The 118,785-nt window shown below is 43.2% G+C and overlaps 5 protein-coding genes across 6 annotated transcripts; all 5 read right to left on the bottom strand.

Moving 5' to 3' along the window:
- Positions 1 to 10,554: 10,554 nt before the first annotated feature.
- LOC139663095 (coxsackievirus and adenovirus receptor homolog) lies at positions 10,555 to 50,074 on the bottom strand. Its single transcript, XM_071541632.1, has 7 exons — positions 49,918 to 50,074; positions 25,291 to 25,460; positions 20,731 to 20,935; positions 16,114 to 16,269; positions 15,563 to 15,685; positions 14,914 to 15,052; positions 10,555 to 13,758 (listed from the first exon to the last, which is right to left on the bottom strand). The coding sequence occupies exons 1-7, from the start codon at positions 50,066 to 50,068 to the stop codon at positions 13,473 to 13,475; spliced, it is 1,230 nt and encodes a 409-aa protein (XP_071397733.1). The 5' UTR covers positions 50,069 to 50,074; the 3' UTR covers positions 10,555 to 13,472.
- A 1,468-nt stretch (positions 50,075 to 51,542) lies between these two features.
- Positions 51,543 to 56,179, bottom strand: btg3 (B-cell translocation gene 3). The gene is made up of 5 exons (XM_071541633.1): positions 56,115 to 56,179; positions 54,747 to 54,957; positions 54,443 to 54,580; positions 52,646 to 52,838; positions 51,543 to 52,111 (listed from the first exon to the last, which is right to left on the bottom strand). Exons 2-5 carry the CDS (start codon positions 54,917 to 54,919, stop codon positions 51,911 to 51,913), a joined length of 705 nt encoding a protein of 234 aa, XP_071397734.1. The 5' UTR covers positions 54,920 to 54,957; positions 56,115 to 56,179; the 3' UTR covers positions 51,543 to 51,910.
- Positions 56,180 to 57,598: 1,419 nt separating this feature from the next.
- On the bottom strand, positions 57,599 to 80,186 carry cunh21orf91 (chromosome unknown C21orf91 homolog). 2 transcript variants are annotated; one of them, XM_071541636.1, is made up of 5 exons: positions 80,099 to 80,186; positions 77,145 to 77,278; positions 64,618 to 65,118; positions 62,570 to 62,632; positions 57,599 to 61,585 (listed from the first exon to the last, which is right to left on the bottom strand). In XM_071541636.1, exons 2-5 carry the CDS (start codon positions 77,269 to 77,271, stop codon positions 61,416 to 61,418), a joined length of 861 nt encoding a protein of 286 aa, XP_071397737.1. In that variant the 5' UTR covers positions 77,272 to 77,278; positions 80,099 to 80,186; the 3' UTR covers positions 57,599 to 61,415. The 2 variants fall into 2 exon arrangements, with proteins under 2 accessions (XP_071397737.1, XP_071397738.1); XM_071541637.1 differs by having other exon boundaries at positions 77,145 to 77,275; positions 80,099 to 80,163.
- A 6,564-nt stretch (positions 80,187 to 86,750) lies between these two features.
- On the bottom strand, positions 86,751 to 97,548 carry ripk4 (receptor-interacting serine-threonine kinase 4). The gene is made up of 8 exons (XM_071541631.1): positions 97,275 to 97,548; positions 94,203 to 94,494; positions 92,788 to 92,936; positions 92,197 to 92,246; positions 91,126 to 91,284; positions 90,719 to 90,825; positions 89,710 to 89,950; positions 86,751 to 89,270 (listed from the first exon to the last, which is right to left on the bottom strand). The coding sequence occupies exons 1-8, from the start codon at positions 97,454 to 97,456 to the stop codon at positions 88,021 to 88,023; spliced, it is 2,430 nt and encodes an 809-aa protein (XP_071397732.1). The 5' UTR covers positions 97,457 to 97,548; the 3' UTR covers positions 86,751 to 88,020.
- Positions 97,549 to 102,131: 4,583 nt separating this feature from the next.
- On the bottom strand, positions 102,132 to 116,790 carry prdm15 (PR domain containing 15). Its single transcript, XM_071541630.1, has 24 exons — positions 116,692 to 116,790; positions 116,036 to 116,075; positions 115,817 to 115,910; positions 115,332 to 115,485; positions 115,043 to 115,195; positions 114,774 to 114,876; positions 114,530 to 114,613; positions 113,566 to 113,772; positions 112,726 to 112,926; positions 111,719 to 111,813; positions 111,539 to 111,626; positions 111,258 to 111,425; positions 110,619 to 110,713; positions 110,296 to 110,427; positions 109,726 to 109,866; positions 109,186 to 109,349; positions 108,159 to 108,238; positions 107,803 to 107,922; positions 107,556 to 107,687; positions 107,225 to 107,308; positions 106,163 to 106,338; positions 105,609 to 105,689; positions 104,868 to 105,089; positions 102,132 to 103,238 (listed from the first exon to the last, which is right to left on the bottom strand). Exons 1-24 carry the CDS (start codon positions 116,788 to 116,790, stop codon positions 102,702 to 102,704), a joined length of 3,450 nt encoding a protein of 1,149 aa, XP_071397731.1. The 3' UTR covers positions 102,132 to 102,701.
- Positions 116,791 to 118,785: the final 1,995 nt, after the last annotated feature.

Here is a 118,785-nt window from a genome sequence, read left to right as displayed (position 1 = left end):
ATGATGATGATGACTATTATTATTATTATAAGTGCTTAGCCCACACTATCATATAGATATTAAAGACAAGTTCCTCATCTCTCTCAACAACAAAAACAACAACATGGGATTACTGACTCCCTTGGCTTCCGGCCCACGCAGCAGCTCGGAAACCACCTAGAACACATTCAAATATGTAATCTACTTTAGTCATGCATTTCCATACTTTGCGTCACAGCTTCTCTTTTCTTCTCTTTTCAGCCAGAGCCGCTGGCTGGCTGCTCCTATCAGCTGTTTCTAAGCCCTGACCGAGAAATCCTAAACTCCCTGAGTAAAACTGCTTGTGGGTGTTGCTACAAATCCTTCTTCAGCCGGACGTAAGCAGTGCAGCTAGTTTAATATATCTAAGCTTCTTCCCTTGACAAGCCTCATCTATGACATCCTCCCATGGCACAGAGAGAGACACAGTCCACTAGGTGTTATTGTGTTCATATGTTTTTTGGAGGGAGAATGCAGATGGACAAGGCTCCCAGCAGCGAGCAATAAAGTGAGCCACAACATCAACCATACTGTATATGCAAATGTTTCCCAGCAACAAGTTCATCAGATTTGCTAATACAAATAGACCTAGTGGACAGAAACAGCAGCATAAGGAAATGTTGTGGCTGGAAATGTTGTGGCTGAATTCCAGAAACCACAAGAAGCACAATACAGTAGGTATCGATCATATAAAACCTGCTTTGATTCTACAACTATTAACTCATATATATCCTATTAAAATAGCTGCAGAATAGTCATAAAATAGTGACAATATTTGGTATACAAATAAGAGTACCATCAACTAAGTGTACTCACACCAAATTCAATCTAAGCCATACAGAAAAGGATCAGTCATGATAACTTACAGAATCAGAATCAGTTGAAGTTACTGCCTGAAAGGAACAAGGAAGCTGCTAGTCACAAAAAGAGGCACAACTCACTCTGTTGACAGACAGCAGCTTCTGGTTGGTGAAGTCTGACTTCTGATAGTTGATGGAGCTTCAGTGCAAATGGGATCCGTCAAATGCAACTTTGAATGCAAACAACACACACTGAACAATGGAGGTAGAGGAGTCATGAGAAAATAAAAAAGGTATTTTTATCAAGCAGGAAAAAAAATATTGATGAATGAGTGGTTTACTTTATGGATCAGGGAAGCTTCATTTACTGTAAATCCTGATTCTGATGCACTTGTTGCCTTGATCAAATAAAGTAATGTATGCTGTTGTGTGCTGTAGTTACTCAAGTTGTAATTGACTATGTACACTGTAAACCCAGCGGATGTGTTTTGTTAAACACGACATTCAGGTGGAGTCAGGTAGAGTCAGGTGGAGTGTTTTGGAAGAAAACACTTCCTCAAAGGAGAGAAATCATCACAGGTGGGGGGTGATTCCTATAAATGCCAGCCCAGATTAGTGTTAATGGTGGCCTTTAAAGGATAGATGAAGCAAAACTTGCAACATTCCATTGTGGGAAAACTCATTTTTGACCTTATTCACTTTGACCATTATATTTGTACAGTCACTACCACGTCCCTCTAGTCTTGTAATCTGCTTTTCCAGCACAAGGTGGCATCAACACACAGTCTAACAGTGTGAGGTGAGACAAAAGAGCAGGAACTGGACGGATGCTGTGCAGCAGGTCCTCTTCTCCCTCCTGTGACATGAGAAAGGAGAACCAGTCTTGCAGGTTGACACCCTCTGACCGGCTGTGTGGTATTTGTCTGGCTGGAACTGAGCACCGTCATCAGCAACATACATGCTGTCAAACTGGAAGAGCAACATGGCGAGGAAAGGTGGGAAGTAAACACTCCCAGGGTGCCTTGTTCCTGTTTGACTTCAGCGAAGAGGCAAATAAATGCACAATCCTCTCGTCAGCTGGGTGAACTCTGAACACATGAGCTCACATGATACGGGCAAACAGGAACATCTGACACCTCATCACTACTGTCAACAAAGTCTGTTTCTTGGAAGTACCTTTCGGGATGAGGATCATGTCCTGTGAGAGGAATAAAACAAGCTGAGGAAAGCCTGAACCATCATGAGGCTGGTTTACACCCTGGTTTAGTAGTACAGCGCTTCGGCTGGTACACCACGGGGAGAAAAAAAAAAGCAATTACGTGGGCATGCTCATAGTCTTTTTTTTCCCCCTGCTGACAACAATTCTAATCACATCCAAAACAAACTAAAAATAAAAATACTCGCCTGTTTCTAAATGGGAAGGCATCCCGTTCTCAGCGGTAATGTTCCCCCCGGTGCCTCCACTCCCCCGGGAGAGAAAAAAGCCCATAAACCTATAAAACACAGGCCCTACCATTACTGCTGTCGGCTCTCCTGCCGGGATTAAGTTGATGCTGAGAATGGCCGGCCTCCAATGGGAAAGAGGGCCCTCTCACGCAGAGTTCATTCATTCATCATTAGTTAAATCGTTTAAATGGGGGGTAACACGCATGCAAGTTTGTGTATTTAGCTAATACTAAATTCTGGAAAGGATGAGATCAAAAGAGCAAGAGCTGGCCTCAAAATGTGAAGCGCTGCATTAGTGCTGCAAGTGGATCCACCCCTCCGCTGAACCCCCAGGAAATTAGCATAATGCCTTTAGACTTATGTATCCAATAATCTTTCACACTGACTTTCACACACAGTGGGAAGAGGAAGATGAGCCGGTCTGGCTGCACTGTACAGTGTTTTACATCTTAGGTCCCCATTTTTATTGGGAAGAGGATGAAGCGTCAGAATCTGCTTCAGTGTAAATTCTCACAGGATCAGGTTGATTGTAGCTGTCCGTCCTCAAAAACAAAGAGGTGTTTGCTCGACTTTACTACATATTCCTTTGATCCTCCCACACCGGTGTTCATACAAGTATTGTTTGATGTTGGAGATAATTGAGAGGATGACTTAAAGCCTCGGGCTCTCAGAATAATTCCTTGCTGTACTGCTGGAAGTGTAGAAGGCAGGGATTTACAGTATAGATGTTTGTCCTTGAAGCTGTGTGTCAACATGCCCACAGCCGACAGAGGAACAACCCAACACTCTCTTTAGGCGAGAGCACAGAAAGAAATGCTCTGACACGGTCATGACCTTCAGAGACAACACAGTCACTTTTACAGTAGACAGCAAACACCAATCAGAAAGAATGAATACTACAGTATTTCTCCATAATAACATTTCTGGCCATAACACTCTACGATAGAAAAATGAGACTTTATCAGCCAAATATTAAATGAAATCCTCTAACATTATATTATCGAATAACATTTCATCATTTTTAGCTGCGACAAGTCATACATCAATTAGGACTTCTGGATATAATAATGCTGTACATGGCAGCTATGTGTGTCACGAGGTACAACGTTTTCCGTATTCATCAAGAACCGGAAACTTGCATGCTTCCATGTTCTTTTCCATGTTATGAAAAGGAAGGGGGAAAGTATCTGTAGCCTTATCGTGTTATTGAGTCCTTCATAACTAGATATTGTGTAGGATTTTACTCTTCCTGTTCCTTATCTGGCTGTTTAGTTTCAGAAAAGGCACTCACAGTTTGTCACGCTGGCCCAGTTCTTTTCTAACCATGGAAACAATGCAGTTTATTGCTATAGGTTGGGATGGTTTAGGATGACCTTCTCATCATTAGCTGTGAGATTCAGCTCCACCAATGCAAGACAGATGAACTTTAATAATTGGAGGAGGTGTTTTTCCTGCACTAGAATAGAAACTGTATGTCTACCGCCTTGCTGCTTATTGAAAGTCATTTCATGGATGGAACACGGTATACCGCAAGTCCCTGTGGAATCAGGAATAAAATGCATTAGAGTATTATTCTATCCTGTTGTTAGACAGTTGTAGTCGACGTTAACAAGCTCTCTGACTGCAAATTCTGTCTTTTGTTTCGTGTCTCGCTCCGTCTTGAGCTGCTGCGAACACGGACACACAGACACACTCCGACAAAACATGCCTGCAGGTATACAGATAAATCACATACTGTGCTTTACCTAACACAGGGGTTCCCAAAGGTTTTCATATCAAGCGCCACCAAACAGATAATATAACACCACCGACCTAAATTTGAGAAGATTTTGTCCTGTGAACCCCATCGGAGAAGATTTTTGTTGTTAGATATGAGAGAATTTTATAGGGCAAATGGGTGGGTGGGGAGATAAAGACAGAAACCTTGGATCTCACTTTGCTAACTGCTAGAGAGTCAAATAATAGTGAAAGTATGCTATTCCTTATTTTGCTGAGGACCCCCTGGAAAGACCAAAGACCCCTGGTGGTCCCCAGACCCCACTTTGGGAACCACTGACCTAATATATTGTACCTGCACTCTACACATTAACAATACCACCCATCAACACCATTTCTGGAACCCTCTATGCCTTCATAGACAAGAAAACACATACATACATAGATAAGATTAACTTAACTGGTATGTTGACAGATGCTGCAAAATGTCATGATCATCAGAACATACAAATTTGTCTTAACGTGGCAAAAGAAATCAAAAATACAGCAGACAAATCATTGAATTTCTATTCACTATTCACTGAAGTTCATTCAATTTGCCTGCAATTCAATTCCAGCACCAATTTTGCTCCCTGTAGACTTCATCCATACAAATTGCGATTCACGATTTCTATGGGAATTTAGCAGCAATTTACAAGTGTGCTATGAGGCAGGGCAGCAGCACCCCCCACCACCCACCCCGGGAGCAAACCCCATCCTGAGCCTCGGCCCCATTTAGAGCGAGTGTGACGGCTAGAGTGCTGCATGGAGGGGAGGTTTCAATCTGCGAAGGTGGCCCGAGGTACGTGTTCAGCATGGAGAAAAGACTAGGTCTAATTGCTTGGCTGGAAATAGCCTGTGTGTGTGTGTGTGTGTGTGTGTGTGTGTGTGTTGTGGAGGGGGGGCGGTCTCCAGCCGAGGGAAAAGGGATGGCCCCATCCTGTTAAATCAGCACCCTGACCTCTGCCCTCACTGTGGCCACTCGGGTGCTGCTACACACACCTCGCGCTAATGCGTATGAACACACACACAGATGCAGTACGAACAAATGCGGTGTATGGGCAGACACGCTCGCTGAGACACACACACAATTTATCACTGACATCACTGCTGGTAATAACAGAGATGACCCCAATCACAGAGGGAGAAAAAAGGAAACTCGGCCCCATTCCCTCGCCAAGGCTACATTTTATCGCCGGCCTCCATTGTACCCTGCTGATGACATGGCATTGGAGGTTGATCACCTATAATCGAGTCCAGCGGAGGTGCAGATTAAAAGTACAAATCACATTGTAAACGACTGAGACGAGCTGCACTATAACCTCCGTCCCTGGCTGCAGAGGGCCGAGAGCTCATCTGAGTTTCCCCCGGCTGCGGACTCACAACTGGACTCAAGGATGGAGAGAGAAGAGATAACAGAGCGCACTGTCGGGACAAAGGATCAAAGGAAATGGGGCGTGTGTGTGATGCTAGACCACGGAGAGAGGATATTAAACCAGGTGTCCTCCCTCTGAACACATGTGGCTGGTTCTGACCCTTCTTGTGTTCCCTCCCTTCTTAAAGTCACAGTGAAACGGCATTTTGAGAGCGTCTTGCTTCCTTGCTAGGAATAGTTCACCCAAAAATGAAAATTCAGTCATTATCTACTCACCCCCATGCCGATGGAAAGTCGGGTGAAGTTTCTTAGTCCACAAAACAGTCCTGGAGCTTCACAGCAAAACAGCGTTGCAGCATGTAAGGTGCAACCGAAGCTGCTGGGGACTTGTCTTAAAACGTAAAAAAAAAAAAAACCCGAAAAAAAAACAACATAGAATGGCTCCATACAGCTCGTCCGGCGTAATCCAAGTCTCCGGAAGCCCCGAGATGCCAAGTTGACTTGAAAAGACGTCATTTACACCATTTTTTTAGCCGAAATCTTCACTGTAGCCGCTGAGCTCAAAGCCGCGTTCACGTTAGCATGCACCCCGTCTGAAGTGGGTGCACGAGCTCGAAGGTGCGTACATGCGCCGCTAGACGAGATCTACGAGAACTCGCGATCTCTCCATACTTCTGTGTTTACATTGCTACCCAGAAGCTAGCCATACGCAACAGAGAGAGCTCTGCTGAAGTTGCAGCAACAAGTGCCTCTGTCGGATCTAACTTGACATTTTCGGCCTTTGATCTGTTACCTAACTGTTGTAGCTTCTTTCAATAGCGCCGATATATAAAACGACATATCTTTCTGTTTCTGTTGTCAGACGACTGCGCAACTGTGATGAAGAGTCACAAAATGCTAACTGGCTAACGCTAATTTCTGTACTGTTAGCATTGTGTGACCCTTGATCAGTCGTCAGACAACAGAAACAGAAAGATGTGTCAGTGACAACATCTGTATTGTGTTATACATTATGTTGAAACACAAAATAAGTGATCACAGATTGAGTGATCACGGCACTTGTGTTTCTTCTCTTACACTAACAGCAATAAAAATGAGGAACCACAAGATACAGTTTAGGGTCTTTACTGTTCAAGTGCAAATTCAATCACACAGGTATCCCTACGCTGACATATCATTTAACGTATTAAAGGTATACTGACCGTTGTATCACTTAACAAAAGTAGTGCCAAATGCCTATTCTAAATACTGAAATGTATTCTTTTTCCAAATACATAACAGCACTGCAACAGAAATTTGGCTTTATAACATTGCTGGCAACGGTGAGAACAGAGCTATACCCTGTAGCCATGTTTGTGAAAAAGGTCTATAAATTACTATACATACCTCAGTCCTTTGTAGTGACGCGGCCGGCACAGCTGTCGACTTCAATAGAAGTAATTCCGTTTTTCTTCCCTGGATTTTTGGACGGTAATCCTCTGGTGAAAAGTGTTCATTACACACCTGGACTGCATGGAGGGATTCAACGGAGGAGTTGAGATCCAGACGAAGAGCGATTAGCCACAGCCATAGTCTTTCTGGGTCATGTAGTGGTAGTTTGTGAAAAGTCACCGATACGTCCTGCGATGAAGAACGCACACGAAATCTCACACGCTTGTCTCTGTTGAAGCATCCAGGAAAAGAACACACTTAAACCATCGTTTTATATATCAGCGTTATTGAAAGAAGCTACAATGGTTAGGTAACAGATCAAAGACCAAAAATGTAACGTTAGACAGAGGCACTTGTTGCTGCAACTTCAGCAGAGCTCTCTCTGTTGCTGTGAAGCTCCAGGACTGTTTTGTGGACTAAGAAACTTCACCCGACTTTCCATCGGCATGGGGGTGAGTAGATAATGACTGAATTTTCATTTTTGGGTGAACTATTCCTTTAAAGTGACGTATTTTCTATTGGGGCAGGACATAATGTGGGGAGGGATCAATCACAAGTGTAAACCAATGGGATATCAGTTAGGGAGAGAAAGGCAGTTTTATTTGATGGGAGTGGGAGAGGGGCGGGATTGTCCAAAAATCTGATCCGTTTTATTGGTTGGAATTTTCATGTACGGCTCCTGCTACACAACGTCACTAAAGATTTTCCAAGTAAAAGTAATGGGATTTTGATATAAAAATACAAGAAAATAACTTTTTTTGTCATTTTTTTGTCCGAAATTGTCAAATAGGTTCATGGCATGAGCTAAAAAGGCGAAAAATTCAAGACGTCATTTTTCCATTTGATTGTGACTTTAAGCGCTCTCGTCTCCTCCGCGCCATATGGCAGCCGGCCGAGGAGGAGCAGCTCTGATGAAGTTAATTTTCCACACGCAGCGTGTCTCCTGTGGTAAGCGCTAAGTGCTAACGCCACACGCAACGTTCAGCAGCAACGAATTAAAATGTCACATCCACTGACGACTGTCACCTTTACTGATCCATGAAGCTCACCGGACAAAGTCCCCCTCAGAGAGAGAGGGAGAGATCTCGAAATAACATGATGTTCTCGGACTGAGCGAAATCTCACATGGATCCGCCGACTTTCCCCGCTTCTCCCTAGAGCAGAGAAGGGGAAGGTCATTCATCAAAAGTCACATATTAGTCATCAAAATGTCAGCGGGTCAAAACGGTGACCCGAGTCGATGCCGAGACGCGGCGGGCATAGAGGTCGGCCCGTAACAGATGACTCCATATCGACCAAGAGGGAAGAGGGGCGGCGGGGGCTTTGGCGTACCAACGCGAGATGAGGACGACCGACAAATGAGGCGCGCGGCAGCTGGGGGAAACCTCAAGAGAAATCTGGACTGTCTGCAGGCCGCACCAGGCGGAGAGGGTTGATTGGGGTTGGGGTTTGGGTTTGGATTCAGTCCCAGTCCTCCACCGCCTCCTCCGTCTCCAGCCATAACACGCAGGTTGTTCAAGGCGACGTGCGGCTGAGTGCCGTGACTGTTTGGACTGTGACACGCTGACGTTGTGCCTCCGTTTTTCCAATTCCTTTTGATGTGACATGGCACGATGACTGTGCATTTAAAGTTCAGACTGTCAGCTTTAATTTGAGGGTATGTTCAGCCGTAATCAGATGAATAGTTAAGGAACTACAAGCCTTTATTTACCTGCCCCTCCCATCCTCTCATAGATTAGACTAGTATATTCAATAAAGCAAGAAAGTATGCTGAGTCCTAGATGCTATAATACAAAAAGGCTGCAAAGACAATTTAACATTTGAACATAAGGACTCCAGTGTTCTTTATGGGTGATAGACTTCTAAACGTCAATTTGCACAGTAGGATTTTTGATTCTGTACTTAAATAAAGATAATCTTTATACTTTTTGGGACCTGAAAACAACGGGGATCATGTCCAAAAAAGCTGAAGTTCTTCAATCATTCATCGGATATGGCTGTAAATCTTACGTTCTGCACTTTCACATCATAATCAGTGTGTCACTTCACATCCAGAGCACTAAAAGAGCCAAAACATTTATGCGCTGCTGTGCCAGTGGAGCCTATGGAACTCACTCTTCATGCATATGCATGTTCCACTACCCAGAATCCCTCTGCGACCCTCTCCAACCTGACTGAGGATTCTAAAAACGGCAAGAAGCTTCAGTGTGACAGCAGACGACACAACTGGAGGAGAGCGACTTTGATGAGACCCGTGCTTTTAGAGGGCCCTTTTGTTAGCGGTGAGCGAATCACGCCTTACAAGAGAAATCATCCCGCTAGCAGCCAGCTTAAGACTGTGTACAACCAGATAAGGTTGCCAAGGAAACCCTCCTGGAGAACCAATGAGCGCTCTCCTCCATACCAGTCTCCCTGATCTGTGCAAACAATTAATACCTCACCCAGGCAAAATGGGAGGGAGCAGAGGAGGTGGGAGGCAGGCACAAATCCCCAGGTGCTTAGCACAACACCGCTCTCTCCCTTTCTATGTGAATGAGGACAAGAGGTTAAAAAAAAAAAAGTGTTACAAATGGAGATTGGACTGGAGGACACTGAGGGATGATGTATGACTCATTGTACATTAATTCAATGAGAGGAGAAGAGCACATAGTCCATAAATCTAATCTGCACACGTGCAACGGCACACGTCACTAATGTGTTTTTAATGAATGTTTTCAATGCACAGCCATAAAAGTGCCATTATATCCCGCCATGTCCATTTGCTGGATGGCGCTGGCATCGCTACAGCTGAACAAACCCGGTGCACAACCCCCCATGTGGAGCTGCTGGGGAGTCATTAGGATCCTTCTTCGACTAGCCACAGATCAATGCTCTGGGGCCTTATCTATTACTGACATCCAATTATAGCTATGGACGTCCGCTTAGCGCTGCTACTAAGTGCTTTAGTCTTTTTTATTGACCACCTGTCAACTGCCTGCACACAGCGGAGCTATTGGCTAATAATCAGCAATCAATCCATTCACATGTCAGGATCACGGGCACGTTGTCAAGTGTATAAAAAGAGAGAAAGGAAACAGTGGTCAGGGATGCCTGGATAGAGAAAACACACGGACATGGATATTTACACTAATGCATTCATGATTCCTCCCACAGTCATTAACTTGGCATTTCACAGCATTAGGCATAGTTAATTAAAAAGCTAATTTTGTACAACTTTGATTAGTGGTGGCTTGCAATTAAACTAATTACCAACCACATTAACTAAGGGAGGAAATTGGCTATAATTGAAGAGCTAAGCAAATGTTGACTGGCTATGATGCGAGGGACAATATGGTACAGCAGGGGAATGACAATGAGTCAATAAGAGGCCGACGGGACGAGAGGGAGACTTAACCCCATTGGTAGTCGAGCTCGGTCGGAAACCTTTGCGTGTTTACGCTGGAGTTGTATGGGGAAGCGCTGAAGAAGGCGGGCGGCGACCGTGCCTGCCTGCTCCATTGATTAATTACAGTCATTAAGTGGTTAGAAAGTCACCTCACCTGGTGTTAGGGGTGAAAATCACTGCCTGATTAAAATTAATCACAGTGGAAGGCTGAAGGAGGCCGAGTCCCTGGAGGGCGAGCCTGCCGAGGAGGAGCGAAAATGAGTTTTATTTACGCTCAAGTCAACAGCTGCTACTGCTTCTGGGGTAAAAGTAACCAAAAAAAAACATGGCTATTTTACTTTCATTTTGTGGACTTTTATTATTCAAAAATACAGCACAAAAAAAATACACACACGCACACACAAAAAGAAAAGTAAATTGGTTTTCACGCGGTGTGCAAACCCCAAGGAGATCTTCATACAATATTAGTACGCTGATTTAAAAGCTACAGTTAATATCATTAGTAGTACTTGTCATTAATGTTCTGAGCGGAGAGAGGGACGGTACAACAGGACTATCTCTCTAACAGCTCTGTACAGTTTGTCAGCAGGTGAAAGTCTAACTAAAATACTACAGGGGCCCCATCCAGACAGCAAACTCCCCCCTTCTACAATGCCCTTGCTCACTCACACACACACACACACACACAAACAACACATACATACACACACCAGGGTTTAAGGAGAACTGACAGATTTGATTCCTTTGTCTAGGCGGGCCCGGGTCTCACTTTCCTTGGTGTAAGAAAATAGGTGTGACATTAAACCTAAACCTGCCACAACCAGGAAGTAAGATTTCTACAGCTGTCACCTCCTGTTAATCCCCAGAATACACACACACAAACACACAAACAAACACACACATAATGCCAGGAACTCCCAACTATACCGGGGGGGCATTTATACTGTACTGACAAGACCCCAGCGCCCCTTCTCTCCTGTTTTAGATATAGATTTGCCAAGCACAGCACTGCAGAGCATCATATATACATACAAACGTCATCATCAATATTACATCATTCGACTGTGTTGTGATTAGAGATAGTGTTACTTTGACAGGATATTTATACATACAACCAAAAACCATGTTTGTCATAAAATAAAAAATAATAGCACATCAAGTAATGAAGTTTAAATAAACCTTAAAAAACATGAATCAATGTTTTGGAATATAAAATAAAAGCATCAAGACAGTGCTAATGGTTTCATTAAGCTGTGGAGAAATTTGTATGGGGCAAGTGGGTGGGGGGGAAACTATAACCTTGAGCGGACCAAGGTAACAGAAAAACAATCAATAGGCTCACTGCGTACTGATGATCATAATCTAGGTCCAGTGACAGGGACACCTGTGGAAGCGGTGGTACGCTAAGCAATCTGGCTCCACTAACATGACCACCTGGACTGTGGCGGCTGTGTTGTGACACAACTCAATCGGGACAACAAGGCACAATAGAAGTCATCAGAGTCCAGCCGCGTGGGCCGCACAGGGACGAACTGAGGGGCGGTGAATAAGGCTAGATTCATACATCGCTGCAAAGACACTCGTCGGAGGAAAAAGAACACGCTTTGCTGACAACATGAGATGGTCGGGCTTTCTTACTTCTTTCCAAACAATAGAAAAATGGGCGTGGTTCAAGAGCTGCAACAGCGCAGCAAGTGTTCTTTTTCACCAAACGAACCGCTTCTTTCTGACGGTATGAATCCCTGGTGAGACTGCATGGACTAGCCGAAGTGAATGAACATAGGCATAAGTGTAGCACTGACAGACTGCAAGGTAAACTGGAACTGTAGTGTAAGCAGACGCAGAGCACCGGTGATTCAGCATTCTCAGGCTGATCACATTTGTTCCTTCATGTGTTGCGCTTATGTACGCAGGTGTTGTATCCTTCATTAAAAAGTCCAATTAATGCCGCGGGAGCCGCAAAGGGTTTCATATTGACCACAGAGGGAAGGTTAATCAAGATATTGGCTCCTTGTCATGCAACTGCAAATAAGGAGGATTAAGTACGTCAGACCTTTGGACTGGGGTCACGGATTCTACAGATGATAAATTAAGACTGGCTGCTGCAGTCCTGCTAATAAGGTGTGTGTGTGTGTGTCTGTGTGTGTGCGTTTGGGGGGACATAGATGTTCTACGGGGTCAGAGGGGTTGGGGGCCTGTTGCCAGTCAAACACAATCAGATGTGATTGCTCAGTGAACCTTGCTGTCCGGCGCCCCCCTATTTCCCTATACACTGCCTCTTCGAGGGGGGGGTGGGGGCTTGGTCTTTTGTTTTTAAGCTAGGCCAAGAAACAATAATCCTCCAATCACAAGATGTGGTGGCCTGCACCTCCCCCTCACCACCAGCCAATCCTGTGCCCTCCAGCCCCCGCCAAAACCCAGACTGGACAATTCAAACAGCAAACGGTTCAACAACAAATGGCTGACCTAAATGCTCCTGGAGCTCGGACATCTGACCAGTGAGATCGGACATCTGACGACTTTTCAAATTACTGAAAATTCTTTGTAATAACAAGTCTGCCATCTTCCATCTCCAAATCCACAGGTCATCGTTTAACAATGAATTCATGGAATTAAAAACATGTAAGAAACTAATATCAATGATTCACAGATGAGATTGATTGACAAATGTGTTATCATACTGTTGTGTGGGCATTTCATCAATAGACAAGAGCTGAACTATACATTTCCCAAACTCCCCTGCACATACCTACACACGCATCCACGCACACACAGTTGTAATTTTATACATACATGCATGCATACAGCTGTACAGCTGGCCAATCAGGGGCCTGGATCTGTTTTGAACATATTTCTACGGAAAGGGCCATCTAGGTTAAAAAAAAAAAACATGCATTCAATTATGTACAATATAATCTGTATATTGACCATTCAGCTGTATATCCACCCTAGAATTACTCTTTTTTTCTGTGAGAAAGTCCAGGAAGCAAAATTCATAAAAGTATTTTTTTGTCTTCGGTAAAAAGTTAATGTGCTCTGTTGTGATTGCTGTACTGCTCCTCTCCTCTTCTCAGCACCACACCAGAGCCAGGCCTTCATAACGGGGAGTATCCTCCCATTTGTAAATAGTGAAGAGCTACAAGTCAGGCTAATCAGCCCATCCCAGCCCTTCCTCCATCTTCATTGGCTTGTGTCCTACCCCCCCATCCCCATTCCCTCCCCTCCTTGCACGGTCCCTTCCCCTTTATGAGAAGGGGGCAGGTTAGACGATGGAGCCGTCCCTGTTTTGAGCAGGGATCATGACGGGGATGGCCCCCATGCGGCTCAGGTTGGGGCCGGCCATCTTGGGAGCAGTGGGCGGGGGCAGCGGGGCGTGGCTCGGGGGCCTCTCGAATTCCTCCGACGAGGGGATCTTGTCATACTGGGGCTTGAGTGCGTACTCGTGTAGGTTGGAGGGCGACATGGAGCCCAGGGAGGAGCGCTGGCTGCCCACGCTGGTGAAGCTGCGTGCCGTCGAAACGCGACTCTTAGGAGGAGGCACATCCTCCCTGAGGGGAAACACAGACGGGCAGCACAATCAGACAAGACAAGATTTTGAATTCACTCAAGTCAGAGAAATGGAATTAGAAAGATGATTTTCTTAAGTGCTACAAACCATAATGACGTTTGATAGCACACAGGTAAAGCGGAGTGAAATGTCTGGCACTTGACTGACTGACTTGAATTTGCCTCTTGAAGCCCACGGCACCGTGGGGAAAGCAATAAATACAAACTCTTAAGACTGAACCACGAGTCCGTGTGAGAGCAAAACACACAAGCTGACTCAATAAAAACAAATAATTGGAGTTTGCTCTTGTATGATTGTTCGGGGCAGTGCGTGCTCTGGTCAGCCACACAGTGACTGTGTAACAGCCTGCAGAGCTTGAGCTGAGCAACCAAATGCAGCAAAACCCTCTACTCCCTCTGCCACCACATTAACAACTAATAAGCAGCAATAATCCAGTTAAAAGCTCAATCAAACTGAGCCTGAGGGGCCAGTGCTTGTTTAGTTCACAGCCTGTTCATACTACAGTGTTTCAGCAAATGTGTGTGTGTCTGCGCGTATGAGACAGAGCCAGTGGTCTAATCCTCTTTGTCCTACAGTGTGAGTGGTGCTACATTGTGGTCTTAGACAGATACAGTCCAGAGCAGAGCAACAGTGGGCCCAGGGGTGGGAGAGAGGCCCTGTGCTGGATGGATAGTTGATGGTGGGGGTTGGGATGAGGTGGGTCTGGAGGGGGATTGGGGGGAGGCGGGGGGGCAGCCAGCAACAGACACGACACTGGATCCACAGAGCAAACAAAGCTTTCAAACTGATTACCACAGCCGTTTATTTGAGGAAGGGTAAAAAAAGAAAAACGCTGATGGAGAAAAACCATTTTCATGGTCGTTGGGGCTGTTGGAGAGATGTTGTATGTCTGTCTGTGTGTGTGTGTGTGTGTGTATGTATGTGAGATGACAAGAGGCCAGTTGACATGACGGAATGGCAGTTATAATGACATGTATCCCATGGCATTTCAATGCTTGCTTTTTATCCAATATTTCATAACCAGAGAAATATTACTCATTATATGGTGGAGACTACAAAGTATCATACAGCGCTCCACCAACAGTGAGCTTTGTGTATCTGTGAGCGAGCTCTCATTTATGTTTAGGGAGCGTACCTGATCTCATTACAGATTTCCTTCTCGTACTTCTTCCTGTGACGGGCGCGGCAACAGCAGAAGAGGATGATGGCGATGATGATGAGGATCAGCAGCACGGCAATAATGGCCCCTGCGATGATGCCTGCAGTGTTGGGGGCTGGACAAGACAAGAAAAAAGATTGGTGTGGGAGGTTTGGTGAACCTAGTTTGGGTAGCAGACTTCAACATAACTAAACCATTTCAACAATCAAATTTACTCTTCATTTCTAAATGCAAGGGTTAAATAAGATTGTTCTTTATTGGTTCAGGCATTGAGGGGGGGAACGCGCAGTCACACTGCAAGCACCTCAAACACCCGGTCGGCAGAAGTCCATTCATTTTCTATGCTGAGCTGTGACAAACTGGCAGATGTTGACTGCGGTCACCTTCGTCTCCTATTTGTTGGCGAGGAAAAGTTGGATACAGCTGAGCTTTGGCTGTGCTAGCATTGCTTAATGTACCACCTGTTGCAGCAAAACCATTGGCACAACAACTAATAATTAGTCAACTCAAACTGACCAATGGCCAAAGTTTTTTGGTAGCAGTCTGACTGCAGACCGACAGTTGTGAATGTGAAACAGGCCCAACAGGGACTGGTGCTTGGACATGAAGTGAGGTGGGCACTTACGTGGTGTGATGTTGAGTCGCAGGACACACTCCTCACTGCCAACACGGTTGTTGGCGGTGCAGCGGTAGGTGCCGGACGCGCCGGCAGATGCGTTCCTCACGTTCATGGTGCCTCCCACAGGGTCTGTAGGGAACGATGGGCAAGGATGTTTCCAAATACAACCACTGCTCTGATTGGTTACAACCACATCATTGAAGAGTTGACAAATCGTGAGTTTGGAATTATAAACTTCTATGTGACTTTTTGTTTTTTAAAATCAAAATTGAGTTATGCACATATTTTGAATGTTACTTTATGCTTGCGTGGTGTTATATATTTAAAAAAAGAACATTTTGGGGTTAAATACTTTAAAAGATATAAAGTATGTTTTGCCAGCTGGTAAGTCAAAGCTTTGATACTCAATATCTCAGAACTGCACTCCACCCACATAGAACATGATAATTCCAAGTTCAAGAAATGTTAAATAGCCATGACACCAGTGTGTATGACCTTCAAACGTCACTTGCAGTTTTCTGTTTGTTTGGGAGTGTGTGTGTGAGAGAGTCCATTACCCAGCACGGCGGACGCGGGCAGCAGGTTGCCGTCACTGGTCTTCTCCCAGGTGTACTGCAGGGGGTTGGTGCCCTCGCTAGATAGGCACCTCAGCACAACGTCCTTGCCCTCTTCGGTGGGGCCTTCGGCATAGCATCTGGGTTTGGACGGCTTCACTGTGGAGAGACAAAGAGCGGAGGGAAGTGGGGGGGGGGGTTGAGGAGTTGAGAGAGGGGAGAGGAGAACATGAAATATAGCAGACACACCCAGGTGGCCACATTAGCTTGGAACAACACAGTCCCCCTCCCCACAACCCCCTGCACCCCTTATTTCTCAATCTCTGTAGGCAGGTTGATTGTGTGTGTGTGCGTGTGTGTGTGCGTGTGTGTGTGCGTGTGTGTATTCCTAAAGTTGATTTCCCCCTTGCTCAAAGCAGCAGTCATCAGCATAATGAGAGCAGTAATCACAGTAATTGATACAGCTGCTGTCATTACAGGTGCTGTCACTCAGGATAATGGCAATGAAGAAGAGAGGCGTGTGCCATCAGACACACATAGACACACATGTACACACATGTACACACATATGCACACACACACACACACACACACACACACAGGCACACCCGCACACACAGAGTGTTCAGGGTAAAGGACAGGGGCAGAGCTTTCTATGTGAAAGCTGAACGTGTGCTAACATACTCCTTGTTCAGTCGGTGTGTTGGCAGGAGATGAGACGGGGGAATTTGAAAATAAACAGAGCTCCAAATTAAAAGCAGACCAACTCCAGAGAAATGCAAAGGGCAGACACACAGTCAGCCAGGCGCTGAGGGAAGAGAAGGGGAGGGAGAGGTGGACGCTATGAGGGGGAGGTGTGGACAGAGAGAATGTGAGGCCAGAATCCCTAGATCCAACTCTGTACTGTGTGTTCATTGCCAGAAAGCTGACATCATGATGTGGTAATGGGTGCTGTAACAACAAACCCCTGGAGTGGGGCTGTCCAGATCTGAACCGGAGAAGGGGGGGGGGCTTAGCGGGCACAACCGTAAGGATTAACACCAGACAGACAGCACTGAGCGCTCCTACTAATCTAATAAACACACATGGGGGTCAGGATGGAGGGAGCGAGACAGAAAGAGAGAGAAGAAAAATTAAGCGAGTGGTGATGGACGGATGGAAGAGTGACGGGGGGCCAAGGCTGCACAGCTCCTAACTCACTGGCCTGCTCTTTGCTGGTGTTGTGTCACACACACGCACGCATACACACACACCTACACACACATCACACAACACGCAGTAAATGTCAGAGAGCTATGACATTTTGAATGCCTCTTTTAAAGGTGAAAGTCAACGCGACACATCCAAGGGCTTGTGACACGCAGCTTCTCGTATTAGGACCGCTGTCCGATGAGCAGATTTATTTGTTTGAAAGATGAGGTCAAAGAAGAGAGCGACTACGCAGGCTGGAGGACCGCAGAGAGATAACGGGGAGCGTGATAGGGGCGACCTGGCTCTGTTAGGATATAAAAGAACAGCGAGTGGAGATTTATGAGCTGTGCAAGGCTATCCTATGGACGAGATAAGTGGAAAGGGATAGCTAGATTGCGGTATTCATTGTGGTTAGGAGGCGGAATGAAAGAGTGACGACTGATTGTTGAATGGTAAAGTGAAACGCGACCGACTAGTGGGCACTAACAGACAGAATAAAAGAGACTGGCTGTTGAGCTGTGCGGTGAGATCCTGAATGCGATGAGGATTGTTTGGACTTGTACTTGTTTGTCAGAGCTAACGTGATTGGCTGTTACGAGTATAGATGAGGTCCAGTCAGAGACGGTGAATGGTTGTGAGAGCTGCTGACGTGCAGCGCCGGACTGCAGGTGGGCACTCTCCTCCTGTTAACTTCACTGTCCAGCCACGACCAAAACAGAATACACAACGAGGGGTGCTACCTCCTGTACCGTACCTGGACTTAGGACAGAGTACACCGTCTGTGTGTGTCAGCATGTGTGTATACCTGGATATCAGAGCGTGCTTGGCAGTGGTTGTGACGAGGCACAACAACACCCCAGTGTGCAGTTTGACACGTGTGTGTGTGTGTGTGTGTGTGTGTGTGTGTGTGTGTGTGTGTGTGTGTGTGTGTGTGTGTGTGTGTGTGTGTGTGTGTGTCTGCGCGCACACAGGCATGCTTGTCCCTCCTGTTCTTGAGACCATCTACCTTGTGACAAGATCAACCTGAAGGTAAAATGCAGAGCAGGCAAGATGTCCTCCCCTCTCCTTGTCACTGTTTCTCCGCCATGAACCCCCCTGCCCCTGGGGTCAATAGCTAGCAGCCTGTCAGCCTCTGTAGCCTCCAGCAATCTCTCTCACTCACACACATGCTACAGCTAGTAAGGTCAAACTTTCTGTCCGCAGTTCAACCACAATGGGAGTTGCATTTACATTTTAGTCATTTGGCTGACGCTTTTATCCAGAGCAACTTACAATGACTGCATCAGTAGAAAAAGCTTCAATTTCTAGATTACAAAAATTACAAGCAGCCAAAATAAGGACTGCAAATTCAGAGTGATAGTGCCTTGACAGTAGATACTACGAATTATATCAGTGACCCTAGAATGATGCTAAGAATAAGGGCTGAGGAGAGGGATAGAGAGGATTTTGTTACTTCAAGACAGGAGCCAGAAGAGCATGAATAAGAGGAATATATGGGAAAGGGAATGAGAGATGAGTTTTTAAGCTTACAATGCAAAAGATTTTAATAAAAAAAAGTTTTAGTGTTTTTAGTGTGTCATATTAGATTGTTACTGAGTAAAGTAATTGACAGTATTGATAGTTAACATACCTGTCTATTTACTATTACTTTCTCTTTTGTACAGAAGTGGTTTGTCTCAACATTATGAATTAAATAAGGCAGTTTTGATGGAAATGAAAAACAACATTCAACAATTCAACAATATCATGAGATTGAAAAAATCTTAAAAAAAAAAAAAAAAAAAAAAAAAAATATATATATATATATATATATATATATATATATATATATATATATATATATTTGAAAACAATTTTCATAGATGCTGATTTTTTTTTTACATGTAATAACCCAACAGTGCATCAACATTTTTTCCCCTACTTCTGTTTAACGAGTCTGTTGATGATGGAAACAAGTAAAACCAATATTTATCAGATATTGTAATCCATTGTCAACCTATAAATCCTCAGGAAGCAGCTGGCAACCTCTGGCTACATTCCACCAGAAGCTAACAAGCTTGCCAACTTTTCTTACTGATGAGAAATGTGGGTCTATCGCAGGGAGGAGGAGGAGGCGTCACTGCAAATTCACAAGTGACTTAAAGCGTATGTAGCAGTGGTGACTTACGCAGTGACTAATGTTTGGATGATGTTTTCCGGTCAAATCAATTTTTTATGTAACGTAGCCTCCCCAAGGGCAGTGTCGATGCCTCTTTAGTCAGCTAAAGCCCGCAGCCACTGCTGAGACAATCTCTGGCCATTCATCTCCTTCATTAGAGATCAGAGAAAAAGCTTAGTGGTGCAACAACACGACTGCTGAGAAACCGGTTTGTTTTTCAATACCTCAAGTCCTCCTGGTCCTGTTTGTTTTTCAATACCTCAAGTCCTCCTGGTTGAACTTGTTGGTGCAGTGCAGTGACTTTTGCACACATGATATGTCAACAAAAGCACCCGCCATTTTCTAAAGCTCGTCCTATCTAGGTGAAACTAATTTGATAACGCTACAATGCAGAGCTTATCCCATAACACTGACTGGTAGCAGCGCATGTGGGTGTTTTTCCATATGCAAATACCAGGCGAGTTTCGAGAGGCAATTTCACTTTTGACATCATTGAGTCAGCTGACCAACCAGCAAGGCCAGTGTGCGTGAGTGTGTCTAAGTGTTTGCCTAGGGAGTGAATCAGCTGGCTTATACAACTCTGATGTGTCACCCGTCTCACCCTGTGCAATAAAAAGCCCGCTGAGCCTATAGGTCAAAACCAGACTCCATTGCTAAGGTTTTGACACATATTTTAAAAAGACAGGACAACACTCATTTTCATTTTAACAGAATTCAATGACTACTTCTGAAAATTATTTGTATTTCAGAGTATTTGATCAATTAACTTTCCCATTACAATCTATGGTGTGAATTAGGGCTGCACAATTATCACATGCCAAGATATTGGCATATTAACAATATTGAAATATTCATTTCATGTAGAATGTGCACTGTAGTTGAAAATACAAAGTTGATAATATGCAAAAGGTGCAATAAAATAATTTTGTTTCTCAAATCACTGTGATTAATTATTAGTAATTATTCATATTTAGTGAAAAGAATCAGTATTATCAGTTTAGACATGATCATGGAGTGCCTAGCGTGAATATAGACTTGAATCACAAAGGGGGCAATGCTCTACAGCCTGTGGGAAGGTTAAACACACAATTTTAGAGAGGATTACATCAAAACAGCCAGGGAGGGCAAAGGGCATGTGCTTTGGTACATTTCCTCTGTGTAGAGAGAGCGAATTTACCCTGTGACAAAAAAACAGACTGCTAGCACCACAACATATTTTCAGCACCCAACAGTGAAGTCGATTGTCCTTCTGTAGCGACGGTTCCACTCACCCATGACAGTCAGCAGCATCTTCCTGCTGCGAATGCCGGGAGCCTTCTTCACCTTGCACTGGTAGGTGCCCGTGTCCGACGACTTGAGCCCCGTCAGGTTGATGGAGGCGTCGCCGTTCTTGGGGTCGGCCGAGTTGAAGTGGGCGCGACCCTTCATGGCAGGATAGTAGTCCTCATAGGCCCTGTCACCTGAGTACAGGATCACCTGGAGATGGAAGGGGAGTAGAGGGGGGAGGAGGGAGTTTGAGTTAAGAAATTGGCCTGCTTTGAATGATGTACTGTATCTGACTTATCTGTTTATAAAAATGCAAGGCCTTCTGCGAAAAAAAAATATAACAAAGGCCTTGAAATGACAAGCCTTGCTCACTGAACCAACAAATATATGAAGAAAGAGAGAAAGGGAGTGTAAGTAGTTTCTCTTTTATCTCCCCAACGCCCTTCAGTCTGGCAGCCTGTGCTGTTTTGCCCTTTCTGTGCTGCAGAGGTATGGACGTGGAACAAACAAAGCCACCACTGTGCAGTCAAATCAACACCTTCTGTGTCAACAAAGAGCCGTAGCCCCCAGTTCTAGCCGCCCCCCCCCCATTCACACACACACACACACACACACGCAAATTTTGTCTGGCACCTGAAGGCAACAAGTAAATGCCAGGAGATGAAGGCCAGGTGGAGCCAACAAGAAGCCTTATAGTAGCTGGGGTACCGGAGCAAGGAAAAAAAAAAAAAAACACAACCACAAGAAAAACAAGAAAAAGGAGGGAAGAGACAACCAAACAACAATGAAAAGAGTTCTAATTCTTTCTCATAGACATGGGCATATTCTTCCCCATTTCCATGGAGACAGTCGTCAACGGGCTTTTCTGTGCCACGATCAACATCAGGCGTATGCAATACCCCTGGGTGGAGTGGAGGAGAGAGGAAAAACTGAACATGGCAGGAGGAGAGAAAGCATAATGAACCCATCAGAGGAGGCAGAGCACTCAAAGGAAGCAGGGGAGGAATAAAACAAAGGGAAACAGAGTCAGTGGGGTTCTGGTGTGTGGAGAGCAAGTTGCCTTGCTGCGCCGTTTCCAACTGGAGGGCTTGTTTCTGGAGCTCCGAGGCAGGCGCGCAGGCAATGGGTGCTATGTAGGCTACATCTTGTACTTATTAGCCATGTAAACAGGTAATGCAGGCAACATTCCACCTGGTTCTCAGGGGAGGGAAACCAATCCTTCAAACTTCAGCGGGGATCAGAACATCAGCAGTAATAACATTGAGATGAGACTGCGGGAGGGGAGGAAATTAAATTGCCCCGGGCACAGACAGACAAGAACTCTCTCACTCAGGCTGAAACACTTCAGACGTACAAAGATGCGAGTGCATACATGCATACACACACACACACACCTCGAGCAAAAACTCCCCAGAGCACGATAACCTTGCGAATCATAATGGTCCAATGAAAAAAAAAAATCCCATAAAGAGCCTAGGTAATGAAAATCAAAAGGGCAAATGACTAGACAAGCTGGCGGGGCTGGAAAGGACAGAGGAGCACCGTTGTCTATGTAAAGTGTTTCATAACAGGTAGGACACTCAATGTTACAATCGCCACCTGGCCTGGGTAGTCTCCGTGGACAGATTGTGCTGCAGAGGTAAAAGACCTCTATTGTAGTGACAGGTAGGAGCCAGACAGCAAGAGCCAGCTGAGAGTCGGCCAGGCTTATTTCCATGGAACACATGTAAAGATGAGGTCATTGTCATGTGATGCTGTTGCTCAGGGAAGAGGGAGGGGCGCAGATAATTTGAGAGGCAAAGCAGAGAGCTGTGACACCTGTATACTCTAAACAACCTGCCGAGCAAGGAGAGAGCAGTGTTGTGTCATTGCGCTCCCACAGAGGCTTTTAAGTTGAATGACTCTGGAGTGCAGCTGCCACATGCTTTCACAGAAACCGCTCTGCTCCAAACTGCTTCTCAAGGTTAAAGCAGAATCACTACCTGAAAATGGATTAAGCGTCCCTTCATCGCTGTGGCTGGAGAGAGAACTCAACAAACCATGGCCATGTGGAAGCGTGATCATAACTGGTATGTGACAGACGATCAAGACAATTTCCGCCAAACAAACAGTGTCAGGGGTTTTGTCAAATCCTCCAAGGCTTTGCCAACATACAAATTCACGTGGCAATGACTTCAGCAAACAAATGGCTCCACTGCTTCATTAAAGGACACAACAAGTGATGGCATGACATGGGATCAAGCAATGCATTCCGAGATATTTTTGTGTGCGACTCGTCATTCTATTCACACATTTCAGATTTGGTTTTCATAATTATTTCCCTTATTGTCATCACAGTGGTGGTAAATACCCAGGGCACACCCTCCTTTCAGCCAATCTGTAGCCCAACCATGAGAGCCAAATGCAAATGACTGTTGCTGTAGGCATGCCTGGCATCTCTCATTTAAGCCCAACAAAGCAACCTGCATTAGCTATGCTTCGTCACCCTCAAAAAGACCCTGATGATATGTGGGCTATGTCAGATGAAGAGGGCCATTCCCCACTAGATCTAGGACTCTATACACAATGCTGTGACATTACTTCTGATTGCATCAATGCAAAGAAGACACAGATGGAATACGTGGTTCATTGCTATAAACAAATTTCTTGTGTTTATAAGTGGGGGGTAACACATGCTCTAGATTTAGGTTGAAAGATCCGCCTTTGGGAACTGTGGATACAGATCTGTAAGCATCTGTAAGCAGCCAGGCACAACACAACCCATCTCCCCACTTGCAGCGACAGGGCTTGTAGTTGCCAGGTGTATGGATATGTGTCCTGGTGCTGCGGGCCAGCTCTCCACTACAAAGCCGGAGCTGATATTAGCTGTTTGTTTCCCTCGAGGACAGCTCTCCCTGGATTTGCTCATCTGAAGCAATGTGAGCAAAGGTTCATTATCGTTTCTGGGCATCTGGGACCCTCTGGCGATACATTTTAGCCTTCCTCCTCATTTGCTTGTCCAGCCTAGTAGCCCTGGTCCTAGCAGACCAGCCTAATCCTATCGGGCACTGTCACATACACTAAGTAGCCCCTTGGAATTAATAGGCCACTAATTACCGAGAATTTACTCTGCACATGACTTCATATCAGTCTAAGACCGCGAGTATGTGCGTATATAGCAAGCAAAATCTGGTAGGTCAATGAGAACGAACCTGTTCAGAGAGAGATGTTTGTCCGTTTTACATTTCTAGAAAGGTTTGGTGACATTAAGGGTTGAGCAAATGGGCTTCAGCGGCGTGGCATGAAATAAAGAAAATAAACCATGAAACCGGACTCAATTTTGGAACATTCGATATATTTCTACAGCTGCATGCAAACACAAAGAGGAAGAGGCCCTAACAGGGAACCACCCACATTGAACTCTGTATTCACTTGGAGAGTCATCGAGACACTGAAAACACAAACTGGCAGTACAATAAAGGCATTATCATAGAAACCATTACTAAATTAACCCATCCCCCTCTTTCCCCACTCTCCCAGTTAATGATCAGTGGTTCCAATTCTGAATAAAAACAAAGTAGGTCAAAAACAAATAGATGGGTGCAATTGGTTCCCATCTCGTGGCACAGATCCAGACAATGGAGAGAGCAGTGAACGGAGGATGGAGCTCTGCCTGGCTGAGGACAAGGCTGGGTGGGTCAGCGGAGAGACAGGAAGGTGGGGGGTGGAAGAGAGAGCTAGGCAGAGAAGCCTAATGATGAGCTCCTGACCCATTTCTCGCATGCGGCCAAAAACACCAAGGCCCCGGGACACAGTTAGAGAAAAGAGAAAAAAAGAGAGGAGGAGAGGGACGAGGAGGCATGGCGAGGGGTGAGGGGTAGGGGAATGGTGAGCCACGGGAGAACGCCACACCGCTGGGACGGTCCATGGTGAGAGTCTGTCTCTATGGCTGTGAACGCCCCGAGGGCATGTGGAGTTCCTGTGAGGCCCATGGCTGAGGGCCATGCTGGAAAGGGAGGACACTGGCTAGGATAAAGAGAACTCCCATCGTTCCCACTGTGTGTCTGTGGGAGCACTACAGAAACAAATGCTCAATAGAAAGACATGTGGCTCAGGTTACTTTCGCCTTGTATATGTTTACTTTGTCACAATGCAACACATCCACCTCGAAAATACACGCCTAGCATAGAGTATGTATTGCATTTCATCTCTTGCATCACACACACACACACACAAAAAACACACACCAACACAAATTAACAGGTTAGCGCCAAACCACACACATTCTGACCATGTGAGGGACTTTATAGGGCTTTAAATCTATGCAACAAGTTAAACATTAACTGCTGTTTTTATAGCAATGTTGAGGAGAGTGTGTGAAAGTTTTTCCAGAGCCACACACAGGAGACCAGACTGGAGAAGTTCCATTCAGTTAGCTAACAAAAGGCAAGAACAAAGCCTGACTTCTTCAAACGCTGCTCAAATGACCATGCTCAATAAAAGTAGTTAAGAAGCAGATTACTGCCAAATTGCACTACCAAATTCTACCTTTGAAATAACACTGCATTTTCAAGGTCTTCACATACCACTTTGTCCTCTTTCTGGTTGTCAGATGCCAGCAAGCTCCATTCAATGTCCAGAGGTCCAGAGTCCTCAGGGGCCAGAGCGAAGTGGCAGTCCAGCTTCACGCTCTGACCGCTGGCCTTCTCTATGGTAGTCGGCCCTGTGGACGTGATCTCCAAACCAGAGGCCGTGCCTGGATAGAGAGGAAGAGAGAGGAGGAAAATAAACACCATGAACACCGCAACATGAAAATAAAAATCCATTCTGTCTGAAAGTACCCCTGTGGTTTACAATGGCCTACAACATCAGAGTTTTTACTTGCCATTTTGTTGAATCAAGGAGTTCTGTTTGAGCGTTGTGCAAAATCTAAAAAATACTAACTAAAAACTAAACTAAAAAATATCATGGATTGCACATTCATGATTTTGGTGATAGAAAATGTACCCGTTACACACATAAACCTAGGCTCAACAACATACTAAGTACGCCTATGCAAGTTAATGCATTATATTTTTATGTGGGCTCTTTTCAATGTAGTAAATGTAGCAGAGCTTACTTAGCCTCTATTGTTCAGTTTGTGTGTGGTCTATTGGAATGAAGGCCTTGGCCTATGGTCCTGCTTATTATCTCCATATAGAGAATCGTTTTACTTTCCATTTACGACCACTTACACTATAAAAAATAAGGGTGCTGACGTGTACAGGTTCTTAGAGGTATTATGTAGTCCACTTGAAAAAATGAGAGTCAAATTTGTACTGCACTGTAAAAATCATCATATACTGACAATCCTGCTTTTCCTGCTAAACTGTAACGTGATTTAATGATCGAATTGTGAGGTCGCTGTTTATTTCAACCTCTTGCAGATAGAAAAGGTTTTTTCAATGTCATTACTTAGTTTGAAACACAATGACAATTAAAGCCAAGGATGTAGGCTGCATTATGGTTTGATGCGGTGTCTCATATGGTGCCAGGCACTGCTCTGCGTTCACTCTATAGCAACAAAGATGAACCAAGACACTCATAATGTCATGTTATTTTTACAACTGCAGCACTTCTAAATAAATTCTAACAATCTGCTCCTGGTAATAATTTCATTCATATTAAATTTTGGGACAATATGACAGTCCTCATGGGGAACGTTTCAGTCTTCCACTCAGACAATAAATATGTTTGTTTACATCTTGGCAGAGAAGCTGAGTATTTCTTCAATAAAATGTTCATAATGTAAATCATACAGTGAGAAAGGAAACTAATAAAGCAGAACATAGCTTAGCTGAAGGAATGATAATAATAAGAAAAAAAACAACAACACTGTAGCCCATCACCGAACTAGAGCGGATTCTTAAGCGTTTATTCTTAGAACGAATAAACATAATTTCCTGGTGACATCAACTGGGCTAAGATACTCCATTGAATAAGAGATTTAAGCCCCAGCAAGGAACACAGTCCATAGAGAATGGAGTTGTCACATGCTGCCTCGACACATTAAAATCCTTCTGACAGCCTGCCACCTTCCACTCAGCGAGAGGGGGAAAACAGCTTTAAAAAAAATCATATCACTACAACGTGCTGCTGTTGAAGAGTGCTGTAAATGTGTAAAAGACACTTAACACATTGCACAATTTGTACAAAATACAATGCAATTGTGAAATTTTCTGCTGAAAACAAATGAGCCTTTCCACTGCATTCTCGTGTGTACACAAAACCTAAAAGTCCATGACCTGAGCTAACCAAGATGTTGTTGGAACCAAATGAAAACAGATCTGTATCCCTCTTTTCGTGCACTGCTTTTACACTAACTGAGAGGTGATGTTGACGTCCGTGTGTAAGGATGAACCAGGAACCAAACCGAGCCATTGTAAATGCATTTCTAATGTACAAATGAACCTGTGTTTGTTTCTGGAGAGTTTTATTTTTTGGAGATTATAAGGTTTCCACAAAACACAAACAAATGAGTCTCTTGCCCTGTTTCTCTCCAGCTACAACCACACATACAAAAAAAGCATGCACAAACACATGCACCCAAAACACACTCACACACACACACCCACAGTAAGGGGGCTGAACTACAGTTCAAAGTGCATGACACATGCTCTAATCTGGACAGCAGAGGGTTTGGACTGGGGCCACAGGCAGCCCTCGAACTCAGCGTGAGCTACATCAGTGGGGGCCCTCTTCATGTTCTGCCAGGCCACATGTTCAAAGTAATTTGCACCCCCCGCCACCACGACCACCACCTTTGTTTTTTAATCTGATGGCAGGAGCCAGCCATGAAGGAGCGCAGAGCAGCCCATGGCGCTAGGTTTAGTTGTGCTGTTGTCTTATCATTCAAATATCCATGTAAGAAATGAGGGAATCTTGCAGTTGTTTCCACTGTAGACATCGAGGGCTTGGAGCCAAAGGGGCGTAAGTGCGTTATAGTAGATCTTACAGGAGAACCAAAACAAATTTGATCAAACTTGGATCACCTGCCGTTACCACATACTAAGCACAATATTTTAACTTTTTGTGTTATCAGATTGAAATACGCCTTTTTGGCACAAACATTGTCCCAATACAGCCATGCAGAATATGGGTGTATGTAAGTAAACAATTTTAAAACACATTCATTTTAATACAAATCTAGCAATTACACTTCAATCAACACTGAAATATAAAATGAATATCTTTATCTTGAAGTAATGCTCAGCAACTTTCACAAAGGCCTTTAAAATTATAGGCTACATGGAACATATCAAATTGATTGATAAATTTTTTCTGTTAAGAACTTTTAATAAACCTTTTTAATAAACCTCTATAGACATAAGAAACTACTTTTGATTCTAAACTACTACTTTTTTTTCTTTTGCTAGTATAATACATTTTTGTATGTACCCCAGGACACATCACATATTGATGTGTCCTGGGACACATTCAAAGACCTGTAAAACTCCTCATAACACTGAGGGAGAACTTCAGCTAACAGCAGTCTTGGGGCGTGTCCACCAAAGCATTTTTTCCTGAGGCCAGCGTATTTTTTGAATTGTTTGCAATGGGAGCGCCACGTATTTACACTATGCTACAAACGGCAGCAGCGTGATGAGGCGCTGAGCGTCTATTCTGCGCTGAGCACGTGCACATTTGGCGTTTTTTTCTGGTCACCGAGAGTTGAAAAATTTTCGACTTTGGGTAAAACGCTGCGCTCATCACTGTCACTTTTTACCCAGCCGTCCAATCACAGTGGAGGAGGGGCGGGACAAATACCACAAAGACCAACCGTCACATCCTAGATGTACGATGGATGTACGATGACAACAATGGAGGAGAAATTAATACTGCTGGTCTCTGAGTCACCATGTCTGTACCAGATTACATCCCCGGACTATCACAATATCAACATGAAAAATAATGCTTGGAGGAACATTTCGTTCGCCATGGGTCTATCAGGTAGGCAACAGTCAGCTAGAGTCAGCCAGCTGATCGGGAAAAAAGTCCAAAGTAGCGTAGCTTGCTAATCGTAATTAAATTTAATTATTATCCATCCTCTCTCCCTACGTGCTTCAGCCTTCCCTTCATCCAGAGCAAGGGCCAGAGCAAGTACTCTACTTTGTGCCGACATGTTTACTTCCGCGGAAATTCCGTATCATAGCAACCAAAGCGTCTCAGCTGAAAAAACGCTGCCCCTCCAAAGCGCTCTCAAGCGCTCCCAGCTGGGCGTTTTCAGAAGAGTGCCTGGCTTATGGGTCATGATTTCAGTTGTGTCCTTTTGGCACTGAAAAGATCTCACTGAGACCTTTCAGTTGATATAAGTTAACAGCCAGGATATCAAGTATGCAGCTGTGGAGAAAGACAAAATAACAGTGAAAATTCTCCTCAAAATCACCATGGCACATTCCTCTGAGAAGAGATTGCCTTTTGTAACAATTCAGTAGTGAGACAGAGAGGATGTCGCCAGCACTCTGTGTAAAGGAAGTGTGTAGAACCTGTTTCTCTGGCCCTCAGGGTGTGAGGGTGTGAGCTACAGGTGGAGGGACCTGCCTCATCTCATGACCATCAGCTCCGTTTCAGCACCAAACCTCACTTCCCTCTGGCCTGCGGTAGACAACTCTATGAAAATACACCACATCTCTCTCTCACACACACACACATATATATATAGAGTGACAGTCTCAGTCACACCCACTATTGTTGAGCCACAGAGCCTGTAAGCATTTGATATGGTTGCAGAGCACAAGCATAGCTTTATTCCCCGACCGCTAGTGCTGCAGCTGGTCGTCTCAGCCCACAGATTTTGACAGACGCCCTTGATGAGAGCGATCCATCGCCTTGAGCAGAAGCGAGTGAAACAGGGAGCAATAGAGACAAAACTGAGATACACGTCTATCACTGTCAAGATAGATACAGAGCTTGGCATCTGCATGACAGAAAGCTGTGTCAATTCATCAAGCACTTAAGGAAGCGGGGGCATTTTTGCAAAGTTGCAGAGAAAGGGGAGAAAATTGCATTCTTCGAAAAAGAAAATATTTAGCTGGAACAGTTTATCAGAGTAAATGTTTCCTCTGACGTGTAATAAGGGACACTGCCTGGTGTTCCTATCGAATCAATGACAGACCTCTGAGACCTTGGGCAGCATTTGTCTAAATTACAGTTCAGACAGAGGCCTCTTCCAATCACCACCACACAAATGGGAAAACACAAAAGTGTCATTTCATCCTATCATCTGTTCCAGTGGCTTAGAGATTTGTTGGCTCAGGTGAGAGCCGAGCCAGGACTGGAGAACATAGATAGCTTGAGTGTGATCTAAGGTTGATTCAACATTCAATCAACAAGCAGAATTTAAAACCGGACTAATCCAGCCACTGCTGAAAGTATATAGCCCAGGAGAGGCATTTTGGGAAATGCATATTTGAGATTATGTGAGTAATTTCTTCCTCAACAAATGAGTCACTGTGAAATTGCAACTATCATGAGGCAGGTAGAAAATATAAAGTGTCAAAAGATACAGCCAGCGACAAAGCATTCAAGTCATATCAATGATGCAGTCTACATGCCACAGCTTTTAAATGTAGGCTTTTACATTGATCAACTCCCTCGACAGTGAAGGCATTTGTGAGAAAAATGCACCACACTTGTACGCTTCCTGTACAAGCACCCAGATGGCCATCGTTTTGATGCAATGCAAATTACTATAATGGAGATACGAGCTCAGTAAAAATCCCTTTAATCATTTTAATAAACAGGCAATAGAATGGGGCCTGTAATTGTATCATTTTGAATGGGGGAGGGCAGGGTAGGGAGAAAGGAAATGAGCCCTGACAAAGATTATCTGGCTGGATAAACCCAGTCAAATCAATCGCTAGCAAGTAAACAACAATGCAACATAAAGCAGAATAAAGAGTGAAGAAATGAAGAGTTAGAAGTGAAAACTGAAATGGGTGGACGGATTCAAACCATTCGAACTGTTCTGTGGTGTAACCATGACGGCTGAGACAGTATTTCCACATAATTGGTCAGAACTATCATCACCTACCAATAGTTACCGGTGGTGGAGTAACACAAATAACCCTGTTGGTGTGCTCCCAAAACACGGCTGGCTGACAGTTACTTATTAACACTAACAGCACATATTGTACATACAGCCTGTGAACCCTGGAGCATGTGACTTGGGGGCGGGAGTTCTCCTGCTCTGCTCCAAGTCTCTACCATGGTGAGAGAGTGCTCCATATAATCACTAGCTTATATAGGGTGGCCTTCACTTTTTATTTAGAGTAATGGCACCACGGCAAAAGTAAACTGGCCTTCCTCCTCAAAGGTAATATAATAGGCTGATAAGAGAGCCCATTATTACAGTCCAAGGGAGAAGGGACAACTATGAAAAATAAGCTGCTGGTAAATGCAGTCACGCATGCACACAGACACAGACACAGACACAGACACAGACACACACACACAGACACACACACACACACACACACACACACACACACACCAATCCTTGAGCTCAGCGCCTGCTGCTGCAGTGAGAATGCGTGTCCTATTGTGCGTGTGTGGTACGGGAGCCGAGCAGCGGGGGAGGGCACACTGGCTAATTAAAAAGTCTGCCTTAATAACTAATCACGGCTGCCAGTGTCTCCCCCCCCCTACTCTCCACTACGCTGTCTGACACAGCACATCCCAGCAAGGTTACTGGGAGACCGGGAATGAGCAACAGGAATGTTGGGGTGTCAACGTACCCCACCCTATACCCCCACTGCCATTCACTCACCCACCCACCCACCCACCCCCCCACCTCCGCTCCTGCCTGCCTGTCCTCCTCCTCAAACACACCCCTGATTGTGGTGTGCCAGTCCCATAGGCCTCTGATTCTCTCCAGTCCTGCTGATTGTAGACCCCCTCTCCCCCACCCCTCCTTTGTCGCCATACAATGGGGAGTGAATCCCGTCTCCTGGCAACGGATCCCACTGAGAAGGTTGCCGTGGTGCTTGAGAGACAGCATGAGAGAGAGAGAGAGAGAGAGAGAGAGAGAGAGAGAGAGAGAGAGAGAGAGAGAGATAGAGAGAGAGAGAGGGGGGGGAAGGTGAAGAGAGAAAGAGAGAAAGGGGTTGAGTAGGTGGAAATAGAATGGGGATTTCTGAAAAGGGGAGTTAGCATGTTACTCCAAGGTTTAAAGCCTTTCTGAAAGGGGCCTCCAGCTGCAACTCACCATGGTAAGGTATCTTTATGAAACATCCAGTTGGTTCCATAAAAAAAAGAAATAACTTGCCAAGGTATAAATATACACAGGCATGGTTTGACACCAGATTATACTGCAGATCTTTTAACACCCCATGAGCAAAAATACAGCCTTAGTTCTACAAAGGAAGCTCTACTGGCCATTCCTAGATCAAGATGATCAGGCTTTCGCGGTTAGGACCCCTACAGTATGGAATAGCCTGCCTGAGGACATAACACTATTTTTACTCATTGTCCCTTTTAAAATTTGCTTTTATAAATGTGCATTTGATTGTTATTCATATAAATTTGTGTATTGCAATTGCTGTATTGTAATAGTTTTTATTTGTAGTGGTTAGGGTTAGTCACGTCAACTTTAAACTGTGATAGTTTTGTTAATCTAGTAGTCTGTAAGGATCACTATTACTATTTGAAATGTATCAATATTTATGTTACGTTTAAAAATGAAATTATATAGTTAATAAAAAACTGATATTCTGTTGCAACTTATCTTTGAAACACCTGCCCCCCCCCCCCCCAAAAAAAACAAAACAAAACACAAAAAAACCCAACAAAACAAGCTAGCTTCTAAATGCTAGGGATTGAGAAAACGTGTCTCCAAAGCCAGCAGAGATTAGTTTCGCAGTGACATGTTTACAGATTCCTACGCATGGATAGCATTTATGCAAAAGTGATTTGTCAGAGGTCTTCCAGACAGACATGAGGTTAAGCTGTGTGGCGGAAGGAGTAGTTCCAGCAGACAGTAATAAACCCTGAAGCAGAAGACAGTTTGACGACCTAACCTCTCCTGACCCTGGTGCTAGCCAAGCTAAAGACCCTCCAAGCCTTGGCTGGGGCCATAGTGGATCATAAGCCTCTTTCCCCAGCTGCCCTTTGACCTTAAGGAGCATCCTTGGGAGTGGACACTTTGAAAAGCCACATCTTACCAAGGGGAGATAGAGGCAGAAACTATTTCAGGCTCACACAGCAACAACAGCAACCAAGAAATAGCTTGGCTGGCTGAAAGAACGACAGGGTGAATGACTTTGCGTCGGCGTTTACTTTTCTTTACCTTCTTAAAAGTTTCTCTTGATGTAAAACGTGCTTGCATTTGGTAAACCACAATGACAGCACTAGTTCAGTATTTTGGTCAAATTTGAGAGCTACGAACAGAAATATGTACAACAACAAATGAGTGCATTTGACATTTGACAGTGGAGGGTGGTTTTGAGAATCACCAACCAAGGTAACAGTTGGTACACTGCGATAGTGCACAGCACACCAATCCTAATGAGGATGCATGCCGAGTTCACATCCATCTCTCAAAAACAACACTACAAATGGAAATACTTTTAGTCCTCCATGAAATAAAAAAAACCCACACCATAAAACAAGCTTGAAAAGGAAAGAGTTATTTTGGGCTGACTGAAAAGAAAGTATCTTGCTTATTTAAGAAAAACAAACAAACAAAAAACAGTGACAGACCGTTTGAAGAGCGTGGCACACTTTCCTGGGTGGGCAATGATGATGAGATTAACAGTAGTGGATCATCATTACAAAATGGCAGTTGGGGGGCCCTGGAGTGAGCAAATTAAACAGCACTAACACTCTTCCCCACCATTAACATGCAAGCCGATCCCCTGTGGCCATGCCGAAGTATATCAATTATTCTAGGCGTTGCAGAGGAGAACTTCATGACTCGGATGCTGCTCAAAAAGGAAATTCTGAATGTTCACCCCAATGCCCCTGCTGGAACTATTCAATTTGAAGCAATGTGGGTGCCCCGAGAGCGAGCAGGGTTCTGGTTTATTTAGTGTTGCAGAAGGCTGGGGCTGTTGAACCACACTGATTGCGCTGTAATGCAGCCTGAAAGCTCCACTTGCAACACAGAGCTGCCATCAATTCCCAGTGCATATGACCTAAAGGCAGTTTAGACATAATTGAACATTAAACGATGAACGGGTGACAAATGACAGGCGTTTTACTTAGCCGCCAGAGCATTTGACAGCTTTCTGAGGGGCCTATGGGGAATGCGGTTAGTGCAAGTGTTGTGAGCGTCCACAGGCTACCAATTGCCACACGCATCCAAGTACAAGACTGACAATGATTCCGATCAAATTACTTCAACATGGCTCTACCTCCACTTGTGAAGGCCTTGACCTTCCAACAACCCTGATATTTTTCTATATGAAATGATACTGCTTGCCCAGCAGCTGCTTCTGGGACAGTACATTACATAACAGGCCACTTCCAAAAAGCTTGTTTAAGGGGACAATCTTCCTTCAAAATCCTAATATTTAAAATGGATTTGGGATCACACCATGGGTTTGGTAAAAACTGATTTCTCTGAAAAGCTGAACAGGTAAAGGAAGTACAGGAAGGAAGGAAGGAAGAAAAGTGGGAAGGAGGCAGGAAGGACAGAGGGGCAGGACGAATTCACACTGCCTCATTCCTTAATGGCCGGTTAATCAAAGGTAAAGGGCCTTTACAGTGGCTTCTTCGCGGGGACTCTCACGCCATGGCCTTGGGAAGTGTAGTGATTATTTATAGGCAGTGCATTACCATTTTACCAGGTGTAGGGCAGTGGATTTAAGCAGCTGCTGCTTGTCTAACCCCTCTCTGCCACACTGACTCGTCCTGGAGCTTGACACAAACCACTACCACCAACTCCCAGCAACTACCTACCCTACATCCATTCCTCCCTCCATCCCCCAGCCCTCTGAGAAGAGAGCTTATTTATCTAAAGCACCCTGAAGAGTCAGATAAGAACGCCCCTTCACCAGTGTTTCTGAAACCTGTGGAAACAGACACACACACACACACACACAGAAAAGGCCTGTGTCCTATAGGAGTCGTTGGAGCCCAGGGTACAGTGTGCTGGCGACAATGGAGGGCTGGCTGTGCTGTGAAGCTGATAGGCGCGAGGCCAGTCCAGGGAGCAGAATCACAGATAGCCTGCTGATAACATCCTCATGGGAAACAACAACAACAAACAAGCCAGTATAGCTGTGAGAGGAGGAAATTAAAAAGGAAAAGACAAAGAGGCAAAGGAGCATGAAGGTGCTGAATATGAGGTGTCTCCAGGGACGTGTTGCCTTGCCTTGTTTAGAAAAATGCATTTCTTTGTAGATGTAGTTGGGAGGAAGAAAGGATACAAACATGAAACAGCTGGAGTGTTTTCTTCAGTGAAAGAAGCCGGTGGAGTAATTACAAAATCATGTCATCCTCACTTTGCAGGGGAAAAAAAGTTCCCCGCAAGCAATTACTAAATGCTCAGTGCAAGCAGTGCACATGATTTGTGAAGTATTAAAAATAGAAAACGTGCATTCACACACATACATACAGCTTATCATAGTTCATGGACCTAGAAGGATGAGGCTGAAGCAATTAGTCAAGCCACCAAAGCAGTGTGTGGCATCTGAGGATTATTTCAAACCAAGTTGTAGTTTAAACCACAAGAGGTGGGCTGATGTATCAGGTAGAGGTTTCAATTAATCATCAACCAGTGTTGTTGGTAAAGGGACATTCGAAAAAGAGGACGTCCTAGTGACACATTTAAGGGGTGAGAGCAGTCAGGTAGGCCTATTCCTTGGCAAACCAGGGACATAGTTTTTACACCTGGTATTAACATGTGCCTCATATCCAGATCTATATATGACTTAACTGGATTACACTTTTAAATGCATCTCAGGTATACACCTGGCTGCCATCCAGTCGATTTGCTCGCACATCCTGGTTGGATCTGACACAAAAATGTACTCCTGTTTACGTAGTTGCTATAGGTGGATTGGAGACGCATTGCATTCACACTTTATAGCCCTTTACACGTGGCCATATGTGTCTCTGAACACCTCCAGAGGTGGTTTGGGTGTTCGAGGCGTCGTGGGTGCATTTACACCTGGATTTTATGTGTTTTTGCTCTATCCAATTACAATCTGATCCAGCATGCATGTTAAGGCCAGGTAGAATGGGGCCGGGGTCTATGAGAGTGGAACAGTGGAGTGACTGTGGGTGGTGGAGCTGCTTTATGATGCTGTAAATCTTCACATTTCCTCTAGGACCTTTAAGTCCACCACTGTACAACTCTACTGCAGTGGGAGGGCATTTAGGGCAGTGAGTTCCATATCTTGTAATACAATCCCGCAAACAAAGCATTGTAAGAAATGATCAAAATATATTCTTGAAAGATTAAATAAAAAAATTAGGAGGATTGGGGGAAAGGGTGGTGAAAGAGTTCATGCATCCTCAGATTTATGCTATGTGAAAGCAAGAAAGGGGAGACTTTACAGACAGGTATTTGTGTTCTAAGCTTCCAGCAGTTTGCTATGAACCAGAAATGAAAACCACATGTCTCACTGGGGTGTAGTCATAGGGCGTCTCTCTCCTGACACAGGGGTTTCTATGCACTGAGGGGGAAGCAGCCATGCTTCAGCCTATCCTATCCCCCATCCCCCATCCCCCAAAACAAATAAAGCCTCTGATACAGGCCATGCCCCTGCCGGCGCCCCAGCTCCAGCCTTTGTCCGGGCCCCAGGGCACAATGCCAACTTTGATCAGGAGGCAGCATTGCTGATCAAACACCGAGACACAAGTGCTGCTGAGTGCAGCCACTTCATTCAGACTGTCGATAGACTCACACACATTGTGGTTTTAAATGTGGGGTGAGATGTGTTGGCGAGCTGATACATACTGTATCAATTGAAAGGTCTCAGTGAGATCTTTTCAGTGCCAAAAGGACACAACTGAAACAAAAACTGAAAGCTGTAACAGTAAAAGTAGGGTTTTGTTTGCTACCAAAAGGGCATAAATGCACTTATGCCCTTTTGACACCAAGCAAAACCTCACTTTTGACACTGAACAAGCATTGTGGGTAGAGTATTCTAACTCAAAATACATGCTGACGTAAGTAATGCTAGCATGGCAGCATGATCACATAATTTTTAGTATCCTATTCATATCCTAATTAATATTCTAGGTCAATATTAGATGAATGTAAAAATGTTAATATTCCCATTAAATACTTAGGCCTATAGATTCAAAATGTTATTTTATAATGTTAGGAGTGTGAACTGGTCAAGATGAGCTCTGATAGTAAGACTGCTGTTAGCTGAAGTTCTCCCTCAGTGTTATGAGGAGTTTTACAGGTCTGTGAATGTGTCCCAGGACACATCAATAAGTGATGTATCCTGGATTACATACAAAAATGTATTATACTAGCAAAAGAAAAAAAAAGTAGTAGTTTAGAATCAAAAGTAGTTTCTTATGTCTATAGAGGTTTATTAAAAAGGTTTATTAAAAGTTTTTAACAGAAAAAATGTATCAATCAATTTGATATGTTCCATGTAGCCTACAATTTTAAAGGCCTTGGTGAAAGTTGCTGAGCATTACTTCAAGATAAAGATATTCATTTTGATCTTGTTTTATATTTCAGTGTTGATTGAAGTGTAATTGCTAGATTTGTATTAAAATGAATGTGTTTTACAATTGTTTACTTACATACGCCCATATTCTGCATGGCTGTATTGGGACGTTTGTGCCAAAAAGGCGTATTTCACTCTTTTGCCATTTTTGAAAAAGTTAACAAATATAATTCAACTATCTACTATAATGCACTTACGCCCCTTTGGCTCCAAGCCCTCGAGTTTAAGAGAACATATAGACTCGCATGCACATTCGCAATAGAGAACATAGGCAAAATGTGTAAGGATATGGAAGGGAAGCAAAGGGGTTCTCACGACTGTGCTTAATTATGTCAGTGGGGTGAACACACAAGTAGCCAGCTTAGACCGACAGAGCGTGAATATCATACTAGAACATTCTCCCTTGAAACACAGGGCTCAATTAGGGATTAAGAGCCCTCGCTGGAGCTCGTAACAAGCCAGGTTTTCAAAGTCATTAGTAATGGAAGTTTATGAAAACCCAGAGACTGACCTGGAAAAAAGAAAAAACAGACCATTCAAATTTCTGGAATTTCTAGAGCTCAGCACATTTGTTGGCTCACTCTCGTCTGAGATGGGCCAAATGTACCATGTTCACCAACGTAGGATGTTGACAGAGAAGATTAAATGAGGTCATGCTGGGCCATGAGAACGAACAGCGCCAGTTTTGTCCAGGTCAGATTTGCCTTTCTCAGCGATAAGAAACAACTTCCTCATTCCATCTGACATAAATCACTGACACTAACATTCTGGCATGCAGTCAGTCGAAGACTCATACAGTGAGTGTGTCCATGTACCAGGCCCAAAGGTTTTACTTAACTTTAAGGTGCCTGAGAGGTCAACGCAGACACATATACACATAAAAGTACCTTAAGTAAATACCTATGGAGTAAAGACTCCTGTGGCTCACTGCCAAACCACTAAAAGGATTGAGGTGTGAGGCCAGACTGCAGACAGTACAGAGGTATGTAAAGAATATCATGCACTCAGCACAAATGCCTCCCAATGAATTCCTGGGTTCCTCCCAAGTTCCTGAAGATGGAGCAGGGCATTTTTTGAAACTTAGACCAAGACCAACATTGGAAATACAATTTTTTAACACTTTGATGCAGGCTATCCCCTGGGTTCACAAGTTTATGGATTTTTTGCCACAGAAATTAATATATCAAGAATCAGAATTAACTTAGAAAATTGAAAAAAAAAATCCAATGAAACAGACATTGCGTTTAAGCCAACATATTTCTCTGGAATCTGACATTTGCTTGGTGAAACAGAACTGCTGTCAAGTGATTCAATTATTTGGGTCACGGCTGATTTTCTCACATTTTGTGTGGAATACAGAAGCACATTTCCTGCAGATTAAGATATTAACTCGGCGTATTCTAGATGCATATTTTACACAGTAACCTATTTTCTTTGCAGCGCAGGAGCATGTATGCCTGTCAGATGGATTGGCTTGGAGGCAATCAATGAGTCTGTCTTGCTCACGTTGCTCCCTCCAAGGTTCTGGTCTAAATTTAGGTCCCCTGCCTCCAGGACATTGCATGGTGGTGGTCTTCTGGACATTGGTAGAAAACATACACACAGCATTATACGTGTTTTTATGCCCTCATGGATGCAAGTGTGAGTCTCTAGCCTGTCCAAGACTACAGGACCAACACAACACATTTAAATCAACACATCGGATTTCTGTTGAAAACACCCTGGGGACTTTGGCAAAGAAATGGCGTATTGATAATAACCGCAAAAACATCAATACCCTATTCAATACATTTGCAGCATCCTTCTCTCTAAACCCTCTCATCCTGTCCATGGCTTTACCCACCAGGCAGAATGCAGCCTTTGTGATTGTGAAACAACACAGACAGCCCCTTCCTGTCCTCTGTGGAGGGGAGACGTTACAGCAGGACATCAAGATAAGATTGCTGTTAAAAGATAACAGGATGGATAATCCTTTATTTCTCTTCTCTCTCTTTGTCTTCACAGGCAGCGAAACCATAGCCTGATGTTTTAAGACTGGAGTTCCTTCGTTCAGAGGTTCTCGCAGGCAGGTGTAGTAAATGTACCTGAGTGTTGAGCCCTGTAGGAGGCCAGAGGCAAAGACTGTCAGTTATTATTACAGCTTAACCAAGACCGCTGGGTGTATTCATGCCTCCAGCTCACACTCTCAGCCTTGACATGAAGAGAAAGCTCAAAACGACCACTCTAGTCTACATACAAAGTAAGTGACAAGAAGCGACTGGGAAGCAAATGTTAAAAATAACTCCGCTGCACTGGTTTAGTTATCTTGCACAAAGAGGCGATGCTACCGTTTTGGTCATGACATAGCTTGACGGTATTTATTCACGATGTTGTGTTCTGTTACTGTGCATGAGGCTTGTCAGGCTGATATAAAGAAGAGCCGAGAGTCTGGACGGTAGAGATAAATGCAGTAAGCCCTTTAAAGACACACAGCTCAGATTCTAGTAGTGCATGGGTGTGGGGTGTAACCAGTGAACAGTGTGTTATTTGGACCATAGTCTGACATTCTTCATAGGCTCTTTAGATCCATCTTGACAGCCCAAGCATCTATAAGAAGAATCTTGTTGAGCTGATCACTTAACACCCTGTGGCGAACTGGACACATACTCCCATGGAAAACATTAAATGTAATGTACAGCGACGTACGTTATTCCCATATTAAATTGGACTTTAGAGCATGAAATTGCCTCTGAAATGAAGGGCAGTAGCTGTGCTATTTTGTAATTTACCACGGCAAAGCAAAGCTGACACTAAGGATGCAGTGAGGAGCAAAAAAGCTCAAGTTAAAAAAAATGGAATTGGAAACATAACATGGAGATTCAGCCTCTGATGAGGAGCGCCAAAAGGAACAAAAAAACATGAGCTTCTCTTATCTTCAACAGCTGATAGATTAATATTTAAGAAATAAGAGGTTACTGTAACAAGTGTGAGCTGTAATATTCTCCACTTAGTGACTGGTTGCCAAATAAGAGAAGAGCCCAGGGCAGTCCAGTCATTAGTTCTTTGATATTGCTTTGTGAATGTTCAGTCATCACATTCTTTGGACAGGGAATGACAATGATGCCTTTCAAAGACAAACAAGAAAAGAAAAGCAAAAGAAAAGCAAGCTTAACCTTGATGGTTTCAGTGTGAAACATTCAGTCAAGATAAAATATTTCCTGAATGAATAGTTAAATGTGGCCAGACACCGAGGGTGAACACTACAGGGTGTTGCAACTTAGGAAAGATCCTACTCATTAATACTGTAAGAGGCGTAAGACTGCTACTTCTATTTGAGGACATGACAAACTGCATACCGTCTTAACCTTATCCTGTTAATTTCATACACATGGCAGGAAGTAGAAAAATTCCCATAATCCAAAAAACAACCTGACATGTCACCTAAAGGAGATTCTGCAAGGTCATTTGTCAGACTATCTGGCTGGAGAGGATATGTTAAGTGGGCGTAGCAAAGTGCTTTTGCCTGAGAACTGCCACACAAGCCGACTCCCCTATGGCCCTAATGACATCTAAAAGGGCTAAGCCGCGAGTGGTCCAGACAGACAAACCAAACACTGCTTATGGAGCAGCCTGGATCAGACTGACAAGTACATAATCTCAGTGAAAGTGATTGAGGTGCAGCAGAATGAAGACGGTTGACCTTACCTCACAAGTAAGGTATAAATCAGAACTAAAATAAAATCTGAATTCCAGATACAAGTTGGATATTGGATAAATATTGTTAAATCCTAATAGACTAAAATCCAAAAAGATGACGAAAAGTATGCTCTGGTGATGTTTAGGAGTTGACTTGACTACAGTTCAGGTTTTATTGTCCATCTAGAATAAAACATCATAAAGAGTATTGCATTAATATCTGTTAAGTTAGATGTAGGTCAGGGTATCCAACCTTTTTGTTCCCGCTTGATCTCACTGCAGCAGGTTCATCCGGGACTTTTCATCTCCAAACAAAATCCAGACATCAGCTTTCATGTCTTTTTGGCAAGGTCTTGCAAGCTCTAGATAGGTTGCATTATTGCCCAAGACACGTTAAGCCTGATTTATAAGGGGTAAGAGACTTTTTAGTTGATAAACTGACGGGTGACATTGTACACGGTCGCAGGCTCTATGCGACTGTGTATGTGTCCCTACAGATCATTAAATCTATGACTCTAACTGTTGCACTATTTCCAGAGGCTGTGTGTTAGCTGTAGTTGTCAGCCAATACATCATCTCCTTATTGTCACCAGGCAGACGCCCTGTCTCAGAAGGATTAAATGTAGAGCTGATGTTCCTCCACAACTCGCGAAAGGAGCCGGGTGCTATTAGTGCCAGTGTGACGGGTGTGGGGTGCCTCTCTCTCCAATTATCGGCCACTCAGAAAAAGCCAGCCAGCCAGCCAGCCCTGTGTGTGCCCATGAATTATACATGGGCTCCATTAAGACACTTAACAGCTGGTTCCTCAGGAACCTACATCGCCAGCAAGAACTGCAGCCTGGCTGCCCCTTTGTGCCTGCTTATTAAAACAGCAGCACTTGTGATTAAGGTTGTGCAGTAATGTGCCTTCTGACCATCATAAACCAGCCAGTCACAGGGCTATTTTCAGTTCAATCCCATCTCTCTGGAGGGCGACTGGGCCAGCTGCCGATTTCCTCACACGGCGGTGAGATGCACTACAGTAATTAAATGAATGTCTGTTGTGGCTTGTTGACCTTGCTGTGGTTCAGGCGCTCAGTCTTTTCCATACCCGACTCTAGCAGATGTCCTGGTCATCATACCTATAGATTCAACAACCGCCCAGTGGTAATAAACCGGGTGGCAGCGAGAAGAAGACCTTTCTGAGGAAGGTTAAGGGCAGAGAGGGGAGGTAGCAGACTGCCACACTGGTTTTGGACACCTGGTTGTAAAAACAGAGTCAGCAAATGGAAATCATTTGAATGTAGTGAAGACCCATTAAGAGCTTAAGCAAGGAAAGTCATCCTAGAGTGTACATTTGCACTCTACTCCTCCTCAAACTTGCCTTAAACTCAAAGTGAAAGAACTCCCTAAAAAAGATTTAGCATTTGTTATTCTTGGACAGTTTAGTCAAGAATTCCGTACATGAACAAATCTCTTCTAAAGCAAGAAACAAGACAGCAAAGACTTTCTGGAGCTGCCCCACTGACGAGTGCGGAACCAGCTTCATGGACACTATTATAGGTTGACTTTCCAGGGACATGGGTCCATTTCATAGATTAGAACTGTTTCCCCTACTATGAACTAAACGTCATTTAGGTGCAAGAGTTCAAACAAATATTTTTAATCCAAAACACCAGCTAAAGTGTATTATGTCTTGGTTCTCTAGATTTTAGTTTTGGGAGAATAGTTCATGTTAACTATATTGATTGAAATGTTCAAGATCATAGGAATAACAAAGTGGTGTGTGGGGGTAGATTTTTCTTTTAAGAAATTGAAATGTAGGACCTATGTTTTATTATCTCTTCAGTACTCACAATTTGTCTTATTTTATCTATATCTTATTCTCTGATTTTGCGATGACCCAATTTCCCCACGGGGATCACTGAAGTTCAATCTCATCTAATCTAATGCTCTTTCATGAAACAAAGTGTTTCTATGCATTCATATTTCCAAAAGAGATGAGGGTTACTTTGCAGAAATGCTACAGTTTGGATATAGCCTTCCTTTCTTCACATCTTTCTACACCTGTGAACATGTTACAATAGCCTCTGCAATTATGTAGCGCCATGAAATATATTAACATCACACGGGTGGTGAGATCTCTGCTTGATGCCTGCTGAACCACGCACAACTGTTGCAATAGATAAAGCGTAGTCTGTGTGGCTCTGAACATAAAACCTACATGAACATTTCACCTCTTTTCAGATTCTTTTTGAAATCTCAAATTCTAAGGATTGGCAATGCAGTCTTTGGCCTCATTTTCTTGTGAGGTTGAATTTGAGGCAAGAAATGTTATTAGAAATGGGATTTTCTGGAACGAATTGTGTATCTCTTTGTATCAATAGTCCTTTAACGCTCCTAACAAGATTCGGCCTTTATCATAAAATTTCACCATAGGACTGCTTTACCACACTTTAAAAATTTAGGATACAGGCAATCATACCCTTGTGAAACAAGTGTTCAGAATAGGATTTTGTACATGGCAACAGTCATATGTGTCATAACAAATCCCTTTTTTGTATGCACAGGAGTTATTAACATAGTGTTCGGCTATATCATTTGTCATGATGATTCAACATTAAACAAAGATTGACTTGAATATCAACATCATAGGGGACAAGGAATTGAATTCAACAGGAACTGAATCAAGAAAGAGGCTTTCTACAGACAACACTTATTTGCCTTTTTCTCCATACCCGCAGTCGACAATGTGTAATGTTTTTCAATGAGATAGAGGCGCTAAAAATGGCTCCTTCAACAGCTGCTTCGACCCCCTCCTCCTTCCAAATTCCACCCCACCTTCTGCCTATGTCGCTTATTTTCTGAGCCATAATATTTCTCAAGATTAGACATGCAATTAACTCTAATGTTCTTAGCAGAGAGGGTGGGGTGTTACTGCTGGAGGAGACAAAATATAATCATATTCCTACAACTCAGCCCTGTGTAAGACAATGCCTGGACGTTGGCTGTTAATAATGTGACATGCACATTACAATGGATAATGCTTATCTCAAAAATGATATGTCCTTGTGAAAAGTCTGAACTGGCAACAAAAGATTCATTCTCAGAATTAATTGTCGGGTCTGTTTTACATGATAAGGTGAAACAATGTTTCCCCATATATCCTACTACTGAACCTATTTTTCATATTGCATGACGGATAGTCTAACAGAAGTCCCAGCCTGTATAGAGCTGATCTGACACCTACCTAGCAGGTAGGCAGCAACAGACTGCACAGCAGCACCTGCAGATGCAGCACCCTGGGGACCTGCCTGCCACATTGTGTATCCTCACACTGGGATGGCTTGCTCACATGCCGTGAGAATATTATGCAGAAAGAACCAGTATACATAGTCATAAAGGGCAAAAAAAAAGAAAATAATTTCAAGTTCAGCCAAGGGGAAGGACCAGAAGCAGACTAATGCTTTAGAGACCTGGATACTGACTGCAGAATCTTGTGTAATTCCATACCTCATTTTTGAGAAATAAAACCCTCTTTTTAAAAGATAACACACACATAGTGTGCTATAAGCCCAAGAGTCTAAAACAGTGACAAGTACTCTGACAAAATGAATGCTGGCATGGGGAACATTATGGGTTACTATTAAAGTTATGAGTCATCTTAAAAGCTTTGTTTACAAAATAGTTGTGTTTTAAAAGAGAGCCTCCTCTGCATTTTGAAAGATTAACTGGTTAATTTCAGGTAACATTTTTGTTTCCAAATGGATATACAGCATTTTGGAATGAAAACCTTCAAATCTCCTTCACTGTCATGTGTGCAGTGTCTCCTGCCTGTCTGTAGTTCATCTACAGAAAAAAGGGGTCTTTTTGTGATGTTCATTTGAGATATGAGGTATGTGAAAACCCCTATTACCATCACAGTGAACAGCTTATTTGTCACTGAGCCCATTATTCCTCATTAGGAGCAGAGGGCGTTGTGGGCTGCGCAGATCTGGGCATCAAGTGGCTAAGTGATGAATGTGCTGTGGGGGTGTTTATCGTCCTAACAGAGAGATGCCGTGATGATGACCGATGGACTCAGAGAGTGGAGAGAATCAGCACTGCAGTGACCTTGTTTTTACTGATGGGTTACACGGATAGCAGAGGAAATGTCTCTCCTTCAATACAGTCCCTGCTAAATAGTCATGCTTAGCTCTTTTCTCTATCGTTTAGCTACCTCTTATTTATCAGTGCAACTAAATAAGAAGATCTCTGTAGGCGGTAGGAGTGCAGTGGGACATGTAAAAGAAAAATTTACCTGACAAATTTCAATTTAATCGTTTATCACAGTTTTTGGAATGGTTACAGCAATGCACCAGTAGTTTGTGTACTATTAATTTCTTAACTGCCAACACTGTCATGCAGAGTCGAAATTGACTGCTTCAATTTACAATCATTCATCACCACTGAAAATAATAGTTCTGCCAGCTTTAGTTATGAAAGACAGAAAAGAAAGACAGAAAAACGCTGTTTCCTGAATGTGGTTTTCCATGAGCCATGAGTAAAGCAGCAATGGACTACTCAGGTACAGGGAAACAATTGTGAATCTGCATTAAATTCTTAAATGCTGAAACAGACTTTCTAAATCGAACATCTGCAGTGAGTGCAACACACAAATTTGATTTCTCATCTCAAGACATTGAATCAGAGTTGAAAATGACCCCCCCGCCCCCACCACGCACTAAATATATATCATACTGTGAGCCCTAGTTCCGAAGTACACATCAAACCATGACCTTTGTGAATTAATCAGCCCCTAATGAGTATCATTAAGGCATAACTGCTCCAAAGCTAACCTTACTGGGCAATATGGCACCTAAATGTATTTGCATACTACCGAAGACCCTGGCACTCTTAGTATAAGGTCAAAGTGTTATAGAAGTTAGATGTACAGCCTACCAACTTGAAATATCTGTCAATGTAAGGTTGGCTTTATGACCAAGGGGTTCAAATAAAATCTTGCCAATATATCCTCTCCACAGAGCGCTTTGGCAGCAGCCCAGGAGGAGGCAGTTTTCACTCCTGCTACCTATGAAAAAGGAATGAGCCCTGAATACAGAGTGGCTGCATGGCCATTAACACGACTCAGAAACAAGAACTACTATTAATCATTTTCACTGGTTCTCTAGCAGGCAATTTGCTCGTTCTGTAATTTAGATATGAAAGGGAGAACAGGAAGGGAAGGGGTAGGGTGATGCAGTTAAGTAAAGGCCGGGATCACTGTTTCACGCTCCCATACGGGCGAACAGGAGTCTGCACAGGGCTTGTACATCGCTGGCATGTTAAAATATTAATGGCCGGGGTTCTGAATATTCATGGGCAGTCGTCCCCATCATCAGATTGTGGAGGACAAAGCAGTGTCCCCGGAGTGTAATCCGATTCTACATGTTCTTGCTTTATTTCCAAGGACGGGGGGCTCCAGGCAGAGTGGACGGCTGCTGGGTTGGAGGTGAAGCTGCTGCTGGAGCATGTTTCAGCCAACAGGAGGCAAGTGGGGGGACTGGACAGCCGTGTCACCACAACTGAATGTGAAATCGTGACCTCGAGCCGTAGCTGTCTGTGTGGGGGCCGTGACAATGGCTCAGGTTGAGCTGTTCATGCACATCTCTTTGGTTGTACCACCAATTTTCCCCAAGGACCCCACCACATTATCAATACACAAATACGCCATTATTTCTTTCAGTTGTAAAAGTGTAAAAGCTGTTCCCCAGATATGGGTAGCCTAACTGACTGAAACTTTTTGGGATCATCAAATACACTGGCAATAGCTGTTTTGCACCGTAACACGGGGGGGGTTCTGCTTTAAAAGAGGAGATAATACAGACTTTCAAGCAAGGGGGAGGGTAGCTTTATCTGAGCAATAGGAGCACATACACAATCACACTCCCAGGATCTGCGTGTCTGTTTTCAAAAGGTATCCAAGCAACCAGCTCCCAGCCAGGACCTTTGGGTGTAGGCTTATCAGGTAACAGCATTCTGCGCCTGCTCATAGTTTCTTTTCGTTTATGTTTATCCTAGGTCAGTGGCTTCACTCTTGACCCAAACAGCCAGGAGTGGAGGGGGTGGAGAGGGATTACCAGAGCAGGTCCTGCAGTACTGTAGCAGGGCTCAGGGAAAATAATTGGCTAGGACTCACAACTCCAACAAACAAACATCGAGAGTACTGACTGGCCGGTGGATGTCAAGAGGCTTCTGTCTGGCAGCGCTAGAATTGGATAGACTTGCCAGGGAGGGACTATGGGAGGGCTAACCACGACGCTGCCTTACGATGGAAAAATGCACAGTGCTCCTGAGACAAACTATTTGACAACAGACTTGGAAAAGGATTGGTTGCCATCAAGCTCCCTGTAAAAGCTGACATATCATCTGTTTTCTTTCTTCATTTCCAAGACGATTTCATCCCACTCATGATTTCAAGTTAACTTCAGAAAAATGCAGCCTCTTACAGATCAATTTCCTGTCCAATCACAACAAGAGCATAACACGATCCAAATGATGACATCTATAAATGTTCACATTTGTTTTTTAGTAACATGAAGGCTACTTCAAAATTGTCTGCTGTGTCAGATTCTGTATTGTAAAAATTGGCTATAATTTCAACAATTCTTAATTTCCCTCTCGAATATTGGGTTTTTAAGGTCTCATTTTGTGTTCCATAAAATACCTCATGGACAAGCAGTATAAAGAAAATGGAGCACAAATACCCTAGTCTCTATTTTGTCAATAAAAAGAGGTTAGTACATTATTGTGTGATCCTAAACCATGTCAAAAGAATGCTATGAGTCTGGCACATGTTGTTCTTGTCTGCTGAAGTGGAACAGTGCCCAAATGACAAGGCCACTGTGCTATTAAGATGGTAATGAGCTCAAACTAGTGTATACAACAATGTGCAGTATAAGACAAAAGTAGGCTAAACAACACACTATGTATGTACATATTACTCTCACTGTCCCAGCTTTTACATGTCAGGGAGAGATGCCGGAAGAGAACAAAGCACTTCATTATTGCATGAGGTTTCTCAGTAATCAGCGGACTGGAATGTCAGTGCCCTGACCATGGCTCTGTGGCTCCCCTTCAAAATCTCTGACAACATTTCAGTAACTGCTACAGGATGCTGATACCAAAAGAAAGACCAGCGACAATAGCTTCACGTCAGTGTTCTGAGTGGGAGGAGGGACCTGCAAGTTTCAGTGGAAATTCCAGGGCACTAAACGGACACACCCATACACATATAACCTGATTTTGCATTTGCTATAATCCCATCAACAAAAAAGCAGGGGTAAATTTACAGTTTAACACATTTATGATTAATGATTAATAACACTAATGTCATTCATGGGTAATCAATGTTAGCAACTTCTCTGCATCTATTGCCCTGATGACAATTGAGAGCAATCCTCATATCCATCATCCCATCTTTACAACTGGAAGTTATATTAATTGCTTAATTTACTGAATAAAGCTTCAACTGACACTGTGATTGTACCAAACAAACAAGTAAATCAGTGGTTGCCAAACTGGGGTCCATGGACTACAAGGTGTCCTTTTAAGGGGTTCCAAGGGGTCCCCAGCAAAATGAGGAATAGTTAAATTTCTCTGCAAGTTCATTAACTAGAAGTTAACACTAGTAGAGAACGTATGGAAATTACTATCCTGATCAACGGTTTCACTCTCCCCACTGCTCTCTACCCACCTACAGTGTAAACAGACAACTAAAATCTTCTTGGATGAGGGTCCCTGGGACAAATCCCTCATCACATGGGGATCTAAAGCATATCTATCAGGGGGCACTTGACATGGAAACGGTTGGGAAACCCTTAAGTGAATGACACAGACATAAACAAAGCTGTCAACACAAGCAAACATGTGGTTAAGATAGATTTGATAGCTTCGGATTTTGGACTTGGGGTGTGGGGGTGGGGGGTACAGCACTGCTGCCAGATGGCAGACAAAACACGCAGCACTTTGAAGTCCTTTAGCTACAGGTTTTAAAGCGGATCAAGCTATTGTGTTAACCACCAGTAGAGACCAAAAAACATCACACGAAAATACCTAGATTTTTGGCACCGAGATAGACAGTTGATTCTAAAACATCCCTAAAATCATCTAGTTTCGCACTACTGTGGCTGCTTTTAACACAATACGTTAAGATTTACTATAATGCTAATACCTATTAATTTAAGGTAACGTACAAAACAATACTAAAACACCTGGGAAGCCAAATGACATAGTATGCCTGATATGTAATTTAATGGAAGCTAACGTCATTATTACTCACTTAAAATGTGTAACGTTATGAGGCTGCATTAAATAATGTTAAACTTTAACTCATTAACGTTGGTCTTTACTTAACTGTTGACCCCACTATCTAAGTAGCCTAATGCAGGGACCCTGCTGGCTGAGACTCAAAGAAATCCCACACTGGAAACCTGCTAGCCATGCCGCCGCCATAAATAATAATTTAGCTATTATTTACCATTTAAACTAACCATATATTATCCTTCGCCTAACGTTAGATTGTGGCACTAAATTGACCTCAGGCCAGAGTTGATCCACAGAGTTGATATATTGAATAACTCCCCGTCGGACAATTTCAGAAGTGTGGCTAACTACTGTATTTTTATATATATTCATCATATTACCTTGAGCTACAAACGCAACCTAGAAGTTATCAGCAATATTATATTATCGAAAAAGCTGCAGTTTTCACGTTAATGGTTTCCACTCGCCAGTGGTTAGAGTTATTGCGCGCGGTTGACCACACCATGAAACATTCGTTGCTGTTTTTGTTCAAATTCAAGGTAACAAAAGTAACTCCGCGGCTCTTGTTGTGGGAAAACTTACCTGCTAAAATGCTAAATAGTACACAGCAGAACCGGGCTATCGTGGGCTCCATTCCTTTTCGAGCTATTCCACGACTTCTGAACAGAAACTTGGCTGTAGGAACTTGTGTTGAGTTCGAGTGAAACGCAGCAGCTCCGCTCCGCCGAAGCATCCGAAACTCCACTCCTCCGCTGCTCTCGGCAGGTGCACACCGGAGGGAGCTGGAGGGAGCTGGAGGGGGTCACGTGACACACCGTTTTCCTAAACAAGATCCAATGATGCCCCCTGCCGGTGTCGTGAACACGGAGGTCTCCCCGGACACCTTTGTTTTCATTTTCATACAGTACAGTCTACGTATATGCTGCCTTCCAAGTACTTCTCCTAAATTCCCTATCTCCGACATGGGACATAGCCTATCTTATGGCTTGGCATTCTATGTAATTAATTAGCATTGTATGTTTTTATTTTCACTATTGGTATCACACATTTTTGTTTTAATTAATTAATCCAATCACTCATGCCTGATGCTCGTTTCTTTCTTCTGCCGCTGCAGCACAAAGTAGCTCTATGCCGCTTGATTTCTAAAATGAATCGACAGCCTCCAAACAGCTATTTAGGTATTATTTCCGCATATTTAATGCGCAGCAAGTCATATTCAGACGACAATAAAATACACAACTATTAACACTGTCGACAGCTTCCATGCCCTTCACCTCTAGTCATGTTTCGGCAACTCATGTAAGCTATAGAAAATTCCTCCTCTCTTGGTGTTAGGCATGGTGGCAGTAGTATTCCCTGATGTTTTGCTTCACAATTTAAGTTTTGTAACTTTACAAGAGTTGGTTTAAAATTCATCTAACGTACGGGCACATGCCATTTTTTTACGGTCTATGCAACCTCCTAAATTGTCTATGTATGACGGCTACACAACCACGCTCGTACACCGTTGCTAGGCAACCGGGTTGTCTTGACTTCTGCCCAAAGTGGCCATAGACCGTAATAAATCTGCCCGTGGCAAAGTAGTTGTTTTGTACAAAAGCTTACATTTCAGATGATTCAGCTTATTATGTCATTAGTTCCCCATGAGTGTCATGTAGTCAAACCAGAGAAAGAACTGAATTGAGAATCAAAACCATCATTATTACTGTTGAGGGGGGAGAACAGTGAAAATGGCGAGCTAGATTTTGGCCTAGATTTAGAGGGATTAGTGGGTAGTTTGCCAGTGTAGTCAGTCAGACCTGACACAGCCTGGCACTGCATCTGGTCATCCCAAACATAGATCTTTCTGACACAGTACCTTCTGTGATCATAATATTTACAGTGTACCCTCTATGAACTCCCCTCCTTTGTGTGTAAGGGACATTTCAACCTGGGCCTGATACAGGCAGCTGGGTGGCACAGTGGTTAGACACTGTCCTTCAACTGGAGGACCTGAGTTCAAGACTCTGTCAGCAAGCATCCACCATGCTGAAGTGTCCTTCAGTCATTATTGAGTCCCAATAACAAACTTCTACTTTATCTACAGGGTATTTGTTACCCAAGGGTAACAAATAATACTTGGAGGCTGGATGGCCCACTGTTCTTAAAAAAAAAAAAAAACATTATAAAAGAATAAACACAACTCAACAAAGCATTACAATGCTTGAAAATGGTGTTTAATAAAACTTCATAATTTAAAAAGCCTATACATCTCATAATTCTACACTACGAATAAATAAAACCTTTACTCACAAAGGACGGTAGGTGGCATACATGTAATTCTCCCATCATAAAAATACAGTACTTATTTCAAGACTACAAACTAAGTACGACTTCCAGTATACCTAATTTAATACAAGTGATTATTTTATTCAAACTATTACAAACTGTCTAAAGTGCAAGAATAGTTTTTTGTCAGAAACAAAGAAAATTTAACTATAAAAATTCCTGTTTAAAAAAATTGGTCAGTCATCTTATTGGTCTCTTCAGCTTTTGCTCCCTAAATGTCCAGTGTGAACTATCATCATCACGGTCCCTAACTGTAACAGTGTGCCAAATTGTGGTTGTCCCAGTATCCAGGCCCTCCTCTGTAGCCAGGAGGGACCCATACATTTTGTCTGAAGATGTGGGGGGCTCTGCCACGGGGCCTGAAGCCACACTGAGGCCGTGGAGGGATGGGACCTTTCCCTGGCGCCATCTTCTTGGGATGCCATGTAGGAGCGGTGGGGTTCATCACCTTTACAAGAATAAGACAAATTCCTTTTACACAAATCATCCTGGCCCCAAGTATTAGTCTACGTACACTAAACTAGACATTTGAGTTAAACAAGTTTTGAGCTCTGATAAACCTCAGTAATCCAACAGGTAGAGAAGCAGTGCTAATCCAACACGTAGAGAGGCAGTGCTGGCATCATACAAAGGCTTCCTACTCATTCCCTTTCTAAAATTTCAGATGTGTTCCAGATTGATGTTGACTGGATTTGAGAGTTTTGGTTGGTGTTCAATATGACTGCTGATAGCGTCTCTAATATAATTGTCAAGTAGGCCGTATCACTCTGTAGTTGAAGATTAATCTTAACAAAAATCCATCACAAATATCACAATAAATGAAATGACAGTGAGCCTAACAGCAAAAAGTGCGGTCATGTACTTTCCCATACTTATTTTGTTCAATCCCCAAAACTTCTCAAGTCCTGGTAGTAATAATGTTTTGCATTCTTTCCCACCATGGAACCATGGTCATAGGCATTCTAAAATTCATATAATATACCTGGTGGGTATGGCGATTGTGGAGAATAGTAAGGGGGGAAGCGAACGTGCTCTCCTCATCAGAAGAAGAACCTGAATGGTAGTCTGATGTCACCCTCTCCAAAGCGCTGGTCACCTTCTTCGTGACATCTTTGTCCTCCTCATCATCACTAGAGAAACTGGCCACTGAGAAGCAGGGGTTTAGCTCTCCGTATCTAATAAGGGGGAAAAAGCCAAAAACCAAAATGCCATTAATGTCTTTTGAAGGGCACAGGTAGTCAGTTGTAAATTTGTAATCTCTTCAGATCTGAAAAGTATTGAAAATCAAATAAATAAATAAAACCTGCCACATAATTACATAAGCCCAGGAGGACCCAGAAGTTTTATGATCTAAAATTTGGGATATGTACACACATTTCTTAAGAGTCTCACTTAAGATTAATCCATCTTAAGTCAAAGGCTCAATTTACTACAAATGAATATAAGCAAACATTAATACCAACATAAACAAACCTTTTATGGCTCAAGAAAATTCTGACTTGTATGTTACATTATTACATTGAGGGTCTAAAGCTGGTGGTGCCGGGTAGGTTAGGCCAGTGATTCTCAACCTTTTTCATATCAAGGACCCTAATTTAGTACATATTACTACCATGGACCTCCATTTGATTAAATTTTGTCTCTCGGATATAAATCTGATAATATTACTGTTAGATATAATTATAATTTTAACCCAGAATTCCAGGACTATCTGTATTGTAGGTAGAGAGATAACAGAGAAGCTATGATCAAAACAATCATTCTTCTACATTCTCTAATTGTGCTAACTTCTTGTGAATTAAATAATGCTGATGTTTAACAATTCATCAGTTTGCTGGGGAACTGGGTTAGGCTATGTAGAATAGGTGGGCTGTTTTGTCTTACTATAATCTGTTTTTGTGCATCTTGCCCTTCCTTATGTTTGCCCTACATCATTCTTTTCTATGACTGATTGTTGGATCAGTTAGATCTAGTTAGGTTCATTCTCTGTACAGTCCTTTGAGACATGCTTGTGATAAAAGGGCTATATAAATAAACAAACTTAAACTTGATATGTAGCTGCTGTCTATGGTTACTGCTTGTATTAAAAGCCCTGTCAATTGACTATGCCTGGACTATGCACTGAAAAGTCAATAGATATCATTCCATTTTGCAAAAGAGTAGCCTAAAGCCGCTTTTCCACCGCATGGTACCGGCTCAACTCGCCTCGCCTCTACTCGCTTTTGGTAGTACCACTTGGTTTTCCACTGCAGATAGTACCCCCTCAATGTGCCACCCCCCCACAACCGGTCGACGACCTGTTGCATGAAACTGCCGTGACGTCATCTTCAATGCGACACGCACAGCAACAATGGAGGATATGGAAGGGATGGTGTTCTTGATTCTCGGTATGTGGCTGTTAGTCACAGCAAGGAGACAGATTGTATTTCAGAAGAGGCTGAAGGCAGCAAGACAAAAGACTGCTCTCTGGTTGCTCAAAGGTGACGCAAGAGGGTAAGCTAACCTGGTAGCTAACGTTAGCATATATGTCCCGTGTCGCGCAATGATGACGATTCTCTCTGACCAATCAGTAGTCTGCAGTGTTTTCACCTCACCTTTTGGTATCGCCTCAGCTCTCTTGGAACCTCAACGGAGGTGCTACCAAAAAACAGTACCAGGTACCAGGTAATATGGTACCTGTTACCTGGTACTTGCCCAATGGAAAACCAAAAAAGGCGAGTTGAGTCGAGCCGAGCCGTTACCATGCGGTGGAAAAGTGGCATAAGTGTCAAAGCCTCACCTGCAGCAGACCTCCCCTGGGTCCACCCACAGCGTGAGTTCTCGGGGCAGCCCCAGGTCCCTGTACTGAACCCCACTCTCCTGGCAGGCTCGGAGCAGCTCTGGGTCCTGCCGCTGGAACCCGTTCACTCGGATGCACCTACAAACCACACAAAACAGACGTCTAGTAACACAATCTTAGACTGGCTATATACTTCAATGGAAAGACAATAACGAAAGATTGGCAACTCTGCTGACGGCTTCCCAGAATATCAGAGTATCCCTACTAGTACTAATCAACAACAGTATATAAAAAAGACCAGTACCTGAATGCCTGGCCCCTGCTAGGGTTGTCAGGGTACCAGTGGCCCCTGAATTTCTCCTGTAGTGCAACAGCCAGCCTCTCGACAAACAGCTCAATTTTCTGCAACTCCAACTTCTCTCCCTTTTTAATGAGCCTCTTCAGGAAGAACACCACAGCTGCAATTTCTTTCCTCATATTTCACTTACGTTTCATTACGATGAATAAAAGAAAGTCTGTGAAAAAAGAACTTCAGTCAGACCAGCAACAATTAAATCCAAGCACCATGTGTGTGTGCAGGTTTCAGTGAGCTAAATATAAGGCTTTTAAAAACATCTTTAAAGACAGGATAAATGCACAACCATATTGCCACAAAAATGAAGACAGTTCAATGGGATTGGACTCTTTCCAAACAGATATTCACCATTTGAAAAAAACTATCACCTCACGTTACTCTTACAAAATGCTACTTGACAAAAATGCAATACATGTTACAGGTTACTGTTACAATGAGTCCTCTTAAGACCTCTGCCTGTAAAACACTTTGTTTTTTGAGAATAGAATCATCTGTTTTTGAAATATTGGCTGATAAACATTCAGGTAGCAAAATTGTTCCTAAACCGATAAATAGTATTTTGGAATTAAACCCTTCATATCTCACTTTAGAGGAAGCAATGCGAAAACACCCCATTTAAGACCTCTGAAATTGTATTTCAACAGGTTTTATTTATCTGTAGACATAAAGGTTTTTGATCTAACATTAACGTTACATCGTTGGATCTGTATTTACACTGGTCACTAGCATTTGAAGACTCACTTGCATACATTTTTCCATGTTTCAAGTGTTCTATTTGGGTTTAAAATATTAATCAATCCCGCAGAAACAGCAAGTAACACAATAGAAAGATGGGGTCCCTGTGTACCAGGCAGACACGGTTTTCCATCAGTTAACGGAATTCCAGTTTGGCGGTGAGAAACGTTCCAGAAAGGCGGGCTGTGACGCATAATTTCCGCTTTTCCATGGACCACTACTAGCTCCACCACACTACTGTACACAACAGTTAGCTTGTTTGGCTAGCGATACTAACCTAAACCGCACCAAAATTAAGCCCCAATCAAGTCGAAAGGGTCTTAGATCAAATTATTATTGCAGTTACACTACTACTACAAACTGCGTGGTTAACGTGACAGTTTATTCACCTGACAGAAGAAATGGCTTTTAGCCTTAGCTTCATAGCTAACGCGCTAAGTTAGCCGTCTCATGTTGTCAACAAAAAAACTTCAGTGAATAACGTGTCAAACTGGTTATATGATGCTTCAAGACAACATCTAGAATAACAGACACTTAGCAAAGAGTATTAGACATAAGAAGAAAAAAAGCCATTCAGCTTACCTGTACTTAGGCTATCTCCTCCACCATGTGGACAATCGGGCATGTAGGACAGGGAGAAGTTGAAAAGGGAGAGACGCCTGCGGTCTGGGCGTTAAACCCCGCCCATTACAACCCTATCCCCGCCCATTGGGCGTCCTCATTGGGTCCACGCAGGACAATGTAGCGTATTCATTGGTCGAGAATAATGCCTGTCATCTGACATGCACCGTGTCACACATGCAACGTGTTTGCTGTTATGACTCATGGCTTCAGTTACGTGTTTTTGGTTTGTTGCAACCGCGGGTGCAACCACTGATGTGGTATTATAACAGGGTGGGTGAATGAGAACTCCAGCTACAGAGTTCATCCAGTTCATAGTGTACCACTAAATAGTCACCAGAAAAGTCTTTTCAGTTTATTTTGTGTTGTTTTGTTTGTTAAAGATCGGATTTTCATGTCATTCATTAATGTAATTCTGTAATTTCTTACCATATGCTAATGTTGGGTAAATTGTGAGCACCAAAAGAGCAGTGAAGACACCTTCCAAACAATCATTTAGTGCCCCCTTCCAAACACTGTTGCCCCACCACTGACTTTAAGTACTGATTTATTGAAGATATTTTTTCACATACATTTATTGTCTGAATTGTCTTTTCAATAAAGAAGCGAGACCTTTATATTGCCCTTTGTGATGATATTCATTGGTCTTTCGCTCTGGTTGTGGAATTGCGCTTTGTCTTTGAATTGATTAGGAATTCAGTCTTTCTTTGTATTGTTGACTAGAACAAGCACTTGCAGAATATAAATTCAACAACGCCATGTCGCTATATTATACCATGAACATTTAGACTCATTTTTGTAGTCACGTTGTTAATATTCATGTTTATCCCTGAATATTTAATAGACCCTTGTGAGGTTTACCCAAAATACACAGCGGGCATATTTCCCGGATCCATAATAAGCATTGGGAACATTTGTGGTTGCTTTTATAGTGTATTAGTTATTTTCTCCGCAAGAGGGCAGCCAACCTCCATCTACCACCCAATGCAAGCCGCACACTCAAAATTATGATGCACTCAAATGATGTAGGCTACATTACATCCATTAATCCCAAAAGTCAATGCTTGGATCATACTCACATTAAATGAGTTGAACCTATGCACTTTCCCCATGTCTGCTCTCTTTAGTAGGATTGCGTGTAATGTTGGCAATCATTGTGAATTGCTCTGGATAAGAGCATCAGTAAAAATCCTAAATTGACTGTAAATATAAATGTTTGTGTATATGGCCAGCGTTGCATGGTTAACTGTTTCCGGCTGAATGTCACAGTAAAACGAACTGCATAATCTGAATAGTGTGATCAGATAAAGGACCCACACCCACAACACACATCCACACACACACCACTGATTAGCTCTGACTTAAAAACGTTTTAAATGAATATCCATGCATAATATATATTACTAGTGGCCACAATGGGGAAGATACCAGCATATTAGAATATGTATTAAAAATAATTTCATTTTATTGAAATACTTTAGAAAAAATACAAACTGTTACTTAAGCACAAATCACACAGGCTGTAAGCTCCATGAACACACGAGATAAATACAATGTAAAACGTCACACAACACAAATGCAGCCTCATGTATCATTACAAAACAGGTGTATGAAGAGTCAAGTCTAAAGGAGGAGTGAAAGTGTAACAGGTATGCTGACATTTCCAATAAAACAGAATGGGGTCTGCCGTAGACCAACCAAAACAACCAAACAACTAAAAACAGGCAGCTTGAAATTTCTGCTGAGCAGAGGCATTGGCCCAGACATGTTTCCACAGTAAACACACAGCATTCAGACACAAATTTCAAATAAAAAACATACAACTGAAGACTGAAGAACTGAAAATTTGCACAAAGAACCAGAAATCTGAATAATAAAACACTCAAGCACACCGAATACACATTTATCCAAACAAAACCAAGGTAAAAGTTTAAAATGGAGCTAAAACCTTTCCTTTAAACCCTAAAGGGTTCAAATACATTTAATCTCTTATAAAGAGAGAGCAAAAGAGATACACTGACAACGCTGAGTTTTTCAAAACATCAATCTGAGTATAACCCAGGGTTTCCCCCAACCTATTACACTTGGGTAGCTCACTGACCACCTTGGAGAAAAACTGAAATACCCAATATTATTTTAGATATTTTCCACTTATAAGGCTTTCTGATTTATTTCAAAGTGTCTCTTTCTTGCATAGGGTTCCTGAATATTCAAATAAACATTTATTTTCCTTCCAAAGGTTGTTGGATGCTTTGAGTCTACAACCCACCATCTCTTCCTGACACTCACCCAACTGGCCATGTTACCAACAGAGCCTTCCAAAAAAACCAGGGAAATCCTGATTTCCTGCCTTATAAATTGTATAAATTTGCAGGGCTTATGATAGGACCCTCTCAAGTTCACTGTTTACCATTCACCAACAGGCTGAACTGTGGATTTACCCTAGAGGTCAACCTTCAGCTAGTATCTCAGCCACCAGAGGGGGGACAGGGCAATTTCACAAACTAACCAGCCACAGGCTAAAACACTGACTGTTCATTGTGACTGTTCATGAACTTTGTCTCTTTTTGTTCAAAAACCAGTGGCCTCAACAGGCATAGTAGACAAAACTATCCTGTTATGTTCCCATGTGTATTGCTGTGACATCAACTTAGCTCTCACAGATCAATAAAGGAGAGAAGGCAAAGTAAACACTGAAACTGAACTGAAAAGAAAATTTTAAAAGATGAATAATTCAATTGACCCACTAGGTACTCAAAACAATTAAAATGAGAACAAATCATTTGCACACCATCAGCTTAAGTGAGTCAAATTGTATGGCTCATTATTAAGAACACTGAACAAAACAGGAGTAAATCACTGAGCCACATTAAATCAGTTTGGTATTGCATCTTAATTGCGTTTATGAAATGCAAGTAGGCCAAATGCTTGTAGGCCATGTGTGAGGCTTTCTCCTCTTTGAACAAATGAAGCCTTTGGTTTGGTGGCTGGATCACAACACCAACAGTTCAACCTCTCCTCCGCTGATATCGCTGATTCAATGTATAACCATAGATATGACTTGTGCTTGACAGCTATACAACAGACGACAAATAGCTTTGTACTCAATATCAAGTAGATTTGGACCAGCAATAGCAGTTGTGGTACACAGTTCTATGAATTGAAAAAGAAACATTAAAATTAGAATGAAACCCATGTTTAACAAGTAGAAATAAAAACAGGAAATAAAAATACTGCTTTAAGTGGCAGGTGGGAGTATTAACAGGATATTTCGACTTAAAAAGGGAAGATCCCCTGCATTTTTTATTCTGTGTATATCACTGCCACTTGACAAAAGTTAAAATAAAATCTTTTTTGCAGTTTTTTCTTTAAAAGCGAAATGTTTTGGCAAGTTAGCCACTTTGCAACTGCTGTAGCAAAGTTGTCTCTGTAGTGCTTGGAAACGTACAGCTTACCAACCAGTTGATACATAATATTAGTTCATGGGCCCTCCCAAAATGAATTCATTACTCCTATAAAACAAACACCTGCTTTGCTATCGCTATCTTGTTATAATTAAGATACTCATTGATGTTTTTCATACACTGATTTATCTTTGTTGCAGTAGTGCTTCAGAGTACTCTTGGGTTTAATCATATATTCATCCGTTCTTTCCCTAGACTAGATTTGTTCTTATTTGGATATGTTTTTATAATAAAAATCAACATTTCTCATGTTTTCTCATTTTGCATGTTTCAGTGTGAGAGCTAGAGGATCAAATTATGGTATCAGGGCTGAATGCTAATATTTTTGAGGACCACTGTTTTCAGGAACTATCATGTGGAATTTGGGCGTTTTGAAGGCAACTCGAAACTCATTTATTTAGGCCATTATATATGATATATTGCCTGTGTGGCTGACAGAAAAAAACTCACACCTTACTTGTGCATTAATTTAGAGCAGTAATCAAACACTTCTGCTGGCAGTGCTTGGTTACATGAATATAATGGACAGCTTCCAGTCAATCTGCATCAAGTATTCACCCAAGTCATGGTATAAAATACTGTAACTTGCTCCTCATTTGGCTAACTAGTTACCACAGCAACAACAGAACCATCTGACCAAATATGCAGGAGTACAGAGCAGTGCCAATAACCACATTTGAAATGATCAAAAAAAGTCAAAACACTTGTCAAATTAAGCTATACAAAATGAAATTGAATGTGAAATTCTCGCCAGCAAAAATAAATAAAACGAAATAAAATGAACAGCAACCATTAACAGAAATACGTAGACAAGATCTTGTTCAGTATGTATAAGGTAAATCTGAATAGGTATTCTTCAAGGATACCATTGTCTGCATAGAGGTAACATGTCCCATAAGAACACTTCCTCATCTTGTAACCAGAGGATCCAAGGACATTGTCTATTGCCTTTCTCAGGGGCCCTCATCAAATACAAAAGAGACACGACAAAGCAATTAAGTTCCACAACTATGGGATCAGTACTGGGCCTGAAGTCTTTAACTCCACTTGCCCCTGGCATTAACATGCGTCCCGGGTGACTGGACTGTGTTTCGATAGTCCTAAATCAAATGAAATCCAGGTGTAAATGTACCCAAGACACACTGGATCCGATCAGCCATCTCCGGAGGTGGTCAGAGACCTATTTGGCCCCATAACAACAAAGTGTAAATGCAATGCATCTCCAGTACACATATACTTCCGGAAGTGACAGTAACATAGTTGTCAAAATGGATTGTCAGGATACTGGTGATTGGGAAACTAGCAAGACAAGGTGTTTGCTGTCCGTTTTGAAGGACATAAATATTATGAGAGGGAGTGACATGCGTTTTGGCAAGGGAAAGAAGTGTACGATTTGAATGCGTATACCAGAGATGCGTGTTAATGCTGGGTGTAAAGGGGGCTTTTATCTTGGACCTGCTGAACCGTTTTGATTTAAACATCAAAGCAGTGGAACAGAAAGAAAGCATGACTAGCATCCTAGAATTCAGGTCACATGCCAGACCAGCCATTTGTTTAAAACCGCAAACCATCACTAATCCTTGTATCATCACTCCAACCAGGAGAGGGGAGGCCATGTCAGCCCCACCCATACCCCTGCTCTAGTGCAAAGCTAAACACCACATGTCACCGTCCTGTCTGGAAAGTCATCCAGTATACATAAAGGCATGTTCCAGCCTGGCTGAAGCCGGCGCGGTGAGGTGGAGGGCAGGACAGATTCAGAAGCCGCCCCCTCCTCCCTCCCCTCTCTTTAGTAGCCTCACTCCACCGGGCTGCTGCTGCTGGCCTTGACCCCGGCCCTGCTGATGTGCAGCCAGGGCAGCTTGGCACAGTTCTTGAAGAGCTGCTCGATGGCGATGTGACGCACGTGCAGCTCTGACGCCAACGAGTCTTTCTCCTGCACTGCCACGGTCAGATCCTCGAACACCTCTGTGGAGAGAGAGAGAGAGAGAGAGAGAGAGAGAGAGAGAGAGAGAGAGAGAGAGAGAGAAAGGAGGAATCAGTGCTTCCATTCACATGCAAGGTCATCTCATGCACAGATGCAACAAATGGGTGAAAACAAACAAAGGAGAAAGAAAATCAATAAAACTGATTAGTGAGAGAGCAGAGAGCATAGACAACACGACAGAAATCGCATCATCTCAAAGACACAAAAAACAAAAAAATCACACACAAGACAACTTCAGTCAAGGACAGTGTGATGCAGCAAGGCAACACTCATTTAAACAAGTTTATGGACAAGCAAATGTTTCCAAAATAACAAATAGACCTTAAAATCTTGGTTCTACCTGAATAATTTATGAAGAGCTATAACCTACCCATCTGCTCTGAGTAACAATATTATAGCTAAGTGGAACCAGCTGTTCCAAGAGGGTGAGGTAGAAGTCGCTAAGGTGGAAATTGCTAAAAATTGATTAAAGTTGCTTCTGTGTTTGACACAACATTTCTGTTGCTTGAGTTGAGATGCTTGTAGTTTGGCCATTGCTGTGTGTAGCAAACAGTAGCCTTAACTGAAGAAGAATGGAGTGAACAAACAGGCAGGGTATGCATGAGCCAGCACCACACAGTGCCCAATTCAATGCAGTTGGTCACATGGGAGGAGCTAATGTGTTGACTAGACTAGCCTTCCAGTCTGTATTAGTCCCTGCTATATAGAGTCTCATTTAGTGAATCTCCGAGCCCAAACTCAGACTGGTCCACTATGAGCTAAAACACTCTTTACTACCATACCCTTTTGCTGTAGGCACCAAGAATCTCTGATAATTAGAGATAGGAATTACTGAACATGATGAAAAACAACGTGCATTATAAAATATTCATGACTCAGACTGTTGAACTCAAAGAAACGTCAGGACTTCCTCATTTTGCTACATTAGATAACTTCACACAGAATGCCAGTTAAAATGTTCTTACTTTGAATCTGCATCAGTAGCTGGCCATTCAGCTGATGGAGCTCATCCACACTCATTTTAACCACTGAAAGAAAAAAACAAGACAGTTCTAATGAGAGAATGTGAGAGGCACATAAAACTTGAAGACCTTATTAGATCCTACCAAAAATATGAGCTAAAAAACAACTTTGTTCACTTGGTCATTTCTCAAAGTTGGTAACCTGGCAAAGTTCACATGCTGGCAAGCAGTTTCTGTGTATTTGAACAATTTTCAGCAGCAATTTCATGTCCAAGTTCTTTTTAACTGCATACAGGAATATTTTGAGTAGTATTATCTTAGAGAGTGTGTTGGCTTATGGAGCCGGTGCAGGGAAGCTCTGAGCTGTTTGGTAGCAGAAAAAAGTGCCATGTTGATTCACTGCACCTGCTACTTAACTAGCAACTTGGAGGGTAATGGAGCCATTGTAAAACATTATAAAATGGTTGACAAATTCATCTAACACCTACAAATGTCACCATAACATTTTCAGAGCAGCTAGTGTTTGAGGTTGACGATCCATGAGCAAATATAGAGACATGCACACTAATAAGTGAGAATCTTGTACCTGTGAAATGACTGTCATCTTTCATTTAAAAGAATAGGACTTGAAATACAGGCATGAAAGCCTTAAAGGCCCCCTCAAGCTCCCACAGGATCCACAGACATAAGCAGCCTTGGTAGAGTGACGAGACATGAGAAAGCCAAGGACAAGTTTTGAGGTAAGAAGAAACGTAACTTTCCTCTGGACAGTGAATGGCAAGGAGGAGGAGGGAGAGGCAAAGTAAGAATGTAGGGGGATAGTGCAGAATATCTCCTGGCCTTGCATCACTGCTTTGTCTGCCACGTTTAATGACTGAGAGCTCAGAGGTAATAGGAATCTTTGGATAGCAGAGATCACATTTAACCAGATAAGACAGGACAGCAGACTTGGGTCAAATAGTATTTGCAAATATCTTTTCTTGTTTTGCAGCATTCAGAAAGTGTAGCCTGCTTCACCCTCTTTGTCTGCAGGTAGTTACAGTGATATTAACACTATTATCATGTGCTACTACAGAAACTTATTTGAAACCTTTACCGTTGTAGAGGGACATATGTTTAGTTTGCAATGGAATTACACATTGCCACAGGTGGTTCTGAAATGGCCCAGTTCCTTGCCTGGAACAGCACCAAGTTTTTATTTTCTTTGCACAGCTGTTTACATCGCTGTGTGTGGGTAGACTGTCCCAGTAGTACAAAGGCCTACACAGGTTACATTAGCAGTCAGCTTTATTCATTTTTCTTTATTAAATTTTTGAAGAAATCAAACACTATGTTTACATTGTTTTAGTGTATGTAACATTGCAGCAATGCATTATTAATAAACACCATGGCCAATGGGAAAGTATTATTTTGACATTTTTACTATTAACAACAAATTAGATTCCATGTAGGATGTTATCAGGTCATTAAAAGGATCCATTAGAATGTACATCTTTCTCTCTACCACTTAATGTTAATTTAAGCCTGCCTACTAGATTCTTCTTGCAACCAGTGTCAAGGATGAAGCAGAACTAAAATGGAACTGTTTGCATTATACTGAATCGCAATGCATCGTATCGCATTGCAACATATCGCATCAAACAGGGCTGAATTTAATCATATTGAATCGCTGGCTGCTTACAATTTTATCGAATCGTCTCAGAAGGAGAGACACAAACTCCAAAACAAAATACCTTTCTGTGAATGACAACGTGCCTACCCAAAAACTGTACTAAAAGACAAACCCCATCCAGGCACTTCAGGTTGACTAAAACAAACTTTGAGAAGTATTTCAAATAATTATTTGACCCAAGTCTGCAGAGCAAAGGAGAGAAGCAAAGCAGTGAAGCATTTCATTTCTCACGTCACCTTGCCTCCTACACGCTCTTTCCTTCAAAAGATCAAACCTTCCATTCAATGTCACTCCACAGAGATACGTTCTGACACAAACTCTGAAGTGCTTATTCAAAGAAAATGCAGTTGCTTTTGGTAGAGAATTTAATTGTGCTCACACTCGTCTCTGCTGCGGCCCTGGTGTCTGTGCTGCGTCTGGTCTCCCCCAGACGACTGACTCCTGTGGTGTAGACCCCTCCTGCCGTCACCGGCCCAAACGTTGCCTTGTGACTCCTGCAGCAGCCCCAGCTCCTCGGCCGTGTGGCACTCCAACATCCCCATGGTGTAATCGGGCAGCCCTGTTGCGTTGCCCGTGTCCCACCGGGGCGTGTATCGGGGCACCTGGGCATCTGACTGGGGCAGCAGCTTGCGGTCACTCTGCTGGCTGTAGCAGAGGAGCTTGGCCCCCCGTCGGCTGGGGCCGTCGGAGGCGTCCTTGTTCTGGGCATACTGGATAATGCGGCTCAGTTTCTGGCTGAGGGCCAGCTTCATGCCCTCGTAGGCACTGCGGGAGACCTTGGAGCGTGACAGCTTCTGGTTGGCAATGAGGTGGTATTTCTCAAAGCAGTCTCTGTGGCCGCGCAGGGACTTTGAGTGCAACAGGGTCGCAGAGGAAACACCTGCATCCACAGAGACACAAAGCAATGAGTCAAACAAGTCTACAAGTCTACAGCCACACAAACAAAATCTGAAAGTAACATCCATTATAAGGATGGGTGAAAATACAGTGAACTGAAAGATCCAGGATGCTCATCTAGAAGGACACAAAACAGTTGGTGAGAAATGCAGCAGTGACCTATTGAACTTGCCACAGAGAATAAAATAGACCAGTATGAAAGCAAGCTAAAACTGTCAGATTGACCTATTGCGATCTCTCTGTGAAAGCTGCTTAGTGTGCAGTGGATTAGCCACTAGAGCACAGAGAGCAGGGAGGGATAGTAGATTAACCCAAACTCAATGCACACACAACAGGCATGTTCTGAAAATTTCATTAAGCAGCAGAGGGGAGGAAGGTGCACAGAGTGCTCTCTGTCCACATGCAGCAGTATTTTCTTTACACTGCTTTATCAATTTATCAGTACACCCCTCCAAACAACTAGAAAAATGCAAAAAATCATCATGTGGCCTTACTGCTCAGCCCACCGAAATAATATAACAAATACAGTTCAATTGTCTATGCGTCATGATATAAATATCCAAATCCAAAACACCTATTGGAACTGATCCTGGCATGAATCCAGGAGTAGCCTGGGTCTCAGATAGTGCAGAAATGGTTAGTCGATTAGTCAATCGTCAGAAAATTAATCGATTATAAATTTGATAATCAATTCAAATCAAATCTTTTTAGTCAATTATCAAATAAAAATACCAAACATTTGCTGGTTACAGTGCCAGAAACACTATGATTTGCTTGCTTTTCTCTATTTCATATTAGAAAATTAAGTTATATTAATACTTTGGAGGGTTTTTGGGCTGCTGGTCAGACTAAGTAAGCAATTTTAAGACAGTACTTTGGGCTCTGTCAACTTGTTATGGGCATTTGCCATAATTTTTGACATTTTATAGACTAAATGATTAATCGGTTAATTGAAAAAATAATCGTAAGATTAATCGATAATAGCGGCTCAGTATTACAGGAAACACTGAGTTGGAGTATGTGGGCAGTTGTGTTATGTGTAATAATTAGGGATACATTCGTAAGAACTGCCTCCCTGAGGAGGAGAATTAACACTTCCTGAATCCCGTCAAAACAGGTCACTCTAACCAATTTAGCATGCAGAGAGGAAATTAAGGGATAGTTACATGGACCAAAGATAAAATAACCTTGGAGCAAACTGGGTCAGAATGAGTTTTATTATTGTGAAGGCTCAATAAACACTGGAAGTGAAGGTGAAGAGGAATGAGAGTGAAAAGAGAGTGTGTGCCAGAGATAGAGGCTCAAATGAGTTTGAGAGTGTGTTTGCACAAGCTTTTGTCTGATGGCCTTCTTCCCATGGCCTACATTTCTTAGCAGGCAGACCCACATGCTGGAACCTGAGGTGAGGAGATTAGTCATTGTCCTCCACACAGACTTACAAGACTGATGAACTCAGTTAGCAAGGTTTACCTCATACCTCTCTTAGTCCTCTGCCAGAAGACTGACTAGCAGAAGAAACCACAGGCCATGACTAGGGCTCTAACAATTACCACATGACCACAATAACTGGTTAGTGCACCAAAGTTGGACACTTTGTCAATACCTGATAATGTTTGAGGGTCTGCTGAGGCTCTTTTAACTTGCACTGACACACTTTGGTTGCTGTTCTCTGGCTTTGGGATGGAGCAGCCTATTCTACAGTATACAGAATTATTTGACAACCTTTGGCAGTCCAATAATAATGGGAAATACTACATTCAATTATTTGTTACAGTTTGGAAGATTCCATACTGATACAGATTTACCATTGACACTAAATGTGCATGTGTGAGAAACTGTCACAAGTTTATTTTTAGACTTCATTATAAGCTGATAAATATAACCAATATGTTACCTGATGAGGCTTTTTCTTCCCATTTCACATTAATGCCAAGGCCAATAGGAAGGGTTACTTGTCTAAAGTGAACCCCCGACCATCGCCACCACTCACACACAGTAGCTAACTGGAAAACATTGGGTTCTTTAATAATGTAGCCTCAAGATACTGATGTGTTGAGAAACATCTATCAGCTGACTTGGTTGTGCTATACAACTCACTCACACACTCGCGGTTTCCTCAAGAAATGACAAATCATACAGTAGATGTAATGTGGGTCAATTCACTGCAACAGAATCGTGCCACAACTAGCCTTTGCCTCTGCAGTCATGTCTGGATTAAGAGCTCAATTCATTACAACTGGTTCTGATAAAAAAGGACCTATCAGGATGGGAGTTTTGTAAGTTGAAAGGTGGCAGAGCAAAACCTGTTATGATAATGCTAGCAAAATGTGTTGCATTGGTAACTAATTACAGTGATTAAGCAGGTAGTAATAAAAACAAAGAAGTTATTAATTCTGCATGTCCACCAACATCACAATACATGCTGAAATAGCTGGAAAGACATATTTTTGGACTTGCTACTATGCTATTCTGTGACAAACAGAAAAAATGTTTGCACACGCCACATAAATACTGTGCACATGGATGTGTAGATATTGTATACACATAACCTTGGAAAGTGCTGGCTTCTCATTATCATTATTTCATAAAAACATTGAACTTTTCGTCAAAGAGCACTTAATTTCAAACAGGTTTACAAAGCAACAGCAGTAGCCATGACCAAGTGCCTCCAAGCATCACTTTAGCACTACTTGCTAAAAATGGGCGCCTGGTGGAGACATGACCTAAGAGATGTTGGCTGAAATATTAGGCCACTTTTCTCAAGGGCAGAATGAGCTATTAAAACACAGAATGTTAAGACAAAGAATGACGTTTTTATCAGTTTTGAGTGCCAATTTCTAGTAAGGGTAATTTTTGTGATACCTTTGTCCTGTGTCATCTCCTTGCAGAACTTTTGAGAGCTTGCTGAATGGCTACAGCTAAAAGGATCAGAGTTAATAGCCCACATCTAATGTTGGAAAGTCAACATTAATGGATCTTATTTGCTTCAGTACACACAGAGACAGTTTTAGACCATGACTCCATCTGTGTGGGAGAATCTATTCTTAGCTTTTTAGTGTGTGTGTTCTGACCCTGGGTGCCTAGTAAGACAGACTGCTTTACAATGGATTAGTCATGTGAGGGAACCACACTACTAAAGGTATGCTAGTCTTATATTTGTTTATGTGTGTGTGTGTGTGGGTGTGCACGGACAGCACATCCTATGAACCTGCACACCCCCCATTAAGAACTTCAGGAGCTTTCCACCTACCCAACAGCCATGTTATAAGCCGATCAGGCTCAGCTCTTGGACTACCACAAAAACAAACTGACTACCACTAGCCCAGCGGACAAATCATGGGCCCACAACCAGGGCAGTGCACCACCAGCCAAAGACCTCACTCCAGCTAAGCAGCTTAGCACTACTGTCTTTCACAGTCATACACATAAACAGAGGCACACACACACTTACACTACTCAGTAGAGCTGAATCAACATTGTTCAGAATCAGCAGTGACAGCAAGGGACATTAAGCAGCATGACGCTGATGAGCAACAGGCCTGTTTTCCCCATTCTTTTGTGTCTGAGTGAAGGTTAGCCTGCCGTTCAATGAAACAACTAACAAAGACAAAGCAAAGCCTCCTCACTGTGAAACAGTTTGCTGACGTCAGATCACTGAATAGCGCAGTGTTTATCCAAAGTCTGTATCAGGACCTGAAGGTGGGTCATGGCTGAAGTTGGAACTGAGCCTTCAAGTCTGAAGTCTCAAGGATGAACTGGTATCAATAATTAAGAACCATTTCTGGTGGACTGAAATCCTTCACAAGTTGTAAGAAAACACTTTACACTAGTAGGTTTGTAATCTAAAAACAGGGTTAGTTTGTTAGATCTGCATGCAATAGCCCACAAAATCACAACTTTTGGGTCACAAGAACAATTTGTCTGAAAATTTGGATCCACAGAGAGAAAAGTTTGAAAACTAGTGAAGCAGAGTTTCAGTGAAATCTTTTAACTGGTACATAAAGGAAGAATGACGGCTGTTATGTTGGATAAGTCTTGGCGGCAAAGTAACTAAGGGAAAGCTCCCAACAGGATGCAAGACTAATCCTCTGGCTGAGGAGAGACGGCATCCCTCAGTTTGATCTAATCCTGCTCTCTTATTTAGCATGCACAGTTTTGCCAGAGAATAACTCTGACTCTCACTCTGCAGACTTGGCCTTGTGCTTGCTGTCATGGAAACGGTAATCTTATCATGTCGCCTTATCTGCTCTGACGCTGTCTTTTCATGGCTCTGACCATCACAACATGTTCTGCTCTCTTCCGTTCATCTTCTGATCTGAAGACAAAAATGAGTGGCCGTCTACCACAGGTAGCCTAGAGTGTCAGAGGATCAACGCACATCTGTATCATATCACAAGCTAAGAGGAATTGCCTAAAGTTGCAATACTTGCAACTGGGTACGTGGCTCCTATCCATATTTGCAGAGCAACATCTGTGTCTTTTTAATGATTATTCCATACAGTGTAAATTCCATGAGAAAAATTTGCAAGTCTAATGTTAAAATGTTACTTTTTTGTTGACACGTTTATTTGAATGTCCAAGGTCTTGTTTTGGCTAGCTACAACTTGAACCTCATACAATGAAAAAAGAAAATGTTACTTCAGTGATTAGGCTATTCCCTCATTTGCATTTACATTGCTTATTATTACATTACAATGCAAAGAACCAATTGACACGTTTCTGTGTGCAATTCAGCAGACTTCTGTTTTTGCGCTCAACTGTTTGTGTGTGTACTAGGCAAGGACACTCGATCCTTGACACACTTCCACTGGAGCTGGGGGTTGAGAGCTGGTACCAGGGACAAGTAGGACAGAGGTCATGGGGGGGTAAGGTGTCCAAATAGAGCTTCTTGGCACAGCTTACTGCAACGGGTTGTCAACAGCTGCACAGCCCAACTTGGACACGGAGACAGAGCTCACGTGAACAACAGTGTTGCTGTCACACTACCTGTTCTCTACTGCAAACAGTGTGAATCAAGGTACAAAACTAGGCTCCACATGAATTTGTTTCTGTCCACTAGCACTCACTGTGTGAGGGTTAATCCCCCTGGATCCTCCTTGCCCAATGTTGTGTCCATCTGACTTCTTGGTCAGAGCTCTCATCAAAGTCAGATTTTTTGTGGCGTCAAATAGGTGGAGTTAGATGAGACATCAGCTGGTATCAGATTTTCATGGTACGATAATGACGTCCAAAAAGATTCTGGTAAATGGTTTTATGTGTCAAACTTTGGCCACGAAACATCCCAACATTTTTCGATTAGTAGCATTGACTGATCGGTACATAAAAAGTAGGGGTGCAATGATTATCTGACAGGTGAATTGTGTGTCACAGTAAAATGTGCAACTGGTCAGAAAATTAATTTATTTGAATAATGCTGAATCGGCTGGATAATACTGATTACAACATGATTTAGTTATTTATTTATTTTTATTGATTAGCAGTCCTAACCAGAGTCAAAATAAGAACACCATTAACAGTAATCTCTGCATTGCTATTCATGGCTGTGAATCAAATCAAATTGTATCAAATAGCAGCAAAGCTGAATGTCATCATATTAAATGCTGACCTGCTTGAAAATATCTTTCCTGTATTGAATTGCTTACTATGTATCGAGATTCACATCAAATCAGTCTAAGGAGGGGGTGCCTGGTGGCTCACCGAGTAGGGCGCGTACCATAAGGCTCAGTCCTTCCCGCAGCGACCTGGGTTCGAATCCGGCCTGCGGTCCTTTGCTGCATGTCCTCCCCTCACTCTCTCTCCCATACCCTCCTGTCTCTCTCTCACTGTAACTGCCTAATAAAATGAATAAATAAAAAAAATAAATCTTAAAAAAAAAAAAAAAATCAGTCTAAGGAGGAGAGATTTAGACTACATCCTTAATAAAAAGCATCAAAATTTGATCCCGAACGCTTACGTGGCATATGTCCTGTACAGCTTCAGATAGCTGTGGTTGAATGCACACTGGTACTAAATGTTGAATGTGTCTACTCTCTTTCACATGTCATCCACTGTACCTTGAACTGATATAGCCTATGTCATGCCAAAACCAATTCTTGTACATTCATTGTGCTTTGCAAATAAAGTGATTCTGATAGCGGGTCCATTGAGGCACTCATAATCCTGATTTAAAGCTAGTTTTTCCACCTTCAGAGGCTATGTACATGTAGTCAGTGACACTTATCTTTCTCCACGTGGAGCAATGTGGACCCGCTGAAGGCATTTTGGTGAGCAAATGTTATTCCAGAGTTAGCAAGTTAGCAAGCCTGTCTCATGATGGCAAACAATGTAGGACACCATGTACCAGAGTTCCAGAATGAGGAAATTATGCATAAGCTTTGTCAGTATGAGAATCAGCAAAAATAGAAGACCTACATATCCCATCTTCAGATTCACCAGTTCTTTGGTCATTTACTGGATTTACCTTTCTGTCCACTGCTGGAAATGAACAAACATCCTGTTTTTGCCAGCAAGTCATTTCACTGAAATTAATTCCAGTAACACATCAAACCAGGAGCAAAAACATGCTGAATCATATCTCAGAAATTTTGAAATGCATTCTGTCCACAGCAGGTGTTAGAAATTAGTAATTAGTACCAAACCAACATTGATTAAACAGGTAGGCTATGCGGAACAAAGTAACATGAGAACTGTTGGAAAAATTGTGTCAAAGTATTGCCAGTTTACCACGGCCTTTATCACTCCCATGGTGGGGTGTTCTACAGAGTAGACGCTATGAAACCTTCTAAATCAATACTCTAACAGAGATGGATGGTTTTCTTTTGCCGTTGCTGCTGTCTGACATTACCCTCCTGCATGCACATCATTCCGATGTGGTAACAGACTCCAAAAATGTTCTCAATGGTGGTGTAAACAATAAACTAAAATTCCATTTATAAAGGTAGTATTTGTGGACAATGGCCAGACATTACATTTAATGGTTTAGACAATGTAAAGAGGTTAGTGAATAATGCAGTTTGGCACCACAGTAAACTGGGCTAAAAAAGCCAACTATTCCTGCTATGTATACAATAAAAAATAAATCCCATAAGACACTACACATTGACTGGGCTAATTTAGGCTATAAACTTTGAAAACGGGCCTCTTCATCCAAACCAATGATAAATTAACATTGAAAGCAGCCCATTACTCCTAGCCACCAAAAACCTCACAGTACTAAATTAGAGGGCTCAGCTATACACTCCTACAGCAGAGTCAGCAAATTTTTGGACTATAACTGTGTTCAAACATACAGCTACCACAGGCAGCAACATAATCAGCCCTCTCTATACACCCCGAGGTGAAGAGTTCACCCACAATGAACGGGCCATTTTTAAGAGCTTGCGACAATAGCCCCTGTGGAGCAGCAACCAGAATCAGCATCAGGTCCATCATTCCACTGCATTGTGCCTCTAGCTGTAGGAATTTTCTGTTTTTTCACTCTTAGCCGCTTGTGATCCAAACCCAGCTGGTAACATCACCAAGCCTCAGCAAAAATTCCATCTGCATTATGGGGATGAAGAAAGGGTGCTGGGGTTTAGCTGAACCTGGCAGCTCAGCAGACATCTAGTTTTGAGAGTGAGCCAAGGAGACCAAAAGACCAACACGAGAAATCGTCTGTGGCACGGGGAGGCTGGAGGTTACAGTGCTCAGGTCATAGTGGCAGATCGCTCAGGTGTTTACACAGCACAGCTTGTCACATCCAATGAGACCAGTTCATTAAAAGAAGCCCTGCCTGCTCTGAATGAAGCCATGTTCAGCAAATAGGTTCAAATACCAAAGCTCCATTGCAGTTTTCCTTGGACAGAAATGACAAACTGGAGTTGATACAAAAACAATCAAGCAACATTTTACTGTGGTAGCCTATAAAATATCAGACTAAATACTATGGTACCCAGTAGGGTAACAATGCAATGTAATATGGTACAGTTACATATAGTAGACAGTAAACTTCTTGCACACTTCTTGTACTTGTTTTTGATTATTTTTGGCAGTTCGAGTCCTAAGGTGAGCACACAATGGCAATCTCTACACTACCTACCCTCTGCTCTGATTGGTTCGTGCTTCACAAGTTGAAGCCAGCTGAACTTCAATTTGTAGCTGTGCAAGTGTTAGGCTACATGTTACTTGTTGCTGTTTGTAGCTTTGTGCTGCGGGCTTCTATTGAAAAGTAATGACTTCCTGTTGCTTTGTAGCCCGTAATCTGAACGTACCATTACAGTCTGCCTAGTTCTAACCAGACTCTCTGACCTCCTGATAGCGTCAGGAGGTCTAGCTCTATAGGGGCTAGGTATCACAATACTATGAGCAGTCAAGTATGTTAAAACCATACTAATGAATATGAAAAATATTACTATTGCTTTGGTTTGAAATGGCCACATCCCTCCCACAGAAAATACCATACAGTAACTTGAGTCTGGCTGTACTGGGGGCTGATTGCGTTTTGTTGAGGGACTGCAGTAGGTCCCATGCTGTCTTCTGAACTGTGTTGACGCTCAAGGCTCTGTAGCCATGTGTATTAGGCAGCTCAGATGGTGCGCACAGAAAGAAAAGGTTTGAAGTAAGAAACGCCCAGTTTGGCAAGAGGTTGAGCGGTATATAAATAGCCACAATTTATGGTAGGTAGCCTCTGATGGACCCAGCGACAGGCAACAAAGTTCTCCACAGGAAACAAACACTTTGAGCTACAACAAAGACTGTACTTCCTGAACATTCATCCGAACTGTGCTACTCAAAACCACTTCTACAGACAGACTTGACGGCCACTTCTGCGCCTACTGTGTGGGCTTAAGCCTTAGTGGGCTGTTAATTTTTCCAATTGATCCACAGTAAACAACCCAGAGCCCCGTCAACGTCAGCCTCTTGTTCAAAGCTGATATATAATCTACTGGACTCTGGAGTGAAGAAAAAGTCTTTTGATATTAGTGGATCTTGTTAGTGATTGCATCAGTGTATACTGTCTTGCTTCACCTGTGAATACTGTGTGGGTCGGCGGCTGACACGTAAACAAACAAGTCTGAACATCCCCAGTTCATGTAAAACTGCAGGGCTAGGGGAGGTTGTGGGTGGAAACGAAATTTGCTTACGTATACACTGTAAATTCATATGGGCCTGTTCTCAACGGCTACATTGCAAAACTGTTGCAGTGTGTAATTACTGCAGAGAGCATCAGAGCACCAACATTAACATGTTCAAAATTATTTTTAATGTTATACAAAAAAATACAAGTCACATGATGAACACTCAGAATCACCATTTTATATTTTTCTGCCTGTCACGGACACTACATTTTTTTCATTTGCCCTTGCAGGCACCACAGTTGTTATCAATGTAATGAATGAGACCACATATATAAAAGGGAAATACTTTATTTTTTCATTTAAATCAGGGCCATAACAGCCTGTTTCCCTGCAATTAGTCAGCAAATTTGATTTGATTCACAGTACTTTCAGGAGTTTGTAAACAAATTAGAATTAATTTAATCAAGTCGGTGATTTGTAAGGTGCACCAGGCTGTAATTTTGAGTTTCAAAAACTAATTTCCCTGTGATGTTTTTTTTCAAATTCAGTTTATTGAGAAAGTAGCTAGTACACAGTGCCTTTGCTTATGAAACAACCATGGATTTCATGTAGCCTAGCTATACTCTCCTGGTTCTGAACAAGTGAGTGTACAAAAAGCAAGTGGAGTTCTATGGCTCCTTATAAATATTCAAAGCAGCATAGAGCAACAAAACAATGAATATTCAGCAGCAGTAATTCACCCTTGAGATAGCATGATATGGCTTTGGACACAGAGGCGCTGGGAGGGTGTGTGTGTGTGTGTGTGTGTGTGTGTGTGTGTGTGTGTGTGTGTGTGTAATGGGGGATTGGGGGCATTTCTCCCATTCTTATTTCTTTGTACACTCTGCATGGGCAGTCAGCAGGCTTTTGTTCCCTTCTTTTCTCCTCTAATGAGGGATGGCACAGGATGAGTGATCTGTGGGCATTAAGTCTACATGATCAGTCAGTGGGCACACAGCCTGGCCTTGGTTTCCAATCAGCAGCGCCTGAAGTAGCCACATTCAGCTTGGCTAGCTTCCCTCCAACCAATGTAGTACTCGGCTGCATCAGCAGCACGTGCTCGTCTGCAATCCCCCCCAGGCCCGACGGTTACATAATGGCCACTTCATTGCCACACACAGGCTACATCAAAATCTGTACCCCGAAAAGCACACAATGGTAACAATAGCCTACAGTACAAAATGTCCTCATGCTCCGACAGTACCAGGGGTACCACAATTTTTTCCAAATGATCATTAGTTGTGGAGATGCACTTACATAACTGTCCCCCAGATTGGCTATTGCCTACCTGAACACAGATTGTGGTTAATGTTGCACAGCATCCTGGGTGAAAACACTGTAAGTGGAGCTACGACCCCACAGCTGAGCCAGAGGAGCAATCCTTACCTCTGAGTAATGTCACTAGATAAAATCAGCTTATTTGCAAAAATGTCAGGTTATCCCTTTTAAGACATCAAGAGTCAATTTTGACCACTACTCATGAATTTGGTGCCAGTGACTAAAGGAAGAAAAATGGAACCTTTTGATTATTTTCCCCCAAAATTATTAATAATTTGCTAGCAAGCACTCATTAACACAGTCTCACTCCTAGTCAGTACTACTCTTAACAATGCTCTTTATGGGACTGTGGTTCAAATAACCCTTTCAACAATAAAAAAAAGAACAGAACAATCAATCAATATTCCCTGACTCAGTTTCCTTATTCCGTAACAGAGTAGACCTATAAATCTTTGATGCATATGAACTTCCTCCTCCCTGCCAACAGAATGATATACCCTTCTGAGAACCATTTAGTCAGCTATATGAAGCTGCTTCACAAGCCATACACACTCCTATTGTGCGGAGATAAACACACTTCTCTCCATCACAAAAAAGAGCTCTTGTGGATCTATGAGACAAATGCTGAAAGAGAGGCATATCTAATCCCTTCTGAGCTGCCACTCTTGTTCAAATAGGCCGCTCATTAATTAAGAGTGGAAAAAACGAACACTTCAAACACAGGCTCTTGTGTTAGAGCGGCACATCAAACGGGAGAAGGCTCAGTGGTCTGCTTTGGTGAGGAGGTTAGTCCTCCAGGCCCATTACCCTGCACAGAGATATTACACACTGTGCCTGGAGAGGATAGAAGTGGAGTTTGTGAAAGGCGATGAAAAACAATCTCTCCAATGAGACATCAACCTATCTGAAACGTTCTGAGGCTGTATTAGAGCTCACACCTGGTGAAAATACATATTCACAGAGATGGATAACATTAGGCCACTAATTTGTAATAACCTGCCCAGGGACTACAGATGAAAATTAGCTCATTAGCTAACGCACATTTACATTGATGTGGAAACTGAAATGTTGATTAATGTGCACTGTCCCTGGTAAATAAATAAATAAAATAAAATAAATAAAAATGGAACTGGTGATGGAAGAGGAATATCCAGGTGTCTCTGGAAAAGTGGCACTGTGAAGGATTCATTGTGTGTTGTAACAGCTGGACACTGCTTACATATTGCATCAGGTAATACCAGTGCTGATCTATCCACATCACAGACTGATTCTAGCCGAATGGAAGCTAGCCAATGAGACTGCTGAGACAGAGAAGGGATTCAGACTTGAAATTCTAGACAGACTTTTCTGACTGCATATCACGTCCCTGCACACATAAGGCAGGGAAACCTTTAGTGTGGGAAACATCAATACTGGCATAAAAACATAATATAGCGGTTTGAAGCGAAGAGGTCGCGGTATGGTTGAAAAAGGACCCTTGAGGAGCTACGGTTAAGACTACAACTACTTTGAAACATTCCCCAGCACGAATGTATCGGCAGCATGTGAAGAGCCCGTTTGGTTCTCAACATCACTTTGTTTGCTCTTAATTGCTATGAGCAAACAAGCCACGGAGGCACACAATCCTGTTTCTTACCTTCAATGCTGAGTTCAAAGCAGACATGGCAGAAGGATAAGGTCCCTGTATCCGTCTCTAGCTTGCAGACACTGCAGATGTTGTCATCATTCAGGTCAATGTTCACGAACTGCTCCTCTTCATCCATAGTACTTCTAGGGAAAAACAAACAGTGACAGAGGGCACATGGCTAGACATGAGGAGCTTGTACAACCTCCAAACTCTGTTTCGGCAATTAGGCCACACGTAAGTAACTCATGAACAGTGAGAGAAAATATTCAAAGGTTATTTTTGTTTCGTCACATATGGTAAAAGATCCCTGTTCCTTTTTAATCACATTTCTATTCAGTGATATTCAATATAAATTGCCACACAATTTGACAGAAAATAAAAGACTCAGGTTTTTGTTGTGATGTGCCATTGATCCCTGAAGGAGAAATTAAATTAATTTTTGTTTCCCCACCCTCCACAGGAAGGTCAAAGCACAGTGTCACCTCCAGAGCAGCACCTCTAGAGCTGGTAGGGATTTAGCGCTCTATTTGGCATTTGGGCATAGCAACTGATTTTTGGTAATTTTGTGTGCAGCCCACCTGCAGCGCAGTAGGAAACTGGGTTGGATTATGAGCAATACATTATCAGTAGGCATGGTGGGCCTGGTTTCAATCATGACCAATCAAATCACCTCTTTCCTTCCCTGTAAATGCAGTGTGCTACAGTACACTGACAATTTGGTGGTTGCAGAGAACAGCCCGGAGTGGATCAACCACAAAAGCTCCTCCCAAGAGGAAACTCATGTCCTTGTACAGGAGGTGCAGAATTGCCACAAGCGATTCTGGTCTCTGGTCCTAGGAGAACCGTTGCCCAATGTAGGAAATGGTTCAATGACATTATGTGATGAGCCAAACAGAACCGCAGGGACAGTGTGTCCCACTCCGCGTGATGGTGCATACCAACAGGTCTATGTTGGATGACAATCATTCACACCACAGCCACATATGTATATAGTTAGAACAAAAAATTGTGTATCTTATTTTTTCCTGCTTGAGGGAAATATATCAAAGTCACATTGGCCAACATATCATTCACAAAAAGGGTGGGGAAACTTTTGAATAGGACCTCTTCATGGGCGCACTGCTTGGTAAAGCCATGAAAACAGCATAGAACTCGTCTGTGCTATGTGCCTCTGACCTGGTCTGAGCTGGTGAGCATCACAAGCGCAAATTCCAGTCATCATTGACACCAAAATCGCACTGTACCATTTGATCCTTACTGACACACACCCTGCGCCTCTCCCCCAACTTCAGCAAAGTCAAGTTCAAGTCTCTCATCACTACGCCACCCTGCTGCCGGGTCCCTTGGCAGTACAAACGATCGCCAACTTAATGATGCCATTCCTACTCTGCAACAACAGTTAGGCTAAGCCACATTTCTTTGGGTATCCAAACATTCCCTGTGATGTCTTAAAATAGCAGTTATCTCTCTGGTAAAAGACAGCATTTTCCAGGCTGGGACTCACATTTACAATTGCTAAATATGTTGACTCCAGCTTATATAAGGTCACCGTTCCGGAATTTCACAAACACAGATTAATTTCACTACGTTGTGAAAAGAATAATTACAGCTGTGGCCATCTCTGTTCTGAGTTAAACTACCAATCCAAACACAGCAGAACCTTGCTAATATGAACTCCTTTGGAAAGGATGTCATTCCAAGTAAACAAGTTTAGATGACTGAAATACCAGACCAAAATATATTCAAAACATGCGACATGAAAGGAATGGAAACATATCCTGAATGTACTGTACAGTCTGTTTTGCGATTTTTAATTGCATTTATCAAACTGGGGCCTCTTGCAAGTCTGAGGTTTGCCTTTAAGTTTCAAGTTGGTCTATTCCACTGATCACATTAACAAGTGCCTTTATGCAGGGTTTTTTTGTTGTTGTTTTTGTTTTTTAAATCCTGGCATTGCAGCTGGGAGATGAGAAAGTTATTCCCACCCTGATGTATGACATAAAATTAGACAGTGAATGAGTTTGGCTATAATTATTCCACATGACATCCATGTGTAATTGGATTAGAGTCATTACTGTAAACAGATATTTAGAAGGTAATCGTTAACTCATTTCCATGGTGCCTGCAGGTTTCAGCAAGTCTACTTTAAGACTTTTCATGCCAAGTAGCCTAGAATAAATTCAAGAACAGTTTTGCCACACAATGAAATGAAGTGAGGAAAAAAAGAGGCCTATCAAAATATGGTTCAGTGCAACTGGGTTGATGTGAAGACTTTCATTCCAAACTGAGATAACATTTGAAAAAACGGACACCTTCTCTTGTAACATGCAACCTGACATAGATCTACATGTAAAAGCATGTTATGGGTTACTATTATGTTTTTGAGAAAGGCCTGTATTGACTGATGAAAATATGGCGTTTTGGAATGAAACCCATCAGATCATATCTCATTAGAGAAGCAGGAAACTGAAACTACGACATTTTTAAGACTTCTGATACGGTATTTAAGCCTAAATGCTATATATGTATGTATTTAAGACGTTTCAATGCATTGAATGTAGAAAACTCAAGAAACCCTAATAGTTTTTCGGGACCTGTAGACACTCGACAGCAGCTTAGAGACAGCTGGTAACACTAACGTTACTCACAGGCTTCGGGTTGCGTTTGAAGTTTTCACTCCGTTTTATCCACAGATGTAACTTAGGCCGGTCCATAATACCTAATATGTTCACTACGGCGTTTCCCTTTTAGGTCGTTTGGTTAAGCAGTAATAGCCTGAGTGTCTACATACATACCGTTAAACAAACGCTTGCTAACATGAAGTTAAGCTAGCACAAGGCACATCCTTTAAGCGCTGGTCTGGCTGATTCGTGACCGCTATTCGGCGTTGTTAAATACCTATCCAGCGAAACTCGAGTGTCACCAACATTTCAGTGGGTTATTTCAGTGTAACTCACGGTTACCTTGAAAACTTGGTTATCCTCAGACAAGTATTTTGGTTTCTTTACCGACACCTCTGTTCTTCTTCGCTCCGGTAAGCACACAAACATCAGTAACGCAGCACGTCACGGCAAATACACAGAAGCTACAGGAGCCCCTTCCCCCTCTTAGCGGAACGACCCACTAGTTTATTAGAGGGGTGCACCGACAAATCAATAGTTTGGACATTAAATACTCTGCCCCTAGAAAAAGAGAACGAGTATTGGATATAAATACTAGGCATACAAATATACATGAATATATAATATTTGTATATATTCGATTAAACCACCCGTTTCTGACAGTCATAGCTATACCTGGACCCCTACGGTTTTCAGCTGCTGGGTCTTTTCAACGTCATCAAAACATTTCCATATGAGAAGAGGGGGCACAACAAGCCAGTTTTTATTATAAATCCCTATGCTTGAAATAGTGATAGACAGTGAATGAGTTTGGTGAATATTAAATGCTCTAACTGTTTTAATGAGGACAGGCCTTCATCACAGATGACTCCTCGATCACCACCATCTTGTCCATATTGTCTTTCACTTGAAGCCACACGTGGGGAATTCCCGCGACGGGTAGAGGACCCGAGACTGGGTACTTGAGCAACCCTCCTTGGAGCAACCATAAAGGCTTTAGGAACAATTGTGCCATTGCTATGGATTAAATTATCTTTTTTTTCTGGATAGTAGACATCCTTTAAAGTTGTCTGGTATACGTTTTGTGAATGAGTTTATATTTATTTTTGCCAGCCCCCTGGCCCTGTATACAGTAGCATATACTGCACCTTGCACTGCCTATGTGGTTATGGATATATTCTGTGAAAAGGACATTGGAAAATCAATTGTTTTTTTGTTTTGTTTTTTTACCACAGATTCGTCCTTAAATGTATTCTTTCACTTTTTGTATTACTCAGACGTTGCAATACTTGTTCAAGAACGGTTTTATTTTGAAAGGCGTAACCGGAAGCGACATGTTCGTCAATAACGGTTTTATTTTGAAGGTGGTAACCGGAACCATCTTGGTCGTCACAAGGCTGCAGACGCACAGGCAACATTTTTTTTTCTAAATCACAATCTTCTTTGTAGATAACGACATACGATACGCAGGCAGCATATCAGCAGCCTATGACATCGACCGTAAAATACGTCATAGCTCACTGTTTTTAGCTTCACAAACACGTCTGGGTTGTCCTATGCCATAGGAATAATAACATGTAAATTGCTAAATTGAGTGACATTCATCTTTAACCTACAAAACTTGCCTTCGCCCACTGCAAAAGACAAACGTACTACAACTGCTGTTATACTCCTGCTACTGCTACTACAACTGCTGCGGCTACTACTAGTAGTAGTAGTAGTACTACTGCTAATGCTACTGCTGCTGCTAGGCTACTACTACTACTAGCCTGCTACAACTGCTGCTATACTCCTACTACTGCTGCTAGTACCACTAAACTACTACTGCTACTACAACTGCTACAACTCCTGCTACTACTACACCTGCTGCTGCTGCTACTGCTACCAATATTATTACTACTCATAATAACGTAACTAGGCCATAAATGAATATCATTTGAAAATAAATGCCTTCATATAACGGACTGCACTGAGAATGATCGCCCATTAAGCACTGATTATCAGCCTGTGTTTTACTGAAAGGCCTTTGATAAATATTTGCTGCCACTGTCCAAGTTCTCCATCTCCCTGCTGGGAGCTGTTTGAAAGCTGTGTCCATTACCATCTTAGTGGCAGTTATGAAGACTACATCATCAACTGTCGTGAGTCAATGATATTTATCCAGGCGCAGCCACCACACAGAGCTTATTTATCCAATTTATCCTGTGTGCTCAAGTACTCAATTATATTTCAGGAGACTGTTGTAGATGATACAATGTGGTATTTATTTCATGCCATTACAGGTTGCCAGCATTATGCAATCAACACACCACACCTCCCCTTTGGCACACAAGAGCAACCACTCTTTTGTCTGAATGATTCTACCTCATTAAATCATAATTTTGGGTTATGACAGCCACTTGGGGCCACCCATGCTAAAAAGAAAATGCTTGTGTCGTTCCGTAAATTGCTTTAAATGAAATAATCCATCCAATGATTCATGTTAGAAAAACATATGTTACTTGAAATCACAGGAAGTAAAACAACCATGAATTGGAAATCACCATCTCCTCCATAATTGTCCAGTTTTATGGGAAAAAAAATAGTATCTTGAAGCCTCTCTTATAATGTAAGCTTTTGGCTGGAATGTAACTCTCATTGATAATGCTTTCTATAAAGTTTATGTACATTTATATATGTCTATATAAGTTTTTGAAAGAATCAGAGGAGACACCCTACAAAGAGGATGTAGGGCCATCTCCTGGCCAAACAACAGTAGTACATTTTTCACCCTACGGTCTTTTGTTTGTGTGTGGAATATGGAAAAATATGACCCATGAACAGTAATCACAGGACTAAAATAACTCAGGAGATCAGGAGATTTACATAATGGTAATGGATAACCAATGGTAATGGATGATCATGGACAGGTCAGCCTTGATTTGTAATCATGAACAAGTCTAATCACTTTCTATGGCCATGTTTACATGTCTATGATGCCCTCATGACATCCCTCACTTTCATCACTCTTCATTTCCATTTAATGTATTTTTAAATATACTATTAAACAATTTAGGTTGCCTAATATAGTAGTAAGTATATTGTATAGTATAGTATAGTATGTACGTATGAATGCTACTAAGTATAAATAATGCCAATAGTAAGTATGAATAATTCCATTAGTAATTATTTGAACTGATTGTTGGCCAGGTAAACTGGTTATTTATTATTCTACACAGAAATGTAGTTATTTATAGAATAAATGATATACAATACCTTTCCCAACTTAATGAGCCTAACCTCTCTCTGTGTCTACAATCCATCATTAAGTTCCTTTCTGCGAGTACAAAATGGTGTATTCAGCCTCTACATAACCAGCCATAAATCTAACAATTCATCATTGCCTGAGTGCGCCCACATCCACGTCTTCGCCCCGAGGCTACATCCACAGGTTGCAGCTTGCCTCACGTCTTCAGAGGCGAGGTCTTAGATCTTGTTCGACTAGTTCTGTGAGGTTAAAATAAGGGGAGAGGGAAAAAAAAGAAAAGAAAAAAGACAGGGGAGAAAAACAGCCCGCAGCTCTCTATGATTATATGATCTCTGTTCTCTCAGCAACCAGTCAGCGAGTGTAGAACAGATGTTGTTAGTGTTGCTACCGCTGTTGCAGATAATCCGTCACTGAAATGCCTGATTTGTACAAAGTAGGTCTGTGTGTAGAGAGTCATTGCTCTATATGTGACTAACACAGTGTGGACATAAAAAACACCTCTACTCAGTTTCCTCACATTTTTACTCAGGGAATAGGGACTGGCTGACTCACCTTTTTAGGCTGTCATAAATCTTCATGAGCTGACTTTATAGTATACATAACGCTAAGTAAACTGTAAATTATTTGAGGATTGGGACTTTAAAGGAATAAAGATTAAATCAATGCAATTCTGAAAATATACTTGATTTTTGTTTCCTTTGGTGGTTTGCCCATGATCACCGACTGGAGGTCAGAGTTCACCCAGATTTTTATCAACCACTATATCACTGATGACAAGGGCCTTGCATCACTTCAGTGAATGGACCTGTGTTTAATTAGGGCTTTGAAGCTGGTCTGTCAGAGCGGTGAGGTGTGACTCAGCCAGACTGAAAAGTCCCGATCGTCGGCACACAGGGGAGCAACCAGACAACCTGTCTGCCAAGAAGGAAGCCTTACAATCTGTGAGGCACTCACTGATCATTCCAGATAAACACCGGGCTCGACAGAAAGCCTGCCTGATAATGATTAATAAGACAAGAAACTGCAATAACAAGAAATCTATTTTTTTTCAGCAGCAATGCAGTATAGTAGCTGACTCAAATATTGCCCCAGGAATGCAATATATATGGAAGCAAAACTTTAAACATGTTGGCACACAAACACAAGTTTAGGTTCCCCATAGATAATACCATACAAAAATTATCCCCACTGGTTTCTCCGTCTCTCTTTACTGCACATTTACTGCAGATTTTTCAGTCCTCACTGGGTTCTGTAGATGTTGCTAGAATGCAGTTGCCACAGAAACAGAATTCCTGACCTGATTTGAATTAACGCGGCAATATTTTTAATTTTCAAACCAACTGCCCTGCCTCAACTTTTCCATGAAACAAAACCAACAAAGCCCTGGGTCAGAGTATTCACCATGCACCACAGGGAAGTGCAGCTTCAACTCCTGCCACACCATCCATCAACACACAAGATATCACCCACAGACTTCACCTCAGGTTAGTATACACTGGCATTACATTTCACAGAGAAAACTGAAACTCTGCCCATTAGATTAAACATATTAAACCTCCATCATTATTTCTCTCCAGTTCGTGACCTGAACCGATGGTCCTCCTCGGCTGCACTGGGCTCTGCTGTCACACCGGGTCTTTACACCTGGCAGTGGCTCCAGGGAGCCTCTATGCCATATTACACACATTCAAATTCGACTCATGCCTACCTCCCACCTCACCCTGGACCCAGCAATTACCCTCAACGGTTACCTTCAATACACCCTTGGCACTGGCCTGAGGGATACAGCATGACCCACCAGAACTGGCAGCTTTGGAAGGGTGGCTACCATTACACAGGACAGCTGGTGGGTAGCAGGTCACATCACATCCTCTCAGCAAAACCACAGGCAAACCATAGCCTCATTCCTCAGGCTGGAGGTAGCACCCATCTGGCTGCTCCTCAGCATAACGGAGGCGCTCTCGTGAGGCTGGGCCCCAGGGTGGCACCCGCCGCCCGAGGCCCTCTGACCCAGGTGACCAGGCCAGACCGCCAGACGGTAGGGATGGACTTCATCCCGGAGGTCATGTCCCTGGAGGAAGCGATGAGGATCTTCCACTGTGAGCCTGAGGCCGCAGAACAGGCTGAGATCAGGGCCCAGAGGCCTGGATCTGCTCCTGCCCAGGGAACAATAGCATCTGAATGATAAAATAAAGCTGTATATACCTAAAAAACATATACGGTACACCTGGATTTTGCTCGTCAAGAGAGGGAGAGCAACTGCTAATTTTAAGTATTAACTGCATTCAAAGTAGCATTTAGATTTGCAAATAGAAAAAGGTTTATTTACTGTATCATTGTATTATTTCTCCTTAAACCACTATGTTGTTAAATGGTTACTTAATGTTCACATAATGCACTCTGTTTCATCATTAAACCATTAGGCATAGAGCATATGCCTAAGAGTGTTTTCATGACAGAGAGCTTCTTTGTTTACATATTATAACTCTGTAATTGTAATGTTTGTATTTTCAGTTAGGATGGCAGCTTGTTTCCTATGTTAAACCCAATTTATCAATAATCTATGTGAATGTACCCCAAACCGATGTGGTCATTTAAACCAAAAACTAATCTGATTGGTGCTTTAAATTGCATAGGAATGAAGGCACTGGGCTTGCTGCAGAAAACAAAGAGAGAATTGTAGCCCACAGGTACGCAGTGCAATAAGTGACTGTATATGAAGCAAAGCTAACCTGCCAATCTATCAAGCTTTACAACAGCCGTGACAACAGAGAGCTGAGATTGGGCAACAACAGCACATTATCTTCCCCATGACTGGAGCTGGGACGGATCACCAGGCAACAAGCGAGATAGTGCGCTCTGCACACAAACAGAGAGGCCTCAGATTACACACGTCCCACCAGTCATTTTGCGGGTCTCCGCAAACATGAGCTATAAAAACAGGACAATTACAAGCACCAACCACCAGCACTCAGAGGCCCGGTGTCTTGGGTTACGAAAAGACGAGCCCTTCAGGCGTCAGGGATGGCATGTTAGTTTAATGAGTGATGAGAACTTGAAGTGGTCTGAGGAATTAGCCAACAGGCTGGAATTGCAGGTAGAGCATCAGCCCCCCCTCTACCCCCCCTCTCACACACCCATCATCCTGCACCCTGCGATCCCCCTCGGGGGCAGTTCCCATGGTCTTTGCCAATATGAGCGTGCTTTGTGGGGTCTGGGGCAGAGTCATAATAATAACACTACACACTAGGCTGCAGATGCAGACATGCCGTTTCTGCCCGGCATCAAGGCTCATAATTCCTAAATACATGCAGGTGCGGTGGCAGGAACACACTCCCTCAGCGAGGGAGGCAGAGTCTGAAGAAAGGCACTTTCTCCAGCAGGCTAGGAGTAACCCGAGGCATGCTGCCTCAGAGAGAAAGTTTTGGAAAAAGTGCTTTTAGATATTTATTTCTGGGAACCTTTGAGAGGAGATGACTTTTCAGCTATTAAAAACAGCACAGTGGCCCAGTAAAAATGCTTGTTTTTGGTGTCTAGGGTGAAAATGTGTCATTGTCAGTTATCATTTTCAGAAAAAGAACTAGCACTTGCAGTTATTGTGAGTCTGGCAATTACTGCAAGTCTTCATCTACTTGTTGATGAGTGCTTTGATTTAGTGTTTACTGTGTCGCTGGTGTATTATTGTGATGGTTGGTAAAAACTGTGGTCACTGGCATTTTTTTAATGATATAATTAAAATCTGTGGTAAAAGTGGGGGAACAACATATTGCAAGCCCTTGCAGTATTTACATGGAACAGCTGATTATGAAAAAAACTGAATCACAGAATCACAATTCCTTGGATGGACTGTTGGTTTAGGTAATGTAAAAAGGTTTAGGTAATGTAAAAAAAAAAAAAATACTTTAATAACACTGAATGTCAATTATACAGAACCCCGCCACAGAAAAGAAGACTTATTTTTCATCTGCAGGTCATAAGCTTTGAGGATCTTTTTTTATATATAAAATTTACCATAGCCGACTGAGAGGAAAAAACAAACAAACATACAAAACAATTTGATCATGAGGCTCTATGAATACCTAATGGAAGCCTCTTTGGCCATTTTTAATCAAAGTCAAATGAATAAGCTATTGGCCATGTTTTTCCACTGTGATAAAACTTGCTGTTTTGGTTGTATATAACTTCCAGTTCATTACAACCACCAATATAAACAAAAAACAAAAAATATATATATATTCAGGAAAGGATTCAAAATGTAGTTGTAGTGAAACTAGACACAGACTCTGATAGCTGAATATTTTATTGTGTTCCATTCCCTTTTTCTAGCTAGAATCTCAACCAGTTTGACTTCTTGGTTATGAATGTGAAAAAGGCAACAAGTAAAAACAAAATCAAATGTTTCAAAATGTTTTATGGATGATGTAGCACTGATATGTAACAGATAGAACACTGAAGTTCAAAGGTTATGGTGAATTTCATGGCTCTGATGATCTACAGCACTCACCTATGGCTTGTGCTTGTGACCAAATGTTGTATTCTATTAAGTATAACTTCCAGGCATACCAGCTGCAGTGTGTTGCAGAAAAGTAGAGGTCCCAATAGGTCATGGAAAAGTCTAATACAGCTCTGATAACAAAATGTGCTTATTAAGTAAAAAAAAAACCAAGGAAACAAAAGGAGTCTAAATTCAAACAAAACGGAGGATATTGTGCTCTATTTATACTTTCTATTTACAGTGTACATATTTACATCAAAGTTCTTCCAACCCTTATAAAATACCTACAGTGCTGAAAGGGCTTTTAGAGGTCCATAAAAACCACAGAATCATACCATCTGGTCATGAATGATTGGTGGCTGCTGTAATAGCACAATAAAAAAATATTTACAAGAAGCTAAACAACAGCTGGTCTCTTAAGGTTGGAATAACCCCCTCCCCTCCCCTTCCAAGGCACCGACGGGACATTAAAAAGTACGTTGAGGACAGTCCTGTACAGCGTTAACAAAGTCTCTGCCGTCGTTAGCAGGGTGCCGAGGCGCACCGTGAGCTGCTACACTCCGGATAGTCGCTGGTGTCGCGCTCTGTCAGTTTGAGAATGACGACTTTCCTCTGGAGCTGCCTGGCCACCGGCGGCTTGGGCTCGTTGGCGACCGGTTGCACCGCGCTCTCAGTAAGGGAGTCCTGGCAGTCCCGCGGCAGCAGCATGGTAATGATGTCTGTGTAGCCTCCCTGCACTGCCAGGTGTAAAGGACTGAGGCCCTGCTCGTCGCATAGAGCGCCGCCATCCGGGCAGTGAAGGAGGAGCTCTTTGAGGACTTCACAGTGTCCGCTCTCCGCCGCCAGGTGGCAGGGCGTACGCAGGGCTTGGGTGGTGCTGTAGGGGTCAGCCCCCTCTTCCATCAGCATCTTGACCGTGGGCAGGTGGCCCCGCTGGGAGGCCAGGTGGAGCGCGGTGAGGCCCTGGGCGTTCCGGGCCTGGATGTCCGCCCGGTGTTTGACCAAGAGACGGGAGGTGCTGGTGTGGCCCGTCTCGGCCGCCACGTGCAGCGGCGTGTTCGACCCGGCGGACGTCATGTGGACGTCGGCCCCCAACTCGATCAGGATGCGCGCCACCCGGTACTGCCCCCTCTGGGAGGCCAGGTGCAGTGGCGTGCGCCCGTCCGTCGTCTGCCCGTCCACGTCGGCGCTGGCCTGCTTGACCAGCAGCTTGACGATGCCCAGGTGCCCCTGCCAGGCGGCCAGGTGGAGCGCCGTCCAGTTGTCCTTGCCCTTGACTCGGACGTCGGCGCCGCGGCTCAGCAGCACCCGGACTACGTTCTCCTGGCCGTGCTGGCAGGAAACATGGGCCGGCGTGCGTCCCTGGCCGTCGGTCTCGTTGATGCCGGCGCCCCGGTCCAGCAGCAGGCGGGTGATGGCCTCGTCTCCGTTCTGGGCGGCCCAGTGCAAGGCCGTGTACTGGTCCTCGTCCTTGGCGTTGACGTTGGTGCTGCGGCGACCCAGCAGAAGTTCCGCCAGGGGCTTCAGGTGCTTCTCTGTGGCCAGGTGGAGCGGCGTGGAGCCGCGGGCGTTGGCCAGGTTGGGGTTGGCGTTGTTCAGGAGGAGGAACTTGACGGCTTCCTCGTTGGCCAAGGTGACAGCGTGGTGGAGCAGGCTGCCTCCTCCCTCCAGGAGAAGGTCGACATCCTGAGGCTGCAGAATCTTCATCAGCTTAGCAATGTCCTTGGTCCTGATGGCCTCGCACAGCTTCCGCTTCTGGACCTCGGCAGAGTCTAGACGTGGAGGAAAAGAACAGGCTTGAGGCATAAACCACAAGTAACCATCTGTAAGATATCTATAAGATATCCGTGTAGAATCATTTCAGTCATCCAGGTAGTAAGATGTCCAAAAAGAAAATAGAAACAAAATCCACTGGATGTAAAATGAAGAGTTGATGACGAACTGAAGAACTGAAGAAGCCTCTCGGATGAGTGGTGAAACGTCTTCAACTCTTCATTTTAAGTCCAGTGGATTTTTTTTCTATTTCCTTTTTGGACATCTACCAGATAAGAAAACTACAGATGTACGCATCATTACATGGTATACCTCCTTTTTACAGCACAACGAAAGCCTTTAAGGATGAATTCCGAAAACAGCGTAATCATGATCATGCAATATATTCATGTTGACATCAATGATTATTCCAGGTGTAGATCTACAATCAGCTCTTACCAAATGTGTTTTCCTTCTCAAAGGACAGAGTGATAGAGTCTTGGGAGGAGAAGGCTGAATCTACAGAGGAGATGCCAGACAGCCTCTTGCAAGTGTTTTCTTTGGTGTGGAAGCAATCCTCCTTCACACGGTCAAAGCTCCTGGAGATCCCAGAATCCACCTGGCTCAGCAGCTCTGACAGGCTGTAGTCTTTTTCTGGCAACATGGCCGACTTTGGCCTCACCGGTCTGTTGTCTTTATCCTGTAGAACACAAAGTTAGATAAGGATATCTGGGCAAGCTGTTCTTCGATATACATTTAGACATGACACTAGACATGACATTTAGCTGACGCCATTATCCAGAGCCACCTACACTGAGCTGACATTGTATGAATATTGACATTGTGATAAATCATTTCTGAACTCAAGTTTGAGCCAGTCCAAATCACTTTAAACAACATATAGTTCAAAAACTGCTTATCCTCTTTCCCGGCAGACAGCTAACACCTGTCATGTCTTATGAGTAAGATGTCTGTTCTAGTCACGTACAACAAACACAAAGGAAATGACGAAGCAAAGTACAAATGCCACTGGTCTACATTCTTCTTTTCTGATGCAATTGTTTGTCAGGATCAAACATTTACACAACATATGCCTTATAAAAACAAGAACACGACTAGGGCACCTTACAGATAAGCAGTGGGGCCTCCCAAAATATCGTCTGGGTGCATAGTTATATAATAACACATTGGTTAAAAGGTGTGAAGAGGAAGGCAGAGTCAAGTAAAGGAAGAAAAATAAGTGGGTAATCACTGCTGTTGAGTGAAAACCTTTATCACCCCATTTTTTTTCCACTTGATGGAAGTTCACATGGTCCGAAAGACTCATGTAACCCTTTCAAAACACATTCAAAAATGCATGGCTGCCTATTAGAAAACCAGAGCGCTCTTCTCGGTTCCTAAAGAGCCAACATTTTGGAGATACCAGGCTTTCAATCATGAGCAGTGACATGGTGTTGTCATGTTTTACCTGGTCTGTAGTGAGTCCATTACAGGGCGTGGGCTCCGTCTCTGGGGTTGGAGTCTTGGGCTCCTCTTGAGGTTTAGAACAGAGCTCCTCAGCCTCAGATGTGATCTCTGTGGGGAAGAAAGGCCTGGGTCAGGTTTCAGTAATAGCAGGGAAGTGACAAAGGAACACACAAAAAAGCAGGAAAACTCTACTCTCCCATTATAAATGAATGGGAGAATAAAACCCTCAATTTGTTAAAATGCCGCTGCACTCAGATTGTTCAGTGTGTTAACCTCAGGGAGTCTGTTTAAAGCAATGGGATCACACGCAACAAAGAAAATGCATTTCATGTTGATTTTCTTGATGTTTACATGCTGGAGAGGAGGCCTGAGGGCTGGAATCATCATTGAGGTGCAGGTGCTACTTACCCTGGAAGCTGGGTCTGGCTTCAGGCGAGGTGGCCCAGCAGCGCTGCATGAGGCCCAGGAACCCTGTGCAGGCCGACAGCCGGCAGCGTGGCACCGCCCCCAGGTCGGGACGCACCCCTTTCACCACCTTCACCATGATCTGAAGGATGTTATTCTCTCCTAGGCGAAACGATGGAAGACTTGAGTCAGGTTTTACACATTCAATTGATTTTGTTTCATATTGGAGGCACACATTCATCTGTTTTGACACCTCAGCTGATGAGGGCACATGTTTCGAGGGCAAATACAAATTAATCCTCTTCTTTGAACATGCCACAACATATGACAGCATAAACTATAGTGTTGGGAGGCTCCATTGCCAATATTGACAGTCAATTAGGCCCTGTTTTGCAATCTTCCTGTGTGCTCAGATAAGGGTGTATGTTGCTGTTGTTTCCCACGGGAGCCGAAGTGGAAAAGCTCTCAGACTTCATTGGTCTGGGCCTCTTTGTATCTGGCTGTGGGATCAGCCAAGTCAATGATTCAGAGCAAACAGGTAGAGGCCTTAATCATAGCCACTCCAGCTCCTTTTGTAGCCATAATACCCTTCACAAGGGGAGGAGGAAGGTGGAAAAGGGATGGTAATGGGGCCTTTTCTCACTTTTTAATTATGTCTGGATCCACATAGGTGGTGCCAATGCCAACTTGGCTACCCTCATCTATAGACCGCTCTTCAAAAGGAGCCACATTCCTTTAACTGTGGTGCTACCTGATAGGCCTGGGAAAAATAACACTCTGCTTGCCAGTCTAACGCTATCCACCTGCCTGCCCTGGAATTTACCAGGTAAACACACACACTTGCACCTGCACACACACATAACTTAATATTGCCAAAGTCTATTCAAGGCACATACAACCTGTAATTGATATATTCGTGTCATCTGTGATATCATCTGTGTCTAACAGTACATCTTGAGTGACATTATCTACAGTGTCAGACAAAGATTTATTGCTGGAAATGGCTTCTCATCAGCATAAAAGAAAATCCCCGCTGCCTGCATGCATACTTTCCATCTACAGTACATGTCTCACCTTGGTAGGGTTTCTTCTGCGTGAGAATTCCCCAGATGACAATGGAGAAGCTGGAATAAAAGGAAAGTGAAAGATATCAGTACAAGGCACACAAACTATAATTATTGCATTTTCATTTAACACAAGAGAGGCCAAGCCACAGTCAACTGATGGCTGTTTTAACTTTTATAACTCAAATATCTCAGCTTTCATATATAATATATAATAATCATGTAATAACCCCTCCATGACTTTTTCTAGACCCACTTACTGTACAAACCAGTGTTGTTAGTTTCAAAATCATGCATGGGAAGAGTAGTTCTAACTACATTTACCCCTTTCATTTGACAGTTTGCTGGATTTCTCTTACACACCCAAGGCCTTTATAGTGTTAAACAAAAATAATCACTCGCAAATCCATTTTCCAGGCACGATATATCACTCCATTTCCATTTCTTTCATTTGAATAAACACTGTGACTCACATGACTAAGTGCACAACACAGTACACAAAGGCAGGCAAGAGTCAGACAGGCAGCAAACACCTCTCCGAAAACAAACACACCCACGTTCACACATGCACGCTTGCAGGCAGACTGGTTTGGAAGCTGACCTGTAGACGTCGTGCTTGGTGTCGGACACCCTGTCCTTCTCGATGATGCTCTCGGGCGGCAGGTAGGCGATGGTACCGCAGAAGCCGTCTCTGCTGATGTCATCGGCCCTCGACAGGCCGTTCCACCGGGCCAGGCCAAAATCTGATATCTGGGATAGTGGGAGAGATTAGATAAGAACCTGGACAGCAGTAAGTTTTCCCATAAGCGCGGTGACAAAGATGACTAACTTTGCCCAGTTGTGCGAGTAGCAGCTAAGCCCTCATAATGTGCACTCAGTGGTATGATGAGGGCAACCCAGCCATGTCCTGGCCTGTAGGAGAGGAGAGGCCCTCTGCATTTGTGCACACCCACACTCCTGCATGTGCGTACATAGACATGCACAGAGAGAGAGGGAGAGTTAATCAGAGCTGTATAAATCCTGTCAGGACAGGCCCGGGTGAGGTGTTTACATCCAGGTATTAAACTAGAGAGATGACGGTTCCCACCCATCGCTCTTCTTACAGTTTAGCTATTTAGAGGTTGGATGGAGGTTTAGAGACACCTGTCTGCCCAGAGCATATACATGGCTGTCATTTCAAAATGGATGAAAGTGGATGACAAACTACCTCACGGCTTAAATTCCTTCTGAACTAACCCGAAAACTGTGAGCCTAAGCAGAGGAGGCTGTTGCGTGACTTCATGTCAAATCATTGTTTCAACAGTAAAAATACATTATTACACTTCATTAGAGTTCCCTTAATACAATTTATGATCCTTCTCCAAATGAATGCTATTTGAGCCGTGTCAAGTGGCTGTCAGTTTGCTGATTGGGAAATGGACATGAATAGGTTTTTCCAGGCATGAGTAAGCTGTTTTTTTTCCCCCTACTCAAATGGCATGAATTCCTTTACATATTGTTACTGCCATAGGGAAACCTCATATTTTTTTTTAATGAGACATTTCTTGGCAATTCATAATGTGGAGGACATTGTGTGCCTTGCCTTTTTTTTTATATGTCTAAACTGTGACTCAGCAAAATTGATTGATTGAGACCAAGGAAAAGGATAGTGGAAAGTCATTTAAAATCAAAGTATGATGACATGACTATAGCTCACACACCCACACAGCCACCTGAATATACAGTATAACCACTGCGATACCTCAACTTTTTTTTTATTTTGGCTTGCTCCTGAAGTCTGAAATCATTTGGCAGATATAGCCACGCTGTGCTATGGCTTCCATTTTGGACATGTTAACATTTGCCTCACAACATGAATCAATAGTCATGGCTGCATCAACAGAGTTTTCCATCTGCTCTGCTTGTCCCCACATCACTTTCTGCTGTCTCTAGCTTTCATGTCTGCAACCCGATGGCGGTAGAAAAGGACCCATGGAGAGGCGACAAGCATGCCACTCTGTATTAAAACACTCTTACCTTAACATGATAGTGTGCATCCAGCAGGATGTTGGCAGGCTTCAGGTCCAGGTGGAGCAGCGGTGGGTTCATGCAGTGCAGGAAGTTCATCCCCACCGCCGTCTCGTGGATGATGCGGAAGCGCAGCTCCCAGGGCAGCGGCTCGGTGGCCAGCAGGGTCTCCAAGGAGCCCGTCTCCATGTACTCCATCACCAGGCCCTGGGGATCCCCGCAGATCCCGTACACAGGCAGGATGTAGCGGAACTTGGCCGCCTCCATCTTCTTCGCCTCCTCTAGCAGCTCCGCACGCTCCCTGTGATGGAGACAAAAGGTGGGTGAAATGCATCAGTGTCAGGCGCTGCTGCTGGGGTGACTGGGCAACTTTAAGAACTGCATACAAACAGCGGGTGAAATGAGTGTTCCATCTTTCCAAACCAACCCCTCCACATCTGTTAGTTCACAGAAAGTTCAAGATGCTCTGCCTTCTCGCAAAATATTAACCTACTGGTTTTGAGGCCATGCTGTTGTTTGCTGAGCTGTAATATTTGGCATAACTTTTGCCCTAACCCAAATTCCAACACATTACACATCATCATTAATGAGCACCCGGCTATGCAAAATGTTTGCTAGCGTTAACCTTACAGGCAGTAAATGTGTGACCTCTGCAGACATGAATAATTCATTGGCCGATGTTTGTCTAAGTATGCGGGCCATGCTCTTAACTGCCAGCGCTCTTATAGCCAAGCGAGGCCTTAATGGCATTCCAGCCGAACCTGGAATGCACCAGGAGAGTGCAGGAGGCCTGAACAGATCTCTTGTTCTCAGGCCTGTTGCTCAACCTTTGCACAGTTCTCTTTATCAGTCTGCTAGTCCTGCATGCTGACGTGCCTCAAACAGAGCTGTGCGGGTCACACATGACCTCAGCGGTGAGATCTCAAGGAAAGGTTGCTTTGAAAACGCAACCTTTTGATGAGGGCATATGAGGGCAAGATAAATCAGCGATGATTGTAAACATAAGAATGTACTTCAAGGGCAGAATTCAGTCTACTGGACTGGAAATTATGCGTTGTCCACCAGGGATGAAAACAAGCTAGACGCACCAATTTTAGATGCATAACACTGCAGTGATGTAAATGAGTCCCTCATGTGCATCATGTACCAGATTACATATTCTTTAGGAGGGAAGAAATATTAGTCCTTCTAGATTCAGTACAACCTAATGAGGCACATGTCAAGAAATCTGACAGACATAAATAATCAAAACATGTGGATATAGGAGAATGGGCAGGCACTTGTTCGCTAAACCCCCTGCTTAACCCAAAGTGCTCCTCAGCAGCTCTTCAGAACCAAACAATGTCCCTCCTTTAACAGAGAGGCCCGGTAAGACCGGTTTTACAGCTTCTTTCATTGTCTCTGCCACACAGCGGCAGCCTGCAACCCAGGCGGACAAAGGTGGCTTTGAGTCCCGGTGGTTGATGTATGTGTGGGTCCATGTGTAGGTTTGCAGCCAAATTACAGTTTATGTACCAAACTACATGTTTGGAGATGATAACATCTTTGGTTCAGGTTCAGCGGATGCTATGAGTCGCGCCACAGGTTAGGTTAGGATGCCATGCCTCTGTTAGGGCAACGCTGAAAAGTCTGTTTTTATCAGCCATCTTTGTTTATGAATGTTTTGGTGATGGGAGCTGGAGGAGGGGTATGATGTCAAACATTCACAAGGAACGGCATCAAGGATGGTCAGCAGGACCAATCAAAATTAAGCCAGTTGAGTCTGTCCTACTTGCAAGACAACCCCCCACCCCACCCCCACCCCCTCCCACACACACACACACACATCCCACTCAATTCTGCAAAAGGCTCTCAAATGACAAAAGGGTCAATGCAGATAAAGTGCTTTACAGTGTATGTCCACAAAATACAGCCTTCTTAGTCAATAATCTGGTCATTTAGTCACCTGTTGGACAAAATGAGAACCATCAATTCATCAGACGATGGGCTCATCTAACTACAATTTGGAAAAAACAAAAACAAAACAAAGAAGTGGAAACTGAAATGATCCAATGAGGTAAGAAGTGTTATTCCTCTCTGAACTTCCTCATAAGCCCGGTGTGTACACACAGCCGAGGACGATGGAAACTTCCATGCTGGGGCGGGTTGAGGGTTGAGGCCCGCTGTACCGCTGAGGCAGGTAGGCTTTCAGCACTTCCTCCACTTGTTGACATACATGCCACATGACACGGGTCACCCGCAAAGCAGGACAGCTGACACACACACACACACTCACAGTTCCCATAATTCCAACATAGCCATTTTACTCTGTTTTGTGAAATACAGGCAGGACCAAAATATGATTCATACACATGCAAAATGTTACAGCATTCCAGAGTGCTGTGTAATGTCTAGAGGTGCCTGGGGAAAAAGACCCGCTTGCTCCTTCATTTAAATGGTTATTTATTCAAATCAGCCCCGCCCGGGGGGCATGCGCATGATAACTTCACTGTGGATTGGAGAAAGCTGCTTTGAACCTCTCTTGTTTGGGTCTGTTTTGGAATGTAAGTTAACAGTTGTGGCCCTAAGCAATGTGGATTTACTCCTTGCACCGGGGGCACGAATGGGCATCTCAATCCTCCCTACAACAGAAGTGAACACTGAAAAACTGCTGAGATATCCAGAAGTAGTGTGTTGTTGTGCTGCTGAGGGAACTTTACAGCTGCACTGGGCCCTCAGACTGTGAGTCACACATTCTCTGGTATTCACCTTTCAAGAACTCAGCGGATGACTTTTCACCCCACAGCCTTTACCAGCACCGTCATGCTCTAAACTTTTGTCTGTCTACTGTTTGACCATAAACGTGAATGATAAGCCTGAGAGAGAAGAGCTGGATGAGAATGGATCACTATATACGCCACTTATAAAACACCAAACACAGAAGTACTGAGGTGTTTGAACTATGCCTGACCTTCTCAGTGAGTTCACATGTAAATCTGAATTATCTATCATGTCTATCATATAGCCATTCTACACAAGTCATTCTACATATATAAACACAACTCCATGGCCGAGCTGCAGATCAACAGCTGGAACACTTACTTGTCATCTACATGAAGGCAGGGAGGGCACTTGATAGCCAGCCATGTTTTCCACTGTACATGCCGGACTTTGTATACTTGTCCAAAGCCACCTGAGCCTATCTTTTCCCAGCTGCCAAACTCAGAGGAATCAAAGGTCCTCAATAGCCCCATATTCCCACGGGGAGAGTCCGGGACGTCCATATCCGTGTTGGGGGGAAAAAACCCTTCAGCAGGCTCAAACTCCTCTTCTCTACTCGTCTCCCACACACAAATCTCTGGAAGTGAACGCACACACCAACCTGCTGAACTGTGAGCTCTTCCTTGTTTTTCCCTCTTGCCTAACTCGGTGTGGCCCCTCCCTCTCTTCAGGTGAAAAGAGGGGATGGGCTTGATGCCGTGACATCACTTCCTGGGTTTGCTACACAGGGAAGAGACATGCCAGACTACGAGGTGCTTAACTGAGTGCTCCTCTATGTGCTTTTACACCATCTTCTCCAGAAGCCCCCCCAGTCCCGAGCTTTCTCACATTTCCTCCATGAATAAGAGAGTGTAATCTTTGTAATGAGGCTGAATTCAAGAACCCAGGAATGTGTCATTGCATAAACACACCTTTGTCCCACTGTGGACCATTATCCAGCTAAAGCCCCCTAAGGAAGGAACAGGGAATATACCTTAACAATAGGTGGGTTATGTGATATTTGCCAGATGGACGGCTTGGGAATGTGTGGATTCATCTCCTTAGCACAAACCCATTCATCAGGAGGGGATCATCAGCAGCTGGTGATTGTCATAACCATGAAATATGTCAGTGACTTGGCAGAACTAGTGCATCCAACACACAAGTTGGAACAAAAGCTGCGTGGAGAGAGAGGGGATCTTTTGCTCAAAAGGATTTAGACTCGCAAACCCCCTCTTGACATTTTGGCTCCATCAGCACTAAATCAAACAATGTGGATCGCTGCCATGCATCTCAGATGAATGAAATCTTCTAATTTGCAGAGCTCAGGTTGCACAGGGAGGTCAGAGGTCAGAGGTCAGGTACAGAGCAGCAGCCTGGAGCTGGTGTGGATTCAGTGTCTTGCCCAAGGACACTTCAGCAGGGTGAATGCTTGCTGACAAGGGGGTTTGAACCTCGGTCCTATAGTGGAAGAGTGTATTAAATTCCACTAATTTTATATGTATAAAATGAGGATGTAGTGGAGGGTAAACCCACCTAAACTCAGGTTACTTTAGGCTGGCATAAGTCTTTATGAGATAAATTCATAGTTTGCATCATACTAAGTAGTATCAAACCTATCCCCCTCTTTTAGGGGAAAACCCACCACTTAATGCTTTTCTGAAGTCATAGTTTACCTACCTTTTTATTTTTAGCACTACATTACCGGCACAATAATAACACGATCTGTGAATGTTCCAATACTCCACCCAGCTCTCCAGATTTAATCAAGAAACTGGAGGGACGAGGTGTAAATGTGTCATCAAGGAGGCTGTCGAAACAGTAATGAGATCTTATTGGTCCATGAGGAGCCACACTCCACTCTGTGCTACTGGCTTTCATCACCAGAGCCCAGATCGGTGTTTAGTCCCCCGAGGCTACCGGTCCACACAGGCTCGTCGCATTAGCATTAACAGCAGTGTAAGCTGTAGGTTTGTGGGCGGTGTGTGAACGAGGGCCCTTTGAGGTGAGAGTCCACACCTCATGCAAAGTGCAAATGTATTCACACATGCATATCAGCCCGAGCCCTTCCTCTGGGGGCGACGTCACACCTCTTGATCATTAGAATGAAAGAAGAGCTTTCATCTGTGGGTTCATTAAAATCAGCTCTATTCATCTGTTGCACTACTGTCAGATGGTGAAAAAAATAATAAAAAAAATCAGGACGGTCCACTTTCCCCCTCTGAGAGAAAAATGTTATTTGGGCTTTGTTTAAATTCAAATGAGGTTTATTGGTATGAAACTGTTTGATATGAATATGTGACAAACAAACTTGGCAATAAAGAAGAGTAGCAACAATGAGCTAAATGAGCAACAGTCAATGACAGTCAGTTAATCATCTTAGATACTAATCAACACATCAACAGGTCGTGTGTCTTGTGTCTTCAGAGTCATTGTCCCTCTTGTCTCAGCTTGTGACAGGATGTTACGTAACTGGCAGCTAGTATTGCACACATACCATTTCCATTTTCAAGTACACACTATAATTCCCTATTTGTGGAAAGGTTCAAAGCTATACTTTTGGGGGGATTTTGGGGAAATAGGTTGCTCCAGTGTTTTTGTAATTTGTATAATTATGAGGGAAGTGTATTGCAGTCAAGGCTGTTTTTACTATCAGGCTCAATTTTGTCATGAATCTCTTCACTTTAGGGTCTGTTGTCAGGTAGTCTGTCACTGCTGTCTCTTCAGAGTGAAATATATTTCTCATTTGTTTTGGGATTTTGTTCTTCTCACCACTTACCTCTCTTGGCATTTAAGAGTTTTATAATAGCAGGAGTAGGAGCTGCTGGTGTTTCAGTAATTATAGAATTTGGTGGTTTGTTTCTGGATATTGTTCAAAATGGATTTACAGGATTCTGCATCCAGGGTCTCAACTGGATGTTTGTCCCAACTTGTTTCAAATAACCTTCAAATAACCCAAATTTGGTTAGATGGGGTTTTTGCTGAGAAGAACTGTTTGTTCTTTGATCTTTTAGAGTATTTGCTGGACTTAGCAGCAAGCCAAATGGAAAAGCCAGCCAAATAATTCTAATAATGATAATGATTTGAATTATTAATGACAGTATTTTTTTATCCTACATGCTGCCGGACTTTATCGCCATCTACTGGAATTTTCAAAACAGCATCCATAGACAGGGGGTTTGGTTGAAGCAGTTAAGCGTTCATGTAGCTCTGTGATGAGACTTTAATACACAAACAGCTTCAAAGCCATGCGAGACAGAAACTAGTCCTGACTAAAGCATAATAAATGCTTTCATCAAAGGCCTGAAACAAGCTCAGTGAACTGCCCAGATGATACAGAGGCATCTGAGGTGAGAGAGAACAGCAAAGGTGAGAGCCGGGTCAAGAAGATGAGAAATCAACTTGGTTTCATCGAGATAATCTTGGTTTCATCTTGTTTCACACATCACACAAGTCAGGTTTCAGTTTGTGACAGTAAAAAGAAAAGTACACCTTCTAGGTTCTTGTTAGTTCTCAACACTGACGAAGCCTTGGAAACAGCTGGTGGACTGTCTGTTGCTGACAACATATTGGAATGAATTGAATCATTTGCACATTACCACCTTATTACCTTGCTTGTATCTTATAGTTTATCTGAGTTAGGTAAAACATTTTACATACTGCACAACCGAGATGAAATCCAAAACATGCCTGAGCTGAACCTTCTTATTCCCATGTGTAAATGACCTCTTCACTGTTAGTGCACTTGTTTCTCAGTCAGAAAATGTCACATTTATTTGTATTGTTCTGTGTGTGTGAAGCAAACCGTTCATATCTTTTCTCTCTAGAGGTCAAAGTTGGGTTACAACACCTGTCCCTGTTCTCTGCCATTATACAAACACTTTGACAGCTGTGTTTGAACATAACCAACATTAAACAATAATTGTAGAGCAGGCAGGTGTGAAGGCCACAGAAAAGGCCTCTAAAGCGCTGTGTGCTCATGCTCAGGGTTTATGATTAAATGTCACATCCTGTTCCACATTATCTATCATACTGCTGCTGATGCTGAGATATTTGTGTTTTTTCCCACTGCAAAGTGGCAGGCAGGTCAAACCTGTTCCTGCAATAAGAGACATGTTTTAACGGCTTGGTTTTAATGTGGTTTGTCATAAAATATTGCCATGCAATCAGATTACTGCATATCAATCTCTGACTTGCCTGATTTCATGTTTAATAAATATGAGCCAGCTTCTCTGTCATCATTCTGTCATCACTGTTTTCCTGGTTGGGAACACACCTTCACTCAGGCCTATCCTGGAAGTCATTTGCATGTATGTGTGTGTGTATGTCTGTATAATTTATGCTCTACAATTTTGTATAATCTGCTAAAAAATACTGCTACATGATGCCAAAGAAAAGACAACTTCCAGTCAGTATTCCCCCTCTAACCTCCAAACCTCCTTCACTATGTTAATGTCATTTGTGCTATCACTTTCTTTTCTACATTCCTGCACTCTGCAAATGGTTGCTCAATCTTCCTGGCTCTTTCCTGTCTAATAGTAAGCATTGCATTGCCCCCTATTGCACTTGTTTGCAGTTGCTTTAGATGCAAGTTGCTTGAAGTTGTGAGTTGCTTTGTTAATGGCAAGAGAGTGAACTGAAGTAAATACTTAATTGTTTTACAATAAGATCAGTGGCTTTCCTGAACAAGCATGTTCTATGCTTTTGTGTAGTGCAGAATATGTGTGATCACAGAACCTGAATGTGTTGTAATGCTATGTAAGTGAGAGATAAATGCTTGTATTGCACTCAGGTTCTGCTGATCACAGAACCTGAATGTGTTGTAATGCTATGTAAGTGAGAGATAAATGCTTGTATTGCACTCAGGTTCTGCTGCCTGCAGAAAAGCGACTGGCATTTGTCTGACTGACTGCAGGATAAACAGACTGGCTGGCCTGAGATCTGAGGAGATCCATAGGAATCTGAAATCTGTAAATAGACTGAGACAAATATTATTCCCTCGCTATTCCAATAGAAGTAAGTTTGCTCATGATTCAGAAGGCATTTGCACTGTGATACAGACAAACCCTGTTGCACCTTACCCTATTGTGGGCTGTTATCCTGCATGAACAAATGAAAACAGAACAATGGCTTTTTTAAGATATTTTTTTGAAAAATAACAGTACAAAATGGCTTCCAGTATTTTTTCAGACAGGTCAACAATAATTACAGTTTACTTTAAAACATTCAAAAATAAAACATTTCATGAGTTTACCACTTTTTTTCAATTTTGCAACCATCACTTATTACATAACAGGCTCTATGACTTAAATTCTTGGAAACAACCTGCTAGAACATAAATTAATTTCTTTGTTCACTGAACCAAATATCTTTTTTCAGATTTTTTGTATTTCATTTCTCAAGCAGCAAATCTATATTCACCTCGAAAACATGCATGTTTTAAAAAGGCTGGTAAGGCATTCGAATATTCAACATTTTGCTTTGGTTTCAGATGTAAATCTTCAATAGTATTAGTACCCATTTTTTTCCTTCCTGTTTTTTAACTTTAGTATTTCATTTTTAACTGCTACTTTCAAGTGTTTTGACAGTATAAAAGTGTTGTGACGACGGAAAACAAAACAAAACTTAATTTCCATTCCATTCACTTGCATGGGGCTGGATAGGCATCTGGGTGACAGTGTTCAAAGTTGTATAAAGTTTGATAAAATCTACTGTACTATCTAACAGTGTCTGTAGTTGTGAGGTGACCAGCACCTCCAGTCTGTGCTTCTAGTAGCTGAACATCTGCTGTGCGGAGCCGGTCTGCTGCTGGGGGGCGGGCGGCTGGCTCTGCCCGGGACGTCCCGGCTCCACCCCCTGGCTCTGGGCCTCCTGGCTCTCTCCCTGAACGCCCTCCGCCACGGGGGCCACCTGGGCGCCCTCGGCCGCCGGGACGGGCCTCCAGGCCAGAGTCGGGGCCTCCAGCTGGTGGCCCATGGGGTTGACGAAGGTGGTGAGGTTGATGAAGTGGGCCACCGACTGCGGCGCCGCCCCTCCGCCGGGCCCCACCGTCTCTGGGACGAGGTCGGCGGGCCGGTTGTGCAGCATGGCGGAGCCGCTGACGGTGTCGAAGGTCACGGTGAGGATGGAGTTGTCCAGGGTGAGCGGCCGGTCGCCGGCCGTCAGGTGGCCCACGGCGACGGGCTGCAGGCTGGTGAACTGGGCCGGGGCGTGGCTGGTGATGGGCGTCACCGTGATGTTGGTCAGCCCCACCGAGCTGTTGGGGGAGGAGGACGAGGGAGCGCTGGGGTCGGCCAGGACTACCACCTGAAACGACGACGTCAACACCGAGTCAGATACAGCAGGAGAACAGCAGGAGCTCGTATATAAACAGCAACTGATCTACTGACGGCATAATGGTACTGCAAAAATACAATCTGCTCTGTTGTGTAAACTGGGGGAATTTCCTTGTTGATAAAGATTTCACTTGTTTTTAAATTTACTCATATTCATCTTATCCTGCTGATGAAAATTTTGTTAGATTACTTTTCTTCAGTTTAAGCAATGACTCACTGGCGGGATTCGATCTCACTACAGTAAAGTCAAATGAAGTGAATTTCAGAGGCAGGTGACTTAACCACTCAACTATCTCAGGGAAACAGGGATTTGCTTTTAAGATGAAACTTTGTAAGACAACTTTTTCATTTAAGATGAACTCTTGCAACTCTTCAGGGATAGTTACAATAATCTTCTCTGGCAGAAATAAATAATTTTTGTCATTACTTTCATGACAAGTTTAACACTGATACATATAGCAAAAAACATTCAAACTGAAACACTCAGAATGTTTTTTCCAGCATATTTCATATTTAGAGTAGATTTAGTAGTGATTATGGAATTATTATCATTTATGTTGAAACACTATGGAGATATTAAAAAACTTCTCCCAACCTTAAAGAAAATTATTTAATTGGGTTTTTAAGCGATATGTTTAGTATATTTGAAGAAGGAAAAAAATTAAGAATTATACTTGATGTAAATTTGCTCTCTGAACTGATGAATAATGTAATAGCTTGTCAAAATGAAATAAAATATCCCTCTATATAGGTCAAAATTGTAATAAAACATGCTGATGTAATACATTTCTGGAGAATGTCACAACATCACATTATTATCCGGCGATTATGAACCTCATAAGGGGTGTAACATATTTTTACTGATGATGTAATAATATTGACCAATGCGGTAATAACTTGAGTTATTACGTGAGTCTTATTCTTACGATTAAGAATTACGTTATTCAATATGAATTATTATATTTTTTATTCTCATTTGTCTGTACCTTTTTTTTAATCTACTTTTACTGATTTATTGATTTATATTTGTTTTGTAAAGTAGAACATCATCATTTATCATTATTATTATTACTACATCATCAGTTGAAAATATGTAACATCCCTCATAAGTCATAATTGCATGTTAATGTAATAGTGCAATGTTGCAATTTAATACATTAACAGGTTTTATTACATTTTCAACCCATTTAGTGGGGCATTTTATTACATTTTGACAAGTAATTACAATATCTGGCAGCTGTTACATAATTGCTCCATGTCTTTACCACAGATTAACAAAACAACAACAACAAAAAGAAAATGCTGCTCTGAGTAAGACAGAGCCAGTTTGGTGATGAAATTATTTTACTACAACTGCATTTCATCACCGCTTCTGTGGATTTTCATTGATTTTATTTTCATCAACAATGTGTAATCAGTTACTGTTGAGCACTGCCATCAACATGATGCGCATCCCGCTCTTCAGCTCGCAACGCTTCTGCCCACATTTCCTTTATTAAATCAGTGCCACTTGTCATGTACTGAGCTTCCATTTCATGGGGCCCTCAAGAAAAAGAGATCGGACATGTTAGCATGACAAGACACAAATCTGCACACGTACCTGCTGAATACTCTGCACCGCGGAGCTCGTCTCCGTCTCGTCACCGACAATGACAGAGGTGAACTCCGTCACGGGTTCGTGTCTCGACTCTGCGAAGTCCACATACTCGTCGGACTCGGAGAACTCCGGCTCCGCCGAGGGTTTCTGCTTCTTCTTGGGCTGCCGGGACGGCCGGCTCGGCCTCTCCTGAGACAAGCCGTCTTTCTCCAGCGTCAGAGTGGGCTGAGGGAGGAGGAGGACACATCAAGACAACATCTAGTCTGTCTGCTCCCACCGGCCTCCTTTACAGCTGATATCAACATGCGTCTCGTATCCAGATTCTGTCTACATTTGATTTAGTTCGGCTACTTTTACACCCGACATTAAAATGTGTCTACGGAATACTCTCTTGCAATATTATCATCCTTTAAAAGTGACAGTAAACACACTGTCTTGCTTGTTCCTCATCCATAAGTATCATGACAATCCATTTTTGACAAGTATGTCACCATCTGAGCTGCCTGCTGCCTGTTTGATTTACTTCCTGGTTGGATCTCTGGGTAAAAGTTCATTTCTGTTTATAGACTGCGTTTACACTTTGTTATTCATGTGGCCAAATGTGCAAATCTGTCTCTGACCACCTCTAGAGGCGGTTTGGGTGATTGGATCTTCAATGCATCTTGGGTAGATTTAAACCTGGATTTTATCTAGAGTAATGTACTGTGTTCCATCACTACATGCACAAGTGTACATACTGCATACCTGTACAATGCTAATAGAAGAATCATCAATTGTCGAAGGTTCCTGAAGATCATCGAACTCATCGATTCTCACAGACACCACCTGGAGACATGAAGGAGAAGGTGAACAGCGCTTCAGGTTTCCCACTGTGGCCCTCATGTTAAATTCCATGACTTAAACATCTTTTCCTTCTTGGACAGGAGGAAGTCTGGGAATCAGAGTATGTAACCATGACACAGCATTTCTTCTGGTCTGCCTCCCTATAATAGTTTACTCATTCAGCTCCCTGCTTTGCAATTTGCACAAACATGGTCAAGTCAAGTTTATTTTTAACAGGGTTCCCACTTTGGGCCTGAAGATAAATTCCAAAAATGTGATTCCTTCCTGGTTTGTTAATGTTTTTCAGCTCAGAAAAGTTCTAAAGCAAATGAATGTGAGAAACAAGTTGTAAAACACATTATGGTAAATTTCTTCCCCTCAAAGCTTCTTATAATTCAACAAATCTACCTTTAGGATTTCACTATAATAACTAGCTTAGGTGGTAAAACACAATGGAAGGACTCGTCCCGGCTCACCTCGGGGTGCTTGCGTCGGATGTGCCGGTTCATGGAGGCGCGGGTGGACACCTTGGTGCCGCATAGGTGACACGACTGGGCCTCCACCTTCTCGTGGGTCAGGTGCACGTGCTTCTGCAGCATGTACTCCGTCAGGTACTTCTTGTCGCACGTGGAGCACATCCACGTCTTACCCACTGCAGAGGCCAACAGACAAACAGGCTCATTCAAGCGTGCCAAGTGTTTCGGACCGAGCACTAAAGTAAATGCTGCTAATAATCTGCATACTATTGGCTGGATTTTTATATTTTTCAGTCCAGTTTACAATTCCAAACATCAGTTTAGACTTTGCAATTCTTTCCCCTGAGATAAACTGTGCACCAGGGTAAGAAATTTGCTGTTTTTACCCTCTTGACCTGATTTTTTAGATGCATTTTGGTCTTTTCGGGGGCAATCTTACTGAACTTTGAAATAATACACGGCAAATAAACACTCGATTTGTACCACTAAGATTTAGTTTTAACTTCTTTCCCACTGCTGGAAACTGACAGCAGGCCTTCCAGAAGAAGATGGTGCCGTTTTCCCCTCACTGTCCCCAACAATTTTCCACCTGTCCATTGTTGAGTGTTTTCAGATATTATTTTTTTTCAGAGCTTTCTGATCAAAAAAGTTTTTTTCTGGCCCAGAACACACAGGACAAAAAAACGAAAACGGCAGGTCACATGCTCCCATCAATCACCTACAGAGGCCCATGGGGGACAGTAGTCGCATTCACATGGGAACTCAAGAAAAAGAAAAAAAAAAAAAAAAAGTGAACAGGGTAAAAGGCCAAAACTATTATTCCTAATTACCGGGAGCATTTTTTTCCCCCATCATTTGCAATTTCACACACTACAGTCTATGGAACAGGAAATAATTTCACAGTGAGTTCCCAGACCTCTTCCAAAACATTTTCATAATACTTTGTGTTTTCCAGACTTTTAAAGACTGGCAAATCGTCACCATCGTTTCCAATACTCCTCCATACTTCCCAAACATACGCAGAGCCCTGTATCATACAGCTAGCATGTAACAGACACTTGCCTGTGTGGATGAGCTTGTGTGTCTCCAGGGTCGTCCTCTCACTGAAGGTCTTTCCACACAACTCACACATGAAGTCCTTTATACCTGTGGGCAAAGTGATGCACGGCATGGGAGATATGATACATTTTATGTGAAGTTTGCACTGTATTCAATTACGGTGATAATGCCATAGGTAGCAATATAGTAATACCATGTATGTACAGGAGCAATAGACAATGTACTGTATATTGAATGCATTGGTTTTATGTACCATAACTGCTCCCACCAAGGTGCAACACACACACACACACACTTTGCCCTGCAGAGCAATGCTCCGGGGATAACAGCTCACCCGTATGTCTCTTGTAGTGTTTCAGCATGTTGACCTTTTGAGCAAACTTGCGGTTACACTCCTTGCACTCGTACTCCTTGATGCCCTTGTGCAGCTTCATGTGGTGCCGCAGAGCGTGCTTGGTCTTCATGCCTGCACAGGGAGACATCGACACGACACGGTGGGGTCACTCTCCGAACACCACCCACGTTCATTATGCTATTTACGGTAAGTATAATGAGGCGTGTTGCAACGGCGAGGACCTGACCTTTCCCGCACTCCGCACACAGGAAGTCTCGGATGTCATCGTGAACCCTGAGGTGCTCCTTCAGCATGTCCTTCCTGGCAAACGACTTGCTGCACTGGTCACAGCTGTGGCTCTTCACCCCTGGATGAAGACACACACACACACACACACACAATTCTGAGGGTGTCCTTGTCCAAATACCTCTCTGGGGGAAACTAAACTGAACGGTTTAGCATCATAGAAATACCATAACAATTTAGGTTTAGGGTGGATTTTCATTTTAAAATGTGCAGAAAACATTGCATGTAGGAATAATTAAGCAATACTCAACAAGACATTAAGGACACAGTACAACAGGATCTCAAGCCATTGCTCACCAGTGTGGATGATCTTGTGCCTTTCCAGGTTACCGATACTATTGAAGATTCGGCCACAAATTTCACATGGATGGATATACCTTCAGAACAGATTAGCAGGTTCAAAATGATTGGCATTAATTTGTACCACAGCTTGTTCATTTCATTAAACTGTCACTTTGTTTCTCTATCAGTAATTCACTTAAAATTTCCTGCATCTCTTCTATTTCAAGTTTGACCAGAGAGGACAGGCTATAATATAGCAACAGCATAAGCTTTTACACATCCTGAACCTTCCCTTTAATCATTACAGCAGAACCCAGCTGACATTCCTCTCCATCCCCTTATCCAGTGTCTAAGACTTGTAGATACACATGGTGGGGCAAGGCTAAGCAAATAAAAACAAACCCTGCTCGTGAGTAACAGACAAATATTTGTTAATTTCACATATATATTTGTTGGTCAACTGTAAAGATGCATCTGTAATGCTAACAGGCATAAAACAGGCCCACTGATTACCTTGCCAGTTAAAGTCTTATCCATGCACCTTTGATATCCTGTGACCGATAAGTCTCCCTCTTGACACAAATAAACCAGGTGACAGAATATTCCTTCCCACAGACAGAACGGTCTGCCAGCAAAAAAGTATGAAAAGATGCAGCTACCAACAACTGACTAATAGTCAAAGTCAGTGACTTCTAATACAGGGGAAAGAAATGAAAAACTGCTCGCTGCCATGTACTCAAAATGTACCCATAATGCTGTGTGAGTGCGAGTTTGCGCTGTCTGCAAAAAACAAAAATTAAATGCCACAGTAACCCCTTTAATATAGAATTTATGCCAGGCATCTGAACTGGATATCTCATAATCGGAGTATGAGCTCAACCAGGTTATTCTAACAATGTTATGTTTACATGCGTTGACCAAACCCCAGGCTGCTTGACTAACCCCAACCCTAACCACTTGAGTAACTGGTTTAACAGTGGAATTCTCCATGCATGTGAATGTAGCCGGTGACGTTATCCTTCTGTCACTCCTCCAGTCTTACTTCTGTACCGCGGGGTCGGGCAGCTGCTCCCTGTGGATGACCAGGTGAGCGTTGTAGGTGGCCTTCAGGGCGAAGTGGCGGTTGCAGATCCCACAGCCATAGCCTCTCTCCTTGTGCTGCTCCATGATGTGCTTCAGGTACTCTTTGCCCTTGGCGAATGACAGCTACAGAAACAGAGACAAAAGGGGGAAGCTCATGTGTCTGTGTGTGTGCGTCTGCCAGTGGCTTCTCCTGGAGACAGGCTATGCATTTCAAGTTTATATAAAACAACTACAACAACTACCTACTCAGACAGTCTGACCCGAGTGTCTGCCCTTAGCTGCACATATCAGAGGTCTTGGCGTATCTGCGGTCTTTATATTTGGACATATTCCTAAACTAAAGCAAGATTCTGCTCAGTTTTTGCTGTATAAAAAAAGAGGTAACTTTTATATGTTTGAAACTTATCACAATTTAATTTGTCGATTCAAATAAATTATTTTAAATGTGTGTGTTTAAGAGTGTAGGCTATCTACATGCCCATGTTAGCACAACGCTTACTTGACATTTCTTGCAGTTGTACTTGTGGTGCTCGGGGTCGTCTTCCTCTTCGTCGTCGTCCGTTTCGTCGCTGTCGCCCGCTGAAATGCCGATCTTCCTGATGAACTCCTCCCTCTCCTGTTCGTCCATCAAGGCTATGTCCTGGAAAGAAAATTATTAATTGAAATGAATAAGCTCAAAACCCGCACGGGGGAGTCTTAACGGTCATTAAATAGTACAAGGGAAAATTACATCAGATCTTTTGATTTGTAAAATACAAAAAAAAACACCGATCTGGAATATGGATGAGTCAATCCTTCCTTAAGCCAGGTGCACACTACACCACCGATTTAGGTTTTGGAGATCTGAGAGAAAACCCCCGCGTTGGAGCTAACCCTGTGCGCCCCGAAGCTTGTTAAGTTTGAGCGGGTCAGAGAGTCTTTGAGCTGAAAGGAGGCTGTTTACCGGGCTGTACAGAGATCTCAGGTTTCTCCACAGTCGTGTAGTGTGTGCTGGGCATTAGCCGGGTACTGAGGCACCTGCGAGGTTTCAGAGTGCGGTGGAAACTCTCCTCTCTCTGCAGCATCTCACCTTGAAGTGAACGTGGATGTGGTCTCTGAGGACGTCCACGCGGAAGAACTTGCGGCCGCAGATCTCACAGGTGTACTTCTTATCTCCGTGAGTCAACAGATGCTTGTTCATGTTACTCCTGCAGGAGAACACCTGCGCACACACAGACACACACACAGACACACACACAGACAAACACACACACACACACACACACACACGTCACCGATGAAGTGCTGTGTACACCCATGGTGCATTTTTTCCTGCTGGATTTATGTTGAGTCATTTGACTCGCTGCCATGAGCTCCATTAATCTTGGACTTTGTGCTGAGCGGGGCGCTCACCTTGCCGCAGATGGGACAGGGAGACGGCTCCTTCCTGTACTTGGTCCCTTCCTCTCCGTTGGCCTCCAGCTCCTCTCTCTTCATTTGCTTTGGACCTGTACAGACGCATGAAGTTTTAGTACAGACAACTTGAAGCCCGGCAGAAGAAATACGGTGACTTGAAGGTGTGGTTTAATGCAAAATGGAGTTCTGTGCAATAATAATAGTTTCATATTTTATAAGCTTGTGGCAGATGCTGGATTTTTACATGAATTATGCTTCTGCCATGTGTCGTGTCTCCAGTTTGGAGAGATTATGTTTGGGTGAAATTATAATCAAGCCCCTCAATGTTAGACCTCACTGTTTGAGGTCAGTCATATTAGGCTACGTACCATAATAGCATGTTAGAGATCATGCTCTGATTGGATCAATATAAACTACTTTATTGTATCTATCTTATTGTATCTATACAAACATGAAGTTAATATTCCACACAGTGCCACGATTCCCCTAATTGGCTCTTAATGAAAGGAGTAAAACGAAAATGAAAACTAATCTAAAACTAACCAACACTCTTAGATCTAACTAAAACTCGACTGAATCAGCGAGTGGAACTGAACCTTCGATGGGAGTGAAAGCATGAGAGGGTGAAGGCCTCACCCACGCCGTGCCGCCTGTGGTGCTCCTGCATGACGTCTTTGCGGTAAAACATCTTGTTGCAGATTTCGCAGGAGTAGAGCTTCTCGCCGTGCTTCTTCTTGTGCTTGGACAGGTTGCTGTTGGTGGAGAAGAAGCGCGAGCAGATGTCGCACTGGAACGTCTTGTCATCTGGAGATAGAAGAGGAGAGAATGAATACACTCAGACCGGCAGGGAATCAGAAACAGGGAAAACACAGAAACAACAACAACAACAGCAGCTGAAAGTCTAGACTTCATCCTACCTGTCCTGCAGTTGTGGCACTTTAAGGCATTTTCCAGGCGAAAGGATTTCTCACATGTGTTGCACTTATATTTGTACTCCAGGTCAGGCTGTCGGGTGCACATAAAATAAGACATTAAAACATAACAGTCGGTAGGTTAATTGATGAGCTCTAAGGTAGTGCTGCAGTGGGATCACCCACCATATTCTTGCTGTGCTTGTAGGAGATGTGCTGCTTCAGGCTCTCCTTGCGGCTGAACAGCTTGTCACATTCATCACATTTGAACAGTTTATCGCCTGGAAAAGAAAACAAAGGGATTAAAAACAACCGCTATATATCCATTTTTGAGTCGCTGGTATCTGACATTTTGTGACTCAATACTTCAGTGATATACGATCCTCGTCGGAATAGTGATGTATTATGTGGGCAGCGGTCTCTAGTTGGCTGTAAATTTCAATAATATTCCGTATTCAGCTGTATTTTTCTATCAGAGTGGGTGTCAGGTCTGGTAGTAGTGAATGTAAAGTGAATGAGCAACACTTCCTCCTCCCTCAGCGACTACCCTCAGCTTGCCATTGATCAAGGCACTTGACCCCTAACTGCTGTGGCTGCACTGGGCAGCTCCCAGGTGTGAAGGTGAGTAACTGTATGAAACTAAAAGAGCAAGCATGCTTCATTGACTTTCATTAAGTAAAGGTTTATAGTTGTCAAAAGATGGGTCTCTTATTATGGACTGAAACTCAAGCCCTAAAGGAGGAGGGAGAGCACTTTTAAGAGAAGACCTTTAAGAGTTTAATGCTACCTGAGCTTGAATTTAACACCAATTTAAAAAACACAAAATAAAGCAACAAAGCTGGCAAAATTTCATACAATTAATGAAAGGTCTGAGACGATAGATAGGCAGTATAAGAAAAATCGTTAAGGGCCATGAAGTCCAGTTGTGTTTAGTAAGGCAAATACGATGGAGGAAAAAAAAAGTTTTGGATATTGTACTACTACACTGTTCTATTAATCCAAAAGTGCACATGCAACACAAAGAAACCTGTCATTGCAGAGCAAAAAACAAGACTTCTAATGACTGTATTTAAGACATTGAAGCACTTTATAAAAGGCCTTCAATTCAGATAACGTATTTCAAGATACTCGTCAGACTTTTTAAGGACCTGCAGACTCCTTGTTAACAATCAGACAGAAGTGTCACCATGTACCGTGGGATCGGGTGTGCCTGTTGAGGTTGCTGCTGTTCTGGAAGACCTTGCCGCAGATGGTGCAGCGGTAAACCTTCTTGTGCTCCCTGGTCTTGTGCCTCTTGAGGACGGCCACCCCGTCTGAGCCGATCAGCAGGCTGCTTCTCTCCGCTGCGGCCTCGCCTCCCGCCGGGGACGAGCTCTGCGCCGGGGGCTTCACATCTGCAGCGACATCCAATGAAGTTAAATTACCCAAAAGGTGTATCTCACACCCATCCCCGGATTCACTTTCAGTAAGTTAGTTGTCCTCCTCTCAGGTAAAGTCGATACGCACTAAACTAGCTAATATACAGTAGCTTACACAGGGACGAAACATTAAAGATCCCTGTGGGGAAAATGGGTTGTTGGAGCATCTAAAAGGATACAGGAGAGCAAACGCAGGATCAAAAGGGGGGTATTAAACATAACACAACCTATAATTTCAACAGTAGAACATATTAACTAAAAAGAAGAGAAATGGCACAGAAGTCTCTACTCTTACACACTGTGATGTTCAGTGTATTCCTGGAGTTATTTTGTGATATGTGTTATAAATTATTTTTTTGGTGTTTTTGGCCACTTTCCCTCAACCTGCCTCATCTACTTCTACTTCAGTTAGTGATTTCCTGGTCTACCTGCCTCTTCTATGATGGATTTCTCCCTGTATGATTGTTGAAAGTCTCTTGGTGCAAAATGGTGAGTCTAGAAAGAAGCCCCCACCGATGTTTTAGGTGGATGAAAAATGTTTCTCTTTTACATCAGTGTTTTTAGGGTGGATTCATCCTTCGACCACGATGCGGAGCAGCCTGTATCGTCGCTCACCTTTGTTTTTCCTGGCAGCGGGTGTGGCTCCGGGCCTGCGTCCCTTGGCTCTCCTCCCCCTGCCCGGCCCTCTCTTGGGGGCCGGCTGAGCCGCGGGCGGGCCGTCCTCGTCGTCGGGGGTGACCGGGCCGTCCTCCTGGGGCAGGAGCTGGTCCGCCGGGAGCACCGTCACCGTCTTCGCCTCCTGAAGGTGACTCAGCAAGTGGCCTGCGATCGACAGATGGAAAGTCTAACGTGTAAGCATGACACGGCATTTCTTCACGCCTGTCTCGGATAGAGCAGGTTACTCATTCCGGCTCTGGAATTTGTACAAACTCAAGTCAGGTTTATTTATACCAGAGGTTTCCCATTGTGGTTCTGATGTAAAATGCCATGACTCTTCCATGACTTTCCATAAGTGATTCCTACAGCTTCTATGACTTAAACATGCTATTCTTTCCTGTTTTGTTAATGTTGTTTTTCAGCTCATAAAATTATAAAAGGGGTCAGCAGTCTGGTTTCCACTGCAGTTGGGGTCACTCTGGAGAAAAACCATCTAGTGCAATGTGTAACATACCTTCTGGTATATTCCTATGATCCATGTGTAAAATTACATCTTCCCCAGAGAATTTATCAAATTCCCTGACTGGAATAAACCTCTCGATGATATTCCAGGAATTCTATGATGCTTTTAACCAACACTTTAGTCACAAAGACAAAAACAAAGCACACAAAAATAGATAAAAGATAAGGGAAAACAGGGCCTGAGCTGTGTGTCTGTGTGTGTGTTTGTGTATATATGAGAGAACAGGGCAATACACGGGCAGCCTGAAGGAGAAGTTCCACCGTACACTGTGATGAATAAATGGGTCTTGAATAAAAATCCCACAAATAATCACAGCTCTGAGGTTGTCTTCCCTCTTTATGGCGCTGTAATGTGTTTTATGATGCACTGAATGGAGTGTCTTGTTCTGAATGAACCTACCTGCATTATTTTCTTCAACCACTGGGGGCATCAGGGCTCCAGCTGTCTCTGAGGTCTCTGGCTTAGTGGATGGAGACAGCAGATCTGAGAAGGAGAGAGAGAGACACTAGTAAAAAAACAAAAAAACAAAAAAACTACTAGATACAACCGCACTTTTACCTGTTTGTGTCATTCGTTTCATCTCAATCATTTATAGGGCTGCCACTGGATGGTACAACAGCATCAGTGCTATGATGTCACCTACCGGGTGCTGGCGGTGGGGCTGGAGGCCTCAGCATGGGCTTCTCCATCTTCTTGGCGTAGAAGGCGCCGTACCAGACCCTCAGCTCCGTTCCTGGCAGCACATCCTGGAACAGACACAGCACAGGCAATTTCCCATTAGAAATGAACAAGTTGCATGTCCTAAACCCCTCCCCTGAAATCCTGGAAGAACACATGCTAGAGGAGGTCGAAGGAAATCATCGAGGCTGATTGAGAAAAGGCTCGGGTGGGGCTACAGGAGGAAAGAGGTACCTGGGAGGTGTTGAAGAACACCTCGTCGTCCTGCTGGTAGGCCGTCAGATTCTGGTGTGTGTGGTCGGTGGCGGGCCGCACCAGCATCATCCAGTTGCAGTCTTCCTCGTTGGCGGAATCGAAACACACCACCACGCCGTCCTTCTGGAAGATCTGAAGAAGAAAAAGAAAAAAAATCAGATAAATGTGAACAAAAAAACATGAAAATCACATCCTCGTACATTAGAGTAAACACTACTTCTACAGCCTTCTGCTCATGTAAGCTTGATCGGGATTCCGTGGGTCGCACCTTCAGAGGAAACGGCCCCTCTCTCTCCAGGTGGGGGACCCTCTTAGCCTCGAAGGGCCCGAACCTGGTCCTCTTGACCAGCCGCCGCTGGACAAACACCCCCTCTGCCCCGTCGGGCACCCCTCTGATCTCCAGGCTGTTTGGCAGGGAGGACCTGAACAACACAGGTGTGTAAAAAACATCATACGCAAAAATCATAAAATAATTTTCATAGCCTTGCCTGGTCGTTTCTTCATAAATGTATATCACCTTAAAGAAGCTAGTGCTATGTGACTCCAATACCACTATATACATAACAGAATACAGCACAATAAGGTGATACTAAAGCCTTTCTGGTTTCATTTCCCGCCTCCACAGAGAGGTCAGAGGTCAGGCTCAGCCACAGAACAGCTGTTAGGGATTCAGTGCCTTGCTCAACGACACTTCAGCTCAACCGCCGTGACTGTGAGTTCAATTCCAGTCGGTCCTGTGAGGCGCTCACTCACCGAGCTCTGCTGAGGACGAAGGAGTCCTGGACGGTCACCAGGGGTCCCAGTTCAGGACACTCAGAGTCGTGGTACTGGCCACAGTCCTCGCACCCTGGGACGACACACCAAGACGCATCAGACAGGTCATCACATCATAGGCTAGTCTGTCTCTGTCACACACACTCTCACAAACACACACACACACACACTCTCATATAGAGTTGGATTCATACTCACAGATAAACTCATCTGGCGTCTGCTCAGCCATTATCCCAACCTACAAATTGAGGAATAGATAGTTTATAGCATGGTAGTAATGGCAAAGGATCAGGAATAGGAGGGAATGAGTCATGGCTGGCTAGCAGCTAGTCATATACAAGATTTGGTAAATAAATGTGTATTTATATGAAGGAAATATGACTTTTCAGCGTGTATAAGTATAAAATTGCTCCTCCAAGCCAGCACACTCATTTTATCTGGGACACTTCAGCTACACTCAATGCATCAGCCCTTCTGGCAAAAACAGTGGTGTAATATGACAACATTAACTGTTTTATGGTATAAGCTATACAATCGGTGAATGCATAACGTATGCACTCCGGGTAGGAGAAGGGATCCAGGATTTCAGTGGATTCCCAAACTCTAGCCGGGTTTTAACTCCGATCTCGGAGGCTCCTCTTCAGTAAAATGTAACAAAGAACAGTCGGCATGGCGGATGGACCGGAGACGCAAACCTCCAAACCGGAGTCGGTGCTCTTCAACGCCAATACGTCGGGAATAAAGGCGGCTCGGGGAGATTCAGAGCGAACCGTTCAAACCAGCTGCACGTTTTCTACGGCATTGCGTCGCCGTTTTTTGGAAAGTCGGTGTAAATTGGTGGGAAAACACGTTACCTCTTCTGCAAAAGACCACTCATTTATCGAATCCTGACTCCGGGTTCCAATCCGCTCCAGAAACGGCGCAGGACCGGAAACGAGCCGCGCGCGGTGCATTATGGGGAGTGTAGGCTTGTTAGAGTTCTCGAGGTTTTTGCAACCATGTGTAGCATGTGTAGCGTAGGTGCGTTAATTGAGTAAACCATAAGGAATGACAAAGACCTTGAATGTAATTTTACTACTTGCCACAAAAAAACCCAAAACCTGCTTATATCCACTAAAGATCTGTGGACAAGTGGAGCAATGACTGATGACTGACCAAATGTTACTGTTATTTTTACAGTGCGATAAATTATTAGACCTAGCTCAGGTAATCAAGCACAGCTTTGACTGGTGGTTTTGAATCTACACCAATCTACATCACACCAGCTGATTTCACCATGTAGCACCTTCAACCAGCAAAGGGGGAGTTAGTGAAATCAGCTGGTGTGATGTTTGATTGGAATGAAAACCTGCACTCTTGACCCTCAATGGTACATGATGGAAAGCCACTGGGTGCATTCCATTTGGTAACGATTTCTCCTCGTCTCCTCGCCTCGCGTCTCTTCCTCGACTCCTCGGTCAAAGGTCACGGAGGAAACGAGGAGAAGATGCGAGGAGGCGAGTGAACCTGGCTTGTCAATTGGAACGTCTTCACACGCCATATTGAACTGACGTGTGAAGCGTTGCGTTGAGGCTCCTCTCGCGCAGGATGACAGCTGTCTAAATTATTCTAAGGCTCATGTTTTATCCACATAAAAACGTTTAACAAAATTCAGATTAATGTTTAATTCATCTAAATTATGCCAGCCTCTAGTGAGCCTTGTCTACCTCATGAAGGTAGAACACTTAAAAAAAAATCCTAATGCCTAAAAAGCGTTTCTGTTTCTATTCAGTTTTTTGTTATTCTGTTTGCTGTATGCCACATTTTAATTTTGTGAAGCACTTTGTAGCACTGATAAGAAAGGTGCTATACAAATTGTCCAACTGTTATCCTTTATGCGACTTGGATTAGACAACGATCATGTGGGCTGTTTGACACTCACTGGCAATGAACCAAAGTGCTTTCTTTTTATTCCTAAATAAATAAATTCCCAAATAACCATAGATCTAGCTGTAAGAGCAAAATGTGCGATTTAAAACAATGAAATGCTGTTAATGAGGTTTAGTAAGAATTTATTCTCCCTAAGAGAAATTCCATGGCAACACACACAAACACAATTCATAAGCATGATGAATACTGAATGAGAGACATATCAAACAAACGCAGCAGACCAACTGATGATCCAGAGAAGACACAGAAGTGATTCCAGCAAAAGACAAACATGCCGGCCTTTATGATGAAAATATGTCCTGTCATGGCAACGGTCATTACGCACCGTGACCAAGGTTATGAATATGGTGAGAATGGAAACAGAGGTAGGCTACGCCTAAAAGGCAGAGAAATTTGCATTTTATTTATTTTTGTATATTAAAAAAATAAAATAAAATAGTCTCTAATATAGTTGAAAATCGCTCCGTCTGCTGCTCAGCCCGTGCGTCCTCGGCCGCTACTTCCCGGAGAAACCCCAGCAGCTCCCTCTCCTCTTCGCCTCTTGGCTGCCGGGGGACCCGAGGAAGCCGCGGAGGTCACACATGGGAGCGGGCAGCAGCATCTGATGGCCCCGGTTGCTCGTCAGGGGGACTGGGATCGGGGCTGGATGGGGGCGCACAGCGGCTGACTCCGGCTGCTGGTCCTCCACATGAGTCTGTTAAAGCGGGAGGGAGCGCCGACGGCCTCCCGCCGGTAGCCTCATGCATGAGGGAGAACCGGGGCCAGCTGCAGCCGTTTGCTCCCCATCCTCAGACCCAGAGCCCGTTGCTGCTGACTTGAGGTCCTATTAGAAAGAGACGCGCATGGTAAAAGAGACGCATGTGTGCATTTATAGGCTATTTCTATATGTCCTAATGAACGGATTTCATTTAGGCTTATTAGACCATGGAATGTCATTCATATTAATGATAAATCCTATAAAATAACTCCATAGCCTATAAAATTCACGTTACTTGCCCCCCACTCACCCCACTATGCGC

Source organism: Centroberyx affinis, unplaced genomic scaffold (genome assembly GCF_046629955.1).
Source record: "Centroberyx affinis isolate AG114_WGS23_722 - 3 ecotype Tasmania unplaced genomic scaffold, CSIRO-AGI_Caff_v1 ptg003916l_1, whole genome shotgun sequence".
NCBI classification, from domain to species: Eukaryota; Metazoa; Chordata; class Actinopteri; order Beryciformes; family Berycidae; genus Centroberyx; species Centroberyx affinis.
Note: the sequence above shows the minus strand (reverse complement) of the source record. Positions and strands in the feature narration are given on the sequence as shown.

Coding starts and splice junctions, on each gene's coding strand:
- LOC139663095 (XM_071541632.1), bottom strand. CDS start 50,068: ATGCTTCGGCGGAGCGGAGCTGCTGCGTTTCACTCGAACTCAACACAA. Junction 25,461..49,917: donor ACTATTTAGCATTTTAGCAG/GTAAGTTTTCCC, acceptor CTCTCTATCCAG/GCACGGCCTCTGGTTTGGAG. Junction 13,759..14,913: donor GAAATCTGTAATGAGATCAG/GTACGCTCCCTA, acceptor GTTTCCCCTCAG/GGAGGATGTGCCTCCTCCTA.
- btg3 (XM_071541633.1), bottom strand. CDS start 54,919: ATGAGGAAAGAAATTGCAGCTGTGGTGTTCTTCCTGAAGAGGCTCATT. Junction 54,581..54,746: donor AGCAGGGGCCAGGCATTCAG/GTACTGGTCTTT, acceptor TGTGGTTTGTAG/GTGCATCCGAGTGAACGGGT. Junction 52,112..52,645: donor ACAATCGCCATACCCACCAG/GTATATTATATG, acceptor ATTCTTGTAAAG/GTGATGAACCCCACCGCTCC.
- cunh21orf91 (XM_071541636.1), bottom strand. CDS start 77,271: ATGGATGAAGAGGAGCAGTTCGTGAACATTGACCTGAATGATGACAAC. Junction 65,119..77,144: donor CTTTGAACTCAGCATTGAAG/GTAAGAAACAGG, acceptor CTGTGGATGCAG/GTGTTTCCTCTGCGACCCTG. Junction 61,586..62,569: donor GCTACTGATGCAGATTCAAA/GTAAGAACATTT, acceptor CTCTCTCCACAG/AGGTGTTCGAGGATCTGACC.
- ripk4 (XM_071541631.1), bottom strand. CDS start 97,456: ATGGACGTCCCGGACTCTCCCCGTGGGAATATGGGGCTATTGAGGACC. Junction 92,247..92,787: donor ACCAAGCACGACGTCTACAG/GTCAGCTTCCAA, acceptor CTTTTATTCCAG/CTTCTCCATTGTCATCTGGG. Junction 89,951..90,718: donor ATGGACTCACTACAGACCAG/GTAAAACATGAC, acceptor TGTGTTCTACAG/GATAAAGACAACAGACCGGT.
- prdm15 (XM_071541630.1), bottom strand. CDS start 116,790: ATGCACCGCGCGCGGCTCGTTTCCGGTCCTGCGCCGTTTCTGGAGCGG. Junction 115,911..116,035: donor GACGCCAGATGAGTTTATCT/GTGAGTATGAAT, acceptor GTGTCGTCCCAG/GGTGCGAGGACTGTGGCCAG. Junction 113,773..114,529: donor GGTTGAAGAAAATAATGCAG/GTAGGTTCATTC, acceptor TGTCGATCGCAG/GCCACTTGCTGAGTCACCTT.